The sequence below is a fragment of the Hyla sarda genome, chromosome 7 (genome assembly GCF_029499605.1).
Source record: "Hyla sarda isolate aHylSar1 chromosome 7, aHylSar1.hap1, whole genome shotgun sequence".
NCBI lineage: Eukaryota > Metazoa > Chordata > Amphibia > Anura > Hylidae > Hyla > Hyla sarda.
In genome coordinates, this window is record NC_079195.1 from 123,406,291 (window position 1) to 123,550,469 (window position 144,179).

Sequence of the window (144,179 nt, forward strand, 5' to 3'; positions counted from 1 at the left end):
TAATATTGTCACCTTTTTCTTGTAATAGTCACCACACACAGATTAACAGTGATCTTCTCAATGCTGCCTATCAGTAATAGCGCCCACATATACTATAAGTCTATGTTCACAGACAGAATGTCCACATGGAGAATCTCCGTGCAGATATTCCGCAAACTGCAGGGCACCGACATCATATGCCAGCACTAGGACTGCACAGGAATGCAGCGTCTCATAGACAGCTATGTATTCTGTGCGACTCCACACAAAGAAAGAACGTGCTCTTTCTTTGTGTGGACACAGAAAATGGAATTTCCGTGCCAGAAACATTTGTGGATCCGCCGGTGACTCAACCAATTTTATGCCTTCAGCTGTTGCCACCCCCCCTTTCCGCGTCTCGCCCGCCCCTGGCCTGCTGAAAATGTTCCGATCGCTGGGGCAGTGGACTACCCCTTTAAGTACGCAGCATAGTTCCCCCCCACATTAAGTTGGCAGCACAGTTCCCCCTACATTAGTGGTTCCTCCACTAATTATGATAAGGACATGAGGGGGGTTTACTATTAGTGGAGCACTGCCTGCCGCGTTCCTCTGAGCGTGGTGATGTCTGTCAATAGAGCGCAAGCAGCGCTCCTCCAGAATGCTGAGGACAGGGGGAGCAGTGTTAGTGTGTTAGGCCCTGAATACTGCATTTTGCACAAAATCGTGGCAAAAGCCACAATTATACCACAATTTTGCGCAAAATGCAGTATTGTTAGTAATGCCCTAAATCTTTTCAGAGGCCCCCTTTTGGATGGAGGCCCTGGGCAACTACCTGGGATGCCCCACCCTAACGCCAGCTCTGCAAATACCACATACAAATTATATAATGGCCAGAGATAGTGCTGCTCCTCATGTACACACAGAGGACAGCTTATCCTGAAAAGTCACCCTATAGGATTCAGGGCATACAAGTACCCGCTGCGGCTATGAAGGGAGAACAGAAGCTGTGCTCGCATCATAGATGGCGGGTTCTGACTGCTATCAGCAGTCAGGGGCCCGCCAGTAATGGCAGACATCAGTTATCCATGGATGTCCACCATTAACCCCTCAGATTCCGTGATCCATACTGATCACGGCATCTGCGGCTATGCAGCAGATTCCGTGGCACAGCCCTGGGGATGAGATCAGTTAAGATAGCAGCTGGAGGTCTCCCTACCTGCCCCCTGCTGGCATCATGGGGTTTTCTTCTCTGTTTTGCCGTCAAGCAGACCAGAGAAGAAGATCACAGATTACACTGATCAGTGCTATGCATAGTACTAATCAATATCTACAATCTAAAGATTGCAAAATATATTCCCCTGTGTAAAGAGTAAAGAGTCCAAAAAAGTTAAAAAAAAGTTTTAATAAAAATGAATAAGCTTCTCACCCAATAAAAAATAAAATTTATAAATAGTCCCAGGGGCGGACACAGACAGCAGAGGGCCCTTGTGCAAAGAATGTGCCCCCCTCCAAAAAAAAAAAAAAAAAATATAAAGTACTATGCCATAAAATTGCACTGCAACTCACATTAATCTGCAGCATTAGATAGGCAGCAGTTCCCCCACATTAGATAGCATAGTTTCCCCACATTAGGTAGCAGTTACCCCACATTAGGTAGCATAGTTTCCCCACACTAGGTAGCATAGTTTCCCCACATCAGGTAGCATAGTTTCCCCACATTAGGTAGCATAGTTTCCCTACATCAGGTAGCATAGTTTCCCTACATCAGGTAGCATAGTTTCCCCACATTAGGTAGCATAGTTTCCCCACATTAGGTAGCATAGTTTCCCCACATTAGGCAGCATAGTTTCCCCACATTAGGTAACAGTTTCCCCATATTAAGTAGCATAGTTTCACCCATTTTTCCCAATTTAACCATTTTACTAATTGCAAAAAAAATTAAATAAATATTTAAATACATACCTATATTTGCTATTGCTGCACACCGACATGTCTGAACTTTTAAAATATAATGTAAATGATCCCATATGATGAATGGCGTACATGTTAAAAGAAATTACCAAATTAAAAATTGCAGATTTTTGGTCACATCCCAGAAAGAATGGAATTTAAAGTGGTAAAGTTAAAGCAGTTCAGCAGAGGACAATTTTAAACATACTTTTTTTTTTTTTTTTAAAGCAGTACAATAATAGAAAAGCATTAAAAAATGGATAACATTTTAATGGTATTGACCCACAGAATAAAGAGTACAGTGATACCATAAAGTGCACTGCGTAAAAACAAAAACGTTTCAAAATTGTTTTCTTTTTAATTTTGCACCACAATTAATATATTTTTTGTTGTGTCATCCATTTTGTGGTAAAATGATGGGTGCCATTACAAATTAGTCATGCAAAAAACAAGCCTTCATATAAGTTTGTGAATAAAAAAAATAAAAGCGTTAGAACTTAACCCCTTCCCTCCCCAGCACATATGAGTATGTCCTTGCAGCGGTTACATTCTTGTGTCAGGACATACCCATATGTCTTGATTATTCCCAGCTCTGCGGGACACCACGCACAACATCGGTGGCAAGAGTCGGCTGCAGGGACGCTGCTAGGTCTGCAGAAGACCGGGGTCTATAGCCCATAGCCCAAGTCACTTCCCTAACCACACCCCAGTCATGCCCCTAACCACACCCCAGTCATGCCCCTAACCACACCCCCATCACGCCTCTAACCACTCCCTCATTCACACCCAATCGCGCATAGTATACCAGGAGAATTATCACCATACATATTACAGCCATACTATTAGTGACCACATCTAACCAAAACTAAGAGCAACATTACCAATAATACCAGTACAAAAAGCAAAAATTCTCAGCATCTCCAAACAAATTAAACACGTGCACAGGTGCACACTGTTAATTTTGTGTGTTACCAGTAGGAACAAGTATACCGGTATATACCAGCTGTACAGGGGCTTTGTATACCATGTAAGTGATTATATACAGAACCATATACAGGACCATATAGAGGTAGTGGGCAGAGTATGTTTTATGTGTGAACGTAGACATAAATTTACATCTAGGGACTCACAGATGGTGTCTTTTCTGAGCAGCGGTGTTCTCTTTCCTTTTCTTCTCCATTTGGATCAGACCAACATGACTGCTTCTTCCAGCCAAATCTTCATCTCTTCAGCATCTGCAGGACAAACATGTTAGACTCTGCATTTTTCCAGTGCCAGTGCCCCCTTCTACACAATCTCTATAAAAAAAATTCCCCCTTGGTGTCCCGCTCAGTAAAAATGGGCACGTTGGTAGCCAAGTAGTCAGGTATGTAGGTAGGTAGTTAGGTAGCCAGTTTATTTTTGGGCGGGAAGTAGGTAGGTAGTCAGGTATGTAGCTAGGCAGTTAGGTAGGCATGTGTGTAGATAAGTTAGGTAGCCCGGTATGACAGTAGGTGAGTGTTTCCTAACCAGGGTGCCTTCAACTGTTGCAAAATTATAACTATTATCATGCTCAAACAGTCTTTGGCTGTCTAGGCATGCTGGGAGTTGTAGTTTTGCAACACCCGGAGGCACCCTGGTTGTGGGACACTGTCTTGGAAGCCTTTCAATGCAGAGCTTTTTTTTTTTTTTTTTACAACCAAGGTGCCTCTAGATGTTTCAAGACTACAACTGACAGCAAGCACAGTCTGGGCATGCTGAGAGTTGTAGTTTTCCTACATCTACAGAGGGACATAAGGTGGCTGTGGGGTCGTGGTGTGACCAACACCTCTACCCCACCTCTTCACCATGTGGGTCAATGTAGGCAGCATAGTTTCCCCACATTATGTAGGCAGCATAGTTTCCCCACATTATGTAGGCAGCATAGTTTCCCCACATTAGGTAGGCAGCATAGTTTCCCCACATTAGGTAGCAGTTTCCCCACATTAGGTAGGGGTTTCCTCAAATTAGGTAGCATAGTTCCCCCACATTAGGTAACAGTATCCCCACATTAGGTAATATAGTTTCCCCACATTAGGTAGTAGTTTCCCCACATTAGGTAGCAGTTTTACCACATTAGGTAGCATAGTTTCCCCACATTAGGTAGCATAGTTTCCCCACATTAGACAGCAGTTTCCCCACATTAGGTAGCATAGTTTCCCCACATTAGGCAGCATAGTTTCCCCACATTAGGCAGCATAGTTTCCCCACATTAGGTAGCATAGTTTCCCCACATTAGGTAGCATTGATTCCCCACATTAGGTAGCAGTTTCCCCGCATTAGGTAGCAGTTTCCCCACATTAGGTAGCAGTTTTCCCACATTAGGTAGCATATATTCCCCACAATAGGTAGCAGGTACCCCACATTAGGTAGCATAGATTCCCCACATTAGGTAGCAGTTTCTCCACATTAGACAGACACACACAGACACACACATAGACAGACAGACACAGACAGACACACACAAAAACAGACACACTCACCTGGCAGCGCTTCGTTTCTCTGGCAGCGGCCTGACGAGTGATGTCACTGATCCTCCTGCATGGGTCAGTGGAGGAACGTCACTTGCGCAACGCCCCTTGCCAGATTGCGTCCAAGGCCGGCAGGCTCACTGTCTTAAGGTGCCTGCTTTGCATTTGCGCTGCGGACGCTTTAAAATAGTGAGCAGTGGCGGCGCCGAGACCTAGGGCTATTAAGGTTACACCCGGGGCTTTAGCTCCATTAGCCTCCACGGTGACGCCCCTGATCGGCTGTCAGTCACAGCCATGATTCTGCCAAAACTCCGGGAAGAAGATCGAGCGCTGGTCTCGACAGTTTGAACCCTATAGAGGCAGTGGTCAGTACTGACCACTGCATCTATAGGATTGATGGGGAAGGGCGCTCTACCTGTCCTCTGATGGCGACACCAGGATGCGTTTGTGGGGTCCCAATGGTTGCCATAGCAGTTGAAAGCCAAATGATGACCTCCTGTCTGCCAAGTACGGAAGACTATACAGTTGTTTGTAAAAACTTGTTCTATATAACTGTTACGGTGAGCGCTCTGGTCTGGCACTCCGACTGTGAGCGCTCACCTCCCCGCTTTCCTGGCCGGGCCGCGATTCGCATCGCAGGACGCATCCACATTCGAATCGCTTCTCACCTGCCTCCGCTCTGTCCTCTGTTTCCCGGAGCGTGCGCCGGCTTCTTGAAATTTAAAGGGTCAGTGCACCATTGATTGGTGCCTGGTCCTTCTGCCAGGTTATTTAAGTCAGCTCCTCTCCTTCCTCCCTGCCGGATCTTCAGTGCCCATTACCTGAGATTAAGCGCACTTTTGTCTGCTTGTCTTGCCCGTGTTCTAGACCCTTCCGCTATGTTTTTGACTGCGCACCTTTGCCGCCTGCCTTGACCTTCTGCTACGTCCGACTACGCCTTTGCCTTATCCATCTGTACCCCGCCTGTCCACCTACCAGTGTGGTCGAGTCGTATCAGGGGTAGCGACCTGGCTGTTGCCAGCCACAGCAAGCCCATCCTGCCTTGCGGCGGGATCTGGTGAAGACCAGCGGCACCTTAGATTCCACACCTCGATACGGCCCGTGTCATCAGCCACAAAGGTCAGTGGATCCACATCCAGCATAGTTACAAAAACTATAATGTTATTTATTCCATATAGTGAATGGTTTAACTATAAATAAATCAAATCATATCCCTGAAAAAATTAAGTTAAAAGCGACCAAAAAGTCGAGTCAATAACACAATCAAACAATCATACCAATATGAACTACAGATAACAGTGCAAAAAATTAGCCCTTATGCAGCCCGATATATGGAAAAATAAAAAAAATTATAGGGATCAAAAGATGGCAATAAAATTATATATTTTTTTTTAATTAGCAAAACATTTCAAATTGGGTATTGTAATCGTGCTGACCTAATGTATCAAGATAACATGTTTGTTTGACCTGTTTATTTTTTGACATGTTTATTTTTTGACGGGAGAATGAACGGAAGAAATAGTGCATGCACTATTTCTTCCGTTACTATCTTCCGTCACAAAATAACGTCCGTTATTAATAACGGACTATAACGGATTAAAAAAAGATAATGTAAAAATCCCATAGACTATAATGGGATTTTCTAACTGACGTATGGGATTTTCTAACGGACGTTTAATGGCCGATTTTCAGGGTTTTCATAACGGAACATCAAACGGATCTTTAAAACGGATGAATTTTATAGTGTAAAAACAGCCTTTGCTGGCAACTGCTGTTTCCATGATATATCTATGTATCTATTTGTGGTAACATAATATTACAGTGTTGGACTGTTATTTTCTCACACTGTATTATTCATGACAAAGGACTGCTTAGACCAGGGGTCTCAAACTCAAATTATCTGGGGGCCACTGGAGGTAGAGGCTGGATGAGGCTGGGCCGCATGTGCCCCTCAAATATAATGCCCCCATCATGCGCCCCTCACATATAATGCCCCCATCATACGCCCCTCACATATAATGCTCCCATCATGCGCCCCTCACATATAATGCTCCCATCATGCGCCCCTCACATATAATGCCCCCATCATGTGCCCCTCACATATAATGCCCCCATCATGCGCCCCTCACATATAATGCCCCCATCATGCGCCCCTCACATATAATGCCTCCATCATGCACCGCTCACATATAATGCACCCAGACAGGCCCCCAGATAGATATGACCCCTATCAGGTAGGGCTCCCCACTAGGTACACAGGCCCCAATATAGATATGACTCCCATCTGGTGGGGCTCCCCAGTAGGCACACAGGCCCCCAGATAGATATGACCCCTCATCAGGTAGAGCTCCCAAGTAGGTATAGAGGCCCCATATAGATATGATCCCCATCAATGATGGGGGTAATATCTATCTGGGGGCCAGTCTACCTACTGGGGAGCCCTACCTGATGATCAGGTAGGGGTTCCCAATAGGTGTACAGGCCCCCACATAGATATTACCCCTGGCAGGTAGGACTTCTATTTAAACAATTATGCCCCCTTAGAAGATAGGTTAGCCCCTTTTGATAAGCAGGTCCTCCCTTTTAGGCAATAAATTAGGCAAGTTAAGTTTCACAGCTACAGTATTTACATCTCCCTGCTGCAGCCTAAAACGAGCCTTCTTTGCTGGGATGCGTGTGTTAGGTGACGTCATCACATGCGCTGTGCAGGACATCAGCGTCCCGGCATCCTGCGCTGCGGATGCGATGCCATCACCAATCACGTGCATTCCTCCAGGAAGGCTAGTTATAGGCTGAAGCAGGGAGATATAGGTACAGTAGCAGTGTGTGCCGACCTGTGTAAAGTCTTCTGGCATTTAGCGCTGCTTGCCCGAAGCAGGGCTAAATGCCTGAAGAAATCACCTTCCTGGCGCCCTGGCTGCAAAATGTTGTTCCGCAGGCTGCAAATGGCGGGTTGCACCCGTTACAAAGATTGTTTTCACCACAGGTGCCTCTAGTTGTTTTACCACTACAACTCCCAGCATGCCCTGACAGCCAATAGATGTCAGGGCAAGCTGGGAGTTGTATTGGTAAAACAGCTGGAGGCACCATGTTTAGATGAACTAAGGGCGGAAGTCAGCCCCCCAGCAGGCATCAGTGACTTCACGCCTGCTGGGGAAGTCTGCCTGGTAGAGGGGGTTAGGGATAGATAGGCAATAGGCAGGGACAGAAAAAAAATAGGATGGTGGGAGCTACCCTTTAAGGACTGAGCCCTTTTTTGCAATTCTGACCACTCTCATTTTATGCATTAATAACTCTGGGATGCTTTTACTGTTTATTCTGATTCCAAGATAGTTTTTTCAGGACATATTCTACTTTAACACAATGGTAAATTTTCTTGCTTCCTTTCTTGGTAAAAAATCCCCAAATTTCATGAAAATGTTGAAATTTAGCATTTTTCTAACTTTGAAACTCTCTGCTTGTAAGGAAAATGGATATTCCAAATAAATTATTGATTCACATATCCAATATGTCTACTTTATGTTGGCATCATAAAGTTGACATGTTTTTACTTTTGGAAGACATTAGAGGGCTTCAAAGTTCAGCAGCAATTTTCAAATTTTTCATGAAAATTTCAAAATCGGAATTTTTCAGGGACCAATTCAGTTTGAAGTGGATTTGAAGGGCTTTCATGTTAGAAATACCCTATAAATTACCCCATTATATAAACTGCACCCCTCAAACAAAGTATTCAAAATGACATTCAGAAAGTTTGTTAACCCTTTAGGTGTTTCACAGGAATAGCAGCAAAGTAAAGGAGAAAATTCAAAATCTTCATTTTTTACACTCGCATGTTCTTGTAAAGCCATTTTTTGAATTTCTACAAGGGGTAAAAGGAGAGAAATCCCCCCAAAATTTGTAACCCCATTTCTCTCGAGTAAGGAAATAGCTCATATGTGTATGTCAAGTGCTCTGTGGGTGCACTAGAGGGCTCAGAAGGGAAGGAGCGACTATGGGATTATGGAGAGTGAATTTTTCTGAATGGTTTTTGGAGGGCATGTCGCATTTAGGAAGCCCCTATGGTGCCAGAACAGCAAAAAAAAAAAAAAAAAAAAAAAAAAAAAAAAGACCTCATGGCATACTATTTTGGAAACTACACCCCTCAAGGAAAATAAAAAGGGGTACAGTGAGCCTTAACACCCCACAGGTGTTTGACGTTGATTTTCGTTAAAGTCGGATGTGTAAATGAAAAAAAAATGCCCCCCAAAATTTGTAACCCAATTTATTCTGAGTATGGAAATACCTCATGTGTGGATGTCAAGTGCTCTGCTGGTGCACTACAATGCTCAGAAGAGAAGGAGCTCCATTGGGCTTTTGGAGAGAGAATTTGTTTGAAATAAAAGTCGGTGGCCATGAGCATTTACAAAGCCCCCTGTGGTGCCAGAACACTGGAACCCCCCCATATGTGACCCCATTTTGGAAACTACACCCCTCACAGAATTTAATAAGGGGTGCAGTGAGTATTTACACCCCACTGGCGTTTTACAGATCTTTGGAACAGTGGGCTGTGCAAATGTAAAATTAAATTTTTCATTTTCACGGACCACTGTTCCAAAAATCTGTCAGACACCTGTGGGGAATTAAATGCTCATTGCACCCCTTATTACATTCCGTGAGGGGTGTAGTTTTCAAAATGGGGTCACATGTGGGGGAGGAGGGGAGGTTCATTGTTCTGGCACTATGGGGGCTTTGTAAGCACACATGGCCTTCAATTCCAGACAAATTTTCTCTCCAAAAGCCCAATGCCACTCCTTCTCTTTTGAGTATTATAGTTTGCCCACAGAGCACTTTACATCCACATATGGGGTATGTTCTTACTCAGAAGAAATGGGGTTACAAATTTTGGTGGGATCTTTTTCCTATTTTTGCTTGTGAAAATGAAAAATTTAGGGTAACACCAGCTTTTTAGTTAAAAACATTTTTTTTTTCATTTTCCCATCCAAAAATTGGTCAAACACCTGTGGAGTCTTAAGACTCACTATACCTCTTGGTATGTTCTGTGAGGGGTGTAGTTTCCAAAATGGGGTCACACGTGGGTATTTATTTTTTTGCGTTTATGTCAGAACCGCTGTAAAATCAGCCACTCCTGTGCAAATCACTAATTTACATAGTGCGCTCACTCTTTTTTTTCCCTTTTACCTCTTGTGAAAATAAAAAGTATTGGGCAACAGCAGTATGTTAGAGTAAATTTTTTTTATTTTTTTACACTAACAGGCTGATGTAGACCCCAACTTTTCCTTTTCATAAGGGGTAATAGGAGAAAAAGCCCCCCAAAATTTGTAACTCAATTGCTCCCGAGTACGGAAATACCCCATATGTGGCCCTGAACTGTTTCCTTGAAATACGACAGGACTCCAAAGTGAGAGAGCTCCATGCGCATTTGAGGGCTAAATTAGGGATTGCATAGGGGTGGACATAGGGGTATTCTACCCAGTGATTTCCAAACAGGGTGCCTCCAGCTGTTGCAAAATTCACAGCCAGTGGCTGTCCGTAAATGCTGTGAGTTGTTGTTTTGCAACAGCTGGAGGCTTTGTTTTGGAAACACTGCCGTACAATACGTTTTTTCATTTTTATGGGGGGGGGGGGGGCATGTAAAGGGGTTTATATGTAGTGTTTTACCCTTTATTATGTTAGTGTAGTCTAGTGTTTTTAGTGCAGTGGTGTCCGCTCACCTCCGGAGCCGAATCTCCGACACACCTGTGCTGTCACGGACCCGCCGGTCCCGCCCCGGCTTCAACAGCGTATGGAAAGGAAGGATTGTCCGGCACCAGGTATGCTCTAAAAGATTGCTTTTATTCATGCCATAGCAAGTAAACAGACATCACAGGACTGTGGTAATCTGACGCGTTTCGCTCTCTCTTGAGCTTAAACGTAGACTAAATTCAACAGACCAACATGCAAATTTAAAATAGAGACTCGATGGTCACATGATAAAATACCTGACATAGGTAGTAATTATAAAAACCCGGCATGGATATCATCTGTTAGTATTACAGAATGGGTTGGATTCTACCATTAGTGCGTTATTCGCTGTGTGTATATCCTATGAGTGTGAATATACTCCAAACATTAAGTGCAAAAATCGACAAGTATGCACAAAATAGGTTGCGAGGTTGCGGTATATTGGTATCGTGCATGTATAGGTCAATAGTAGAATGGGATAATTTATCTCAATGACTAAATAACTCAAAAAACTACATACATGGATGTATATGTTAAAATTACATGCATTAGATGGATTACGGCATGTCAATATCACACATGCACGGGTAAATAATGCAAAAGGATAAGCAACCTCTTTATATGTGTAATTCTGTAACCTACGTGCATGTATACATATACTAAAAGATGATATTTATACCATGAATTACTAGATGTACATAAATAAATTGAAACGCTGCACAATTTGCTCTGTTTTGGTTTACATATATATCCATTACGTATTAATACCATAATTTTCAGTAACCGCACTCTAATAGGTATCAAAACACACTAGGCGGAATCACCCTCCCAACACTCGCACCAAGAGAAATTATTGGTCTACCAAAAATATGAATTGATAAAACATAATAAGGGGCTGCGGCGCTCGGGGCATCTGGGGAGGCATATAACGCTAGACTATATTCTAATGTACAGGTCATGATTAAATCTAAGCGTTTGTTCATTCCCCGCGGGTATCTGGTATCCAAAAGAAATATCCAATATGTCTCTCTATTGAAGAGGCGTTTTCTCGCATCCCCTCCTCTAATACCTATCTTAACCCTTTCTATACCAGACACCCGCAGGGAATCCAACTCCCCCGCGTGCACATCCCGAAAATGGCGTGATAACATGGAAATGCCTACTCCTTCACTCCTACTGTCGGAGATATGTCTCCTGATTCTTCTTTTAAGGGTATTGGTAGTGCACCCTACATATTGCATGTTACACTTGGTGCATGTGGCCACATAAACTAACATCGTAGTATTGCAGTTAATGTATTCACGTAGTTGGTATGTTTTTTTTAGTTACACAAGACATTATTTCTTTAGAGTGGTGCATATATTTACATGTAATACATCGGTTGTGACCACAACCCCAATTCCCTACAATATCCAACCAATTACCCTGTTTAATTTTGTCCTTTGTCTTGTATTCTCCTTTTTTAGAGTTAAATAGACTTGGTGATAGGGAGGAGCCCAATGAGGGTGCTTTTCTGGAGACCGCCATAATGCCCTCTTTAACCACCTCCCTCAATATTGGGTCTCCCTCTAAAACTGGTGTATACTTATGGATTATATTTTTAATTTGGGCAAATTGCGCACTGTATGTGGTAACAAAAACTGCTCTTTTTTGTTTATTTTTTGGTATTTTGTGAACTATTTGCCCTTTTTCTTTTTCCAGTATATTTGATCAATTGCTCTCTATTAATGCCTTCTACTCTTTCCTGAGCCTTATTAAGACAGTCCTCTGTATAGCCCCTTCTGACAAATCTGCTTTTTAGCTCTCCTATCTCTTTTTCCCATTGTACAGGATCAGAGCAGTTCCTCTTGGTTCTGCACATCTCCCCAAAGGGGATATTCTGGACCACATGCTTTGGGTGGCAGGAGGATGCCATAAGGACTGAGTTTGTCGCCGTCTCCTTTCTGTAGGGGACGACAACAATCTTAGACTCTCTGCTGGATAGGGAGATGTCCAAAAAATTGACTGAGGTGCTGCTAAACTGAGCTGTAAATTTAAGATTTAAATGATTATTATTAATATAAGAAACAAACTCAAAAAAACGACATTCTGTGCTCCCCCAGATAATCAATAAATCATCTATGTAACGCCCTATCCAGCAGATGTTCTCAAAAAAAGGGTTACTGGGTGTAAACAAAAATTGCTGCTCCCAATAAAACATGAAAATGTTAGCAAAGGAGGGTGAATATTTGGCACCCATGGACGCTCCCCGGGTCTGAAGGAAGAAATCGCCATCAAACATGAAATAATTGTGCTGCAACAAAAATTCAGTAACCATGACGATAAATTCCTTCAGACACGGGGAGTAACTGCTAAATTGATCCAAATGACATGCCAGGGCAGTAAGACCCGCATCCCATGGGATGGATGGATATAATCCCACTACATCACAGGTAGCCCAAGACATATGTTCACCCCACTCTTTCTGATCTAGAATATTAATGACATGTTTGGTATCTTGTAAATTTTTTTTATAATTACTACCTATGTCAGGTATTTTATCATGTGACCATCGAGTCTCTATTTTAAATTTGCATGTTGGTCTGTTGAATTTAGTCTACGTTTAAGCTCAAGAGAGAGCGAAACGCGTCAGATTACCACAGTCCTGTGATGTCTGTTTCCTTGCTATGGCATGAATAAAAGCAATCTTTTAGAGCATACCTGGTGCCGGACAATCCTTCCTTTCTAGTGTTTTTAGGGTACATTCGCACACAGGCGGGGTTTTACGGTGAGTTTCCTGCTAGGAATTTGAGCTGAGGCGGAAAATTTGCCGCAGCTCAAACTTGAAGCAGGAAACTCACTGTAAACCTGCCCGTGTGAATGTACATTCAAAAGGGGGGGGGGGGGTGAATGGGGCAAACCTTCAGCTGTTTCAAAACTGCTGAGTGGGCATGCAGGGAGTTGTAGTTTTGCAAGATCTAGAGGGCCACAGTTTAGAGACCACTGCACAGTGATCTCCAAACTGTAGCCCTCCAGCTGTTGCAAAACTACAAATCTCAGCATGCCTAAACAGCAAACAGCTGTCCAGACATGCTGGGAGTTGTAGTTTTGCAACATCTGGAGGGCTACAGTTTAGAGACCACTGTATAGTGGTCTCCAAACTGTAGTCCTCCAGATGTTGCTAGGTAACTCCCCCGCTTTCGTAGTCTGCACCAGGGAGCCTGCCGCACGGTATCGCCGCCGGCTGCCGCCGTCACCGATCGCCGACGCCGGTAGATGATGTCTGGCACTGGTACAGGACAGTTCCCCCATTCTGCCCGGACTACTGTGGGTGGGTAGAACGGGGGAAACAAACTTTAACCCCCCCCACCCCTGATCTGCTATTGGTTGGTCGCATCTGACCGACCAATAGCAGGGATAGGAGGGGTGGCACCCCTGCCACCTCACTCCTATCCCTTCAGGGGGATCATGGGTGTCTCGGACAGCCCCGATCCCCCTTATTTTCCAGTATGACCCGGAATCGCTGCAGATCGCTGGTCTGAATCTCAGGACCCCCCTCGGCGATATACCGGGATGCCTGTTGAATGATTTTAGCAGACGTCCCGGTCCGGTCCCCGACAGGCTAGCGGCGGGGACCAAAATTCGTACCTATACGCCCTCAGTCCTTAAGGACTCTGAAACAGGGGCATACTGGTACGCCCTCCGTCCTTAAGGGGTTAAAGGGGAACTGCGATGGAAACAAGTAGAAAACATATGTTTTCAAATCAAATGGTACCTGAAAGTTAAACAGATTAGTAAATTACAAATTAAATTAAAATCTTAATCCTTCCAGTACTTATTAGCTGCTTTATAAAACAGAAAAATCAGTACATTTATTTTTTGTCTGACAACAGTGCTCTCTGCTGACACCCCCGTCCGTGTCAGGAACCTTCCAGATTTGAATCATATACCCATAGAAAACCTCTCCTGCTCTGGACAGTTCCTGACACAGACAGAGGTGTCAGTAGAGAGCATTGTTTTCAGACAGAAAAGAACTTCACAAATTTCTCTGTAGTATATCTGTAGTGTACAGCAGCTTATAAGTACTAGAAGGATTACGATTTTTAAATAGAAGTGATTTACAAATCTGTTTAACTTTCTTGCACCAGTTGATTTGAAAACATTTTCTTTCCACTAGAGTTCCCCTTTAATATCCATATCTAGAAGTGTTTGTGGATCTTTCTGTAAATAGTTTTTTAGTGAATGGATAGTGATTTTGCGATCAGTGGGGGTCTAAACAGTCAGTACCTTACCGATATAAACTTTTGAGAAGTCTCTAGGACATGCCAAAAGTTTTGTTAAAACTCAGTGACCAGGGGCGTGGCCTGACCTGTGAGCCGAGCGGTTGCATGTTGGAGTAGCTCCCGCTCTGAGCCCGTGATTTCGGCCTCCTGATTAGAATCATGCATCCCTACTTACTTCCACCACGCTCCTGACGATGGTCCGCACCAGTAGAACCGACCAGGCTCGGAACCCGGACCGCTCTGCAATCGAGAGGCTCTGGGACTTTGCGCGGGACGCAAGACAAGATGCCGCCTGCGGCCCTGTGGATGGAGGAGAGCCTAGTGACAAGGCTGGGGCCTCTGGGACGCTCGCGCTGCCAACGCCGGGACCTGCACCAGACCTCACGCTTAAGCAGGTCATAGCACAGCTCCTTACCGCCATCACATCCTGCCAGATTACTTTGACCGGTAAGATGTAGGAGGTTAAAATTGATGTTGGGCTGCTGAGGCAGGACATGCAAACACTGACAGGCCACATAGCGGAGGCAGAGGGCCGGGTATCCACTTTAGAGGACACTATGGCCCCTATACCCAATGCACTTTCGGCCATAGAATCACAAATAGAACAGTGCCGGCAAAAGAATGATGATTTGGAAAACAGGCTAAGACGGAATAATGTCCAGATTATTGGACTACCGGAGCGAGTTGAGGGGCAGACTCCTGCGGCATTTGTGGAAAAATGGTTCCGGGACTTATTCCCTAATGCTCCACTGTCAGTGGCTTTCACTGTGGAACGAGCCCACCTGGTTCCTGCTTGCCCCCCCCCCCCCCAAGACCCCTTCTTGTCCGGATTCTTAATTGTAATGATCGAGACTTGATTTTGCTCCTGGCTAGATATCACCTATGATAATGCCAAGGTATCCCTGTACCCGTATTTTTCAGCTGATTTGCAGAAACACAGGGCCACCTTCACGGCAAGACTGAGGGACCTTAATATCGCCTATTCTACGGCCTACCCAGCCCGCCTGCGGATTGCTATGCTATGCCTGCTAGATATTTCAATTCCCCTACTGAGGCGGATGACTGGGTGCAGAGACAGAGGCGCCCTTTACCTCGCTGATATGTGGACTTCTCTCCTTTGGCTGCCACTTGATGCTCTCTGAATGGTCGGATGCTACTGCCATGTTTTTCCCTCTTCCCTCTCTTTGGCCCTCTCTCCTTTCTCCTCAAATTTCATGGCCTTCTCCTCCTTCTGCTTCCCTTTCTCTTCCCTCTCTCCTTCTCCCTTTTCCCCCTTTGCTTCCTTATTTCTGGCCTTTCCGTCCTCCCTTCTTTTGTACTTCTTCTTCTCCCCTGATTAACCTGATTGCCTTGCAAGGACTGTTCACTGGCTATGGACCATGCATACCAGGCACGATGACCTTGATGTACAGGACTAATGGTTGGCACACTTTCATTGGTCTCTCATTCCTGTTTGAACTGCCCTGGGACTGTCCATCTCCTTTACTTGCACTACCATCCAAGGGAGCTGGAGGGCGGTGGATGCCTACCTTACATGTTTAACATGACGGGCTCTACCCATACTAGAGCCACTTTTACTCTTTATACTTTTGCATCTTAGTGCTTCGTTAGGAAGCTTTTTGTTCACTATGGCATTCTACTGTTTGTTTGCACTATTTCAGGGGTTCCCCTATGTTCTGGTAGGGCGTCATGCCCTGCGAGCCATCTTTGTTGGGTTCTTTAGTCCCGTTTTCTTGGATGATGTATATGTTTGTATCACTTATGGAGATCTCTACCGGTTTACTATGACCCTTCTTGTGAGGGCACAATATACTAGTTCTTTGCATGAGGGGGTGAATGTACCTTAATGTCTTGGAATGTACGGGGAATGGGTGCTCCTAAGAAACGGGTCTTGATTTTTTCACATATACGGAAATTTAACCCTCAAATTGTGTGTTTGCAGGAGACACATCTGGTGAAGGAGTGGTGTCACTTGCTTCATAAACCATGGGTGCAGTGGCAGGCCCATTCCCTCCTCACATCATTCTCCTGAGGTGTTTCCTTTATGGTGCACCGCTCATTGAGGTGGGAGCCAATTACTACAGTAATTGCAGGTATATTTTTTATTCTGGCCTACATCAACAATGTGGTCTTGTTGAAAGCTGACAAGGACCCATTAGATTGCGGCTCCTACCGCCCGATATCACTTCTGAACATGGATTACAAAATTCTAACAAAAGTTCTAGCGAACAGACTTACCGTAATAAAACTCAGTGACCATTTTAACACCTTAAGCATCCAGTACTTTATGCTCTTGTCCATGTCAGGAACTGTCCGGAGTAGAAGAGGTTTGCTATGGAATACAGATTCTGCTCTGCACAGTTCCTGACATGGACAGAGATGGCAGCAGAGAGTTCTGGGGTCAGACCGGAACGAACTACACAATATTCTGTAGCAGCTGATTAGTACTAGAAGGCTTACAATTTACAAATCTGTTCCAGTTCATTTGAAAATATTTTTTCTCCTCCTTTGATGGACCTTCTGCTCCAGGCATTGCTCTTCTGCCACCCTGGTGCAGGATGAATTTAGTAATGTAATGTAGAAAGAAATACAGCTGCAGCAGCGGACCTCACCCCTGCCAGTGTATATAGAGAACTAAAACAAAGTAAAAGCGCTTCCTAGTGTGATACCGTATATATAAATATATATACTATACTATATATGCCTCATGAAGCGGTTCGCCGCAAAACGCATTGCATTGTGGGTAATAAAGCTTTTTGCCTCAAACAAGATCCAAGCACCTGCCTGATCCTGTGGTTCTTTCGGAGGAATGTGGTTAGTGTATATAAGGAAAAATTTGTATGAACCTAACATTCTTTATGTTGCTCTGTAGAGTCTTTCCATATGCTGCAAAAATTCCCTGCAAAGGAATGTGTGCAATGGTATACTGGTGTAATACACTCCAAGCCTTTCTAAGCGGCATTCCTCTAGGCTTGACAGTTCTCATACAAAGCTTCCCAGCACTCTACCTTACATTGTCCTGAAGCAAAATGGCCCATATACCCTTCTAGTTTTGTATTTCCGTTACAGATTAAAATCTTTAGGCTAAGTTTACAAAGAGAGGTTTAATGACATTTTGGATAGACTTTCATAAGCCAATGCAAGTAATGGATCCTAAAGAGAGAGAAACTTCTCTTATAGACTTATACCCCTTCTCTTTTTTAATTCACATTTTTGGTTGTTAAAGGGGTAGTCCAGTGGTGAAAAACGTATCCCCTATCCTAAGGTTTGAGATCGAGAGGGATCCGACCGCTGGGGCCCCCCGCAATCTCTCTGTACGGGGGCCAGGCTCTCCGCACGAAGCGGCAGCCGACACGCCCCCTCAATCCATCGCTATGGCAGAGCCGGAGATTGCTGAAGGCAGCGCTCCGGCTCTGCCATAGAGTTGTATTGAGGGGGCGTGTCGGACGCCGCTTCGTGCGGTGGTCGACACGCCCCCTTCGGCTTTTGGGGCCCTGTACAGGAGATTGCGGGGGGCCCCACCGGTCGGACCCCCCGCGATCTGCAACTTATCCCCTATCCTTAGGATAGGGGATAAGTTGTTCACCACTAGTTCACCACTGGACTACTCCTTTAAAGGGGTACTCCAGTGGAAAACATTTTTTTTCCATATCAACTGGCTCCAGAAAGTTAAACAGATTTGTAAATTACTTCTATTAAAAAATCTTAATCCTTTCAGTACTTATGAGCTTCTGAAGTTGAGGTGTTCTTTTCTAAGTGCTCTCTGATGACACGTGTCTCGGGAACCGCCCAGTTTAGAAGTAAATCCCCATAGCAAACCTCTTCTACTCTGTGCAGTTCCCGAAACAAGCAGAGATGTCAGCAGAGAGCACTGTTGCCAGACAGAAAACAACAACTCAACTTCAGCAGCTGATATTTATTGAAAGGATTAAGATTTTTTAATAGAAGTAATTCACAAATCTGTTTAACTTTCTTTTTTTTTTTTTATTTTTTTCCTGGAATACCCCTTTAAGCCTAAGAGTCATGGAAGTCCGGCCCTGACTAGGATGTTGGACTCTTGGCTCCTAAAAGTAGAGTACCACCTGCTAAGTTGTTTGAAAAGCACACCATTAGAGCTTAGCATAGTTACTAGGAGAGGTTAGCAGTGCAGGCCAGCTATCTCTGGGGGTGGATCATAACCAATAAAACGGACTATATAGTGGTCAGATCCTAGGTCTTTAAAGGCACTCTCCAGACTACAGAATAGAATACAGCACAGATCAGTCACAGGCAGAATACACAACAATTATAGAGAACCTGCCTCCTTGTTCTTTTCTGTCTGACCACAGTGCTCTCTGCTGACACCTCTGTCTGCATCAAGAATTGTCCAGAGCAGGAGAAAATCCCTATAGAAGACCTCTCCTGCTCCAGACAATTCCTGACATGGACAGAGGTGTCAGCAGAGAGCACTGTGGTCAGACAGAAAATAACAATTTTCTCTGTGGTATACAGAAGCTGATAAGTACTGGAAGGATTAATATTTTTTAATAGAAGTCATTTACAAATCTGTTTAACTTTCTGGCACCAGTTGATGGGAAAAAATTTGATTTCCACCGGAGTACCCCTTTAAAGCCACATCAAAAACTGCAAGTAAACTTCAGATGATTTTTGTTTTACCTATTTACCTATAGGTGGCAGCAGTATGTATGCTATCACTGATTGCTAAATGATCTTCCCAGGAACATAATATGAATGGAATATTAAAATACAAGAAAGTAAATAATAAATATGTTTGTTAGAAAAATAGTAAAGATTATTTTCAGATTATTAATTTAAATAAATATTCATGTGGTGACTAGCATAGTATTTAGTGTTGTTCCATGTATTGAATTATTTAAAATCATATGTAGCATCCACATCTGTAGTTTTGTTTCAGCTGATACTTAAATGGGCACGGTCATCAAACTTTTTTTTATATGTTGTAGTACTTATGTACTACAACATATATCTAATATACTTTTATATATTTTTTTTATCATTAAAATAGTATATTTTACATTAAAAAACAGGCTACTAAGGGTCTACCTCCTAGTGGCCGGCTGCAGCCTGACATGACGTCACTAGTGAATTAGGACCGATGACGGCCGGGCAATTGGTCCTGATTCAGTCAGCCTGTGCTCGCTCCCTGCCTGTCAATCAGACAGGTGGGAGCGAACGCTGAGAACAGAGGATGCGCGCATTGGCTCCCTGGCCTCACACGCCGGCCCCGCCTCCCGGCATATACGCTGCTGCTGTCCCGCACTTCCGCACAGACCCCCCAGCAGGCATCAGTGACGTCGTGCCTGCTTGGGGAAGTCTGCCTGTCTACCTGGTAATTGAGCACACTACCAGGTAAACAAAAAGGCATTTCTCAGATAGTAAAAAAACATTTAAGGCAGGGAGGGGGTTAGGGATAGATGGGCAATAGGCAGGGACAGAAAAAAAAAGGATGGTGGGAGCTACTCTTTAGTCCTTTGCTTAAGTGCACAGTAATTTTGTAATATATTTTAATGATGTCATCAGTCCTACATGGATTGTAGGCAAAAAGGCCCCTCCTGTACTAAAGAGACAGCTGGACTTTAATCCTTTACTGCAGTTGTGTTCCCTGCCATTAAAGGTCCTCTCCGCCAAACTTGTCATGTAATTTAGCCTGTTCCCAGAATCTTCCTAAAATCTCTTTTCAGGAGTGTTCAGACAGCTGAAGAGTTGGCCTTTTATTTTTAGTCTGAACTGATCTCACAGAATGAGTCCTCTAATGTCCTATACATAGCTTGGAAGAACAGAGAAGTATGTAACAGGAATCATCTGTGCCCTTGGCTGGCAGTGGCTGTTTTTACTCTAAAAAGGAATTTATACGTATTTTGGGTAATGGTAATGGTCCATAAACAACAAATGCTCTAGCAGCCAAAAGAGCCAACAAGTCACAAACGCCTTGTGTTTTGTTCACAATGGCATTCTTCTCTATATTATTCATTACAGAAAACTGAAGAGAAGTGTCTCCATTACTGAGTGAAGAGAAGTGTCTTCATTATTTTTCCTATTGAATATTTTAGTATTATAGAGCCTAAGGAGCTACATTATGATCAAATAGTTGTCCGTTAGCACTGTAAGGCTAAGTTTCCACTTGGTTTTTTTTCTGGCAGTTTTTGGATATCTGCCACTGCAGTTTTTAAGCCAAAGCCAGAAGTGTATTCAAAAGGAAAGGGACATATAAAGGAAGGACTTATACTTCTCCTCCCTTATGGATCCACTTCTGACTTTGGCTCAAAAACTGCAGTGGCATTATTACAAAAACTGCCAGAAAAAAAAAAACAAGTGGAAACTTAGCCTAAGGCTAAGTTTCTACTTGTTTTTTTATGTCCTGCGTTTTTTTTTTTGTGCAAAAAGAAAAAACACCTGAAAAAGCGCCAGTACAATTTCCTGTGTCTGGCATTTTTTAATGTGTGTGGAGATTGCATTTTTGGCCCCTTTGGCATTTTTTCAAAATTTGTTGGGTGCCAAAAAAAAAAAAAAAAAAGGTAGTGAAGGAAAAAACATTTTTGGGATTTTTTTTTTTTTAAATAAACTGGTGCCAGAAAGTTAAACAGATTTGTAAATTGTGAATTCAGGTAGAGAACACAAACATGGTGGCGCATCTGCATTTTGTATTTTGATCTACTTGCTTCTGGGGATAAATTCTAAAACGAACAGGTTGTTAGTATACATTTTGATCAAAAGGTACAAGCCCACTCGCCACTTCAAGGCCACCTATTTAGAATGGGTCCCTAATGTCCCTAGCATAAAATGGCGTAGCACTGGGCGGCGGTGGTGCCCAAGGGGGAACGACTCGCTGGCAGAGCGGCTCCAATGCCACTCAAACCAGTCCCTGGGCCGCACCTCCCCACAAACATGGTGCCATGGCAGCAATGGACGCCGCACAACACCACACCAGTGTGAACAAGGTGTGAACGCTCACTTACCATGTGTTCCCAGTCAGACTGGCAGGCTGCCAGAAATGAAAGGGCCCTGTGTAGCTACCTGCTACTTTATATAGGGTTGGGCTGAGGGGGTGGGGCAGAGTGCAGACCAAGTGAAAGCAACAAAAAAAGGATGGGAAAGAATTTTTTTTAAATTACTTCTATTTAAAAATCTTAATCCTTCCCATACTTATCAGCTGCTGTATGCTCCAGAAAGTTCTTTTCATTTAGAATTTTTTTCTGTCTGACCACAGTGCTCTATGCTGACACCTCTGTCCATGTCAGGAACTGTCCAGAGCAGGATATGTTTGCTATGGGGATTTGCTTCTGCTCTGCACAGTTCCTGACACCTTTGATTCATTTCTCACAAACCTCACCTACCACCTTCTACAATTTGCCATAAAATACACCTTTAAAAATGCATGCCAAAGTCTGGAAACTTAAGCAAAACACAGTAAATTGATCCCTAGACAATTCTACGTAGAGGATCTTATATTTATGGTTAACACTTTGAGGACCAAGGAACGTATTTGTCCCATGTTTTTAATTGCCTGATACAGGCAATTAAAAACATGGGACAAATACGTCTCTTGGTCCTCAAAGGGTTAAGTGAAGCAAGATTACAATGGGGAAGTGTGGACAGACTTGTATGTCAACCATTCAGTTTGTCAATAAGGTGCATCCTATAGAACAGTGGAATCATCATATGTCAGTGGCCTTGTTTTCTAATCTACAGGGTTGGCCATTTATATGGATACATCTTAATAAAATGGGAATGGTTGGTGATATTAACTTCCTGTTTGTGGCACATTAGTATATGTGAGGGGGGAAACTTTTCAAGATGGGTGGTGACCACTGCGGCCATTTTGAAGTCAGCCATTTTGAATCCAACTTTTGTTTTTTCAATAAGAAGAGGGTCATGTGACACATCAAACTTATTGGGAATTTCACAAGAAAAACAATGATGATTCCTTCATGAGTTATTTACAAGTTTCTGACCACTTATAAAATGTGTTCAATGTGCTGCCCATTGTGTTGGATTGTCAATGCAACCCTCTTCTCCCACTCTTCACACACTGATAGCAACACCGCAGGAGAAATGCTAGCACAGGCTTCCAGTATCCATATACACTGCTATATACTACTATATACACCGCAGGAGAAATGCTAGCACAGGCTTCCAGTATCCGTATACACTGCTATATACTACTATATACACCGCAGGAGAAATTCTAGCACAGGCTTCCAGTATCCGTAGTTTCAGGTGCTGCAGAATGGGCAAAACAAAAATTGGAACAGGACCCTCAGTTTACGCAGAAGATTTTGTCCAGTGATGAGGCAAACTTTTATGTGAATGGTGAAGTTAACAAACAAAACCACTGCTATTGGTCTGACACTAACCCACATTGGATAGATCCCTCCAAGACTGTTGGAACACAAAAATTGATGGTATGGTGGGGTATATGGGGTACAAAGATAGTGGGGCCATTCTTCATAAATGGAAACCTCAAGGCCACTGGATATGCGAAATTGCTACATGATGATGTGTTTCCCTCTTTATGCACTGAAGCTGGCACGTTTCCTGAGTTTCTCCAGCAAGATGGTGCACCCCCACATTATAGGTGTCAGGTCCGAGCATTCCTAGATGAACAGTTTCCTGGAAAATGGATTGGTCGTCGTGGGCCAGTTGAATGGCCCCCAAGGCATTTCGATCTGACCCCCTTAGACTTTTATCTTTGGGCTCATTTGAAGGCAATTGTCTATGCTGTGAAGATACAAGATGTGCAGCACCTGAAACTACGGATACTGGAAGCCTGTGCTAGCATTTCTCCTGCGGTGTTGTCAGTGTGTGAAGAGTGGGAGAAGAGGGTTGCATTGACAATCCAACACAATGGGCAGCACATTGAACACATTTTATAAGTGGTCAGAAACTTGTAAATAACCTATGAAAGAATAAAGTAATGTTAAAACCAAGCACATCAATGTTTTTCTTGTGAAATTCCCAATAAGTTTAATGTGTCACATGACCCTCTTCCTATTGAAAAAACTAAAGTTGGATTCAAAATGGCTGACTTCAAAATGGCCGCCATGGTCACCACCCATCTTGAAAATTTTCCCCCCTCACATATACTAATATGCTACAAACAGGAAGTTAATATCACCAACCATTCCCATTTTATTAAGGTGTATCCATATAAATGTCCAATCCTGTATTGTACAAATACTGTACCATGAGGACTACTGTGTGGGAACAGAAGAACTACTGTGGACTGGTCTGTGTTTTTTACAATATCAATTTTACATGAGTGCAAAATTACGCTTGTGTGAAGCTGGCCTTAACACATAAAATTAGGGGACTTTTGGCTACTGTATTTGATTTTTTTGATAGTTGGACAAGCTTGTGCAAGCTACTATGATTGTTATAATTGTATCCTTTTTACAGCTAGAAGTAAATGCTTCTAATGTTCTCATATAAAAATAGTCATTATTATCATTTTTTATCATTCATACAGTTTTTTTGAGTTGTGAGACAAGTGGACAAAAGAGAAACTCAGCTCATACACTTACTACACAAACTAATTAAGTCACCAAATCAACACTTAATTATGTCGTGATCGTCATATTCCTCAAACCATTAAAGGGTAAATTACCTTTATTAAGAAATCTTAATCCTTCCAGTACTTATTAGCTGCTGAATACTGCAGAGGAAATTATATATATTTTTGGAACACAGTGCTCTCTGCTGAATCACGAGCACAGTGCTCCCTGCTGACATCTCTGTCCATTTTAGGAACTGTCCAGAACAGCATATGTTTGCTATGGGGATTTTCTCCTACTCTGGACAGTTCTTAAAATGTACAAAGATGTCAGCAGAGAGCACTGTGCTCGTGATGTCAGCAGAGAGCTCTGTGTTCCAAAAAGAAAATAATTTCCTTTGTAGTATTCAGCAGCTAATAAGTACTGGAAGGATTAAGATTTTTTTTAATAGAAGTAATTTACAAATCTGTTTAACTTTTCCACCGGAGTACCCCTTTAATGAAGTATTTTTAAATTGTAGTTGCACTGTCCTGCTGTAGCGACGATCATTTGAAAATACAGTTGCCAAAAGGGACTATATTTGGTCTACAGCAATGTTTTTGTAGGTACTATGGGGGAGATTTATCATAACCTGTCTAGAGGAAAAGTTGCTGAGTTGCCCATAGCAACCATGCAGATTGCTTCTTTCATTTTTCTGAGGTATTTTCAAAAATGAAAGAAGCAATGTGATTGGTTTCTATGGGCAACTCAGCAGCCTTTCCTCTGAACAGGTTTTGATAAATCTCTCTCTATGTGTCAAAATATCATCAGCATCTGCATAGCATCCACTTAATTCTAAGTACTGCCCACTTAGTGAGTAATTTTTTAAAATTCACAATTTCTAGCACAAACTGCAGGTTGTGCACAAATTACCGTATATACTCGAGTATAAGCAGACCCGAATATAAGCCAAGGCACCTAATTTCACCACAAAAACCCAGGAAAAGTTATTGACTCGACTATAAGCCTAGGGTGTGAAATACATCATCCCCCCTGTCATCATCCAGACTCCCGTCATCATCCAGACCCCCCGTCATCATCCCCCCCCCTTCATCATCACCGCCTTTCAATCCCTTCTGCCATCGGCTGTCCGAGCATGCTGGGAGTTGTTGTTTTGAAACCTCTGGAGGTCCACAGGTTGAAGATCACTGCAGCCTTCGTCATCATCCAGACCCCCCCTGCGCATGAACATGCCTGTGCGTCATCGTCAAGGCAATGTCACTAGTCCGGGGCCGGTCCGGAGCGCGGAGAAGAGGGCCCCCCGGTGAAAAGGGACAACCCGGAATGACTAACCCTCTCTACCAGACAGTCCCTGCAGCATAGATGGCCCGGACCAGCTCACCCTTCCTTCCCACGAGGGGAGGTGAGTAGAAAACTAAAGGGGGGGTCTGGATGATGACAAAGGCTTCAGTGGTCTTCAATCTGCAGACCTCCAGAGGTTTCAAAACTACACCTCCAGCATGCCCGGACAGCCGAAGGCTGTCCGGGCATGCTGGAAGTTGTAGTTTTGCAACATCTGGAGCTCCGCAGGTTGAAGACCACTGAGAAGGGATTGACAGGTGGAGAGTTCACTCGAGTATAAGCCAAGGGGGGCGTTTTCAGCACGAAAAATTGTGCTGAAAAACTCGGCTTATACTCGAGTATATACGGGTAGTTTCACATGCTGGCTTTATGTATGATTCTGCATCATTGCTTATCTATACTAGCAAGCAGCTTCCAAGGCTCTGCTCCTTCTCGGAGAAACTGCGAAACAACAATATCTATTGGCAGGTCTGCATATGTAGAGAACTAGCTATAAGAAGAATAGCTAATGGTTTGTCTACTAACACGCAGCTCAGTAGGTGTACACTTTGTACAGTATGCAAATCCAAGCATCATTTTTTGTAACATTTTAAATCTATACAATAAATATAAATACCTAATTGTTGGACAATACATTTATATTCTGCTGTAAAACATTCTGTGGGCTCTTATATTTTGCACATATTGTAAAGAAAATACGAAATGGTCCACATTTACAAAGCAGTTTATACCAGTTTTATGCATAAGGCTATGCTCATGCACTGTTTATAGAGCCTCATTTTAAGCCATAAATGACTGAAAATGGACCAAATGCAAAAAACTGCTAAAAGAACTGTGTGTGAACAACAAAGATGACTGCAAATAGGGTTAAGAATAAGGCTCAAAAACAATGTGCGAACATAGACTAAGCTATATTAACCCCTTAAGGACATAGGGCGTATCCATACGCCCCCGTTTCCAAGTCCTTAAGGACCGAGGGCGTATGGATACGCCCTGAGCATTTCCGGCCCCCGCCGCTAGCCGGAGGGGAGCCGGGGCCGGATGCCTGCTGAAATCGTTCAGCAGGCATCCCGGCATATCGCCCAGGGGGGTCATTATGTCCCCCTATGTCGGCGATTGCCGCAGATCGCTGGACAATTCAGTCCAGCGATCTGCGGCGGATTCCGGGTCAATCGGGTCTCCAGTGACCCGATGACCCGGAATTACTGGCTGATCGGGGCCGTCAGAGACGGCCCCGAACAGCCAGAGCCAGCAGGGGTGAGGTGGCACTGGTGCCACCTCACGATCGCCCTGATTCGTCGGCCGGATTCCCGGCCGACCAATCAGGGCACCTGCTGCGGGTGTCACTCCCGCATCCGCTCCGCCCCTCTTCCGGAGGACGTGAGCGGGTGCGGGAAGACGACCCCCGGTGCTGGGGACCCCAATCCCCGGCGTCCCTGTCGGGATCGGGGCCCCAGGAGCGACGGTGGCGGCGAGGGACTGACCTGTGCGGCGGCATCGTGGAGCAGCAGCAGGAGGTGAGTGACAGCCTCCTGCTGTTGCTTAGCAACAGCTCCCAGCATGCAAAAAGGGCATGCTGGGAGCTGTAGTTATGCAACAGCAGGAGGCAGACCACCACAACTCCCAGCATGCCCTTATGGGCATGCTGGGACTTGTAGTTTTGCAACAGCTGGAGGCACATTCTTTCTATGGAAAAGTGTACCTTCAGCTGTTGTATAACTACAACTCCCAGCTTGCACAATCAGCTAAAGTGCATGCTGGGAGTTGTAGTGGTGCATCTGGTGGTTGCATAACTACAACTCCCAGCATGCCCGTTGGCTGTCGGTGACTGCTGAGAGTTGTAGTTTTGCAACAGCTGAAGGCACACTGAGTTAAGTAGCAAACCAGTGTGTCTCCAGCTGTTGCATAACTACAATCCCCAGCATCCCCAGCCAATGTAGTATGTAGCCCTTCCGCTGTCTGTACATGCTGGGGGTTGTAGCTTTTGCAACAGCTGAAGGCACACTGGTTGCAAAACACTGAGTTTGTTACCAAACTCGGTGTTTCACAACCTGTGTCTCCAGCTGTTGCAAAACTACAACTCCCAGCATGCACTGATAGACCGTACATGCTGGGAGTTGTAGTTTTGCAACAGCTGGAGGTATTTCCCCCCTCCATGTGAACGTACAGGGTACACTCACATGGGCGGAGGATTACAGTAAGTATCCGGCTGCAAGTTTGAGTTGCGGCAAATTTTCTGCCGCTGCTCAAACTGCCAGCGAGAAACTACTGTGAACCCTCCGCCCGTGCGACTGTACCCTAAAAACGCTACACTACACTAACACAAAATAAAATAAAAAGTAAAAAACACTACATATACAGATACCCCTACACAGCCCCCCTCCCCAATAAAAATGAAAAACGTCTGGTACGCCACTGTTTCCAAAACGGAGCCTCCAGCGGTTGCAAAACTACAACTCCCAGCATCCACTGATAGACCGTACATGCTGGGAGTTGTAGTTTTGCAACAGCTGGATGTTCCCCCCCCCCCCAATGTGAACGTACGGGTACACTCACATGGGCGGAGGATTACAGTAAGTATCCGGCTGCAAGTTTGAGCTGCGGCAAATTTTCTGCTGCAGCACAAGCTGCCAGCGAGAAACTACTGTGAACCCCCGCCCATGCGACTGTACCCTAAAAACACTACACTAACACAAAATAAAAAGTAAAAAACACTACATATACACATACCCCTACACAGCCCCCCTCCCCAATAAAAATGAAAAACGTCTGGTACGCCACTGTTTCCAGAACGGAGCCTCCAGCTGTTGCAAAACAACTACTCCCAGTATTGCCAGATAGCCACTGACTGTCTAGGCATGCTGGGAGTTTTACAACAGCTGGAGGCACCCTGTTTGGGAATCACTGGCGTAGAATACCCCTATGTCCACCCCTATGCAAGTCCTTAATTTAGGCCTCAAATGCACATGGCGCTCTCACTTTGGAGCCCTGTCGTATTTCAAGGCAACAGTTTAGGGTCACATATGGGGTATCGCCGTACTCGGGAGAAATTGGGCTTCAAATTTTGGGGGGGATTTTCTGCTATTACCCTTTTTAAAAATGTTAAATTTTTGGGAAAACAAGCATTTTAGGTAAAAAAAAAAATTTTTTTTTTACATATACAAAAGTCATGAAACACCTGTGGGGTATAAAGGTTCACTTAACCCCTTGTTACGTTCCCCGAGGGGTCTAGTTTCCAAAATGGTATGCCATGTGTTTTTTTTTTGCTGTCCTGGCACCATAGGGGCTTCCGAAATGCGGCATGCCCCCAGAGCAAAATTTGCTTTCAAAAAGCCAAATGTGACTCCTTCTCTTCTGAGACCTGTAGTGCGCCAGCAGAGCACTTTTCATCCCCATATGGGATGTTTTCTGAATCTGGAGAAATTGGGCTTCAAATTTTGGGGGGTATTTTCTGCTATTACCCTTTTTAAAAATGTAAAAATTTTGGGAAACCAAGCATATTAGGTAAAAAAAATTTTTTTTTTTACATATGCAAAAGTCGTGAAACGCCTGTAGGGTATTAAGGTTCACATTACCCCTTGTTACGTTCCCCGAGGGGTCTAGTTTCCAAAATGGTATGCCATGTGATTTTTTTTTTTGCTGTTCTGGCACCATAGGGGCTTCCTAAATGCGGCATGCCCCCAGAGCAAAATTTGCTTTCAAAAAGCCAAATGTGACTCCTTCTCTTCTGAGACCTGTAGTGCGCCAGCAGAGCAATTTTCACCCCCATATGGGGTGTTTTCTGAATCGGGGGAAATTGGGTTTCAAATTTTGGGGGGTATTTTCTGCTATTACCCTTTTTAAAAATGTAAAATTTTTGGGAAACCAAGCATTTTAGGTAAAAAAAAAATTATTTTTTTTACATATGCAAAAGTCATGAAACACCTGTAGGGTATTAAGGTTCACTTTACCCCTTGTTACGTTCCCTGAGGGGTCTAGTTTCCAAAATGGTATGCCATGTTTTTTTTTTTTGCTGTCCTGGCACCATAGGGGCTTCCTAAAGGTGACATGCCCCCTAAAAACCATTTGTCGCTCCTTCCCTTCTGAGCCCTCTACTGCGCCCACTGAACAATTAACATAGACATATGAGGTATGTGCTTACTCGAGAGAAATTGGGTTTCAAATATAAGTAAAAATTTTCTCCTTTTTATCCCTTGCAAAAATTCAAAAATTGGGTCTACAAGAACATGCGAATGTAAAAAATGAAGATTTTGAATTTTCTCCTTCACTTTGCTGCTATTCCTGTGAAACACCCAAAGGGTTAATACACTTACTGAATATCATTTTGAATACTTTGAGGGGTGTAGTTTTTATAATGGGGTCTTTTATGGGGTATTTCTAATATGAAGACCCTTCAAATCCACTTCAAACCTGAACTGGTCCATGAAAAATAGCGAGTTTGAAAATTTTGTGAAAAATTGTAAAATTGCTGCTGAACTTTGAAGCCCTCTGGTGTCTTCCAAAAGTAAAAACTCATAAATTTTATGATGCAAACATAAAGTAGACATATTTTATATGTGAACCCAAAAAAAAATTATTTTGAATATCCATTTTCCTTACAAGCAGAGAGCTTCAAAGTTAGAAAAATGCAAAATTTTAATTTTTTTCATCAAATTTTGGGATTTTTCACCAAGAAAGGATGCAAGTTACCACAAAATTTTACCACTAAGTTAAAGTAGAATATGTCACGAAAAAACAATCTCGGAATCAGAATGATAACTAAAAGCATTCCAGAGTTATTAATGTTTAAAGTGACAGTGGTCAGAATTGCAAAAAATGCTCTGGTCCTTAAAGGGGTAGTCCAGTGGTGAAAAACTTATCCCCTATCCTAAGGATAGGGGATAAGTTTGAGATCGCGGGGGGTCCGACCGCTGGGGCCCCCTGTGATCTCTCTGTACGGGGCCCCGGCTCTCCGCCCAGATAGCGGGTGTCGACCCCCGCACGAGGCGGCGGCCGACACGCCCCCTCAATACATCTCTATGGCAGAGCCGGAGATTGCCGAAGGCAGCGCTTCGGCTCTGCCATAGAGTTGTATTGAGGGGGCGTGTCGGCCACCGCCTCGTGCGGAGGTCGACACGCCCCCTTCCAGCGGGCTGTCGGGGCTCCGTACAGGAGATCGCGGGGGGCCCCAGGGGTCGGACCCCCCGCGATCTGCAACTTATCCCCTATCCTTAGGATAGGGGATAAGTTGCTCACCACTGAGTCACCACTGGACTACTCCTTTAAGGTGAAAAGGGGCTCGGTCCTTAAGGGGTTAAAAAAAATAATTGAAATGTAAAATGCAACAAATATTCTGTAAAATGTATTAGATCTAAGGAAATTGGAAAAGTCGTTGTATTTTTCAAGGAGACATATTTTAGGCCACATTTGTTAAACTTCAGACGCCTAATCATAAAAGGTATTGATTGCATTTTCAGTCATTCTGAATACATTTAGGCAGAATTAAAGTAAGTAAGCCCATAATAGTGACTGACACATTTTGGACAGTATACTGTCCCTACTCATAACCCTTATAAGTAAGGACAGTATACTTTTTGAAACTGTCACTTTTGAAAACTTGCGGTATGGTCTTTTAAATTTGTTAAATTAAAGAGGGTTTTGTAAGGATATCCAGGCTGAAGTTGGACTTGCATTTTCTCGTACAGTATTTGGACTATAACAAAACGTTTTGATGCCACAAATGTCCATGTCCTTTTCATTTAATTTCCTATAGAGCAAACTCTTTCTGACTTCCTAAAGGGATTTGGCCTGTGACTATGTGTCCTACCTAAGGTATAATGCTAAACATAAGTGAGATTAAGACTAATTATGTACAGGAAAAAATTACACATGATCCTTCTTTTCCTTTGTCATTTAGGAGGGTGGAACCTGCCCTTATTGCATCTGCAACACATTGTAAGGATGGGCAAATATCTCATGGACCATGGGGCAGCTACTACTACTCACATCTGCTACATACATAGCACATTGCCCAAATAATGACATTATCACAAGTTAATCTTTTCCATACATACATGGAGTTCCACAATGAACAAAAAACAAAACAAAATAAACAACAACAAAAAAACTGCCAGAGATTTATAAATCTCATATATGATTTATACAGTTATATGGTATTATTATCTGGATGAAGTGTTAATTCTAATACAACATAAGAATTCTCAAACCTTACACGAATAGTTAATGGTGTATTCCTTGGAAAGGGTATCACTAAGCACTGCTGCTCCTGACATGAGTGCAAAGTCTTGATTTGCTTTGTGGACAGGGCAGATCCTGTAGACACAGTGGGGGACATTTACTAATCTAGTCTATTCTGGGCATGCTTATAGACCAGCGTATGTGGTAATCTCCTGTCTATTGTGCTCCTAATTTATCAAAGGTCTCACAGCCCTTGATAAATTCTGTGCTCAGACTTCAGGGTCTACAGCTTAAACTGCATTTAGACCTGCTCCAACATGGTCTGACATTTCAGCGTATTCTGGGCAGATGCGACTTGTCGCACAAAAGTCGCACTTGATAAATTCAGCACCAATGCATTTTCCAATGCATTTCCGTCTAAAATAGACTTGCATGCATCATGTTCTAAAAATCCTCTACAGCAAAAGTCGCAGAAAAGTCGCACATATTTAGACTGCGACTTTCTGTGCGACAAATTTAGACTGGAAAAAACAGTCTAAATCCTTTGATAAATCTCCCCCAGTCTCTCCATCTCCTCTCTCCAACATAGAGCACATGCTGAATCCAGCCCCCACTTTCTGTAATGATTCTTGCAGAGGCTGTTAATAGAGGTTCAAATAATTTTTATTGAATTTTTCCAGAAATTTTTTTCACACAGAATTGGCCAATAGATAGCAAACACAGCCAAAAGAACAATACAGAAATAAATAGAACAGAATCATACAAATTCTTTAGAAATGATCACTCAGTTTAGATACACTTTAAAAAAAAAAATTAAAAAAAATTAATCAGATCCATCGGATATTGTATAAGCATATCCGGAATGTGTTGGAAAAATCTATAAGATTTACCATTATTTAAATGAACAGATAACTAATAACTTTACTATACCTGAAGTAGTCGAGTCTAGATAGTGCAGCTGGACGAAACATTATCCACAGTCCTAACTATTGCACGTTTCACACTTAAATGGCGTTACTTGTGTTCCAGTGTTCATAGTACCGTTTTGGTGTGTAGACTGTACCAAGGGCTACGTACACATATACATAGGTCATTACATGATGTATGGTATATTCTCCACATACTTTATGTGGCTGCCTGTGGCGAGAGAGGGGAGGACTGCGGGATCCTGCATAAATTTACTTGCAGAGGCTGTTAATAGAGACTGATTACCCCTAACAACAGGCAGAGGGCAGCAGATTGCAGAAAAGGGAGACCCCTAGAGGGAGATACTTTCAAGCTGTTTTTTAGGGGTAAGGAGAGTGAAATCAAATGATTTCCAAAAATGTTAGGAATTAAATAGGTTTAAATGGAGGGATCCTGTTTGAAATGACAGTGACCATTTAAGTAAATATACATTTTTTCACAATCACATTGACAGCCTCTGTTTTGGAAGCTAAGACCATGCAGCATGGGTAATTATTATAAATAGGTTGTGAGGGTATACTTGTATGTACCTATAAAATGAGTAATGATATGTATATGTTTGTTTATGTTCCCCTCACTTGTCTATAGTAGGAGTATAACTAACTTATAAATGTGATTCTCTCATTTAAAAAATATAATATGCTAGATCTAACACTAGTAGCTATATTCTTGAAATTCTACATTTCTAATCAAGAAAATCTATCTCCATGAACATGCCATCTGAGCTGCAGGCAGCATGTTACAGAGCAGGGAAAGCTGAGCAGATTGATATATTTTTGTGCAAAATGTTTCAGTAGAAGTTATAATCTATTCATTTAACCCCTTAAAGGGGTAATCTGCCCCTAGACATCTTATGCCCTATCCAAAGGATAGGGGATAAGATGTCTGATCGCGGGGGTCCCGCTGCTGGGGACCCCTGGGATCTCAGCTGCAGCACCCTGCTGTCATGCAAACTCGCTCTGTGCGTAATGACCGACAATACAGGGGCCGGAGCATTGTGACTTCATGGCTCTGCCCCTCGTGATGTCACGGCCCGCCTCCTTAATGCAAGTCTATGGGAGGGGGCGTGATGGCTGGGAGGGGAGGGGGCGTGATGGCTGGGAGGGGAGGTGGCGTTTTTTGCACTTTTGTTTTTCCCTCCTCACCTTTTAAAAATCCTAACACTTTCAATTTTCCACCTACAGACCCATAGGAGGGCTTTATTTTATGCGCTACCAATTTTACTTTGTAATGACATCAGTAATTTGACCGAAAAATCTACGGCGAAACAAAAAAAAAAACTTATTTCTTGAACCAAATTGAAAAAAAAAAAAAAAAAAAAAAACACTGTGGCAAAGATTTAGGGTTCCATGTAAGCCCTGAGTATCAGAATTGTACATCCAGCATAAATTATAATAACACATTACAGAGATATAAATGTAATGGAGCCAAAATATGAACCTAAGGTTATGCCTAAGATGATAAACTGAGGTAGGAAGGATCCGGCACATGCAAGACTAGGGCTATGGAGGAACGAGGGAGGGTTGCGATGCGGACTCGGTACATGTGTAGAGGTAGACAGTGCAAATCACGGCAGGTACAAGGTATACAAAAGAAGATTCCAAAAAAGATTGCACTCACCATCCACAAATTTATTCAAAGAAGTGTAGGCATACAATAGCGGAGGCAGGGGCACACCGAGACAAGTTGTTTTGCGCTGTTTTGCTCTTCTTCAAACCGGAGTGTGATGTTCAAATTTAGTACCACGCCTTAAGAAGGCATCAGGCGATGACGTCAACGGAGGCTGACATGCACCTGATGGTCCGGTGTGTGGTCATGTGACCCGGACCAAAATCAGGTGAACGATAGCAACAAGGTAAAGGGAAAATAATACACTAATAATAATACAATAATAAGACACAATAGTAATACCAACCTCATGAAGTTTACTGGCCTTGAAAAGGTTAAACCATTCCCTAGAGGTGGCGACTGCCAATCCTATTTGTTAAGAAGAGAGGCATATTGGTTTGTGGAGCTGGATGCTATTGGTCCATTAGGTCTTAATTATCGCATAGAATTATCTCCTTTTCTTTAATCTTTCCTTTTTGGCATCTTAGCTGCCGTGTCCTAATATGTCCCTCTTAATCATTAGCTGCATTGATTAAAACTGTTATTATTTGTATATAAATGTTTATTTTCCCCTTACCTTGTTGCTATCTTTCACCTGGTTTTGGTCCCGGTCACATGACCACACATCGGACCATCTGTTGACATCATCGCCCGATGCCTTCTTAAGGCGCGGCGCTAAATTTGAATGTCACACTCCGGCTTGAAGAAGAGCAAAACAGCGCGAAACAACTTGTATCGGTGTGCCCCTTCCTCCGCTATTGTATGCCTACACTCCTTTGAATAAATTCGTGGATGGTGAGTGCAATCTTCTTTGGACTCTTCTTTTGTTATTCCTAAGATGTCTGCAACTTTTTCACACAGCCAGGATTGTTCATATGACTCAAAGGTTGAAAAATCGCAAAGCATACCAATGTGCAACAGTAATTGTGACTGGGACCTGCAAACAAAGGCTGACCCTACATCAACTTTGTATAAAGTATGATTCATTGAAGAGTCATTCCTGTAAGAGAAAAACATATATACTGTCCCTGATGGTCACATTTAGAGAGTTGTCCAATATTCAGCGGGATCAGGATATTCAAGATCCACCTGTAAAGGAAAAAGGACATAGTTCAATGCTTGGACCTGTATAGGAGGAGATTATAGAGCTTTACTTGGACAGTTCTATTTACTCACGCAGGGAGCTGGAGTTGTCTAAATCTGGATACTGACATTATGGCCAGTCATAACTTAGAGGCAGAATAGAGACACAATTTAAGTTTAGGTGAGTGTATACCCAAGATCATAGTACCCAAGATCATAGGTGGAGCTCCTGATAGCAAAAATACATAGAACATAAACTGGAAGCCATGACATGTATTTACACGGCATTCAGAGAAAGTCGATCACTGCACCGTCATGAAAAATTTGTACATGGGTGCATGATTAGAAAGGTAAATGGATAAAACGTGGTTAGGCTGTACATCAGCATTAGAACCCATATATTGAGAAACGCAGCAAATAAGTTTACAACCCACTAGTAGCGTCCATCAAGTTCAACCTATATCCCTAATGAGTCCCTACTGAGTTGAAAGTCCTAAGAAGGAAAAGAGTGGGGGGCTCAGTCAGGCCCTAGGGATACCTCAACTGGCCCTATTATGCCCTGTTTTAATTTACCGTATACCTAGGTGGGGTGGCCACCCTAAAAAGGGCAGTCCCGCACAGGTACCTCCTATTATGGTCCTATTATGCCATAAATAAAGAAGAAGGGGACAATTGACTCCTAGTCGGCTAGCTACAGCCATCCCTGACTACCTGATAAAGTTACCTATTGGCCTAGGTCGCTATAACCTATAGGAAGCAGGCAAATTGGAGTTGTTCATTTAGACCATGGGGTTAGATGGAATTAAGGTGGTATACTCAACGACACTCCTAGAGTAATCTATTTACTTTCTCTATTCCCACAAATCTTATACTCGACAGTGTCCCCCCCCCCCATGTACTGAATTGACATGTAATGCAACAGGTGTTTCTCAGGAATTTCTAATGTCTCCTAGATGTTCTAGGACTCTTTTCTTAAATTGCCGGAAGGTCTTCCCTACATAGTTACATAGTTACATAGTTACATAGTTAGTACGGTCGAAAAAAGACATATGTCCATCAAGTTCAACCAGGGAATTAAGGGGTAGGGGTGTGGCGCGATATTGGGGAAGGGATGGGATTTTATATTTCTTCATAAGCATTAATGTTATTTTGTTCCATAAATGTATCTAATCCTGTTTTAAAGCTGTTAATTGTTCCTACTGTGACCAGTTCCTGAGGTAGACCGTTCCATAAATTCACAGTCCTCACGGTAAAGAAGGCATGTCGCCCATAGATTAATGGGCATGTGCAAACAGCTACATAGATGACTGCTGTAGTGGAGCAGTTGATGAATTGTTTAATGGGACATGAAGTAGAGGGAATGGTCAATGTCCTGGTTGGCAAGCGTGGCAATGGCCTCATTTATGGCATCCAACAAGTGGTGCTGATCTACCCAACTACGTTTGGGTTGCTGAGTCAGAGATAGGCAAATGACTTTGGACCAACACGTCACCAAGACTTTTACCGTGTCTATGGGTGATCTGTGGTCCAATCCCTATGATGTCTCATAATTTGGGATCCATTCTGAGAATATTCCAGTTTTGTGTTATAATGTTACGAATGGGGCCTGTTAGTCTGTCAAAAGTACCTATGATTCTAGCCGGCTGAGGATTACCAGCTGGGTTATCTCTAGGTTTTGGAACAAGAAGTTCATTGCATGATCTAGTAGATGCCTTCCTATAAGCCCGCCTTAGAATAAATTGGGGGTAGCCCCTCTCCTGAAATCTCTGTGTCATAGCACAGGCATCCTTCTTAAAATCCTCATATTTGGAGCAATTCCTCCTGAGGTGGAGGAACTGTGCTTTTGGGATCCCCCTTTTGAGGGGACCCAGGTGGCAGCTCTCCCACCTCAGGAGAATGTTAGCTGATGTTTTATTCCAAAAGATGGTACTCTGTAGTGTGTTGTCAGAGTCAATGAAAATTTTAATATCCAAGAATGCAAGTTCTTTCTCTTGGATTTCATAAGTAAGAAAGAGTCCTAAATCATTCTCATTAATAGCCTGCACCAGTTGGCCAAAATCGTCCCGTGTTCCGTTCCAAAGAACAAAGACATGATCAATGAAACGCAGCCATATCAAGGCTGATTCACTGAAGTGTTCTCTCACATCGCTTAATAACGTGGTTGCCTCCCACCAGCCAAGGGTAAAATTCGCATAACTGGGCACACAAGGGCTCCCCATAGCGGTCCCCCAGAGCTGGTGTTAAAATTGGCTTTGAAAGAGAAAGTAGTTTCTTGTTAAAACATATCTGAGCAATTGGAGTACAAATTGATTATTTTCTTGATATTGTGAACCTCTTGTACTCAAGAAGTATTCCACTGCCCGTAGTCCTATGGAGTGATGAATTGAGGAATAAAGAGCCTCAACGTCAATGCTCGCTAATATTGTATTATCACCAATGGTTATTCCCTCAATTCGTTTCAACAAATCCATGGTATCCCTCAGATATGAGGGGAGACTGAAGACAAATTGGCGTAAGATCTTATCTATATAGATCCCCACATTCTGTGCCATGCCACCCACCCCAGATACTATGGGGCGACCTTTGAGTGGTATAAGTCCTTTGTGTATCTTAGACAATGCATAGAATGTGGGGATCGTTGGTGTAGTGGGAAACAGGAATTCAAACTCTTTTGTATCAATTAGTTTTTTTCTCTAGGGCTTTATGTAAGAGCCCTGATAGCTCTCTACAATAAGAGGAAGTCGGATCTAAGGGCAAAATTTCATAAATTTCAGGGTCATCTAGTCATTTCTTTACCATGCGGACATACTTCACTATACCGATATTACCGCCTTTGTCTGAGGTTTTGATAATCAATTTGTCAATTTTTTGTAGTTGGGAGAGAACCTGCTTTTCGAGGTATGTTAGATTTTCTCTTTGACCTTCAGTTGCAGGTATAGACTTCAAGTCCCTCAACACTAGTTCTAAAAGAACATCAATACGGGAGGTATTGCCAACAGGGAGAAACAGTTTGCTTTTAGACATAAGTGTAGTAAAGGGTCCTAGTCCCTCAGGGTGAGTGTTTTCCTCTAGCAGACCAACCAAACTCCTGGTGGCTGCCAGGTCCTCCTCCATTAAACCATGCTCAATACATTCCCGTCTATCCCTCAATTTAAAAAACAAAAGTGCAAAAAACGAAAATTGGCCTGATCCTTAAGGCCAATATGGGCTTGGTCCTTAAGGGGTTAATACCCATAGTGGCCATAGCTTAGTGGCAATATCAAAATACAAAATGGGGCTGTCTATTCATGCTGGTTCATGACAGTACAGCACTACCCTCTTTCTATACATTCCGCCATTCTTTTGCCTACTTTGCAGCAATTTTGTAGCAAGGGAGTCATGTTAAGTGCATCATAACAACTGTATGTGCTGCTTCAATGGTCTGCCCGCCCTTGTTTGAAACATCTGGATTTTCTGAAAATATGTGTTGGATAGGCTTTTTTATTTAAAGGTCATTAATGAATTTTCCTTCATTTCTTACAGGTACGTAAGCGCAGCAAGGCTTGTCGCGGTGGGCTGCGGGAGAATGATGAACTGATTTCGATCAATGGAAAACCATGTGTTGGACTATCACATGCAGAGGCAATGCAGAAGATAGACTCATCTGGAGGCAATCTCCACCTTCGTGTTAAGAGGTAAATTGCTCAAAAACAACACACACACACAAACACACTCGTAAATATAAAACAAACCATGTGTCTAAATTTAGAGTTATTACTGCTGAATCTGCTTATTCCTTCTGCAAACTTATTATTAAGTTAGGGCTACTTAAAGAGTTTTGCCATAGCCAAAGATCACCTTGCTGCACTCCAGGGATTGTGTTGGCTGCATTGCTGCTAATTGAATAGGTTTAACAAAGATTTGCTGATCCAGCTCTTCCATAAGACTTTGCCTTTATACGATATGCATTTAAAATGGTGTCACATACTGTTTTACAACTGTTGATCACCCATATCGAATGTCTCAACATGTTTCACGCGCATGCTCATGTACTCTTGACAAAGCATGCACATATGCGTGAAACATGTTGAGACAGACGATATAGGTGATCTACTGTTGTAAAGCAGTATGTGACATAGTTTTTAATGCATAACGAATAAAGGCAAAGTCTTATGGAAGAACTGGCAATTTTTGTTCATCGTTGGCATTTAAAGCAAGCGTCTTGCCTGGTGCAGATCAGAGCAATCCAGACACAAAATGGGAGGTGAGCTGCATGGTTTCCTTTTTTTAAATTTAAAAGGGTTGCCTTGCTACCCACAAGCGGCTTTGACCATAATCCAACAGTTGCATGAAATTGATCCAAAATAGACTTTTTGCAACTGTTGGGTCGCATTGGCCACTTACATTGGGACACAACATAAGCCGATTCACTTACATTAGCCTAGACTTAAAGGGGTACTCCGGCGCTATGAAAAGGATAGGGGATAAGATGTTAGATGGCGGGGATCCTGCCTCTGGGGACCCCCGTGATCTCTCCTGCAGTACCTCCGTTTTTCAGCTGCACAGAGCGAGGATTGCTCTATGGCTGATGACGGGCGGTGCAGGGAACAGAGTATCGTGACATCACAGCTCCGCCCCCTCATGACATCACATCCCGCCCCCTCAATGCAAGTCTGTGGGAGGGGTGTGACAGCCACCACACCCCCTCCCATAGACTTGCATTGAGGGGGCGGGACATGACATCACGAGGGGGTGGAGCAGTGACATCACGATACTCCGTCCCCTTCACCAACCGTCATCAGCCACAGAGCAGAAAAACGGGGGTGCGGCAGGAAAGATCGTGGGGCTCCCTAGTGGCGGAATCCCCACGATCTAACATCTTATCCCCTATCCTTTTGCTGGAGTACCCCTTTGAAGAGGACCTTTTGCTCTCATGACGTCTGTTATAGTAAATACATCTTTTCATAACTCAGTGTTGTGCCATTACTCTGTTATTCCTTTTAATATTGCATGAATAAATTAATAATTTGGCGTTATTCTCTTTGGCAAAACTCTCCAACAAGTACTACTGTGTATGGAAAACCTAGTCAGAGTACAATGCAGAGATCTAAAAAATAATGCAAAATACAAATACTTACTGAAAATTTCAGGGGATGTCATCTGACAATGATCTGGCCATTATACCTTTTTTGAATGATTAATTTTTCACGTCTTCCAGGTTTTTGGTTGATAAAATCTTACATTACTATTTATATTTTGTATTCTGTTAATATATGAGATAAAGGGTTGTTGATACTGATGAAATCATGCTGATCATACCAATGATGTCATGAAAAAAATGGTTATGATGGTAACTTTTCATTAATATCTGTTAAAGTGACTTATTATAATTCTGTTTGTAAAGTGCAATAAAGCACAAAATGACTGAAATATGACCAGTACAGTGTATTTTATGTAGCATTCAGCTGCTTAGAGAACAGGCAAGAGACATAATAGTTTATTATAGCAGCAAAGTCAACAGCTTTACATGTCTGGAAATAGCAATCCCCTCACCCACCTTACTTAATCTCAGCATGAAAGACTCTCTCTCCACCTGTTGGAGTGAAATAGCATAACCCCAGCAGTGAACTATTGATTTCACATGGCATTAGCTGCTTCTCTTGACATCTCACATACAGGCTGCTTGTTTGCTGAATGGTAATGTCTTTCTAACAGCTGACTGGGACCAATGCTTTGCAACTGGCAACTGATACCTGTGGAAACATCTCCACGTGGCAGGAATTTATGTGATCATAATAATTTTCCTGGCATAGTGTATACCTATGGCCTCCTGTACAATATTGTAGGCATATCATATGAACATATAAAGGGGTACTCTGCTCCTAGACATCTTATCCCCTATCTATGAGAATAGAGGATAAGATGTCTGATCACGGGGGTCCCGCAGCTGGGACCCCCGTGATCTCTGTGCAGCACCATGCAGCGTTCGTTTAGAATGCTGGACGTTGGCGGCGGGGGTTGTGATGTCACAGTCACACCCCTCGTGACATCACGCTACGCCCCCTTAATGCATGTCTATGGGAAGGGGTGTGGAGGCTGCCACGCCTCCTCCCATAGACTTGCATTGAGGTGGCATGGTGTGACATCACGAGGGGGCGTGCCCGTGATGTCACAACCCCGCCATCCGCTCCAAGCGTTCATAACAAAATGTTCAGAATGCTGGGGCAGCGGAGTACCCCTTTAAGTACCTTTTGAAAAAAAAACACTGTCAGTGTCAGCAGGAGGAGGATCTGCTCCTTCCAGTACCTACTCCTCCTCTTGTACACTTGAATGACAGAGAAGGTGCTGCTATGTACAGAGCAGAGGGGCCACCACGCCCCCTCCCATAAACTTGCATTGAGGGGGCATGGCGTGACGTCATAAGGGGGCTTGCCTATGATGTCACGAACCCGCCATCCGCTCCAAGCGTTCATAACAAAATGTTCAGAATGCTGGGGCAGCGGAGTACCCCTTTAAGTACCTTTTGAAAAAAAAAACACTGTCAGTGTCAGCAGGAGGAGGATCTGCTCCTCCCAGTACCTGCTTCTCCTCTTATACACTTGAATGACATAGAAGGTGCTGCAGATTTTCTTACTGTCTATAGACTCCACCTCCACCATAACTTTTTTCATTTGCAGGGGAAGGGTCCCGTGAATGCGGCCTATGAGTGACCTGCTCCCCAGTATTGTCGCTGATGTTGCAAGATTTATTTGAAACTTAAAAGAAGCACCAGTTCACCTTAATAATTAAGACTGCAGGCATTTGATTTTTGACAGTGCCATACCCAAGTACCTGTTTTGGCAACCAGAGTAGTAAAAGCAGGGATTGAATGAGACTAAAAAGCAGCCATGACATTCAAATCCTAACAGCCTACACCCCTCCTGCCCTTTTCCAAGCTTTAAAAGCTGTGTATCATACCTTTCCCCTTGCTTAAATTGTGTGAGCTCCCGGCAGGAGAAAGTGGGCGTTCCCCAGCAGGCGCGATGTCACTGACGTCTTCTGCAAGTCCATCTGAGACCAAACTAACTGTTTGACATGAGTCAGGGAACAGAACAGAGCCACCTAGTGGCCATTTTTTCAATCACGTTAAAAACATATCAAGGCAGAGAATTTTAGCAGAAAGTAAATAGCAAAACGTTTTTTAATTACATAAGGAACAATATATTAAAAGTTTAGTTTGGTGACAGGTACTCTTTAACTAGTTACCTTTAGCAACCAGTTTGCTTCATTCATTTTATAGAGGCCTTTTCAAAATGAAAGAAGCAATCTGATTGGTTGCTATAGGAAACTAGTCAACTTTTCTTCAGCACAGATCAGCACAGTCAGCATGCGCAGACTGCAGAGATCTGATGGAAGCACTAACAGGCCGGATTCACATGGCATGAATTTATAGCCAATACACTTCAATGGGATTCCGCTGTCCCATTCACACAGCTGAATTTCTGCTGCAGGAATTCCATTGAAGTGAATGGGCTATAAATTCATGCAGAAATCAGCCTAGAAATTCTGCTGGGTGAATTGGGCCACACAGCGTGGACCTAGCCTAAGTAAAATTAACTTTTCACTCCAAATCTGCAATCGTTCACCTAAGGACCCTCCTTCAGGGCTATAGTGTCTTTAGAATGTCCTAATTTATATCTAAAATACGATGATTTAAAAGTCAGACTAATTGAAAATTAACCCCAGACAGAGTATATCTAGTCCTCACACACACAGTATATATAGTCCCCACACATACAGTTCATATAGTCCCCCCCCCCCACTCATAGCATATATAGTCCCCACTAGAGATGTCGCGAATTGTTTGCCGGCGAACATTTCCCGGTGAATTTAGCATGTTCGCATCGCCGGGCGAACATATGTGAAGTTCGATTTGCCCCCTATACTTTAACATTGCGATAAACTTTGACCCTGTGAGTCATAGTCAGCAGACACATTACAGCCAATCAGCAGCAGTCCCTCCCTTCCAGACCCTCCTACCTCTTGCATGGACGCCATTTTAGCCTCATTCACCATGCTGCAGGCTTAGGAAGGGGAGGGTCAGAGAAGCTGCTCCTGCTGTATAGGGAAAGCGATAGCTAGGTTGCTGCTAGGTGGTGTATTCAGGGTCCAGTTTAATCCTAAAGCACTAGTGTAACATCTGCTTTAAGGACAGCACCCAAAAAAGCCCTTTTTAGGGCTCAAATATCAGTCCGTGTGTCTTGCAACAGCTGGAGGCACCCTGGTTGGGAGGGAACCGCTGGTTAAAAGGGGTACTCCAGTATAAAACTTAAGTTCCTTCAAGCAACTAACTACCACAGTATTCAAAGGGCTGAAAGATATCAGTCCGTGTGTTTTGCAACAGCTGGAGGTCCCCTGGTTGGGGACCACTGCTTAAAAGGGGAACTCCGCTGGCAAGCTTTTTTTCTTTAAAGCAACTAACTACTACAGTATTCAAAGGGCTGAAATATATCAGTCCGTGTGTTTTGCAACAGCTGGAGGCACCATGGTTGGGGACCACTGCTTAAAAGGGGAACTCCGCTGGCAAGCTTTTTTTCTTTAAAGCAACTAACTACTACAGTATTCAAAGGGCTGAAATATATCAGTCCGTGTGTTTTGCAACAGCTGGAGGCACCCTTGTTGGGGACCACTGCTTAACCCCTTAAGGACCAAGGACGTACCGGTATGAGCAGTCAGGCATGAGCAGTCATGCGGCAGAATCGTTGATCACTGGTTTCCTATGAGAAACCATTGATCAACATAGAAGATCAGTGTGTGCAGTGTTATAGGTTCCTATGGGACCTATAACACTGCAAAAAAAAAAGTGAAAAAAAAAAAGTGAATAAATATCATTTAACTCCTCCCCTATTAACCCCTTAAGGACCAAGGACGTACCGGTACGTCCTTGGTCCTGCTCTTCTGATATAACACGGGGTTACACAGTAACCCCGCGTCATATCATGGCGGGCCCGGCGTCATAGTGAAGCCGGGACCCGCCTCTAATAGCGCGCAGCGCCGATCGCGGCTAAAAGTGAAAGTGAAAGTTCCCGGCTAGCTCAGTCGGGCTGTTCGGGATAGCCGCGGCTAATCGCGGCATCCCGAACAGCTGACAGGACAGCGGGAGGGCCCCTTCCTGCCTCCTCGCTGTCCGATCGCCGAATGACTGCTCAGTGTCTGAGATCCAGGCATGAGCAGTCATCCGGCAGAATCGTTGATCACTGGTTTCTTATGAGAAACCAGTGATCAACATAGAAGATCAGTGTGTGCAGTGTTATAGGTCCCTATGGGACCTATAACACTGCAAAAAAAAAGTGAAAAAAAAAAGTGAATAAAGATCATTTAACTCTTCCCCTATTAAAAGTTTGAATCACCCCCCTTTTCCAATAAAAAAAAAAACACAGTGTAAATAAAAATAAAAATAAACATATGTGGTATCACCGCGTGCGGAAATGTCCGAATTATAAAAATATATCATTAATTAAATTGCTCGGTCAATGGCGTGCGCACAAAAAAATTCCAAAGTCCAAAATAGTGCATTTTTGGTCACTTTTTATATCATTTAAAAATGAATAAAAAGTGATCAATAAGTCCTATCAATGCAAAAATGGTACCGTTAAAAACTTCAGATCACGGCGCAAAAAATGAGCGCTCATACCGCCCCATACACGGAAAAATAAAAAAGTTATAGGGGACAATTTTAAACGTATTAATTTTCCTGCATGCAGTTATGATTTTTTCCAGAAGTCCGACAAAATCAAACCTATATAAGTAGGGTATCATTTTAATCGTATGGACCTACAGAATACATATCAGGTGTCATTTTTACCGAAAAATGTACTACGTAGAAACGGAAGCCCCCAAAAGTTACAAAACAGCGTTTTTTTTTCAATTTTGTCGCACAATGATTTTTTTTCCCGCTTCACCATAGATTTTGGGCAAAATGACTGACGTCATTACAAAGTAGAATTGGTGGCGCAAAAAATAAGCCATCATATGGATTTTTAGGTGTAAATTTGAAAGAGTTATGATTTTTTAAAGGCAAGGAGCAAAAAACGAAAATGCAAACACGGAAAAACCTCCGGTCCTTAAGGGGTTAAAAGTTTGAATCACCCCCCTTTTCCAATAAAAAAAAAACACAGTGTAAATAAAAATTAAAAATAAACACATATGGTATCACCGCGTGCGGAAATGTCCGAATTATAAAAATATATCATTAATTAAACCGCTCTGTCAATGGCGTGCGCGCCAAAAAATTCCAAAGTCCAAAATAGTGCATTTTTGGTCACTTTTTATATCATTTAAAAATGAATAAAAAGCGATCAATAAGTCCTATCAATGGAAAAATGGTACCGTTAAAAACTTCAGATCACGGCGCAAAAAATGAGCCCTCATACACGGAAAAATAAAAAAGTTATAGGGGTCAGAAGATGACAATTTTAAACGTATTCATTTTCCTGCATGTAGTTATGATTTTTTCCAGAAGTACGACAAAATCAAACCTATATAAGTAGGGTATCATTTTAATCGTATGGACCTACAGAATAAAGATAAGGTGTCTTTTTTACCGAAAAATGTACTACGTAGAAACGGAAGCCCCCAAAATTACAAAACGTCGTGTTTTTTTTCAATTTTGTCGCACAATGATTTTTTTTCCATTTCACCGTAGATTTTTGGGCAAAATGACTGATGTCATTACAAAGTAGAATTGGTGGCGCAAAAAATAAGCCATCATATGGATTTTTAGGTGCAAAATTGAAAGAGTTATGATTTTTTAAAGGCAAGGAGCAAAAAACGAAAATGCAAAAATGGAAAACCCCCCGGTCCTTAAGGGGTTAAAAGGGGAACTCCGCTGGCAAGCTTTTTTGCTCATTGTCACACTAGTGCAAATCATATTTGGTGTGACAGTTGTGCAAATTAAAAAAATTTGCACAACTGTCACAAATTTTCCAGCCAGGTGTACATGCCTAATTTTTCTGGCCTGCGCTGCTGCACTTTTTCTGGTGCTGCAATTTTTCTGGCCGCTGCTACAGCTGTGGCTGCAACAATACCCAATTTTTCATCCATGTGTACATGACTAATTTTTCTGGCCTCTGCTACTGCACTTGTTATAGTGCTGCAATTTTTCTGGCCGCTGCTACAGCTGTGGCTGCAACAATACCCAATTTTTCATCCATGTGTACATGCCTAATTTTTCTGGCCTCTGCTGCTGCACTTGTTATGGTGCTGCAATTTTTCTGGCCTCTGCTACAGTTGCGGCTGCGACAATACCCAATTTTTCATCCATGTGTACATGCCTAATTTTATGGTACTCTCTGCTGACATCTCTGTCCATTTTAGCAACCGTGGATATTAGATGAATGCTAAGGGTAGCATGGTGGCTCAGAGGTTAGCACTGCTGCCTTGCAGCGCTGGGGCCTTGGGTTCAAATCACACTGTGCTGCCTCAAGGGGGGCTCTAACTTATCTGCCTAATATGGGGGAATCTATGTGCTGCCTAAAGGGGGGATCTAACTATGTGATGCCTAAAGGGGGCTAAAGCACATTATTCCAAAGAATTTAGGAATAATAGGTGATTTATGCCCTTTATGGATTAAAACCAGACTCTGCATCAACTATGTAATTTTCCATGGGAGTTTTGCCATGGATCCCACTCCGGCACACCACAGTCCAGGTGTTAGTCCCCTTGAAACAACTTTTAAATCACTATTGTAGCCAGAAAGAGTCCCTGTGGGTTTTAAAATTCGCCTGCCCATTGAAGTCAATGGCGGTTCGCCCGGTTCGCCGGTTCGCGAACTTTTGCGGAAAATTTTATGTTCGCAACATCACTAGTCCCCACAAACACTGTATATAGCATACACACACACACACACACACACACACACACAAGCACACTTACTTTTTTACAGAAAAAAGCTACACATAACAATACATTGAAGGTCTCCTTTTGCCCCTCAGGTTATGTTTACATGGCAGAATTTCTAAGTGGAATTTTGTGGAAATATTCCGCTGGAGCAGAGTCCCATTGATTTCAATGGTATTCTGCTGCACTGTGCACACAGCGGAAATGCATTGCCTTCTTTGAAGACTGCACATTTGGCCCTATTGCCACTGAACCAAGCAATTGTGCAGAATTTACGCCCCTATTTTATGTCTACCCCGCTCTGCAGTCTCTTCCTATCCCTTCCCCTCCTCCTGTGTTCTGTCAGCACATGACAGAAGGGTCTGGAGAGAGTGGGCAGGGCCCTGCAGGAGGAAGAAAGCGATCATAGCATGCTGAGGACATGGCACTCTCCAGCCCCTGTGTTAAGGAATAGTAGCACCCCTTATGCAGTGTGTCTCAGCTCTATCTGCCTGCTTGAAGCACTGCATAGCGCAAAACCGCTGTCATTTTTCAGGTGGTCTGGTGTAGGGTCTGCTTTTTAAGGTGGCATAGTGCAAAACAGCTGTCACTTCTCAGCTGTGAACACATTGGCGTCAGCATCCAATGCGGTAGGACATTGTATATCAGCACTATGCTTAAGTAAAGTATGGAGATAGCAAAGCACTGGCGAATACCACTTTTATTTCCTATGCTTTGTATTGGATCAGGCCCAGACTAGGACCAAAAATAGGCCCAGGAATTTTAGACCATGTGGTTCATTTTTTTGGGGGGGGGGGTGTCCAACTGCTGGTGCAAAGCTACAACTCCTATCATGCCTAGAGAGCTACAGATTGGGGTGCATTGTCACCCATCATAACTGCAGAGCACACAAGTGACTACAGTTCTGATGGGACAGTCAGGAGAATACACAATGATATTAATGACCTGACTGACGTCTTCTCTTTGGTCATTCCTTTTTCTTCTTCTTCATTTGGTCCAGACACCAGGACTTCTTTTAGCTACATCTTCTCTGCAGAGTCGGATGTCAGGACATCATTGATTCCTCACTTTGTCATCAGATCCTCCTCCTCTGTATGAAGAGAATAATCATTATAACCCTGTCAGAAACTGTGCCCCCCACACTCCTCATCCAGACCTAGCTGTTCCTTCAAACCCCTTTGCCCCACCCGACCCCTAATTCCTCATCTAGACTCCTAAGTCCCCTCAGAACACTCTGTCTTACTCCAGACCTCTCTGTCCCCTCCTTTTTCAAATGCCACTGACCCCTTCACCTTACCAAATCCCTGTCCCCTCCTCTTGAAGATGTCTCTGACACCCCAAACACTTCTGCCCCCTCTTCTTCAGATGATTCAGATCCCCCAAACCCCTCTGTCCCTTCCCCAAACCCCATGTCCCCTGCTCCTTCAGATGCCTCTGACCCCCCAAAACCTATCTGCCCCCCAAACCCCTCTGTCCCCTCCTTCTCCAGATGCCTCTGACCCCCCCCCCCAAAACCTCTCTGGCCCCCTCAAACCCCTATGTCCCCTCCTCTTCCAGATGCCTCTGATCCCTTCACCTCTCTGCCCCCCCCCTCCCCCTTTAAACCCCCTAGTGTCATGGCAGTCCGGCCCTGACTAGGATGTTGGACTCTTGGTTCCTAAAAGTAGAGTACCACCTGCTAAGTTATTTGAAAGGCCACCCCGTTAGAGCTTAGCATAGTTACCAGGAGAGGCTAGCAGTGCAGGCCAGCTATCTCTGGGGGTGGATCATAACCAGTAAAATGGACTATATAGTGGTCAGATCCTAGGTCTTCAAAGGCACTCTGCAGACTACAGAATAGAATACAGCACAGATCAGTCACAGGCAGAATACACAACAATTATAGAGAACCTGCCACCTCCCCTTAAAGGGATACTCAACCCCTAGACATCTTATCCCCTGTACAAATCCTTGTATACCAATTAAATAAATTCTGGAGCATATTTTCTCAGGACTTCTCAGCATTTTGTTGGTCCACTGTTATTCCTCCTAGCAATTCATTATTTGTGTTAAAGGGTTGTGCCCCATACAGTCTGACAGTGTCCAGTTATCAGACTTTGCTCCACAATTATCTGATGGGTAATGCAAGTATTTTCTTTAAGACATGGCATGAGAGATGACAACTCCTTCATAATCTAGGGACTCACAGGTAACATCTACTCTGATTAGATGTTTTCTTCTTTTTTCTTCATATGCCCCAGACCACGATGAAGACTTCTCTTGATGACTGCAGTTTCCTTTGAAGACATCTTTGGTCATGTGCTTGTACAGACATCCCTAGCCTCTATAACAACACAAATAAATGCCAGACTTTTAAATATATACAGACCTGGTTCCCTAAAAAATATAGGGGGAGATTTATCAGAACCTGTGAAAAGGAATAGCGGTTCTGTTGCCCCAGGCAACCAATCAGATTGCTTTCATTTTTCACAGGCTTTTTTTTTAATTATTAATGAAAGAAGCATGGGAAACTGCACTACTCTTCCTCTGCACAGGTTTTGATAAATCTTCCCCATAGACCCCAGAGCCAACCACCAAAAAATAAAGACCTCAGACATGACCCTTTTAAAAATACAGACCCCAGACCAGATCACTTAAAAATACAGACTTCAGACCAGACCCCTAAAAATACAAATCTTAGACCAGACCACCTACATACAGACCCCAGACCACCTAGAAAATAAATACCCCTTAAAAAATACAGACCCCCTAATCCTGACCACCTAAAAATACACACCACTTAAAAATACATACCCTCAGGCCAGACCACTTGAAAATACAGACCCTCAGACCGAACCACTTAAAAATACAAACGTTCAGACTAGAGCACTTTAAATTTACAGACCCCCATACCAGACATCATAAATAATACGGACCCCTGATCTAACCCCCTTCAAAAGCAGACTAAAGTTTGTGAGGTCACTGCAGTTCCATGCTGTCAGGACTCAGAACCCTTATTGACTGAACTAAAGGTGTGGGGGTAGCGCTATAAGGGTAGGAGTCAGCAGACACACACAAGGTGAGGACTCAAGGTAAAGGATCAGGCAGGCAGCATAGAGTGAAGCGCAGCCACAGTGTGATTGATAGGACCTGCACTGTGTTTGTGTCACTGTGTGCGATGTGCTGCGGCATGGCCCACACACAACTGCTGCTTATTTTCAGGCTAGTCTGGCAACCATTGCAGAGCAGGCGTCAGCCCTTTGCATTAGTGCCATTGTCATTAATGGTAGACAGGGGCGGCCCACTGACTGAGGCTACACCTTGATTAGAGTCACCTGGGTAAATTCAGCTGATTGGACATGATTTGGAAAGAAACACTCCTGTCTATATAAGGTCTCACAGCTGACAATGTATATCAGAGCAAAATCTAAACCAAGAGGTCATACAAACTTCTTGTAGAGCACAGAGACTGGATTGGGTGGAGCCATAGATCTGGAAAGGGTACATTGCTGCACTGAATGTTCCTAAGAGCACAGTGATCTCCATAATTCTTAAATGGAATACGATTGGAACAACTAGGACTCTTCCTAGAGCTGGCTGTCCAACCAAACTAAGCAATCGGGTGAGAATGACCTTGCTAAGGCTACATTCACATCAAGATTTTGCCATACTGTTTGAATCAGTTTTTTTTTTTTTTTTGGAAAACTTATCCTTCAAAATCTGACAAAACTGTATGGTAATTGTGTGTTCAATACGGTTTCCATTGACTACAATGCTATAAAAATTATATACAATTATATGGGTTTTATAAAGGACACAAAACCCTTTGTAAAAAGTAATAGAGGACGCAACTGGACACAAAACTGTGGTACAAAACCTTACACAACCGGATACATCTTGTTGTGTACATTTTTTAATGAAAGGTCAATGTATATAGTTTGCTATATGGTTGTATTTGTTTTTTTTTAAATATGAAACTGTATATGGAAACCATATAGCAACATTGTGTGGTTGAGCTCCAAAGATCCTGTGTGCAGATAGGAGAAACTTCAAGAAGGTCAGCCATTACCGCAGCACTCTGGGCTTTATGGCAGAGTGTCCAAGAAAATAGCCTTTCTTCACAAATGAAAGTCAACCTTACATTTACAAAAAAGCACCTAAAGGACTCTCAGACTGTGAGAAATAAGAGAAACAAAACATAAAAGTGATGGCTCTTGGAATGCAAGGGCAAAAAAACATCCTTATTTAACTTTAGGGTTAATGACCCTGATTTACTAAGAGTAGAGTGTAGTTTTCTTTGTGGGTTTTGATTCCCGACAGGTATTTTTCCACGGCATTTACTATGTTGCCCTACGTTTTGCAGTTGTGTTTCTTTTTGTACACATTCTGTGAACTGTTGGGTTTTCCACAGCTCAAATCTACCACATTTTCTGTGGAATCATTAGTAAATATGTTGGGATTTTTAAAAAATGTCAGGGACATGTTTCTTTTTGGCGGCCATGCCCCCTTTCCTTGGCGGTCACACCCCTTTTCTGGGTTTTTTAAGTAGAAAGGAGAGTTGGTTGGGTTTTTTGGTGCATGACTAGACAAAACAGGTTTGGTTTCCAATAGCAAATCAGCGCCACAGTGTTTACTAGTTTACAAAATATAATTTATAATTACTATGTGATGATGTAATACTTCTTAAAGACTACTTTAAGTATTGCCCTAGATGTGGTATTATAATTGCCCCAGTAGGTGGCGATCTTCCCCCAGCAGTAAGCAGAAATAGCAATAGGCTTAAAGTATACCTTATAGCCTACCATGAGGTCACTACAATGCAAGCATGAAGTAAAACTTATTTTTAACCTAACCAGCAGTGTTGCCTGTCAGTAAAAGAAAATGACACATGTAAATGTGATTAGTCTTAACTGCTTTGTGACTCAGGGAAAGTGTCAACAGATGAACACATCAGTAAAAACTAGAAATGTCCCAATACAGACATCAACATTACATCATATGACAATTATGTAGAATACTTTGGTGATATGATGTGTATCTTTAATTATATCACAAAACTAGCCATTTATGATGCAAGTAAAGCTAGTTGGGTATGCTATGATGAATGCACCATTGGCAGCATTATTCTCTGTAACTTTATTACTTATGCATACACATGGGTCCTTATTTGCATGCATTTCACTATATTAAGTGACATAATGCACCAAAGTTTACCTATTTTTCTGGCCATTTTTGTTTTTATTTTCAGAAATCTGGGTGAGGTCATTTATGAATTTTTCCACGCTAGTGATTTTTTACTTTTAATAGAGAGGTTAAAAACTTTGGTGCACTATAGTGTATTTCAGATCCACCAAAGTTTAAAGAATTTACTCTTTACCCTATTAATGCATATGATGGAAAAGTCAATTAAAATTACTCTGAAAAGGGAAAAAGGAAATAATAGTACATGAGGCCCATAATGTTTAGGGGGTTAGATATAAAGATTTGGTAATTTTTCACTTTTACCCACTTTTGTCATTGAAGTTACATGAGGGGACTTCATAGTGGTTATTATCATATGATTAGTTCTGTTTCATGTTTTTTGATCATTATATTAATATTTTAACTAATTTTTTCTTCTCATCATGTCAACATACTTCAGCTGTATACAGTATAGCATAGTTGGCAAGGTTGGGGATATAGCACAACACTGCTCGAATAATGTCATAGGCCATATATTGACCAAACAACTATGCCATTCCATGATATAAAGATAACACCATGCTAAAATCCCCATTGGACAGAAACGAAACATAACTTTCATGTTCAACTTTGTAAAATAGGCAAATATATTATTGGTAAAAACAACAAATGAGCAATTATACAACCAGTGGTAAGAGGGAAATCTCTATTTATATTGCCATCGTAAAGACAGAATTATCAGAAATGGGAGGTGAATAATCCAAACACCTCAATGACAGTGGCTAAGTATATCAGGTAAGAATTGTTAAATATTCCTGGATTTGGATTTTCATAGCTACTTGTTACTTGTAATGTTACAGATATGGAACCGTTGCTTTTTCTAAAGTTATTATCCCCATTACGATTCACTCTTGGCAAGGTCTGCTTCCCTAGGGAAGAGAGGCATTGAGATGAAAAGAACACAGCCAGGACTCTGTATTTGTTGTGTTTGGGAGCTAGTGCATACTACTGGAGCAATCTCCTCTACTGTGCACTCCTCCCAGCTAAGAGCTGACTTCATGTAATGTGACTCTGTTCTTCATCCCATACAGGACAGCAGCTGGGGCTCAGACACCTCGGACCCAGAGAGTGTTTCCTTCACCTTGCAGTCCAAACTCCATCTCCACGACATCTGGTCAACCTCGATTGTTGCATTTAGAGAGCATAACCTCTCCTCCAGATAGTGAAGCATACTACGGGGAAACAGATAGTGACGCCGACATCCAAGCATCCCCTGGGCATCTCCAGAGTGCCCAACAACATCTTAACCAGCAGCAGCCAGCCCCAGAAAAACACCGCAGGGCACGTAAGAAGAGTCCGAGATCTCCACCTGGGAGCAGCAGTAAAACAGAAAACGAACAACAATCTCTATCTGAGATGAGCGGTTATGAAAGTGGTCCTGGTGGTGTTGCTGAAGGTGTCTTACAGTCAACAAGTGGAGTAGCCAAAAGGGAAATAGTATACCAGCCTGATGGCAGCAGAGCTGAAACCCCCTTCTCAGATGTGGAAGGCTTCCTGCCAGCTGAGGAGCCAGAGAAGATATCTAATATCACTTCAACCTCACCTGAATCTATGCTCCTGCCCCATGCCACAAAAAGCATCAAAGCTGAGAGATATCTTATCCCAATGATAGGACCAGTGGAACACCCAGTAGATGAAGACCTGACAACAACTTACTCAGATAAAGCCAAAGAAGCAAGTAAGTACTTAATAAATCTACTTGATGCAATGACTGTACCAGAGTTACTACTAACTGCAAGGGCACCAAGGTGGAATATGTTCTTAATACTGAAATGCAAATGAAATCTCCAGTACATGGGTTTATATCCCGTTCTTTGGTAATAGATAACATGATATAGCTCTTGTGGTTTTTCTATTTTTATTTTATTTGTAAGGCTATATTAGAATTCAGCAACTGTCTAAACATAAGTCAGATAATCCTTTCAGTAGTATAATATTGCTGTAAGTATTTCATACTTTCTTAAGTGTCTGCTACTGGGACAAAACTTGTGAAACACACCCTTAATAATAAATGAGCCACAGTCAAGTCGCACTTCTAGTCATTATTAGTAGTTCTGTCAGTAGAATAATGTATTATGTTACAATAGGTAGAAGATGTAAAACTTATTTAGCTTAAGCATTTGAAAGAAAACATAGATTAAAAAGCCTCCAGGACCTGGGTAAGTAGCCAAGGTGGAAGGTCCCTGCTGCTGTTCCCGACCCTGCCATCTTTGACTGATGCATCTTTCCCTATCAGTGTATAGGAAGAGATGTGTCACTTAGGGTTGAAGGAGCAGAGAGCAGCCAATGGGATCTGCCCAAATGAATAGTTACCCGGGCCCTGGAACCTTTTTTAAACTATGATTTCTTTGCAACACCCAATGGTTCTAGAGTAAATCATAGTGTTTTAGGGTTCCGCTCCATGCACTTGCCCTTAGCTTGGGCAGCATAAAACAGGTGACAGGTTTCCATTAACTGTTCACTCACTCAATTCACTGATAAAATCCATACAGTTGAACGAAGAGATTTTCAACTTAACTGAGAAATCATGTTTGGTGGCTCACAAAAGTCTTTTGGAAAAGGAAGGAGAATGATGGAGCTGATGCAGAAAAAGGGACAGAAAAGTTGCTGTGTGTGTGTGTGTGTGTGTGTGTTTGTGTGTGAGAGAAAGTGGAAAGTGGGCAGAATCACCTCTACTTTGCATGTTGTGTAAAGGAGACATCATAGGAGCTAGTTACCTTCCTCCATCTTCCTATTCCCTCTTTATAGACTTCTATGTGTAGCTGTAACCTGATCTCTTAGTGAAACTGAAAATTCATCTTCTCTCTGCTAATCGGAAATTTTAGGTGAATGAAAAGTAACGGAGGCAAGGAGAGCAGGGGGAAAGCATTCTCTTAGGTGTACAAAGACATTTTACTGTAGTATGATATATTGCAATGTTTATGATCTTGTAAACTTAATTAATGGAAAGATGTTTATAATCAGTGGTTCCCTTTAAGGTTTTAAAGGGGTTATCTGGGGATATATATTTATGTAGTATAGCTGGAAGTTGTATAAAAGTTTAAAAAAAAGGCCATACTCAACTCCTATGATTTCACGCAGCTGCCGTACTGACACTCCTGATCCTCCCGGTCCCCACTTATAACCACTTCTTCCTGGTTCCTTTTGCAAACTAACCTCATAGGTACTGTACTGCTCAACCAAACAATCCACAGCCTTGATCCACTTCTGTCATTGAATAGCTGAGCAGGGAAGTTCCTGTGGGGTTGATGCATCACAGGAACCCAGAAGAACTGGTGACAAGCAGAGATCGGAAGCGTTGGGATGGCATCGGGATTGGGAAGAGTTAACTATAACTCCCTTTATTATTAACCAATTTTATGTTCAGAAAGCTGTCTGTGCTAGGCTTCAGGTGGCCGTGGTTGTCACTCCCCCTCCATTAATGTCTATGGGAGATTTATGGAGGGGGTGAGACGGCTGTGGTCGCTCGTAGTCCGGTATGGAACAGAGTTCCCTCCGTGCGTGTGTATTACAGGGGGGGGGGGGGGGGCAGAGATCTCGGGGGGTCCCCGGGGCCGGAACCCTCGCAATAAGATGTCTAGGAGATGAGTAGCCCTTTAAGCTTTCCCACATTTTTGGGTTGCAACCAGTCTTTACAATGGGTAGTTGCTCCCACAAAAAACATTTCCAGGTTGGCCTTTTATACCATATTAGGCTCAAGAGTCAGTTGGAAGACCTAATAATATTGGATGGCTGGAATATATCAGAATAGGCCTCATGCACATGACAATATTTTGGATCTGTGTTGTAAAGATCAATATTACCATAAAAATCTATAACTCTGTACTGTACCTCTTTGTGCCTCTCAATTAGCATAATCCACTACATGATATGTTACTATGAAAGTAAAGTGATGCTCAGTGGGTGCTCAGTATGTGACTTAAACTTAACATTATGGTTAGGCAGAGACTTATGCTGGCTTTGCCATTTTCTTGAGGTCTTATCTATGTTACATTAAACTTATCAATGTGTAGGAATGTTAGAGTACAACATTCAAGATAGCAGTTGGATGCCACATAGATAGGAAGTTGTATTTTTAGCAGTCTGTCTCCCGTCTTTAGTACTCACAGCTGATACTTTATGTCTGTCATCCTGATATAATTTGTCTTTTGAGACTATAGAATTGCTGTCATTAATTATTCCCAGTGCACTGTATATTAATAAACTTCTTGTTCTTACCTAAATGAGCTCTGTATATGACAAAGCAGTTGTCAAAACAGTTATATATACACCAGTAAGTATAATTATGAAATTCCATCAGTAAGATATAATAACTCACTATTTCATATATTTATCAAAGAGTAAAAAAAAACTTGAGTAATGCACTAGAAGTATTTAACATTCAGTTTTGACACTTATTACAAAACACATTTTGTATTACTTATCAACAAGAATAGAAGAATTGTATGCTGTAAAGGGCATACACCCCACTAAATTTAGTCATTTTAATGTGCAGATTGGGTGACATTTATCAAAACATGTGCAAAGAAAAAGTTGCCCATAACAACCAATCAGCTCGCTTCTTTCATTTTTAACAAGGCCTCTGCAAAATTAAAGAAGTGATCTGATTGGTTGCTATGGGCAACTTTTCCTTTGCACAGTTTTGATAAATCTTCCCCATTGTGACTATGTTTGGCACATTAGTGAGTGTATGTTTTTTGTGGGACTAAAAAGTATGGTTTAATGGTGATGGGGACTTTTAATTCCATATGAGAGTATCATTATGGTATGCAGTTTTTCTTACTAGGTGAAACAAAAACTTACATTTCAAAGGATTAACCTTCAATTGTCAGTGAATCGTGCCATAAAGTGCCCCATATTAGATTGTGCTATCTATAGTTTTGCCCCAAAATGCAGTATGCAAAATTATGCCCCACATAAAATGCTCTCAGTATTGCCCCATACGAAGTTCAGGTAGTGCCCACATTATTATATAATATGTCATTTGATATATTATAGTTACACATGCTTTCTGTGAAATGTTTCCACATAATAAAAGATAATTCACAATTCCACAAGGAATAGACTCATCTTGCCTATTCCCTGGACAGTCTGCTACTGCCTCACGCTTAAATTCATGGATAGCAGTCTATGCAATAATGGTGGGGCAGGGAGCCAACAACCCCTTCATGCCCATCATTATTTGTGTGGCAGAAGTTCTGCCCATGGCTAGAAAGCTGCAAACCTGCTTGATCCAACAAGAAGTTCAGTTGAGCTGTGTTCACAATTTAAAATGTCCATACGTGTTCATTCTTTCTACGGACTCCGCACGAAATGCATAGTCAACATGAACTAGGACTGTATTCCTGTGTGGTTCTAGTTCCTGTGGACACCGGCATAAACATGCCAGCACTAGGACCACACAGGAATGCACCGTCTCATAGACGCCTATGCATTTTGCTCTGAGTCCGCAGAAAGAATGAACACTTTTCATGAAAAACTGAATTTTTGTGCAGGAAACATCTGGTACAAACATTCTGCTGTGTGAACGGCGCAGTAGAATCCCATTGAATTCAACGGGACTCTGCTGCATCGGAATCTTCATGCCGAATTCCAATGCGGAATCCGACACGGAAATTCTGACGTGTGAACGTGGCCTTAGAACCAGGGGCATCTACATAAAATTTACACTTTTTTTTTTCCTTTTTTTCTGCATGTGCCTTGAGCTAACAACAATTACAAGAGATTTCATTGCTTAGGCTAAGTACTGCCCTGACTTCCCCTGAAAGTTATTGAAACCATGCAAAAAACAACAGCCATGTGTTATGTAGATGTTGTGCTTGTCCTATTTACTTCCCACTGGAGAAAATTGTTTTCAGTTGTGTTTTTAGCACCGCCCGCCAGCTCCTTGCTCTTAACACATATGGGGAGATTAATCAAAACCTGTGCAGAGGAAAAGTGAAGCAGGGTCATGAGAGTCATGTGACACATCAAACTTATTGGGAATTTCACAAGAAAAACAATGATGTGCTTGGTTTTAATGTAACTTTATTCTTTCATGAGTTATTTACAAGTTTCTGACCACTTATAAAGTGTGTTCAATGGGCTGTCCATTGTGTTGGATTGTCAATGCAACCCTCTTCTCCCACTCTTCACACACTGACAACACCGCAGGAGAAATGCTAGCACAGGCTTCCAGTATCCGTAGTTTCAGGTGCTGCACACCTCGTATCTTCACAACATAGACAATTGCCTTCAGATGACCCCAAAGATAAAAGTCTAAGGGGGTCATATCGGGAGACCTTGGGGGCCATTCAACTGGCCCACAACGACCAATCCACTTTCCAGGAAACTGTTCATCTAGGAATGCTCGGACCTGACACCTATAATGTGGGGGTGCACCATCTTGCTGGAAAAACTCGGGGAACGTGCCAGCTTCAGTGCATAAAGAGGGAAACACATCATCATGTAGCAATTTCACATATCCAGTGGCCTTGAGGTTTCCATTGATGAAGAATGGCCCTACTATCTTTGTACCCCATATACCACACCATACCATCAATTTTTGTGTTCCAACAGTCTTGGAGGGATCTATCCAATGTGGGTTAGTGTCAGACCAATAGCGGTGGTTTTGTTTGTTAACTTCACCATTCACATAAAGGTTTGCCTCTTTAATCAACAAAAACTTTTGCGTAAATTGAGGGTCCTGTTCCAATTTTTGTTTTGCCCATTCTGCAGCACCTGAAACTACGGATACTGAAAGCCTGTGCTAGCATTTCTCCTGCGGTGTTGCTATCAGTGTATGAAGAGTGGGAGAAGAGGGTTGCATTGACAATCCAACACAATGGGCAGCACATTGAACACATTTTATAAGTGGTCAGAAACTTGTAAATAACTCATGAAAGAATAAAGTAACGTTAAAACCAAGCACATCATTGTTTTTCTTGTGAATTCCCAATAAGTTTGATGTGTCACATGACCCTCTTCCTATTGAATGAACAAAAGTTAGATTCAAAATGGCCAACTTCAAAATGGCCGCCATGGTCACCGCCCATCTTGAAAAGTTCCCCCCCTCACATATACTAATGTGCCACAAACAGGAAGTTAACATCACCAACCATTCCCATTTTATTAAGGTGCATCCATATAAATGGCCAACCCTGTACATTAAAATATACAGTATTAAAACATTTAGCTTGGCATTAAATTCAACACAATACACAATATAATCTGTGACTCTGACCGATCAAAACTTTTCACATGTCTGCATCAACAGGTTTTATCATAACAGTATAACTTGTTTATGAGATGCAGACATACAGCTAGAAGAGACTACTTTAAAGGGGTACTCTAGTGGAATTTTTTTTTTTAAATCACCTGGTACCAGAAAGTTAAACAGATTTGTAAATTACTTGTATTTATTAATCTTAATCCTTTCAGTACTTATCAGCTGCTGCGAGTTTCACAGGAAGTTCTTTTCTTATTGAATTTTTTTTCTGAAAGCCCTGTGGTCAGAAAATAAATTTAAAAAGAAAAACAACTTTCTCTGTAAGTACTGGAAGGATTAAGATTTTAAATAGAAGTAATTTACAAATCTGTTTAACTTTCTGGCACCAGTTGATTTAAACATTTTTTCCCCCCCACTGGAGTACCCCTTTAGCACAGTGTAAACCTAGCCTGAGGCTAAATCTGGTTTAGTGAAAAACTAAGGGGTGGATATAATATAGACACTAAAAAACATCCATATTCTATATTGGAAACTTTAGTGAAAATGTGTATTATTTAACCTCTTAAGGACGCAGGGCGTATGGATACGCCCTGCATCCCGAGTCCTTAAGGACGCAGGGCGTATCCATACGCCCGTGGGAATTCCGGCCCCCACCGCTAGCCGGTTGGGGACCGGAGCCGGATGCCTGCTGAAATCGTTCAGCAGGCATCCCGGCATATCGCCCAGGGGGTCATTATGCCCCCCCATGTCGGCGATCGACAATTCAGTCCAGCGATCTGCGGCGATTCCGGGTCATTCGGGTCTCCAGTGACCCGGTGACCCGGAATTACTGGCTGTTCGGGGCCGTCTCTGACGGCCCCGAACAGCCAGAGCCTGCAGGGGTGAGGTGGCACTGGTGCCACCTCACGATGGCCCTGATTCGTCGGCCGGATTACCGGCCGACCAATCAGGGCGCCTGCTGCGGGTGTCACTCCCGCACCCGCTCCGCCCCTCTTCCGGAGGGCGTGAGCGGGTGCGGGAAGACGACCCCGGGTGCTGGGGACCCCGATCCCCGGCGTCAATGTTGGGATCGGGGCCTGTGATGAAGCAGCAGCAGGAGGTGAGTTACAGCCTCCTGCTGTTGCTTAGCAACAGCTCCCAGCATGCAAAAAGGGCATGCTGGGAGCTGTAGTTATGCAACAGCAGGAAGCAGACCACCACAACTCCCAGCATTCCCTTATGGGCATGCTGGGACCTATGGTTTTGCAACAGCTGGAGGCACATTTTTTCTATGGAAAAGTGTACCTTCAGCTGTTGTATAACTACAACTCCCAGCTTGCACAAACAGCTAAAGTGCATGCTGGGAGTTGTAGTGGTGCATCTGCTGGTTGCATAACTACAACTCCCAGCATGCCCGTTGGCTGTCGGTGACTGCTGAGAGTTGTAGTTTTGCAACAGCTGAAGGCACACTGGTTGTGAAATTTAGAGTTTTTTTTTTTACCTAACTCAGTGTTTCACGACCGGTGTGCCTCCAGCTGTTGCAAACTACAACTCCCAGCAGTCACCTTACACCATGCACCGTACATGCTGGGAGTTGTAGTTTTGCAACAGCTGGAGGCTCACTGGTTTTGAAACACTGAGTAAGGTCACAAATTCCGTGATACATAACCAGTGTGCCTACAGCTGTTGCAAAACTTAAACTCTCAGCATGTACAGTCTGTCAGCGCATGCTGGGAGTTGTAGTTTTGCAACAGCTGGATGTCCCCCCCAATGTGAATGTACAGGGTACACTCACATGGGCGGAGGCTTACAGTAAGTATCGGGCTGCAAGTTTGAGCTGCAGCAAATTTTCTGCAACAGCTCAAACTGCCAGCGAGAAACTACTGTGAACCCCCGCCCGTGCGACTGTACCCTAAAAACACTACACTACACTAACACAAAAAATTAAATAAAAAGTAAAAAAAAACACTACATATACACATAACCCTACACAGCCCCCTCCCCTCCCCAATAAAAATGAAAAACGTCTGGTACGCCACGGTTTCCAAAACGGAGCCTCCAGCTGTTGCAAAACAACAACTCCCAGTATTGTCGGACAGCCGTTGACTGTCCAGGCATGCTGGGAGTTTTGCAACAGCTGGAGGCACCCTGTTTGGGAATCACTGGCGTAGAATACCCCTATGTCCACCCCTATGCAAGTCCCTAATTTAGGCCTCAAATGCGCATGGCGCTCTCACTTTGGAGCCCTGTCGTATTTCAAGGCAACAGTTAAGGGTCACATATGGGGTATCGCCGTACTCGGGAGAAATTGGGCTTCAAATTTTGGGGGGTATTTTCTGCTTTTACCATTTTTAAAAATGTAAAGTTTTTGGGAAAAGAAGCATTTTAGGTAAATTTTTTTTATTTTTTTTACATATGCAATAGTCGTGAAACGCCTGTGGGGTATTAAGGTTCACTTAACCTCTTGTTACATTCCCTGAGGGCTTTAGTTTCCAAAATGGTATGCCATGTGGGCTTTTTTTGCGGTCCTGGCACCATAGGGGCTTCCTAAATGCGGCATGCCCCCAGAGCAAAATTTGCTTTCAAAAAGCCAAATGTGACTCCTTCTCTTCTGAGACCTGTAGTGTGCCAGCAGAGCACTTTTCACCCCCATATGGGGTGTTTTCTGAATCGGGAGAAATTGGGCTTCAAATTTTGGGGGGGTATTTTCTGCTTTAACCCTTTGTATAAATGTAAATTTTTTGGTAAACCAAGCATTTTAGGTAAATTTTTTTCTTTTTTTTTACATATGCGAAAGTTGTGAAACACCTGTAGGGTATTAAGGTTCACTTTACCCCTTGTTACGTTCCCTGAGGGGTCTAGTTTCCAAAATGGTATGCCATGTGTTTTTTTTTTTGCTGTCCTGGCACCATAGGGGCTTCCTAAATGCGGCATGCCCCCAGAGCAAAATTTCCTTCAAAAAAGCCAAATGTGACTCCTTCTCTTCTGAGACCTGTAGTGCGCCAGCAGATCATTTTTCACCCCCATATGGGGTGTTTTCTGAATCGGGAGAAATTGGGCTTCAAATTTTGGGGTGTATTTTCTGCTATTACCCTTTTTAAAAATGTAAAACTTTAGGGAAACCAAGCATTTTAGGTAATTTTTTTTTTTTTACATATGCAAAAGTCGTGAATCACCTGTGGGGTATTAAGGTTCACATTACCCCTTGTTACGTTCCCCGAGGGGTCTAGTTTCCAAAATGGTATGCCATGTGGGGTTTTTTGCTGTTCTGGCACCATAGGGGCTTCCTAAAGGTGACATGCCCCCCAAAAACCATTTGACGCTCCTTCCCTTCTGAGCCCTCTACTGCGCCCGCCGAACACTTTACATAGACATATGAGGTATGTGCTTACTCGAGAGAAATTGGGTTTCAAATACAAGTAAACATTTTGTCCTTTTTACCCCTTGCAAAAATTTAAAAATTGGGTCTACAAGAACATGCGAGTTTGTGAATTTTCTCCTTCTCTTTGCTGCTATTCCTGTGAAACCCGTAAAGGGTTAAAACGCTTACTGAATGTCATTTTGAATACTTTCGGGGGTGCAGTTTTTATAATGGGGTCATTTATGGGGTATTTCTAATATGAAGACTCTTCAAATCCACTTCAAACCTGAACTGGTCCCTGAAAAAAAGAGAGTTTCAAAATTTTGTGAAAAATTGGAAAATTGCTGCGGAACTTTGAAGCCCTCTGGTGTCTTCCAAAAGTAAAAACTCATCAATTTTATGATGCAAATATAAAGTAGACATATTGTATATGTGAATAAAAAAAAATTATTTGGAATATCCATTTTCCTTACAAGCAGAGAGCTTCAGAGTTAGAAAAATGCAAAATTTTCTAATTTTTCATCAAATTTTGGGATTTTTCACCAAGAAAGGATGCAAGTTACCAAAAAATTTTACCACTACGTTAAAGTAGAATATGTCACGAAAAAACAATCTCGGAATCAGAATGATAACTAAAAGCATTCCAGAGTTATTAATGTTTAAAGTGACAGTGGTCAGATTTGCAAAAAATGGCCGAGTCCTTAAGGTGAAAAAGGGCTCAGTCCTTAAGGGGTTAATGGTGCAGTTACCGTATATCCCAGCGTATAAGACGACTTTTTAACCCCGAATTTTCTTCTGAAAAGTCGGGGGTCGTCTTATACGCCGGGTATTGAGGTCCGGGATAGGAAAACTTCTGATTATCTGCCCAGGCCGGCTCCCGTGTGTGGCTGCAGGAGGGGGCCGGCCAGAGCAAGTAAAAACTAATACTGTATACTAAAAACCAGGGTGCCTCCAGCTGTTGTGAAACTACAACTCCCAGCACGGCAAAGGCTGTCCGGGCATGCTGGGAGTTGTAGTTTTACAACAGCTGGAGGCCCCCTGGTTTTTAGTATACAGTATTAGTTTTTACTTGCTCTGGCCGGCCCCCGCCTGCAGCCACACACGGGAGCTGGCCCGGGCAGATAATCATAGGTATTCCTATGCCGGACATCCCTGTGTCCTGAAAAATCTTTTCAGAACATAAGGATGTCCGCCGGTCACTTACCATTCCCCGGCGTCCTCCTGCGGTCCGGTCCTCCGTCTCTATGGTTGTACGCACGGGACGTGCCATAGGCCATAGCAGTAGATGGTGACCCGGGCCGGAGGAGTGGTGATCGGAACACTGTGGGGGCAGACCAGTACAGACATACAGCCTGCAGCCATACACTGTATATGGATGGAAGCTGTATGTCTGTTGGGGGGAGCTGCCGATCTAATGTGGGGGGAGCTGCCTACTATTGTGGGGGAACTGCTGACCTAATGTGGGGGGAGCTGCCTACAAATGTGGGGGGAGCTGCCTATAAATGTGGGGGGAGCTGCCTACTATTGTAGGGGAACTGCATACTATTGTGGGGGAAATGCTGACGTAATGTGGGGGAATTGCCTACAAATGTGGGGAGAGCTGCCTACTATTGTGGGGGAACTGCTGACCTAATATGGGGGGAGCTGCCTACAAATGTGGGGGGAGCTGCCTACAAATGTGGGGGAGCTGCCTACTATTGTGGGGGAACTGCTACTAATGTTGGGGAGCTGCCTACTAATGTGGGCTAACTGCTGACCTAATGTGGGGTAACTGCCTACTATTGTGGGGGAACTGCCGACCTAATGTGGGGGAACTGCCAACCTAATGTGGGGGAGCTGGCAATCTAATGTGGGGGAACTGGCAACCTAATGTGGGGGAACTGGCAACATAATGTGGGGGGAACTATACTGCCTACCTAATGTGGGGGAACTATACTGCCTACCTAATGTGGGGGGAACTATACTGCCTACCTAATGTGGGGGAACATGATGCCTACCTAATGTGGGGGAACTACAAGGTACCGTACATCGCGGTAGGAGGGGTAGTCTTATATGGCGAGTATATCCCAAACTCTATATTTTAACTGTAAAAGTTGGGGGTCGTCTTATACGCCAAGTCGTCTTATACGCCGGCTTATACGGCATTTAATATGTGTTGGGCCTAGTCCTGAACACCTTGATAGTATAAAATCTCATGTCTTCAGCCATCAGTCCCAATTAGGGAACATCCACACAGTCCAGAAGACAAATACGTATAGTTTATTTCTATAAAGCTCATGCCTAAATGTGTCTTCTGAATTCCATTCCTGGAAGTTCACAGATGCCGGAAGAAGTAAATACCTTAGGAATGGATTATTCAAAGAGACAGGACTCCTTAGCTATTTTGAGAAGGGCACATTCCTTATCAACAATTTATAAAAATTATAATTTACATATCTAATATATGGATGTCTTACAGTGTCTTAGACTATCTTACAAAAAGTAATGGCTAATAGAGGTAGGGCTTAAATTTACTCTGTAATTGATTTGCCACAGATCATTTGTATAGATGAGGAAATGTAAGTTTCTCTACATAGGTACAGTACCTGTGTATTTTATAATATTTTGAATATTTATTAATGATGATAGTTATGCAGGATTTGCTTCTTTTCCAGGCACTATAGGGTAGATTTATCAAACCTTTTGCTAAATAACAGTCAAATTGCTTCTTGAAAGCTGTAATCTGATTGATTTCTACAGGCACCTGCTTTATTGTTTCTGCTATTCCTTTGCACAAGGTTTGATAAATCTATATAAAGTTGTACTTATTAAGTACGACTATATACAGATTTATCAAACTGGGTACTCCGGAAAGTTATACAGATTTGTAAATTAATTCTATTTAAAAATCTTAATCCTTCCAGTACTTATCAGCTGCTGTATACTACAGAGGAAGTTGTATTTGTTTCTGGAGATCTGTTCAGTCTGACCACAGTGCTCTCTGCTGACACCTCTGTCCATGTCAGGACCTGTCCAGAGTACAAGCAAATCCACATAGCAAACCTCTCCTGCTCCGGACAGTTCCTGATATGGACAGATGTGTCAGCAGAGAGCACTGTGGTCAGACTGAACAGAACTCCAGAAACAAATACAACTTCCTCTGTAGTATACAGCAGCTGATAAGTACTGGAAGGATTAAGATTTTTAAATAGAATGAATTTACAAATCTGTATAACTTTTTAAATAACGTACACTGACACGTGACACTTTAAGAAAAACTATGTTGAGTTAAAATATTGCAAATTCTAATAAAGCAAAAGTTAATTTGAAGTGCTGCAGTTTACTTGTGTACTTGACATCACCATGTTCTGATTGGTAGTGTCTCAGTAAAAAAAGACTAAGAAACCTTGCTTGAAATCAACACATGATTAACTTGATTGCACTGTGGTAGATGATGGTGGTAGTAGTATTGGATTCTCTTTAAGTTCAGTGGCGCTAATTGATTTTTAGATTGGAAGCAAAATCAATACTGAACATGCTGCACTATGCAAAATCTGTGTTGTGCTCATCATTCTGCATTGATTTTCTCTGGAGCATGTGAATATAATGTGAGAAAGCCAATTCACATACATTTCTTGTGGAATTGCTGTGGAATCTGAATGTAGATGTAGACAGGTTTAACCTCACTGATACCTGTTATTCAAGGGAATCTGAAGGGTTCCATGCACTCAGAAGCAAGAAAACCTACTTACAAAATATAGAATAGTAATAGCTTCTTCTGCTGCCAGAATAGGACAAGATAATCTTTCATGGTATGTGTAGAATATGACCTGTTAGGAATTATCTAAAAGTGTGCATTTACTTTAAAGGATAACTCCGCTGCAAACATCTTATCTCCTATCTAAAGAATCGGGGATAAGATGTTAGATGACGTGGAACCCCCACGATCTCCGGCGCGGCACTTTGTCATTTGGAGCACAGAGTGAACTCCGCTCAGTGCCCGATGACTAACGATGCGGCCAACGCGCCCCCTCCAATCACTTCTATGGGAGGAGGCATGGCGGCTACGTCATAACGTCACACCTCCTTCCATTGACATGAATGGAGGGGGTGTGGCATGATGTCACAAACGCGGAAGCTGCAAGCCGCTGCCGGCACGGAGATCGCGTGCATCCCCAGCGGTGGGACCCCCTGCAATCTAACATCAACATAAGATGTTTGCTGCGGAGTACCACTTTAAAGCTATATATATTTTATACTAGCACCACCTAATCAAAAATCTATTCTTAAACCCACTAAACTACAATATGAATAATAATTTAAAAAAAATTAACTTAAAAAGAATTGTTAGCATAAAAGACAAAAGTTTATTAATGAGTAAAAATCACTTCCTAGCATTATTTGCATCTGGTGTCTGTTGCTCTCTTGCAGCTAGTAAAAATGCTGATAAAGACCGAACAGACCATATAAAAAAGTCCCATAATGAGATCTGTCAGGAGGATCCCTTAGGATCTTGTATGCAACAAATCCATCATATACCGTATGTCATGACTCCTGCAGTAAAGCAAATCATGACACCATGGATTATAAATGAGATATCAGTGTAAAATTATGTCTATTTACCGTATTTTTCGCCCTATTGGACGCACCGGCGTATAAGACGCACCCTATTTTTAGGTGCAAAATCTAAAAAATGTAAGATTTTGAACCCAATAGTGGTCTTCAACCTGCGGACCTCCAGATGTTGCAAAACTACAACTCCCAGCATGCCCGGACAGCCGTTGGCTGTCCGGGCATGCTGGGAGTTGTAGTTTTGCAACATCTGGAGGTCCGCAGGTTGAAGACCACTGGTATAGGAGGTAATACTCACGTGTCCCCTCCGCTCCGGACCCGTCACCACTGCCCTGGATGTCGCTCCATCGCTTTCACCGTGTCCCGTCGCTTCGGAACGTCTCTGCTGCCGGCCGGGTATCTTCGCTCTCCGTCGCCGTCATCACGTCGTTTCGCACGCCGACGCACGTACGCGACGACGTGATGACGAGGAAGGAGAGCGCCGGCCATACAGGGGATCCCTGAACGGAGAAGACATCGAGGAGGCAGGTAAGGTCCCTCCCGGTGTCCTGTAAGCACTAACCCGGCTATTCAGTCGTGCTGATCGGGACCGCCGCAGTGAAATTGCGGCGGTCCCGAACAGCCCGACTGAACAGCCGAGTTAGTGTCACTTTCCCTTCAGACGCAGCGGTCAGCTTTGATCGCTGCGTCTGAAGGGTTAATACAGGGCATCACCGCGATCGGTCATGTCCTGTATTAGCCGCGCATCCCGGCCGTTGATGGCCGTAGGGACCGCCGCGATAGGGGTGTATTCGCTGCATAAGACGCAAGGACTTTCCCCCCCCCAGTTTTGGGGAAGAAAAAGTGTGTCTTATACGGCAAAAAATACGGTAAGTGTCTAGTACCATTCCCACAGTTAAACTTATGCCAACACTTACCTATGAGCAACTGACAAACTCATTTAAACACTATAAAGTATGAAGTAGTCAGCTCATATAATCTGTACTAACATATTTCTCAATCTTTAGACTGACTGCCAAGTAGCTCATCAAATTGAATGCTATATTTAGTGAGGTAGGGTCCAATGCACCAAAGAAACACAATGTACTGCCAGTCTAAATGTTTGTAACAAAAACCCAGGATGCATATGTAAATAAAGTTGTATCACAAGGCCACAAAACCTAAAGATCTACATTAAAAGTATATATACTTATCAAAAGTCCTAATTAAAGCAATCAGCATAAATGTCAAAAAAGTATCACACCAGAGCAAATAATATCTGCAGGTATACTTTTTATGCAGGGATATACCATACTGGAAACAGGCAATACTGTGTTCAGTTGATTTGAGGGTTTGTCAGTCAGCCCAGTGTTCAAGGGGTACTTAAAGGGGTATCCCAGGCCAAAACTTTTTTATATATATCAACTGGCTCCGGAAAGTTAAACAGATTTGTAAATTACTTCTATTAAAAAATCTTAATCCTTCCAATAGTTATTAGCTTCTGAAGTTGAGTTGTTGTTTTCTGTCTAACTGCTCTCTGATGACTTACGTCCCGGGAGCTGTGCAGTTCCTATAGGGATATTCTCCCATCATACACAGCTCCCGGGACGTGACATCATCATTGAGCAGTTAGACAGAAAACTTCAGAAGCTAATAACTATTGGAAGTATTAAGATTTTTTAATAGTTTTTTTAATAGTAAATAAGTAATTTACAAATCGGTTTAACTTTCCGGAGCCAGTTGATATATATAAAAAAAGGTTTTGCCTGGAATACCCCTTTAACCCCTTCAGGACCAAGCCCATTTTGGCCTTAAGGACCAGAGCGTTTTTTGCACATCTGACCACTGTCACTTTAAACATTAATAACTCTGGAATGCTTTTAGTGATCATTCTTATTCCGAGATTGTTTTTTCGTGACATATTCTACTTTAACGTAGTGGTAACATTTTTTGGTAACTTGCATCCTTTCCTTGTGAAAAATCCTAAAATTTGATGAAAAATTTGAAAATTTTGCATTTTTCTAACTTTGAAGCTCTCTGCTTGTAAGGAAAATGTATATTACAAATAAAAAAATTTTTTATTCACATATACATTATGTCTACTTTATGTTTGCATCATAAAAGTGACGAGTTTTTACTTTTGGAAGACACCAGAGGGCTTCAAAGTTCAGCAGCAATTTTCCAATTTTTCACAAAATTTTCAAACTCACTATTTTTCAGGGACCAGTTCAGGTTTGAAGTGGATTTGAAGGGTCTTCTTATTAGAAATACCCCACAAAAGACCCCATTATAAAAACTGCACCCCCCAAAGTATTCAAAATGACATTCAGTCATCATTTTAACCCTTTAGGTGTTTCACAGGAATAGAAGCAAAGTGAAGGAGAAAATTCACAATCTTCATTTTTTACACTCGCATGTTCTTGTAGACCCAATTTTTAAATTTTTACAAGGGGTAAAAGGAGAAAATGTATACTTATATTTGTAGCCTGATTTCTCTCGAGTAAGCACATACCTCATATGTCTATGTTAAGTGTTCGGCGGGCGCAGTAGAGGGCTCAGAAGGGAAAGAGCGATAAGGGGATTTTGGAGAGTACGTTTTTCTGAAATGGTTTTTGGGGGGCATGTTGCATTTAGGAAGCCCCTATGGTGCCAGAACAGCAAAAAACCCTCACATGGCATACCATTTTGGAAACTAGACCCCTTGAGGAACATAACAAGGAATAAAGTGAGCCTTAATACCCCACAGGTGTTTCACGACTTTTGCATATGTAAAAAAAAAATATTTTTTTTCACTAAAATGTGTGTTTCCCCCCAAATTTCACATTTTTCCAAGGGTTAATAGCAGGAAATACCCCCCAATATTTGTAACCCCTTCTCTTCTGAGTATGGAGGTACCCCATAAGTTGACCTGAAGTGCACTATGGGCGAACTACAATGCTCAGAAGAGAAGGAGTCATATTTGGCTTTTTGAGAGCAAATTTTGCTCGGGGGGCATGTCGCATTTAGGAAGCCCCTATGGTGCCAGAACAGCAAAAAATACCCACATGGCATACCATTTTGGAAACTAGACCCCTTGAGGAATGTAATAAGGAATAAAGTGAGCCTTATTACCCCACAGGTGTTTCACGACTTTTGCATATGTAAAAAAAAAAAATAAAAATTTCCACTAAAATGTGTGTTTCCCCCCTAATTTCACCTTTTTGCAAGGGTTAATAGCAGAAAATACCCCCCAAAATTTGTAACCCCATCTCTTCTGAGTATGGAGGTACCCCATAAGTTGACCTGAAGTGCACTATGGGCGAACTACAATGCTCAGAAGAGAAGGAGTCATATTTGGCTTTTTGAGAGCAAATTTTGCTCGGGGAGCATGTCGCATTTAGGAAGCCCCTAAGGTGTCAGAACAGCAAAAAAAAACCACACATGGCATACCATTTTGGAAACTAGACCCCTTGAGGAACGTAACAAGGGGTACAGTGAGCATTTGCCCCCCACTGGTGTCTGACAGATCTTTGGAACAGTGGGCTGTACAAGTTTTCATTTTCATGGACCACTGTTCCAAAGATCCGTCAGACACCTGTGGGGGGTAAATTCTCACTGCACCCCTCATTACATTCCGTGAGGGGTGTCGTTTCCGAAATGGGGTCACATGTGGGGTTTTTTTTTTTTTTGCGTTTGTCAAAACCGCTGTAACAATCAGCCACCCCTGTGCAAATCACCTCAAATGTACATGGTGCGCTCTCCCTTCTGGGCCTTGTTGTGCGCCCCCAGAGCACTTTGCGCTCACATATGGGGTATCTCTGTAGTCGGGAGAAATTGCGTTACAAATTTTGGGGGGCTTTTTTCCCTTTTACCTCTTGTGAAAATGTAAAGTATAGGGCAACATCAGCATGTTAGTGTAAAAAATAAAAATTTTTTACACTAACATTCTGGTGTAGACCCCAACATTTCCTTTTCATGAAGGGTTAAAGAAGAAAATACCCCCCAAACCTTGTAACACAATTTCTCCCGAGTACGGCGATACCCCATATGTGACCCTAAACTGTTGCCCTGAAATACGACAGGGCTCCAAAGTGAGAGCGCCATGTGCATTTGAGGCCTAAATTAGGGATTTGCATAGGGGTGGACATAGGGGTATTCTACGCCAGTGATTCCCAAACAGGGTGCCTCCAGCTGTTGCAAAACTCCCAGCATGCCTGGACAGTCAACGGCTGTCCGACAATACTGGGAGTTGTTGTTTTTCAACAGCTGGAGGCTCTGCTTTGGAAACAGTGGTGTACCGGATGTTCTTATTGGGGGAGGGGGGCTGTTTAGGGGTATGTGTATATGTAGTGTTTTTAACTTTTTATTTTATTTTGTGTTAGTGTAGTGTAGTGTTTTTAGGGTACAGTCACATGGGCGGGGGGTTACAGCGAGTTTCCAAGCGCAAAATTTGCTGCATCTCAAGATGCGAGAAACCCACTGTAAAAGCCTCGCCCATGTGAATGTACCCTGTACATTCACGGGTGTGGCGGGGCGGGGGGGCTTGCATCAGCTGTTGCAAAACCACAACTCCCAGCATGCATGGTCTGTTAGTGCATGCTGGGAGTCATAGTTTTGCAACAGCTGGAGGCACACAGGTTAGGAAACACTGAGTTAGAAACAGACAATGTTTCCCAACCAGTGTGTCTCCAGTTGTTGCAAAACTACAACTCCCAGCATGCCCAGACAGCTGAAGGGCATGCTGGGAGTTGTAGTTCGGCAACATCTGAAGGGCCAGATGTTGCTGAACTAAAACTCCCAGCATGCCTGGACAGTCAGTGCATACTGGGAGTTGTAGTTTTGCAACAGCTGGAAGAGCACAGATTGGAGACCATTATACAATGGTCTCCAAACTGGGGCCCTCCAGATGTTGCAAAACCACAACTCCCAGCATGCATGGTCTTTTAGTGCATGCTGGGAGTTATAGTTTTGCAACAGCTGGAGGCACACAGGTTAGGAAACACTGAGTTAGAAACAATGTTTCCCAACCAGTGTGTCTCCAGCTGTTGCAAAACTACAACTCCCAGCATGCCCAGACAGCTGAAGGGCATGCTGGGAGTTGTAGTTCGGCAACATCTGAAGGGCCAGATGTTGCTTAACTAAAACTCCCAGCATGCCTGGACAGTCAGTGCATGCTGGGAGTTGTAGTTTTGCAACAGCTGGAAGAGCACAGATTGGAGACCATTATACAATGGTCTCCAAACTGGGGCCCTCCAGATGTTGCAAAACTACAACTCCCAGCATGCCCGGACAGCCAAAGGCTGTCTAGGCATGCTGGGAGTTGTAGTTTTCAGACTCCTAGAAGCAGCAGTGAAGATCTTCACTGCTGCCTCTGAGGACCACATACTTACCCGTCGCTGCTCGTCCACGTGGCCGGTCCCGCGCTGCTCCTCGGTCCCGCCGCTGGATCAGGTAAGTCCGCCGGTCCCCACGTGTTCCCCCCCCTATGCCGCAGGTCCCCGCGAGCCCCTGCAGCGCTTCGTCCCCCGTTCTGCCCGACTTCCAGGGGCGGGCAGTGCGGGGGATCTGAACTTTCACCCCAGATCACTGTGATTGGTCCACAGGGACCAATCACAGTGATCGCTGACCAGGACCATCAATTGATGGTCCTGGGGGTGAAGCAGAAGTTGTCCCCTGCTGGAAACAGCGGGACTTCTGCCAGTTAACCCGTGCGATGCTGCGCATCGCCGGGTTAACTGCATGTCATTTATAAACGCCGGGATGCGCGAACGCACTGCACAACCCGGCGTTTATATATGACATTCTGCGGGAAGGGGTTAATCAACTGGTGCCAGAAAGTTAAACAGATTTGTAAAAAATCTTAATCCTTCCAGTAGTTCTTAGCTGCTGAATACTACAGAGGAAATTATTTTCTTTTTGGAACACAGAGCTCTCTGCTGACATCACAAGCACATTGCTTTCTGCTGACATCTCTGTCCATTTTAAGAACTTTCTAGAGTAGGAGAAAATCCCCATAGCAAACATATGCTGCTGTGGACAGAGATGTCAGCAGAGAGCACTGTGCTTGTGATGTCAGCAGAGAGCACTGTGTTCCAAAAAGAAAATAATTTTCTCTGTAGTATTCAGCAGCTAATAAGTACTGGTAGGATAAAAAAATTTTAATAGATGTAATTTACAAATGTGTTTAACTTTCTGGCACCAGTTGATTTAAAAAGAAAAAGTTTCTACCGGAGCACCCCTTTAACGACAATGGACGTAAATGTACGTCATGGTGACGTGGTACTTAACGCACCATGACGTACATTTACGTGCCGACATGATCGCGAGCACCGGAGCTATCAGCAGCCAGGGACCCGCCGGTAATGGTCGGACAACAGTATTTGCAATCAAATGATTGCTATGAATAGTCCCCTATGGGGACATAAAAAGTGTAAAAAAATAAATAAAAAAATGTGAAATAAAAAAGTGTGAAAAATCCCCTCCCCCAATAAAAAAGTAAAACCTAAGCAAAAGTGGTACTGATAAAAACTACAGACCATGGTTCAAAAACATGAGCTCTCATATCGCCCCATATACGGAAAAATAAGAAAGTTATAGGTGGTCAAAATAGGGCAATTTCAAACAAAGTAATTTTGTTAAAATGGTTTGAGATTTTTTTTAAGCGGTACAATTATAGAAAAACATATAACATGGGTATCATTTTAATTGTATTGATCCACAGAATAAAGAAAACATGTCATTTTTTACCGGAAAGTGTACAGCGTGAAAACAAAACCTTCCAAAATTTGCTAAATTGCAGTTTTCTTTTCAATTTTCGCACATAAATAATATTTATTTGGTTGCGCCATACATGATATGGTAAAATAAGTGACGCAAAGAACAAGCCCTCATATGGGTCTGTGGATGGAATTATTAAAGAGTTATGATTTTTAGAAGTCGAGGAGGAAAAAACAAAAATGCAAAAATTAAATTGGTCTGGTCCTTAAGGCCAAAATGGGCCTGGTCATTAAGGGGTTAAAGGGGTTATCCACAATAAGGTGATTTTAGTACGTACCTGGCAGACAGTAATGGACATGCTTAGGAAGGATGGGTGCTTGTCTTGAGGTTAAATGGCTATGTTGTAAGATTACCATTATACTGTGGGTAGCTGTTTGTGAACTGGTATTTCCTGTTTGACTTCTCTTTTTTTTTTACTACAAATCCCACAATTCCATCTTCCTTCCTCCCACACATCAGCCACCCCACCCATTGAAACATAAATGAGCTGCATCCATTCAAAGCCCTGTGGTTTTCAATCAGGGTCCCTACAGCTGTTGCAGATTGATCTCTCTCCCACCAAGCGATCCCTCCACCCATTGAAGCAGAGAGGCTCCCTGTCATCAGCTGACTAGTGAGTCAGGTCTCGGCCACATTGCAAGCTGGGAAAAATCTGAGACAACAGTAATTTTGTATGCAACAGTCATTTTGTATGCTGATAAAAATAAATATTGGGGTGAAAATCACATAAGAATTGTGAGAAAACCATCACACACAGGTACAGACACTATATTATGAGCTACACTAACTTTACAGCCCCTGTAGCATAGTCAAATAAAAAAAATAAAAAATCCTGGAATACCCATTTAAAGTGTTATTTAGCAGATTTTGCTGGAAACAAATCCCTTTACATTAATGTAAGAATTTAGGATATGTAACATGTAGAGTAAATGATTTTAGGACATTAGTTAATAAAGTAGCAACAATAAGGGTTATTCATCAATATCTTACTAGTATATCTGCTATTATAGATGTGAAAAGAATTCACCTTCCAGCACCAAATTCACCAAAAGTCGCATACCATTTGAGGAATTTGGCACAGGGGAACATTACCTCAGAGTCCTCCTATTTTTCCCACCTGTTCCGTCAGCACGCGGCACTGGAAATAAACTAAGAAGCCAAGTGTCAGGCAATGGAAACAGGCTGCCTCACTTGCCTGCTCGGCATCATCATCCTCCCCCTGCCACCCGTTATCCTAAATTATCCTGCGGCACAATTAAGGGGGGGGGGGGTGTCAACACCATGTCAGTTCCTGGGGGATGTGTTCCACCTGTCCCCAACATAACTGACACCCATGCTACTCGTTTAGACTGCTTTCCAGGGCTAAAGTGACATGGTGTGAGTTTGTGTGTAAATCACAGCACTGAGACTTTTTTGAGACTTTCAGAGAAAAGTCACACATAATGAATCAGTGCCCTCTGAATAAAACTAGTCTAAAGCACTGCAAATGGTGGGTCGCTTTGAAATATGATCAAATGCAAAAGTCTCACAAAAGTCGCATGGGAGACTTTTTGTGCCATAATTTTAGAAAAAAAATAAGTTTCTAAACAGCTTGATGAATTGCCCTCAATATCTCAAAGTCCATTGGTATATTGGTATAATGATATGCTGGCTTGTAATGAAACCCGTATTTTTTTATTTTAGGCATCTCTGGGCATATGGTAGCAAAAAAACCTGTCCATTTGAGGAAAATTATTGTTATGACCCGGCCTCCATCTATATAGCATTACTGAATACTGTATGTGCAGAATATATAATCAATGGGGTCTAATATGGGTTATCAAGCCATAATAGATTGACCTAAGAGACAAGTGATTGGCCTTAAAAGGGTACTCTGCCCCCATACATCTTATCCCCTATCCAAAGGATAGGGGATAAGATGTCTGATCAAGGGGGGTTTGACCCCTAGGACTCCCCACATTGTCCTGTAGGCTGTTTTGGTTCTCCTTGTGCCGGGGGTGGGGGTCAACACGCCCCCTCCTTTCATCTCTATGGGTGAGCCAGAGATACATGAATACACCAGCTTGTGTATCTCCCATAGAGATGCATGAATACACCAGCTTGTGTATCTCCCTCCATGCATCTCTATGGGAGATACACAAGCTGGTGTATTCATGTATCTCTGGCTCACCCATAGAGATGAAAGGAGGGGGCGTGTTGACCCCCACCCCCGGCACAAGGAGAACCGAAACAGCCTACAGGACAATGTGGGGAGTCCTAGGGGTCAAACCCCCCTTGATCAGACATCTTATCCCCTATCCTTTGGATAGGGGATAAGATGTATGGGGGCAGAGTACCCTTTTAAGGCCAATCACTTGTCTCTTAGGTCAATCTATTATGGCTTAATAACCCATATTGACCCCTGCTCCATGCATGAGAAGACCCAGAGTGTTATACAGGGGATTGCGGAGGTCCCAGCAATTGGACCCCCTGTGATAGATTTTCCTAAACTGGACTACCTCATTAAGACCCTTTACTTAGTACTTAATTGAACCACCCAACTAAGATTACAGCCTCTAATCTTTTTGTATTCAATGCCACATGGTTTGCACACCTGTATTTGGGGATTTGCTACCAATTCTTCTCTGTAGATCCTTTCTAGCTCTACCAGTCTGGATGGCCATTTTCAGGTCTCTCCAGAGATATTTGTGTGGTAGCCTTGGGGGGTTTATGGTAGTTGGGATGTTGTAGTAGATAAGGGGTTAATGTTAACCCTATAGTTCGTGACGCCAGGCTGAGGGCTAGTATGCTGAGGTCATTCTCCGGCCTATCGCCGCCCTTCCCAGAAACGACAGGTGCATGTAATGAAATGACTGAAGGTCCACAATGTACTTGAACTTGAACTTGGGTAACTTTACTTAAGTGCTTGCGGTACATCCAATGAACAATGACAGTCTCAGGAATACAGTCTTTATATAGCTCAATGACTGACAATTGTTGCGGACCTTGAAATAAATTAAAGTCTCTGAATTTAGGGTAATTATTGCAGATCCGTCCGGATTTAGGGGATAGATAAGGTCCGGTGATCTTGCAGAGTGCGTGGGGATTGATACACTCAGAACTTAGAAGTTATCGGCCGTCGCCACAAGGTTCAGGCCTAGACTCACAGATCTCAGCAGTGCAGATGCTTCTTGCTTGCTTGCACAGGAACAAGAGAGCGAGAACATGGCCGCCGCTCCCCTATATGGCCAGGGGGCGGGGCTAATCTTATTGGTCCGAACATCCGTCATTCACTGTTACAATGAGTGATGGGATTGACTACGTCACAAGGACCTCCAAAGGTCCTCAAGCAGAAATACCATAGAGTTCACCTAACCACGTGACCCGCAGGTCCTGCTACGCTATGGGACAGGTAATTAACTATTTATAGAGCTTTTATATAATATTTACATGCTTCCTAAGTAAGCTATTGGTGCAATAACTATCTGGATGAGAGGTGAGTAGGGGTGGATAGGACAATAGGAACCCCAACGTCCTAGGGACTCTGGCTATGGGACCCACAATAGAAAGGTAACGGATAGGATACGGTACCGGGACACCACATTTGATTGGGTTCAAGTCAGGGCAGAGTTGTCTCTTAGCCACTTCTGTGTTGTCTTGGCTGTGTGCTTGGGGTCAATATCTTGTTAAAAGGTGAACCTTCAGCCCAATCTGAGATCCATTGAACTCTGGATCAGATTTTCATTAAGAATATTGCTGTACTTTGCTCCATTCAGTCACCCTCTACTTTGACCAGTCTTCCTTTCTCAGCCACTAAAAAACACCCCAACAGCATGAAGCTGCCACCGCCAGGCTTCACTGTACGGATAGTATTTTGCAGGTGATAAGCAGTACCTCGTTTCCTCCAGACATTACATAATTTTAGTTTCAACTGTGGGGAATCCTATTTCTCAGTCTAAGACTCCTGTTAGGTTATTTTAAATTTTTTTATTTTTACAAACTCCAGGTGGGCTTACATGTGTCTTTAGTAGAGGCTTTTTTTTTGTAACATTGCTATGATGCTCAGAAATTGGCAGAGTGCTGCAGTGATGGTTCACCATCTAGACACAGGATCTTAGGAGCTTAGCGAGAGTGGCCAAGGCCCCTTTCCCCCCGATTTCTTTTGTTTGATGGGGCAGCCATCTCTAGGGAGAGTTCTGGTTGTTCAAAACATCTTCTAATAAAAAATTATGGAGGCCACTGTGATCTTGGGATCTTTCAGTGCAACTGAATGTTGTACCCTTCTCCAGATCTGTGCCTCCGCATATTACTGTCTCTGAGCTCTACAGGCAGTTTTTTCCACCTCATGGCAGCCTTTTTTTTCTTTCTTCTTTCTATCTGATATGCATTGTAAGCTTGATACCTTATGAAGACATTGTTTTTTTTTTCAAATTAGATCAAATCAACTAAAATCAGGGATTACAAACATCTCAAAGATGATCAAGTTAACCCCTTAACGACAATGGATGTAAATGTACGTCAGGATGTGCTGGTACTTAGAACACCAGGACGTACATTTACGTCATGAGCACCGCTCATGCACGGCAGGCCCTGTTAATTCGTGCTGATGTCTGCCATTACCCCCTCAGATGCCGTGATCAATGCAGATCACGGCATCTGCGGCAGTGCGGCTATTGTAATAGCTGATCTGATCGCCCGTGGCACGGCCGAGGGGATCAAATCAGCTAAAATGGCGGCCTGATTACTTATCTGAGTACTTATGACCATTCAGACTTTTTGGTTTTTCTACAAAATGTATAGAAGAGGAAGGGTCTGCAAACCTTACGAATGTGGTATATTTTATATGGATTAATCACACAGTTATACACTGTAATTTCTTTCCACTATTGGAGTAATGCATGTTATGTGGCATAAATCTCAACACCATAACAAAAATGAATATATCAAGTAACACAGCTGTTTAATGCATTTGAAATGACTACTAGATGTTCTGCTTATAAGTTGTTTATGCCATGGAATTGATTGAGTGGAGTTTGACTACCAGTCCAGTTGGGTTTCACCATCATGGTTTATCCTATGAAAAGTGTAAGCAAAGAGCCTGTTTTAACACAGTTTATTCCTTCCCTAAATTGCTCACATGAATGCAAGCTATTTTCTGACCAGCAAGTAAGGGAAGACTTGTGCATGAGATCAGTTCCTAGAAAAGCATGTTCACCTGCTCTCAGCTGTCTGATATTCCAGGCCTTGATGAAGCAACCATTCTGTGTCTAATTCTAATTAGGTCAATGCTGTTAGAAATGGGGGCTTAAAGGGTAGCTCCCACCATCATGTTTTTTTTTCTGTCCCTGCCTATTGCCCTTCTATCCCTAACACCCTCCCTGCCTTTATTTTTTTTTTTTTTACTATTTTAAAAATGGCATTTAGTCTGCCTGGTAGTGTGCTCACTACCAGGCAGACTTCCCCAGCAGGCACCACGTCACTGATGCCTGCTGGGGGCCAACTTCCGTCCTTAGTTCTCCTAACAGGGTGCCTCCAGCTGTTTCACCACTACAACTCCCAGTATGCCCTGACATCTACTGGCTGTCAGGGCATGCTGGGAGTTGTAGTGGGGAAACAACTGGAGGCACACCGTGATGGCCGCACATCCCCCTCCCCGCCGCGCAGCCCACAAACCAGCATCCCCCCAGCCCCCAACTCCCACCCCACCCCCCCCTTAGTTCACCTATTCAGCGTCCCTCCAGCTGTTTCCCCACTACAACTCCCAGCTTGCCCTGACATCTATTGGCTGTCAGGGCATGCTGGGAGTTGTAGTGGGGAAACAACAGGAGGCACACCGTGATGGCCCATCCCGCTCCCGCTGCGCAGCCCGCGGCCCCGCTGCGCAGCCCGCGGCCCCGCTGCGCCGCACAACTCACAACCCACTACCCCCCCCCCCCCCCCCCAAAAAAAAAAACATTCAGTGACAGACACAACATAGATAATCTTACCTGTCGCCGGGGCCTGCCAGGGAGCCTGCGCGCGTCCTCTTCATTCAAAGCGCTTGCTCCCGCCTGTCTGATTGACAGGCGGGAGCGAGCACCGCAGTGAATTCCGACTCATTGCCAGGCTTCAACGAGTCGAAATTCATTAGTGACGTCACTGCCCAATGCATTCGACCACTAGGAGGGTGACCCCTAGTGGCCGAATTTAAAAGTGATTTTAAACTGTTTTAAAATCACTTTTTTTTTAATTAAAGTATATTAGAGATATGTTGTAGTACTTAAGTACTACAACATATAAATTCTTTGATTTCATGACAGTGCCCATTTAAATAGATAACCTCACAAAGGCACCCCCTTTGTAAAAAGATGCCAGGTACGGCCACTGTAATCCCTCAGTGTTGAGCTTACTCAGTAGCTCCATGTCATGGCTCATGGAAGGGGGGTCACAAGCAGGGAACCAGGATTATTTGTGCCATATTAGGGACAGGAGTTGTTGTGGTTAGGAAATCTCTGTTGTACAGGGGTGTAATAAGGCATAGAGGCGAAAATAAACCTTACTGTATGAAGTGTATGTCTCTAAATTCATACAGTGGCATGCAAAGCTTTTTTTGTCAGGTTTTGTCCGAATCTGATTTTGTACGAAGAAAAATTTGTGGCACTCTAGATAGGTTGTAGAACAATCTGGAGGTATTGTCCCCTAGAATCATGCTTTTAGGAGTAAATTATATCCAATATACAGTACTTAATAGAGCCGCAAGGCACTCTGTGTACTGTCACGCAGCTTACTGTACATGATTTTACATAGAGAGCTGTGGACTGCCCATGATGTACAAGCCAGGGGAGTTGTATGAGGGTTGAAATGATAGGGGTAGTAGTCCTAAATATATCACATGGCTAAGTGATGCAACCCAATGTCCATCTGTGAACCTCACAATGTCCTTTTTAATTTAAGCTATTCTCATACTCAAAAAATGAGACTTTGGAAAGTCAGAGTTTTTTTTAAACAACTTGAACTTTATGTGGTGACCCACGGTGTATGGCGGGACCACGGGGTGTAGTGGTGTAGGTGGAGTGGCAAGATGATATTAACCCCCAGGGCAAGGTGTTGCTAACCCCTAGTGTTTGTGATGCCAGAGTGGTTTTTGGGTACCGGAACCACACAAACGGTATTTCTGCTATTCCAATGGCTAGGTAGTGAAAGGAGTGTCTACAACCAATTATGGGCGCACGAACATAATAATATATGACATTGTGAAATTATGAGTGCTACAGTACTACTGTATGTGACTTGTGGTGTACATTACTTTATGCATACTTTTTATGTGTACATTATGTGTACTGGTTATGTGTACACAACTATGTGTACTTTAGTGTGCATTAATGTACAACACATACTGTTTATTATATATGTACAAGATGCTAATGGTGGGGTGACATGTGCTTCTCCTGAGTAAATCAGGACAACCCCTGTAATAAGACAACCAGTCATCAGAAAAGACATGTACATGGTGACTTTTGGTGTACAATAACTTATATACATTTTTATTGGACCTGGACAAACACACTAAAGTACCATAAAATTAGGACCACAACATTTCAATGTACCTCCGTGACAATTTTAATGTACCAAAAATATATTATTTTGAGTATTTACACAACAGTTCATGTACTGCTCAGTAGTCCATGGTAGTCCATGTACATAAGGAGTCTTTGGTTCAGTCAGCTCAGGGTCCCGGTTCTGAGGAGACTGGTATGCAGCTAATATGGAATCTCCTACATCAAGGAGTCTCTCAGCCGAAGCCGGGCACATTACTTACTAAGCTTGGTTGCAAAAAGAACAAGAACTTTTCATGACAAGTCCGTCAGGCACATTTCTTAAACGTTGCAAGAATCCGGAACAACAAAAGTGTGCTACTGCACAACAGTCAGTTAGTCTTGTGACCAAGTCAGGTTATTTTTACTGTACACAAAGTTACTTATACTGCTTTCTTTCTTTCTCAATCTATCAGGTGGGGTCCTAGGCTGTGAAATGAACATAGGGTTGCAAAACTGGGCCTCTTGCATGGGGTCAACATGGGTGTCCCAAGATACGTGGGACAATCTGGAATTGTTGATGGTGAGGCTGACAGTAACCACCACCTGCACTGCAGCGGCTTGCGCCACAGGGGGATTACTGGTTGGTGCCTGTTCTTCTGGCCAAACCTCCGCCACTGCAGGAGTAGGACCAGGCACTTTAATGGGTACCCGTTGGTTAGGCCAAACCTCCTTTGCAGCTGGAGTAGGACTGGGTACATTAGTTGGTGCCCGATGGTCAGGCCAAACCTCTGATGGAAGTAGGCCTGGGCACATCTTTACTGGAACGTTGTCATAGATACTTAGGATCCATTGCTGGTGGATCAGGATACTCTTCCTGGACGACTGCTCCTTTGACACTTGGAGGAAGTAGACTGAAGGGATCTGTGTCCCAATCTTCTGAGGGGAAATAGGCCTATGGGATCTGGGTAGGATTCTTGGGTCTGGTGACAGCAGCTGCCCATTCCCCTCGCAAGCTTTTTACAGGAGTGTATTCAACAATCTCCCCGTTCCTTAGAGAATGCTTTTCTAGGGGGAGATAGTCCCTCAGTACAGCTCTCCTATTGACTAAAAGGATGCCTCCATGATGACAGTCCATGAGGGTGCTGAATCCCCATACACGATCAAACTTTACTACTGTGGAACGTCGGCGCTCCAGGGGTGGCTCACTCTCTGGTGGACGCTCCAGTCCAGCGGATGTACAGGGCTTCTTACTGCTTAGTTTCCTGTTGCTGCTGTTGCCATTCCTCAAAGGGCAATGGCTTAGGCCCATATCTTTGTAGCCTTTGGGCCCTCAGTTCCCCAATGATGGCAGCCACCTCTGCATTCCTCTTAGCCCTTTTGGACTGGGCTAAAGGAACTAGGGGTAGGTGCTTCCCGGGCAAGGGAAGTGGGTACTCCCGCATGTATCGAATGAGACTCTGCTCGTCGCTGAACAACCACTTAGGGAGCGGTGGTGACTGCGGATGTGCTGAGGGCTTTGGTGACTGAGAACATACTGTGGGATGGGGTGCTGGCTCAGGGCTGGAAGTGGAGGAGGGAGTAGAAAAATCGACTTCAGCCAGGGTACTCACATCCGACTTCTCAGTTGGGATCTCAGCGCAGGAACATCAGCTGCGGGGGTGTGGCGGCAATCTCACAGGCGGCGGCCCTCTGGAATCTTCCGGTGTCTCCTCAGCTGGAGTTGCAGTCCACTTGCCATCATCCTCGGGTAACGGCACCTTCATGCAGGCGTCGTTGGCCCCGAGGGACAATTGATGCAGATGCTCCGATAACTCGTGGAACATCTTCGATCCTCCGGCTCCATCTTGGGACTCCCGATGCACGTGGATCGCTGTGACTCCGCCTTGTTACTTCTCACTGCCAGCACTTCCTGTAGACTGAAAAGGTTGGGCTCAGCTTCAACTTTTATATTGGTCTCCGACAAGATGGCCGCTGCCCGGAAGGACATCATCAGCGGGGCCTGGGACCGGAAGTGAGTCAGTGGTGCATCCTATTCATCCGCCCCCTGGCAACAAGCAGTGGACCTTTCAGGTTCCATTTTGGGCTGGACACCACAACATGATCTTCACGCCCCCGGGCCGGAAGCTGGCTCTGGCGGGAACCTTTGGCGTGCTTCTCAACCAGCAAGTTAACCCTTGCAGGTACTGTAGAAATTTTGGCGCGCAACATGGCCTCCGGCCTGATTTTGCACATTGTAAATCCAACTTTTGCAGACTTCTTACCACCACACCACAGCACCTGTCCGCTCTCCCATATCGCTCCTGTACCTGATGTATGCTTGAATAAAGAAAAGACGTTTTAACTGCAAAATCCTGGGTGAGTGCTCCGTTCTTCTAATCTTGCATTTGGAATTGATTATCTTACTTGCATACGTGAGCGCCACTAATATGCAGGACACTACACATCAGTAGTACATACTACCACATGCTAAAACAATAGGACACCAACTTAGTGGCTACAGCAGTGCCAAGGATTTGTTTTTCTTCTATTGCATATTAAAACTGTAATTTTCACCTCCCCCTCTACTTCTTCAGCGCCAACACAGAAACATATTTCAATGACAAAGTCCCATACACTTTGCTGGCGCACACTTTTTCTCAGCTGCATGCGATTTTCTATTAGACACAGTTCAGACTTGGGGGGTGGACTTGTGGAAGCTTGCATATGGCACACACCCGCATACTGTTAATGGGTGGCCTGACTTGACTTGGTGGTTAGGGGGTTAGGGCACACACCCATATCCTGTTCGTGACGCCAAAGTTGTGGTGACCCACAATGTATGGCGGGACCACGGGGTGTAGCGGTGTAGGTGGAGGGGCAAGATGGTATTAACCCACGGTGTTTTTTGGGTACCGGAACCACACGAACGGTATCTCCGCTATTCCAATGGCTAGGTAGTGAAAGGAGAGTGCACAACTAGTTATTGTTTAAAGGAGGCTTTACTAAGTTCAGATAGATGGTATTATCTTTACAGCTAGGCCAGATTCCCAGAGAGGTGGCCAGGAACACAGAAAGACCTTGCAGCTTGCGGGGACCAATTAGACTTGTAATTGACTTTAGACAATTATCTTGAGGCTTAACTTTAGACTGGACTTAACTCTGGGTATTGACAGCAGACATAGACATTTGACTTACTGGAATGACTGTGTCATTCAACAGACCATGTCCTGTACTGGGACATTACATTTACTTAACTTCTGATGCAGTTCAATACAGTACTTAAACTTAAAGGGGTACTCGGGTACCACAGTTTTATGGTTATCTAGCATATTTGTAGCGAGTTGAGCACTTTTCTAATTCACATGATATATATCTGTCCACAGCATATATGTTTTTTACTGACCTCTTTTCTTTGAGGGAAGTTCAGTAGTTTTTCGGGTTGCTTTTGACAGTTGTCCACACTCACGGCCATGTTTGTTCACTGATGTGGACAAGACGTATGTGCTGCAAGTGTTGCTGTTTTTCTTCTCCTGCAATGGCTTCGCCCCTTTTCCACACCCCTGTAATGAATATTCATTGAAATGTTGTGGGAGGATGGATGTCTCCTCCTGCTGTCTGCCAGCCCTGCAACCGATACCCTGTATCAGCACTGCAGCTGACATGTAACCCCTTCCCCGCCATGGGGACTGTGCACCCGCGAGGGGAATCAGGGGCGCATGGTTCCCATGGCGGGGGAATTAGTAACATATCAGCTGCAGCACTATCATGATTCCCCCCTCGGGCGCACTGTCAGCTTCTCACCCCGCAGTGCCCACATCAGGGAATGAATCAAAAGTGACCTGCTCTCTTTCTCCCCCCCTCTCCCCCCCCCTAAAGTGGTGTCCCCGCAAGTGTTAAAGGACATCTGATGAATTTTATATATTACTGTGCCCGGCCTGCAAAAATAATCAAAATAAACTTTGACTCACCTTCCTGTGTTCCCCAGTTGCTAGGGTAATGGCCTCACGGCCTGTGGGGAGACGGGAACGTCACAGAGCAGTCAGTGTATCACGCTGTTTATCACGCCACCGGCCGCAGCGATGTCCCGCCTCGGCCGGTGATTGCCTGTGCGCACTATCATGTAAGGAGCAAGCCGGCATCACCAGTCGAGGAGGGATATCGCTGCGGCCGGTGATTAGTATTGGGCGTGAATATTCGCATTTCGGATTTTTATCGCAAATATCGCAAATTCACGAATTCATGAATATTGCAAATATATTCGCTATATATTCAAAATTGTGAATATTCGCTTTTTCCCGCATATGCGCATCTTCGCATATTCGCATGTGCGCATAATCACATATGTGAATATTCGCATATTCCTTCTTTTCACTTGTGGGCCAATTAGAATGATGCAAATACACTTGTTAGAGGTTATCAACAACATCCCTACCAACCAATAGTAAAGTTGCCCACCCCCTCACTGTTTTCTTCCTCGCATATGTGAATATTTGCATATGCGAATAGAATAAATATGCGAAATGCCGCTCATCATTACTGGTGATACGCTGACGCTGATAGGCTGAGTGCACTGTCATGTATATACGCTGATACGCTGACGGCTCTGTGACATTCCCATCCCCAGGAAGCAGCATGAGGATTGTGAGGCTATAACCGTATTAACATATGATTAGTTCCCTAACGTGGGGACAGCGTGCTGCAGATGACAATTCGTGGGGGGGAAGAGAAGGAGAGCAGCGCCCGCGGGTCACATATGATCAGTCCCCCCCCCACTGCCAAATCATTCATTCCCTGATGTAGGGACTGTGGGGTGAGAAGTTGACAGTGAGGGTGGGATGTGAATACTAATGAGCAGGGCGGGGAAAGTGAGTACTAAAGGGGAAAGAAAAAAAAAAGCCGCCCACAAACAGGTCTGGGCGGGAATGCAAAACAAGTTGGGCGGGGCACTGAAAGAGGAGACAGGCTACAAGGCATGCTGGGAGCTGTAGTTTCTAAAACAAAGGCAAAATGGAAATAGATGCTACACTACAGGGACACACTTATGCAAAGAAAGGAAAAGAAAGACAAACAAAGAGCAAGCACGAGACCAGAGATAACAAGAAAACTCACCTGCAAGGGTAAGTAGAAACTGAAAAAACACAATGGCCACTGGAGTACCCCTTTAAAGGTAGCTCTAGTCACTGTTTCATTAAACTGATGCAACTTTTGCAGACTATGCTTTTTAGAAGAAATATGAGTTTAGTACTTTTGCACGTGAACTTAAATATGTCCAATTCAGATTTAGACAACTCTCTGATGTACTAGCTAAATTACTTGAGCTAACTAAATAAGGATTCTCATGGGGATGAACTTTGGCAAAAAAGTCTGTAGAACTCCACTCAGGTGAAGTTCTACTGACTTACCATATGGGCACTGGTCCGATGAAAGGCAAACCGAGATCAAGTGTGAAGACAACAATGTCCATGTGCATCTTAACATTTAAGAAGAATGATAAAATGCCAGACAATTCTTGCAGCGGGATCTTGGGTTAGGCACAGGCTTGACTTGATAACAGCACTAGTGAATATCTGGCCTATTTGTTGGAGGTATGCCTAACATTAGCTAAACCTAGGCCCACAGATTTGTAGTAACCTTGGGAATGTGAAGGTTGACAGAGGCTGAGGAACTGACATGCACCAAGCTAAGGCCAGGGAAGAACTGTACTAGAGAGAACAAGATACACTTCCATTCTCAGACTAAGGGGGTGAGTTGGGACTCCTGCATTAATTGACTAGGAGTCCTACATGTGACTGTGCAGAAAAAACTAGAAAGGTACATATGCAATGTAGAAAATACTGTTACTTAGACCTTCAGCACCTAATGTACTTCAGCAAACCTCAGCCACCCGACTGGTCTCAGTATATATGTTAGCATTTAATATGTTATAATATATTACAGTATATGAACCAGACAATACATTACTTTTTCTTTACATATATTCACACAACACAGACTCATTTGATAAGAACATTTGATATAGGCTTACAGCAGAAGTGTGAGGAGTTTGAGCTCATTTGGCAGCTGTTATGTGCATACATTTGTCCTTACCAATAGTCCCAAACATTGTTGTTATAAGTTACAGCACAGTTGTACACATAGCAGTACAGTTGTTCACATTGCAGTTAGATATTAAATGTCCTCTGATGTTCACTCTATAACAGTAATTGGGTATAAAGTGTTCTCTTCATCTGTAGCTGTAAATAATAAATATTATTTAGTCCATATACTGTAAACTGTATATTTTTGAAGCTGTATATCATTATATTTAATTAATAAAAAAAAAGCTTTTAGAGTGTTTTCTAGAGATGGGCGAATCGAAGCTGACAACGTTTAAATCGTTCTGAATTTCATGAAAAATTTGATTCTGAACGAATCCGAAGTTCCTCGCGCTTTGTGGTAACAAATACCTTCATTCACTACATTTGTGCAGGCCGGGGGGCTAAAATGGCGGCTACACGTGTGAGGACATGGGGCAAGGAAGTCTGGGAAGGTGGATAGGTGGGATCACCCTGAATCACATGGCGGCATGCAGCCTATCAGCAGCTAGCCAACCCTGTGATGTCACAGCCCTATATATTTGGCAGCCATTGCCGAAGATGGGCATTTCCATTTTGCCAAGAGAGCAGAGACTGTGTGTGCGCACTAATCAGTGTTACTGACAATACAGATCTTTACAGCGGTGAATCCATTCACCTCAAAATCGCATTCGTTCTGGCTAGAGAGAGAGCAGACACTGTGTGGTCACTAATTAGCGTTAGTGACAATACAGAGGCTTACAACAGAGTGATGAGAAGAGTATCGTGGGAGGAGGTGTTGCGAGCGTTCAGGCTCCTGAAACAGACACGGTTGAGGAACTTGAGGATGACATCAGTGACGTACAGACACAACTTGATGATGATGAAGCCGATCGCACTTGGGAGTCGGGTGCAGAAGGGGCTTCATCATCATCAGGCGAAGTGGGTGGCAGGTTGCCTGTGAGGCAGCAGCTGTGCCAGCAAGGTGGTAGCATGGTTGGGAGTCAACAGGTTGGCATCAGTGGTAAGTCTGGAGCCAAACGTGCCCAGGGTAGAGCACCTGCTTCGCGGCAGCCTACCTGCCTGGGAGGTAGTGGAGCAGGGGTTCCTGGAGTCGGCGGCTGTAGCAGTCAGTCAGTGCTGACTGTTGTAGGGGGGGGGGGGGAAATCAGCTACTTGTGGTGTGGCAGTTTTTTGTCAAGCATCTGGAGGACGTTAACATGGCCACATGTGAGATATGTCGGCAGAAGGTGAACCGTGGCCAGGATCCCCAAGTTGGCACCACGGCCCTGCGTCAACATATGCAATGTCACCATAAAGCAGCCTGTAAGGACCATGGTTCCGATGTGGTGGTCCAGCCTGCTGCCATCTTCTGTTGGTCCAGATTCTCATGCTCCTGCTACTTCTCGTCAGTCATTCCGGCAGCAAGCCATCACCGAAGCGATTTCCAAGAGACAGCAGTATGCGCCAACACAACCAACGGCGCAGAAGCTGAATGTGGTCCTGTCCAAGTTGCTGGTGCTGCAGTCCCTCCCTTTTCAAGTGCCTCCCTTGGTGGACTCTGCACCTTTCAGAGAGCTGATGGTTTGTGCCAAGCCGAGGTGGAGAGTCCCAAGCCATAATAAATTTTTGAAAAAGGCAGTACCAGCCCTGCACAAATATGTTCAACAGAAGGTGAGCCAGTTATTGAGATTGTCGGTTTGTACTACGGTCAGGGGCAATACATCCTTTACGGCCCTCTGGGTGAATGTGGTTCCTGCACAGCCACACCAGCAAGTTGGCCAGGTCACGACGCTTCTGCCTCATCATCCTCCACCATGTCCTTAGCCTCCACTGCACTGACAAATCACAGTGCCTCCCCAGCATACCAAGTGTGCAGGGCATAGCAGTGTTACGCTGTTCTTCACCTGGTTTGCCTTGGCGAATGGAGTTACACTGGAGACGAACTGCTCAAAGTGATTCAAATCAGGGCTTTCTCCACGACAACTGAAGATGCGAACCATGGTGACCGACAACTGGAAGAACATCTGGTCTGCGCTGCGTCAAGAAAGCCTGAGCATGTGCCCTGCATGGCACATATGTTCAATCTGGTTGTCAAGCAATTCCTAAAGTGTTCCACCCATCTGCAAGACATCCTAAAAAAGGCAAGGAAACTTTGGCCGCTCATGCATTGCAAAGCAAACCCTCTTTGAGCTGCAGTGTCGGAACAGTATCCCCCCAACATAGTCTGATATGTGACATTTCCACCCATTGGAATTCCACCCTCCATATGATGGACCTATACAAACAGAGAAAGAACATCAACGAATACTTGATGATCCAAGTGGATAGGGGTACTCCCCTGTGTAACTTCGATGTCAACCAGTGGCAGCTCATATATGACACCTGCCGTTTGCTCAGGCCCTTTGAGGAAGCCACATTATTAGTCAGTCACCAGGATTACGGGATGAACACCGTCATTCCACTGCTTCATTTCCTACAACAGATGGTGGAAACAATGGCTGGTCAGGGCACTGGAGACATGGCGGCCACACCTCACGGCCACATGAGCCCTATGGGGGCTAAACTGGAAGAAGAGGAGGAGGGGAGGGGGACAGTGGAGCACAGGCAATGTGTAGCGAAATGGGTGTTTTTTATACTCATCTGACAGGAGAGGAGGAGCAGGAGCAGCCAGAGGAGCTACAGGGTGATGAGGGAGACGAGACAGAGGACCTAGACACACCATAGCAGTATGCAGTGGAGATGGATGCAGGGAGTCACTCCGAGTCACTTGCAAAAATGGCACAATTCATGCTCACTTGCTTGCGTAGTGACTGCCGAATTTTCACGGCAGCGGGATGACTTCTGGCTCTCCACTTTGTTGGACCCTCACTACCGGCACAAAATGGGGGCTTTTTTTACACCCGCTGAGAGGGAGGAAAATCTGACCTACTGCAGAGACATCCTACTTAGTTGGGCGATGCCTATCTGTGCTATCGTCCATCCTCTCGCAGGTCTGACTCGAGGGCCCACTGTGCTCACTTTCAACTCTCATAGCTACTGGGGAGGGGTGGGGTGGCAGGAGCAGTACCAGCTCCATCAGCAGCAGCCTGAATCTACAGTCGCTGATGAGTAGCTTTCTTCACCTGCATAGTGAAGCAACTAATCAATAGCAGCAGGTAGACCTTGAGCAGGACCCGAACCAGCAGGTGGTGGCATACTTGGAGATGACCCTGCCAACCCACATTGAAAATCTGCTGGACTTTTGGGCAGCCACACTGGATTTGTGGCCGCAACTAGCAGAGTTTGCCCTGGAAAAGCTGTCCTGCCCGACCAGTAGTGGGGCATCAGAGCGGGTGTTTAGTGCAGCGGGGGCCATAGAAACACCAAGGAGAACTCGCCTGTCCAAAAATGTGGAAAGACTGACCTTTGTCAAGATGAATCAGGCTTGGATCAGCCAGGATTTCCACCCATCAATGCCTGATGCATTAGACTAGATTATTCATGGTGCCACACCAACACTTTGACAAAAGAGACTGGTTTCTTCTGCCTACCTGCCTCAGCTACTATTCTGATCCTGCCACCCACCTGATGCCACACATCTGATGCCAGTTTCACAGTAGCAGCCGTGTTTACTTACATGTGCATGGCTTAATATTTTAGACAAGCATATGATACTGGCAGGATCTACCCAGTATCCCTCCCGGGTCAGGCCTGCACAACTGAGAGGGAGGACAAACTGACATTGTACTGCCATATAATCTCATACTGCTGGTGGCACATTAAACTAGCTAACCTCTTAAACTCTTTAATCTCATAAATCTCTTTATTCTCTTCAACTGTGATGCCATATGGTCTCCCGACCCTGCTGCCACGTCCAGACTCTAGCATTCTGCTCTGCTGCAGTGATTCTAACAGCAATGCCTTTAATCTGCATGTCGTACTGAATAGCAGTCTTATTTCACTACCCCAGCACACTCCCTATGCGTGTTACGACAAGGCAAAGTGTTCTACACCCCTCTTGAGGCTCTCTGTAGCCTGGAAATTGCCATTTTTAATAGTGATTCGCCGGCTCTCTGTAGCCGCGAACTGTCCAGAGCAGGAGAGGTTTTCTATGGGGATTTGGTCCTACTCTGGATAGTTCCTAAAATGAACAGAGGTGTCAGCAGAGAGCACTGTGGTCTGACAGAAAGAAAATTCAAAAAGAAAAGAACTTCCTGTGGATCATACAGCAGCTGATAAGTACTGGAAGGATTAAGATTTTTTTAATAGAAGTAATTTACAAATCTGTTTAACTTTCTGGCATCAGTTGATTTAAAAAAAATGTGGAGTAAAATCCTGTGGAGTACCCCTTTAAATCTTTACTATCTGACTTTTAGATGTGCCACATTCTTAAGGAGCACAAGCATTAAATTACATTTGCCACAAAGCATTCCAACTATGTTTTTTCTTTGACTGGTGTAAGTACCTCCAGTTTTTATTTGGGTCAATATTCTTGTATGTTATCTGTAATAAGGTGTTTGCATGTTGTTCTGGACTAATTCTAGTTTTCATACTAGACTACTGGCAACATAGGGGTCTGTTTTGCCCACCTACAGACCATGACTGCAGCATATTAAAGGGGTACTCTGCCCCTAGACATCTTATCCCCTATCCAAAGGATAGGAGATAAGATGTTTGAACCCGGGGGTTCGGCCGCTGGGGACCCCCGTGATCACTCCTGCTGCACCCCCGTACATCAGCAGCCTGGAGCTATGTTTGCTCCGTGGCTGATGACGGGCAATACAGGGGACGGGGTATCGTGATGTCACTGCCCTGCCCCCTCGTGACATCATGCCCCGCCCCCTCAATACAAGTCTATGGAAGGGGACATGATGGCCATCACGCTCCCTCCCATAGGCTTGCATTGAGGGGGTGGGGCTGTGATGTCAAGATACTTCGTCCCATGTATTGCCTGTCATCAGCCACGGAGCAAACATAGCTCAAGGCTGCTGATGTACGGGAGTGCAGCGGGAGAGATCGCAGGGGTCTCCAGCGGTGTGACCCCCGCGGTCAGACATCTTATCCGCTATCCTTTGGATAGGGTATAAGATGTCTAGGGGCAGAGTAGCCCTTTAAATGAACCTGGTTGATTTAGTCTATTTCAACTGTATTATCTTTTTCAACCAAAATATATCGCTAAACATATCACAATAAATGTTAATTACATTTTTATTGTTTAATAGCTCTGGTCAAAAATATCAGTGGATTTTACATGAATGCCCCAGAGTCATTCATTAAGTCATTATTTGCACGCAAAAAAATTTTTACACAATTTTTATTGACTGAAAGGGGGCAAAGTCACTGTAAAAGGGTCTTGAGTAAAGGGAGATGTGACTTAAAGGGGTACTCCGCCCCTAGCATCTTATCCCCTATCCAAAGGATAGGGGACAAGATGTCAGATCGCTGGGGTCCCGCTGCTGGGGACCCCCGGGATCTCTGCTGCGACACCCCTCTATCATTACTGCACAGAGCACGCTCGCTCTGTGCGTAATGACAGACGATACAGGGGCCGGAGCATCTCGACGTCACGGCTCTGCCCCTTGTGACATCACGGCCCGCCCCCTTAATGCAAGTCTATGGGAGGGGGCGTGATGGCTGCCACGCCCCCTCCCATAGACTTGTATTGAGGGGGCGGGCCGTGGCGTCATGGGGGTGGAGCCGTGATGTAATGATGCTCCGGCCCCTGTATTGCCCATCATTACGCGCAGAGCGAGTTTGCTCTGTGCAGTAATGATAGCAGGGTGCCACAGCAGAGGTCCCGTCGATCTGACATCTTATACCCTATCCTTTGGATAGAGGATAAGATGCTAGGGGCGGAGTACCCCTTTAAAGGGGTACTACGGTGGAAAACTTCTTTTTTTTTTTTTTTATCAACTGGTACCAGAAATGTAAACAGATTTGTAAATTACTTCTATTAAAAATTTGTAATCCTTCCAGTACTTATTAGCTACTGAATACTACAGAGGAAATGCTTTTCTTTTTGGAACACAGAACTCTCTGCTGACATCATGACCACAGTGCTCTCTGCTGAAATCTCTGTCCATTTTAATAACTCTCAAGAGTAGGAGAAAATTCCCAAAGAAAACATATGCTGCTTTGGACAGTTCCTAATATGTACAGAGATGTCAGCAGAGAGCACTGTGGTCATGATGTCAGCAGAGAGAACTGTTTTCCAAAAAGAACATAATTTCCCCTGTAGTATTCAGCAGCTAATACTGGAAGGATTAAGATTTTTTTTTAATAGAAGTAAATTACAAATCTGTTTAACTTTCTGGCACCAGTTGATAAAAAAAAAATAAAAAAAAATAAAAAAGTTTTCCACTGGAGTACCCCTTCAATATACCACATCACGTGCCCAATAGATACAGGTACAAAATATCAGTGGATTTGGACTGATTTACACAAATGCACCAGAGTTAAGTCATTCTTTGCACACAAAAATTTTTTAGACACTTTTTAGTGACTGAAAGGGGGCAAAGTCACTGTAAAAGGGGCTTGAGCAAAGAGAGATGCGACTTCAGATACTACATCACGTGCCCAATAGATAGTCTAAACATAGACTAGATAATTTAAGAATGTGGCAGATTCTTTAGCAGCTTTCGTAACTTTGATAATTCTGGCAGATTCTTAGTCTTTCTAGTCTAAGTTTACACTTAGTCTTTCTAGTCTAAGTTTACACTGTGTAAGAATAAAACAGTTTTAGTAAATATAGGCCATTGACAAAAAATTCTGGTTATTTACCCTATTTCATTTGAAATAAAATATACCTCTGCAAACATGCAGAAACCTGGTGGACCTTTTCACAGACATCATGTGAACATATTATATAGCATTCATTCAGAAGCATATTAGGAGTAAAGATGTTTGAAGTTTGTTCAGTGATTTTTTTCCTAATCTATGCCATCTGATGTGTACTATGTTTCGCCTGTTCATTTATCTTCAGCACTGCTCGGCCCTGCTCTCTGGGCGATGTGTGCACTGTAAGGGTTGACAGAGGAAGTCAGTAGAACCATCTTTCCCAATCCATACACCTTACATGCTGGACAGAGAGCAGAGCTGTAACGTCCGTTTCTGTGTTTTTGCATTTTTATGTTTTGGGTCCTGTTCAGACATTAGGTTTATGTCTGAACAGATTCTGTGGTTACCCTGGTTTGGGAATAGTTTATGCTTTCAGCCTATGGCATTCCGGGTGGAGTTATTTAGACCCTAGCTTTGCTGGAACTCTCTGCTGGTGATTAGATCTGTATTCTAACCATGTCCGGTTTATTGTGAACCTTAGCTATGTCTGTTTAAGCACATATCCTAGTCTTAGGCTGGGTTCACACTGCGTTTTTCAACTACGGTTCCCGCATACGTTTTCTATCAAAAACCGTATGGGAAAAAAACGGATGGAACAGTATGGGGAAAAGTAAACCGTATCCGTTTTTAAACAGTATACTGTTTTTAAAAGTGCATACTGTTCCGTCCGTTTTTATAGAAAAAAAACCCATACGTTTTTGAAAATTTTGTCCATTTTTAATGGGAGGGGTCTTGGGTGGGGACTTAAGGATTCAAATGCGCATGTGCAAAGTAAAAACGTATGCGTTTTTCCCGTATGGAACCATATACATGTGCGTTTCCGATTGACGTCCATGTTAAAAAAACGTATGCGGTTGCAGTACGGTTTTTAAACCGGAGACAAAATCGTGGTCAACCACGGTTTTGACTCCGGTTTAAAAAACGTACTGCAACCGCATATGTTTTTTTTTTAACATGGACGTCAATGGGAAACGCACATGTCCACGTATACGTTTTTACTTTGCACATGCGCATTTGAATCCTAAAGTCCCTTCCCAAGACCCCTCCCATTAAAAATGGACAACATTTTCAAAAACGTATGGTTTTTTTTTCTATAAAAAAACAGACGGAACAGTGTGCACTTTTAAAAACAGTATATTGTTTAAAAACGCATATGGTTTACTTTTTCCCATACTGTTCAATCTGTTTTTTTCCCATACGGTTTTTGATAGAAAACGTATGCGGGAACCATAGTTGAAAAACGTTGTGTGAACCCAGCCTTAACTATGTTATCTGTCCTGTTTTATATATAGATTTTAGCTTGCTTTGTTTTAGTACTTTTGTCGGGTTTTAGTATTGTGTATGTTCGTTCTGCATTTGCTTTTGTGTTGCCTTAGTCTGTCTTTACACTTTGCGTTGTGTCAGTCCTGTTTTTGCCTTGTTTATCCTGCTACTCCTAGGATAAAATCCTGCTCTGAGCCTTGGGCTAATCCGTCTATCTAGGAGTGAGGGAATCTTGTCTATGTACCCGTGTTTGCTTGTATTTAGTATTTCTGTTTCCTCCTAGGCCAGTATCCTGATCACTCAGTGGAGAGTGCCCACTGGCTAGGAGTCTATTTGGCTTCTCCTTGTTTGGAGTGGGGTGTCTTATGTGTTCTTTGTTCTCAGTCCAGTGTGAACAGTGCCCTTGATTTCCTGACTTGTTTTATGTTAGTATTATTTATCCTGCCTAGTTTGGATTTATTTATCTGTTTGTTGGTTCCATCATGTTCCTGACTTGTTCCCCAACTTTGTGCAGTTCTGTTTGCTTTGTTGACTTCCACACCAATGCACTTTAGCGCAAGGAAGGGACCGGCTCAGAGTTGTCATTTACCGCTAGGGTGTCTGGGCAAGTAATCAGGAAAAGATGTCTTAGGGGCAGCTTTAGGGCTAACTTCTCCCTGCCCCCCCCCCCCCCAATCATGACAATAGCCATGCATTGTCAAAGAGAAAAGAATGGTCAGGATCTCACTGATTAGAACTTCTGAAATCTCACTGTGATAAAAAAGCTTATTGCTCTCAGAGAGCAATAAAATAGCAGCATTGACTAACAAATACAAAACATGGCAAGCTTTCAAACTAACTTAAGCTCCGTTTTCGCCCGGTAGGTGACATCCTCTTAGCCTGTTATAACTCCAGTTAGGCTCCATTACAATAACGGACTTTAATGGCAGACAAAGTAGAAGAAAAGAAAAGAGCCATTAACGTCCGTATGTAACAGAGCCTCTTCAGTAGTGTGAAAGAAGCCTTAGAGTTCTTCTAGCATGATATGACAAAATATCTGAACAAACACAAATACGTAAACAGACACAAACAGACAGGAGTCAAAGTTCAGTATTCCTGGGTTTATTGTAATAATTCACATACAGCAATGAGTTCTGCTCTCAGCATGCAGTACAACATAAATGTAAATGTCTTTTACATCAGGTTCTCTGTACAAACATAAACTTACTTGCTTCTTATTCAAACTTGGCGGGTAAAGTCTGAAAGTAAGTCTTTTTGGTGTTGTGTAATAGTATTCAACTTACCTAGACAAGCGGATGTTAGCTTTAGACCCACATCTTTCTGCTACTCTCTGTGCCAGTGCTAACACATCTGTGAGATAAAGTTCACAGAACTGGAGTATGGGAGTGACGATACTCCAGCCCCTGTATCGCCCGTCATCAAGCACGGAGCGAAGTTTGCTCCATGCAGCAGATGACGAAGTTCGCTCCATGCAGCGGCGGGAACCCCCCAAATAAGACATCTTATCCCCTATCCTTTGGATAGGGGATAAGATGTCTAGGGACGGAGTACCCCTTTAAGTCCCAGAAATCTGATATCCCGTTGTTGCTGGACCAGATTCCTTAGATTTTGTAGTGTGTTATAAAACCTTGGGAGAGATATAGTACTGTATTCAATTTGAAATCAGAAAAAGACCCTACTGACTTTTTGTGATTTAAAATTGCCTTTTATTATCACAACTTTCATGTGTTCTTTATTATTTCCTGGACTACTAAAATGCTTAGCCAAAGGTAGATGTATTTTCTTATCTTGCTTTCAGTCTCTGTCCTGTTTCCCAAACTGGGTATTTAGTGCATAGAATCAGGTAGAGAGTGCTAAACTTTTTGTCATCTGGCTAACATGATACTAAACCCTTGTTTTTGCTATTTCTTTCCTTCATTATAACATTATCTAAATGATTTGAGCAACTAAATTCTATGAATACAGGATAAGTACTTAAGGGTAAACATGAAATGCATAAGTATGGTCATGTACTGATTTCGGTACTAGAGGGACCGCCTAGATTAGTCAGAGGAATCTGGTATCTTTACCTTTAACCACTTCAAGGAGGAATGGTTTATGTCACAGTTGGGGTCCCCAAAATATCAATTGGATGCAGCCATTAGCAGGTGCCACAGCTGCCTGCTGAGATGTGCTGTTGAAACCAGGTGTGAAGAGTAGCAATTCCCATGCATTCTTCGATTTTTTTGGTGCTGTGACTAAAGCAGGCATCGGTTATTATGGAATGTTTTAAGTAATGATATCACTGCTATTGTTTAATACATGATCACAGAAGTATTATAACTGCCTGGTAACAAATATGTGAGTTATGAAGAAACAGCTGAAAGATTATGGGCTTCACAATAATAAAGCTAATGCCAGTGATGAAATAGAACTTTCCTACCTTTCCTACCGTCACCTCTTATACATCTGGAGTGATGCCAAGACAAGATTGTTGCCAGCATTTCAGTAGCCAGCTAAATACTTTAGGAGGGGTTTAACTGAGACACAGTTCAGTCATAAGCTCTTAAAAACTTATACTTCACGAAAGATACGTCAACGAAATCCTGACCCTCACAAGCCTTTGTTCGGTAAGTAGCTGATGGAGTTCAGAATTTTTTAATTAGAAACTTTAATTTTGAATTAAAAAGTTAAAATTCTAAAATAAAAAAATCAGAATTTTTAGATAAAACATTGGAGTTCAGACATAATTTAATTTAGACTTAATTTAAATGAGGCTTAGTTTAAATAACACTTTTGAAACTGCCATTTTAGTCAGGATTTTATTATGTTTCTGCTTTTTTACACATGTTTACATGGCTTTTTATGGGTTTTAGATTTAAGATATTTCTTTACCTTAGTTTTCAAAGTGTTAACAGCATATGCAGTAGCTAAAAGAATCAGAACTTTCTTGCTGTAGGGTACAATTGTACATCTTTTATTTAACTTACTTTTATGAATTATATTTTAAATGGTTTCCTTTTTGTTGATAGCATTGATAGGGATGACCCTTATGTTTCTGATGACTGATCAATATATTAATACTAATATGCCAATATGCCATTGCTGATGCTGGAGAAATATATTTGTTAAACTACCATTAACCCATAAATCAGCTTGCAATCTGCTCGTGACTAAGAGACTTTGGAATGACGCCAGAAGGCCCAAGATGAGAAGTTAGAAGACAAAACATTTGAAGCAGATACGGATTGTATGGAAGGACAAAGATCTGTTTTTTTTTTCCAGTCTCAGAGGGAAAAGAGCCGCATAAATGAACTTTGGCCAAGAAAGGAATGGATGCTAAATATGCTAATATATACAGAGATAAAGCTCAAATAACCAATCAAAATGTAACATGATGATTTTGACATCATAATTAAACCTCCCTTTTTTGTCAAATGTAAAAACAATGTACTTCCATGTAATTAGACGGAACTCCTTTGGGGCAGCTGCTTAGCGAGTATGCTGAGAAGGAGATATACCAACATTCTGTCTGGTGTGTATTCCTTGTGCCGGCAATCAGCAGTATACAGCGGCAGTCACTCACATTTTAATGCCTCACCTCAGGCCATCCTTGACAGCATCATTATTTGCAGAATGTAAATATGTATGTTTACTATTGCAATACTTATTTCCTTAAAATTGTAATTCATGAAACCTATACCCAATCATGCAGCTGTTTAGCCTTATAGGTTATTTAAATCCCAATGAGCTGAAAACAATATTGTGAAGAAGTCCTAAAATATATCAACCCTTGTGTACAGGACAGTATCTGATAGGATCCATTACATTTGGATGGCAATGGCTATAAGTGTAGTCATCTCTATTTTTAGCAGTTTGTGTAGCAAACAAGACAAAGGAAAAAACAAAAGTAATGTTCATTGCTTTTGTCTCCTGGACCAGCTGGTTAATCATGACAAAGCATGATGGAAGTCCAGTGTCCTAAAAACTTGATCTCTTTGTTACAATCACTCACCAAATGCGAGCAAGAGCCTTAAGGGCTTGATACCGAATATGTTTACTAACTTTTTTTTTACCCTTTTTGGGATAAAATGGGAAAAAGGGGCCATTTACATTTTTTCGAAGGAGGGTCTTTTTCATATTTAAAAAAAGTTTTTTAACTTTGTTATTTTTTTTTAACACTTTTTATGTTCCTATAGGGGACTATTATTATAGCAATCAATAGATTTCAGATACTGAACAGTGCTATACATAAAAATACCCCCAGGTTTTTGGGAAAAATACCCAGGTCTTATAAGGTTTTTTTAAATTTTTTTATAAAAGAGTTTTTTTGGGCAATTTAGTGGTTTTATGGGGTTAAAATTTGGAATGTACTCTGGACTTGGTACATTGGGGTCAAATTATGGAAAATGTTGCACTGCGTGGAAGTTTGATACTCCCTGAAGAAGTTTTTGATTCAGAGGCCCGGATAATCGGGGCAAGTGTCACATTGAGTAGTGGTATCCTTCCGCATCCCCCTCCTGTTACACACTCTGCATCTTTTCTGGGATCGTCCCTTCTTTCCAGTGTGGGGGACTTCACCTGGAAAGTGTTGGCCTGGTACGATCCTGGCACCTATAACTTCAGTTCCTTGGGAAGTCCGGCCTGCTCTTTCCCGGTCGCCAAAGATCAGGACCTTTAGGACTTCTTCTTGGAACTGAAGGTATGTCCCTGTGTTGCCAGCTTACTGAGACAGTACAAAAGAGTTGCACATGGCAACCTGTACCATGTAGGCCGCAACTTTTTTGTACCATACCCGTGTTTTGCGCATGGCCATATATGACTTGAGGACTTGATCAGAAAGATCAACTCCCCCCATATACTGATTGTAGTCCAGAATACAATCTGGCTTCAGGACCGGTGTTGTGGTACCTTGCACAGGTACAGTTGAGCTGCCGTTACCGTGAATTGTGGTCAGCATAAGGACATCCCTCTTATCCTTATACCTGACCAGCAACAGGTTTTCATGGGTAAGGGCACAGAACTCACCCTTGGGCATAGGTGTCTGAACAAAATTTAAAGGGAGGCCTCTCTGATTCTTCCGCACGGTCCCACAAGCGGACGTGGATCTGGCAGCAAGGGATGTGAACAGAGGGAAGCTGGTATAAAAGTTGTCCACGTAAAGGTGGTAACCCTTATCCAGCAATGGGTGCACAAGGTCCCAAACGATTTTCCCACTAACACACAGAGTGGGGGAACATGCTGGGGGTTCAATACAGGAATCTCGTCCCTCATATGCTCTAAACTTGTAAGTGTACCCAGAGGTACTCTCACTTTGAGGGAATATACTGGCGGAAGATGAGTCTCCCTTTAAAACTGATAAGAGACTCATCTACCGAGAGCTCCCTGAGTGGTACGTAGGCCTCCAAACATTTGGCCCCAAAGTGATCTATGACCGGCCTCACTTTGTAAAGCCGATCATCATTTCTGCTGCATCAATGTTGTACCATTCATTGGACCAGGCTAAAAAAGAATCAGGGTGGTGGGCGATGAACTGCTGGGTGTACAGATTCGTCTGCTCCACCATTAGATTGACAAAGCTGTCACTGAAAAAATAACTAACATAGTCAATTTCAGTGAATCCAGCCGTGTCAATCCAGATTCCTGAGTCGCCAACAAACTCAGGAATCCGTGGCTCATAACGCTCTGGGGGTCTCCAGACAGGTTCACCGGAAGGGGGCTCCGGTACACTTGTCTGGGTGGTCGGACTCCATGCCACTCGTACTAGTGTCAGCCACTGGGTCACTTTCATGGGGGTGCGTGGCCTCGCCTGGCGGCGTCTCCGCCGCCGTACAGGGGACATCATCGCCTTTTTTCTACGGTGGTGGTGGTGGGGGGGGGGGGGGGGATTGGAGAAGTATGTAGTGTGTGCTTGGTGTAACTTTAGATATAATGGTGTGTGATTATAAATCCCACACCATTACATGGGGGGAAAAAAGCACTGCGGCCAAAAAAATAATGGGGGGGGGGGGGGCAAATGCAGCGCCCTGAACCCCTAATAGGGCCCGGGTCATGCTGAAAAAACTGCGGCAGACCCTTGAGGACCTATTAGGGGGTCGGAGGGGGGATTTTTTTTTAATTTTTTTTAACTTTTTTAGGTTTTTTTACATTCCTATCTGTCCCTTTAGTGTATTCTTTCCCTGCACTACACAGATGTCTTCTGCCCTGAGGGGCTCCGATCTCGGCAGAGGGGGGGGGGGGGTCCCTGGCTCATTCTTGCAGCTCTGCCTGCTGACTGAACTCGGTAAGCTGGCAGAGCAGCGAGAAGAGGTCATTAACCCCTCCCCTGCCGGCTGCTTTTGGCCGGACCAAAGGCAGTGATCCTGGGGGGGGGGGGGGGGGTGACTAAATCACCACCTCCACATAGATACAGGAGGTGATTGGGAGTGTATCCTACACTCCCGATCACCATGTATCTCTGGGTCAGTGGGTCACGTGACCTGCATCACCGGAATCACTGACATGGGGGGTCTGATGACCCCCCTGGGCATTTGTGCGGGGTGCCTGCCAATCAATATCAGCAGTCACCCCGAGGCAGGGACCGAAATTCCCACATGCATACCGGTCCGCCATGAGTCCTTAAGTACCAGGGCGTCATGTTGTACCGGTATGGTATGGGTCCTCAACAGGTTAAAGGGATTAGCAGATCTCCTCAGTCAAATATTCTGTGTCTGTCAACAAGTAGCTTATTTCTATCAATAATATAAACACAATTTATCTGTCTAGTGGCGGAAAAATCCATTTTGATCTATTACATTTTTAGCAGATATCGCAACATCTTTAGCCATTGCTCATGACATGTGTAAACATTTCAAATAATGATCAGGTTTTCTAGGCAGGATTTTTTTTTTTATGTCACCGGGTGCAATAAAAAGCTTTACATACATAATTTTTACCTGCTATATATGTTATTGATGCCTTTAACAGATCTAGTATGCAGCTTCCTTTAACTATTGTTATCAATACCTGATTTTGATGTCATAGACACTGAAGCATTGGACGGCCGATTGTGTCCTTGCTTTAACTTATTGTTGTACTGTACATATCTTATCTGAAGGCTTTACCATAAGTCTCTTCTTATTTTACATTTAGTCAGATAAAATGATAAGCAGTTGCCACATGTGGTCACTGAGACAGTGGAATGTGGGAACAGGTGATTTTGCTGCACATAAAGCAGTTTCTCTAAGTCCCTAGAATTAACACCATGATCCAAGCAATAATATATTTATCACCAGAAGGGTAAGATATGTATCAAAATAATTATTTTGCAACCAGATACCCATAACACCACTTAAAGCTTTATGACAGAAAATGAAGTGTCATCTGTTGTATATTCCATGTATGGTTTGTCTATGTTCAAGGCAGCTTTAACACCACAATTGGGAAATCCAGTGTCTCAAAAAGTAGGAACACATCACAGCATCCTCATGGAATAATGTCTCTTCTTAACATTATGCAAAACCAACCTCAAGTGTAAATCTTCTTTTTAGACGCCTAATGCCTCCTCCCCCCCATTCCTATAACTACTTTATTAAACGGAGTTTAAATAAAAATGTTTTTTGTAACTGACGGTAGACTGAGATCTTGAAAACCATGAGAAATTGCATATATAACTGCCTCCATTCTTTGTGGCATACTTTCGACAAGGTGCTGGAAACATTCCTCAGAGATTTTGGTCCATATGGACATGATAGCACTATGCAGTTGATATGTCAGCTGCTTATTCATAATGCAAATCTCCCATTCCACCAAATCCAATTCTCAGGTAGGCTGTTGCATTTAAACTTTGCTCAATTGCTACTAGTGGACCCAAAGTGTGCCCAAAGAAAATGTCCCTTACACCATTAAATACCCTTTAGTATGAACCGCTGATATAAGGCAAGATGGATTCATGCTTTTGTGTTATTTATGTCAAATCGTAAAACTCTCATCTGAGTGTCACAGTTGGAATAGAGACTCAAATCAGAGAATCACATCAGGCAACATTCTTCTAGTCTTTTACTGTTAATTTTTGGTGAAACTGTGCGAATTGTAGCCTCAGTTTCCTGTTCTTATCTAACAGCAATGCCACTCAGTGTGGTCTTCAGCTGCTGTAGCCCATCTGCTTCAAGGTTGTACATGTTGTGCATTCAGAGATGATATTCTGCATACCTTGATTGTAAAGAGGGAGTATTTGAGTTATTGTTGCTTTTCTGTCATCTCGAACTAGTCTGCTCATTTTCCCCGGACCTTTGGCATCTTTATGCTAGCAATTCTATAATTTATTTTTATTTTCTGGCAATGGTTGTAGAGAAATTGAAAAATTGTTGCAGTTATTTTTCTGGACACTTTATCAAGACTTGTGAAATAAATAGTCTTCCAAAATTACTGATTGTCTACCAAGGCCCGAGGGGCCTTGCAATTAGTAATTCAATTTTTTATTTTACATGAACTTTTTTCAATATTATAAACCTGGTGGTTGGTCAGAATGTGATAGTATAAGGGCTGCCCACATAATTTATGGGGTTGCCAACATGACAAAATCTCAGGCCATCCTATTTCCTTTTTGTAACTAGAAAATGTAAAATGTGGAGGAATAAGAAAAAGTAAGAGCACATGAGCAGGATGAGGTGTTGCCAAAAGATGACATGACTTAGGGGTTAGTGAGAACACTTCTTATTGTCTAGGTTGGCTTAGGGGTTAAATAGGTATTTCTACCACATCAATCACATTTTACATTAAAATAAATCAATACATGTCAGCCATTGAATATTATTGGCCTCTAGAATTAAAAAAGGCATGCTCAGTTCCTCCTCTACATTGCCTATAGTAGAAACTGAAGTGTTAGGGCCCACTGAGCAGATTCACCAAGGAATTTCCTAGCAGAATCTGCACCCCCAGAAATGAAGAGGATTTGACAATTATTTTATACTCGATACACAGTGGACAAATTGGGCTTCTCTGAGAGGATTGTGTCAAAAGAAAGAACATATTCATGCTTTCTGTAGAATCCGGATTGGAACTACTGACCTGAGCATGGAATAACAAATTCCCATTGAGAACAATGGGAGGCTGCTGCAGGTGGATTCTACTTCTAGCGGAATATCCATAGTGTGCATGGAACTATAGGACGACACATGCATTGTTCCATTATCCTAAAGGCATAGATCTGGGTACCCAGTGTACAGGAGAGAGCGAAATGTAGTTTTACATAGCAAAGTGGTAGGCTGCATTGGAACGCTTATTTTGCTTTTAGGGTCTCAGAAATAGAATGGTGCCAATAAGGTTAAGTTCAGAATTGGGAGCACAAAGGAGTTAGGAAGTGGATAAAAGCACAATCACAATAACAGCCAATCACAACCAATCACATCTCAGCTTTCATTTCTCAAATTGCTCTGGTAAAATAAAAGATACACTGGGATTGGTTGCTATGGGCAAAGCAGAGTTTTTGTCTTCGATTGATAACTCGGGGCAATGTGTTTACAGTTTACAGAACCTTAAAGGGTTCTCCGGCTGAAAACATTTTTTTGAAATCAACTCGTGCCAGAAAGTTAAACAGATTTTAAAATCTTAACCCTTCCAGTACTTATCAGCTGCTGTATAATACAGAGTATGTTCTTTTCTTTTTGAAATTATTTTCTGTCTGACCACAGTGCTCTCTGCTGACACCTCTGTTCATGTGAGGAACTGTCCAGGGCAGGATAGGTTTGCTATGGGGATTTGTTTCTACTCTGGACAGTTCTGGACATGGACAGAGGTGTCAGCAGAGAGCACTGTGGTCAGATAGAAAAGAAATTCAAAAAGAAAAGAACTTCCTCTGGAGCATACAGCAGCTTAGTACAAAATTGGCTTGGTCTTTAAGGTGTACCAAAAAATGATAGGGTTCTGTTCTGGGTGTGTGAAGGAATTAATGGTAATAACCCTGGTAGCCTATGTTGTTTTTATAAGCTAATGGCAATATCAATTGTCAAGGATCCCCTAGTGGTCTTGCTAGAAAATACAGGGTAAATACTAACATCCTTGGTGGTTTAGAGTAGATAAGGGGATCATTCCTATCAGTGTCCAGTGTAATTGTATTTTCTTTTCTGGCTCTGTACTGATTATAAGCATTTAGAAGGAATAGAGATGGCTGTGTGGCTGTGTCTTGATAAGTATGTAATCTGGGAACCTGGCTCTGATGGGCCTCTGGATCTGGGAACCTGGTTCTGATGGGCCTCTGATGCAAGTCCACTCAGCTCTAGCAAGTTGGTACCACTCTTAGATACTACATCTGTAATTTGCAGGCTATAGTATACTACAGTTGTCTATGTATAATATATATATATATATATATATATATATATATATATATATATATATATATATACATTTATTGTCTCATTCACAAACTAAATGTCATAGTGTCCTTTGAATGGTAGCTTTATTCCTAACAGGCTCCTCCGGACATGTTTGAGTGATCCAAGAAAAATATTGATTATTCTGTTGGGGTCTTTATGGATAAAAGAGGTATTTTAAGTGCATTGACCTCATGTTTCCAGGCTGGAATATATATCATTGTTTCACACTCCATGTAAAGGGGGGCTAAGGGGTTATGAAAAATTGTGGCTGGCGGAAAATATTTCTTACTCAACCACAGGCAAAGAAGAACATAGCTGAAGTGACAGGTGACAATGTCCATAGCCTGGTCCAGTGATAAGCCTCGGCAAATAAAAATAGACTCAATGATCTCATCAGCTTCTAAGAGCCAGTGAATCCAGCAGCTATGCCAGGGGAGACAAAAGTGGGGACTTAAAAAGGCTTGTAGAAAGGGCAGCAGAAGGCTGGAGAGATTTTCCTACTTTGGTTTGGCTCCAGCTTGGAGTACATTTGTCCCTTGTCGTCTCTTTATGGAACATTGTGACTCTAATGGTGTATGTGTCATGCCTGATTCACCGGTATCTTCCTACCACAGCACAGATAATCTCTATGCAGGTAATTCCCTATTATTTGTAACCAATATTATGCATTTTCCTTATTGTTTGTGTCTACATTGTTTGTATCCTATATGATTTGATATCACTTCAAAGGACTTCTTGTTCATTTCTCAGTGATTTGGCATGACCTGTTCTGTGTAATGTGTGTCTGTCAGTGTTAAGTGATCAGCTTGACAATTTGAAGAGCTTTGTAGGACAAGTGTATGTAAAGTGGACAGACCTGCTTAGTTGATATTTAACACTTCTCTGGATAGTTTTAATTTCATTGTGCTGGTCAGTAAATGCAAATCCTCGATAAAGGTTTTCTACAATTTTGTGGGAATTTGTTTTCAATATGAATATTTATATTATTAGTTACAGCAACAAGTTAACCATCATTGTGAAGGATGCCCTAAATTAATACACGAAGTATATTACCATAGTAAAACACATGAACTATTCAGTTGCTGGACTTTTGAGTGCTTGCTATTTTTGTTTCCTATAAAACTTTGCTGCGGGAAAAAAAATATTTTCTACACTTAAGCTATTCAGCTACAGCATATTTACACTTTAATGACATTGCCCAACATTGTACAGTGGTCTTCTTTGGAGAGGGGCTATGTATAACATATGTTGGAATGAAAATTTGCATATATATTTACATCACGTAACTGTATGTTTTACAAATCGAGGATTTTTAGCTGATTTCTCTTTCCTGGCAAACTACATTACATTTTGCATTTCTATACCCCCAAGATCTAACATACAGGCTAGATGTACAGATATCTAACATCATTACTGTAAGAAAATGTACTATATTATATGTCATGAGATCTAAACATTATTTTCAGTGCAATGCTTTCACTTTAATCAGTTTCTACATTAAGGATGATGTGCAAAGTCCCAGTTGACCAGTTTCATATGTCAAAAGTGACTATTGAGTTGCTCATGATTTATATAAATATAAATACTTCATACCGTGCCTCTTTTAGTAATGTCAAGTAGGCAGTTGTAGAAGGACACTTAAACAGTAGGAAGTAACAGTAGCACTAATGTTAAGAACACAAATCTATACATGTACTACACTGGCAACTTCTCAGCTTTATTGCAGGTGTTATTGTCTCTTCAGATGTCCTATCAATTTTTTTTTAGAAATGCCGTTAATTTAAAAACATGCATTGAAATTGAGTCTGTCTCTACCTATGTAATACATATGTGAAACTTTTACAACTAGATTAAACTAAATCTTTGTTATGTTTCCTTTCTTTTTTTCTCTTGCAGAACTTAACCGCAGTGAGAGTGTGCAGGATAAAAACGTCAAGGAGGCCAGAACCAAATGTAGAACAATTGCATCTCTGTTAACCGATGCTCCAAATCCTCATTCAAAAGGTGTGCTTATGTTCAAGAAGAGACGACAAAGAGCAAAAAAATATACACTTGTGAGTTACGGAAGTGTAGACGAAGATCGCTATATCGAAGACGAAGACGGGGTGCTTCCTACAAGTGAATCAGAATTTGATGAAGAAGGATTCTCTGATGCCCGTAGCTTAACAAATAATTCAGACTGGGACAGCACCTATATGGATATTGAAAAGTCCAAAATGGAATATGAGATACAGGAAGAAAAAGGTCTGAGTGAAGCGTCTGGAAAAGGGGCAGCATTGTTTGAATTACAAAGGCAGAAATCTGAACAGACAGCTGACAGTGCTCCCTCACAAAATCCTCAAGAGCATCATAAAACTCCAGTTGCTCCTCCTCGAAAATCAGTTGCAAATGGAAATGTTAGTCACGCATTAAATTATGATAAAAGCCAAGAGACACGGAGCTCAGAGAGTACCAAGGTGACAAGCACACAAATATCACTAACCCCTGCTTATTCTCAAGACCTACAAGCTCCAGGTCCTGGAAATGCCATCTTCAACAGGTCAGCAAGACCATTTACTCCAGGTCAAGTTGGACAGCGGACAATGGCTTCTTCTGTTGTATTCAAGCCTGCCTCGCCAAAAAAGATTGAAAGTTTTCCTGTGCAAAATGTTGCTCCATCTCCATTTACCCCATTTATAGCTGATGCACCTGCTAGTCCACAAAAAGCACCTGTAAGTTCTGTTGCATCCCTATATATCCCAGCACCAAGTAGGGCAGTGTCATCACCAGCAACACAATACCAAGAGAATCAAAAAGAGAACCTCTCAGCTTCAACAACACCACGGACTACTACTGCTTCCATTTATCTTTCATCTCCTTCTCGTCCATCAGGTCCACATACTGTTACTTCCCAGCCAAATATATTAGATTCTAGTCCTGTGACAAACTCTACAAAATCTCAGTTTATTAGTCCAGCACAGATTACACCTTCATATATATCACCAGTTAGCCAAGTAAACCATTCACCGGAGTATGTAAATTCAAGAGAACAGAGGATCTCTGTACCTATTGGACGCACAGGCATCCTAAATGAAGCACGAAGGAGAGGCGGTAAGAAACAGATGTTTGTTAAAAAGGAGGAGAAGAAGTATATGCCAAACCCAGAACTTTTGTCGATGGTGAAGAATATAGATGAGAAACCCAAACAGGAGCAACATGGAGCAGGTTTTGAATCTGGCCCAGAAGAAGACTTCCTCAGTTTAGGAGCTGAAGCGTGTAATTTTATGCAATCTTCAGGCCGGAAAATGAAAGTTCCTCCTCCTGTGGCCCCAAAACCCAGTTTTAAAACAACAGCAGAACAACTTGTAAATGGAAGCTCAGATGTGCCTCAGTTAAAGGGTAAAGGAGCAGAATTGTTTGCAAAAAGACAGAGTCGTATGGACAAATTTGTAGTTGACTCAGAGCGCAGATCTAGCTCAAGGCCTAACTCTAGGCCAAGAACACCATCACCCACACCATCACTTCCCTCATCTTGGAAATATTCATCTAATATTCGTGCACCTCCTCCAATAGGATATAATCCACTGGTTTCTCCATTCTGTCCATTAGCTGCATCAAAATCTCAAGTTGGCAAAGCAGATAGCAAAGTTAAAAAAGGTGCCAGTGGTAAACCACGAATGCAAGCTTTAGATTTTATGCGCCACCAGCCATACCAGCTGAACTCAGCCATGTTCTGCTTTGGGGATTCTGCTAATAGCCCTGATACTCCAAAAATGAGTTCCACTCTACCTAGACAAGTTCCTGTGAAAACTGCTAGAGCTCATGAGATTAAGCGCTTCTCAACTCCTACACCAATGTCTTCTTCTGTCAACATGACTCCTACAGTGCTAACTCCTAGATCTGCAACTACACTTGCTGAACCAGTTTGGAGAACCGACATATCATGCCAGCCTACGCCAACCAATATTTCTGGGCCTTCTCCCTTTTATGCTGCTGTCCAGGAAACTCCACAGAGGAATCTAGAATATTCAGTCTTCAGTCCTACTAACTCATTTACCTCCCCTAGATCATCAGTGTCTACAATTCAGGTGCCAAAGCCGAGATTCTCTGCAGCAAAAACAGGAATGCAGGCTAATATATGGAGACCAGCCAAAGTTCATTTCTGATCTTGCAGATTAAGCTACAGTGCTATCCACTAGTTGTCGAAAATACTCCTGTAATTACTCTTGGCTTTGCTGTCTATTAATTTGTGTGTATAACATACTTACTATCCTTACATTTTCCCCTAACTGATATTGACTTAAAGAGAAAACTAAGCAAAATGGATTATGGAAGAAGAGTGTGATATGCCTCCTGATGGATTAAAAAAGGACATGTGAAGAAGAGATATTCAAAGATAGCAAAACACAATGGGATAATTAAAACTGAGAAACTTTGGAGGAAACATGTTTGAAATAAACAGAATGTCACAGGAATGTAATATGAGAATCTCTATAAAAACAAGCAATGATGGACATTGTATCTATGCTGGTAGAAGTACAAGTTGTTGCAGTTAAAATATCTATGAGGCTTTGAATGTGGGATTTGGTTTATATTGTACCACCATTATACTAGAGGTGACATTTTACCTAGACATACATGTACCCAAAAACAGAATTATGTGACTTTAGTCACATAAATGTAATGCATGCAGTTTCTCTTTGGCACTATTGGAAATCTTCCAATGCCAATGTACACACGATATACTTTTCAATTCAGCCTTATTGCATTGTGTATGTTTGCATATTGTTTGCTTTTTGTAAACTGCAATAACAAATGATTGTACTTGCATGATAATTTTTTTCTATGGTGTGTGCATGCCTGTATGACACTTTTTCAGCACCACAATTATGTGTTTTATTTGCAAAATTTGAAGTGTACATTTGTTTACAAAAGTTATTTTTTACTCCCAAATAATTCTGATTAGGATTTACATGGTGTTGTAGTATTGAACTAAATGTATTAACTGTCTTTAAGATCCCAGATTCCCCTTTTTCTGTAGAGAAAAAAAAGTTACATAAATCTTATAGTTACTTTGCCTTTCATCGCATAACATTGAAGAACCATTTATTTGAAGTGATACACTTTGTTAAAAAAAATCCACAGTAAAAATATTGAGGCCAGACTTTATTTAATTTCACAAATATTTAGCCAACCTATACATGTATTTGATATCTGGAGGTTTTCACATCTGAATGTAAATTGTTTCAAAGGACTTTAATATTAAGGCCCTATTATAATATATGGGTCTTTTAGGAGAGCCGTCTGGTATCATATGGTTGCCAAAGCTACAACTACTCAATCAGAGGGTCTGTCTCCTGCTAACATGGCAATGTCTGTTTGTCAATAAACACATAAGGTTCACAATTGTAGAGAAAATTACCTTAATGAAACTTTGTCATCGGTTTCAACAACACAATGACCTCATAGGAAATAGTAAAAGGTACATAAATTTGAAAAAAAAAAAAGACCCTTTTTACCATTTTTATGTTAAGAAGAGAGGACTAGGAGACCTTTGCTGAATCTTCCCTCTTATCTAGTGTCCCAACTGCAAATGCATCCAACCATCCAGAAATATGCAGTCCCAACAAAGACACATTTGTTTTTGTTTCTGTACTGATGCATGTTGAAAAAACACCTTTCTGGTTACAGAGCTCATATAATGTGCATTTTCTGTTTTACAAATGCTTCTAAAAATCTTAATATCTAAAAGCGAATTAATATAATGCAACTACTTATATAAATATGTAAAGCTACATTAATCCAGTCAAAGCTAGCTTTTTTTTTTTTTTTTTTACCTATAACAAAGGTGCCGATATCCTGGCTAAGACAGGATGTTGGGCCACATCAGGAATAGTATTTGAAATTACATATTCACAGCACAGCACAGTTAAAGGTGTAGTCTTGTGACATATAGCTGGATATGTAATAAAAAATAAAAAATAAGTTATACTTACTGACCTCAATCCCTCCACATCTGCCATTCTGATGTCTCCTGGCCCCAACTTGTCACAGCAGCTTCTTGATCTATAGCTTCCTCCAAACTTGCAACGGGAGTGAGAGGCACTGTGTCTTGTTGAAGCAGCTTCTTGGCTCTTGATATTTTGACCCCATAGCAAATGTCTTCTCAACCTATTGTAGGATGCAGAGGTGTCTTGCCCCAGTTAGTAAGTGACTAAGCGGGCAGCTTCCATGGGGTAGAAATGTCACAGGAATCAGGAAGCTGTGGTGATGAGTGGGGACCAGAAGGTGTCAGAACAGCAGCTGCAGGGGATTGAAGTAGGTAAGTATGGCTTCTTTTTTATTTTCAGCCTTATATAAAATATTTTTGATAACCTTAGAGATATTATGCACTCTAGAGTATAGTTGTCCCTATTATGAACATGTGCTCAGTACTCTTCGATATTGATAATGAGTCACTACCTCCAACTTACTGGACTCTGACAATTTTCTGCCGATTTTGTATATAAGCAGAAAGATGTCAATCAGCAATGAGAGGGCAAGGGGAGCAGCTCTTCACTTGGTCTCTTATGTATAAGAAGAATAGTTGCATTACGTGATAGAAGTAATACATCATTGTGATCAGTTTATTTGTCACTGCTGTATGCTCATATAAGGCAGCACAAATCTAGTGACATAATACCTTTAAATATATAAATAGGATATCATATAGAATTGAATATAAATCAGAAAATAACTGATTATAGTAAAAAGCCATGATTAGGTTTCTGTTAATACAAATGTTACCTAATTTCTGACAATGAAGTCCCTTGCTAACAATGCTGAGATGCTTACTTTGATCACTAAAAATGCACTGAAATAGAAAATGACTAAGCATGTTAATGTTACAGACTTATTACTGCATTATAATCCATCGTTAGGAATCTACTGTTTAAATTATGAAGTTTAAGGTACAGGTGATGCATCAGCATTTATCTCCAGTATCTTTGGGAATTCACAGGTGTTCTACTAAAAAAAAAATTCCAATGTACAATTTAAAATGTCAATGAGGAGGACCAATAACTGGGACCATCAGTGATGTAGAGAATTAAAGAGTCCTGGCACTGATTTTAATGGAAAGATCACTCAGCAGCATGTGTAGGCAACTCCAAATCTATATTTACATGATACAGATTTGTTGACTGAAAATGAGTTCCATAGACCAGACTGAGTTTGTTTTTGAAAAGTGTACATGGATTTCTGCAATTCCGTTCACATGAATAGGACAGTTACACAAATTTCTGCAGCAAATCTGCCAATTGTGTATTGAACCTTTTGGAATCTGAATGATGGTAAATATTGCTGAGTTGAGTTTTTCTGCACTAATAATACCATTGACCACAAAAAAATTAATAAATAAATGCCTCTTAAAGTATAACTGGTGGTATAACATAAAACAACAATTTTAGACACTTCATGTTGAGGGTGTTAAGTTTTTTTCTAAATAAAAGAAATAGAACAGAATGGGGCGGGTGAGAAAAAGTACAAAGAGATGTTCTGCTTTTAAAGGGTTAATGACTCAGTTTATGTGAAGAATGTAAGGATGACAATAAGTGGCTTATTTTGTGATGTGAATAGTCAGTGTGATCAGATGGTTACCTGTATTGAAAACAAAAAGACAGAGACTGAAGGATGGTACATTATGTTTTACAGTAAAAAGGGACTTGACAGCACTCACCAATAAAGCAGATAAGATTAATTTGCATTCAGGTCTATGGATACACACAAAGGCCGACAGGGCCATTGGCCTTTGTGTGTATCCATAGACTTGACTGCAAATAAATCTTATTTGCTTTATTGGTGAGTGCCATCAAATCCTTTTTTACTGTGAATTTACTGTGAACACAATTCTTTGTGAAAGAGCACCACTTTAGCAATGAAGTCATAAATTAGAAGTGTGAAGGATCCAGGTGACATCCAGGTGGCGGTCCACTGATTGGAAGGCAGTGTCGGCATGCTTTTTTTCTTTACCTATGGACTTTATATTTTACCCCAAGAGTGTTCTTGCCCCACTTCGGTGTTTAGGCTGTGAACTCTATAAATCAGCTGCTCACCTGGAATCAAAGATAATGACACATATCACCCCTGAATACAGGGGTAACAAAAGAGTAGTCGCTGCAAAACCTAGGGATCATCCATAGAGGCAGATGGTTGGAAAGCCCTCACTAGATTTCCAATGAAATGGATCCCTCTACAGAATTGAAACATAGTGAAACATTTACCTTTTTATGACCACCTTAAAGTCCAGTCATTGCCAGGCTGACATGATTAAGAAGGAATTTTTACATAGTAGATGATAGAAAATTTAACTTGCCTATAAACAATGGCTAAAAGCAGGCTTTCAATGACATAATGTACCGCATAACAAATAGAACGTGGAGAACTGATGAATTTGAACAAAAATGAGTTGTTGGTCTTGGTTTAAGAGGAGGAATTATGAGTATAAACTTAAAAACAGCTGCTTTGCCTTTTATTTTCTTACTGAAAGCAATGTATGAAACATTGAAAAATACTAGGGCATTTGTAATCTGTCCGAAGCATTTCTCAAAGTAGCTTCAAGACTTCTAGAAGGTGGACAATATGAAGCTGGATGATACTGAAACAAGAGCATCTAGAACTGAAAATTGGTGGTCTGGGTTTCTAAACTAATTTTCAAATACCCTATGAGAAAAAATTGGGGTACACTGATTCTGCATCCTCAAATATTATCCAGAACAGAGGATAGCTACAAAGAGAATATCTTGCTCTAAAGGAAGACATAGAAAGATCTAGTATCAAAAGGAACAGCAGATGGTACAATCTTTAATTAAGGAAGATATGATAGTTGAACTATGGTAAAATTTGTATGCTTCACATAAACAGCCTATTGACTTCAGTGCTTTATTTTCGGTGTGGTGGTTCAGGAATACTGATCATTTGCTGCCAGATACCTGCAAAATTTATGGCTGATCACTGGGGAATTTAACAGTAGAAAACCTCATGAGCAGCTTAGTGTCAGGGAGAGCTTTCTAAGGCTGCATTCATACCACGTTTTTGCAAACACAGTTCCTGTATACGTTTTCAATTTGAAAACCGTACGGAATCATATTGAAAGTCGTATGCATTGACTTTCCATTGAAAACCATATGCCAAAAGATGCATCAGATTGTGTCCGTTTTGCATCCTGTATGGTTCTGTCAGTTTTTTTTTCCCGCACCCAAAACCGTAGCCTACCACGGTTTTTGGTCCGGGTGAAAAACTGTATTGAAACGTATACATTTTTTTAAACATGGGAGTCAATGGAAACCCTACAGAACAGTATGTGCGTAAGATTCCATTCGGTTTTCACCATACGGTTTTTGACTTAGCACAGTTTTCTCTTGGAATTTCAATCAAACAAGTAAAACTTTATTCATAATGAAATGAAAAGTTAAAAACGTATACATTTTTTTCTTAAAAAACTTATGCAACCGGACATCATTTTTCAAACTGTATATGTTTTTCAACCATATACGGATTAAAATTAGTACACACATTTTGATACAGTTTAGTCAGGGTTTGAGGAATCCGTTTTTTATCGAAAACCTCATACGGGACCTGTATTGTAAAAATGTGGTGTGAACACAGCCTAACAAGAAGAAATTGCTCAAAGAAGAGAGACCCTTAAACACATTTCAATACATTGCTACTTGCTGTCTAGCTCGGCTAATGATTGATGTGTAGATTGTTCAATAAACTTTATTTCCAAAAAATAACAAGATCTATTTTCTTATTCACTATAAATTTCCCACAGCGCTAAGCAGCAGCGGTAAGTTTTGTCTGCTATACAAAGGTTTTCATCTTCTTGCAACACATGGTTGTTTAGGGGGTCCAAGTAGTAGCATGAGAAATTGTACAATAAATTATTTTCCTCCAGGATCAGGGGCAGGACCTGGGAAAAGAAGTGAAAGAACTCCTCCAAGATTGCTGCCACCAAACTCAGACCCCTTCAACCCTCCCCCCTCCCTCTTGCACCTTGCAGGGCAGCATTGATAGGGTATAAGACAACAAAAGATATATATATATATATAACTGTAATGAAGAAAAGAAAACTGGAGCACTCACCACTTCTTGATTGCTGTTATTTTATTAAATATACAAAGAAATGGAGATTAAAAGTTTATGCAGGAGACCGGAGGCATAGGCGTTCACCGAGCGATGGAGTTCGTTTCACGCACAGGGGCATGTCATCAGGTCCATCGGTGACGTCAGTCCGCAGGTATCCCGGCTTTAAATACATGAGCAGGTACATACAAAAACATAACTTTCAAAACAAAACATAAAAACAACACAAAAGCACACATATTAAAAGCAAAACACCAGGTATGAACCTGGGAAATTGCAAGTATTGGATACATCCTTAAAGAAATACATTGAGCTAGTTTGGTTCATTGAATCCCAATGGACCTGTCGCTTCAGTATGGATTATCACCCATGCTTCTCTTTGCATTAATTTCAGATGCCGGTGACCTCCATCTCTTGATGGTAGGATCCTTTCTATCCCGGCAAACTTAATACATCTAATATCGCTATTGTGGATATTTATGACATGTTCAATGAATTTAGTTGCTCCGGTCCTAGTTCTAATAGATCTGAGATGTTCTCTAATACGTTCAAAAAGGCTCCTTTTTGTTTTGCCCACGTAGAACATCTCACATGGGCAAATCAAACAGTAGATAACAAAATCTGTCTTGCATGTGAACAATTCATTCACATTGATTATCTTTTTACCCAACTTAAACTGCCAGATTGTGAGAACAGAAAGAACAGTAATTACATTTATGGTTTGCTGTGGGAATATTTTTTACAGCCAATTTTTTGAAAGATGTTCTCTTTTCTGTTCTCTTTTCTGTTCTATTCTCTTTTTTACCAGTTTTTTAATTCTGTTACCTACAGTACCATTCCTACTGAATGTGACTACTGGTTTTCGCAGAGCTATGTCTTTCACATCTGGATCTTTCTCTAACATATACCAGAGTTTCCAAATCGCGTTCTTCACTATGGTATTCATGGTGGAATTCTAGAAAGAAAAGATAAGTCTTTACGTATCTTTATTAGTCTTATCTCTCTTTTTCAAAAGCTGGACTCTATTCACATTTTTACTTTTATCATAGGCTTCATTGATCGTTTTCTCTGGGTAACCCCGTTCCAAAAATCGTTGTTTCAAATCATTAGCCTGATGGAGGAACTGTTCATGTTTATTATTAATTCTTTTAAGCCTGATAAACTGGCTGTATGGAATACTCGTTTTTACATGGTTTGGATAGGAACTGTCAAAATGGAGTAATGCGTTTTTTTAAATGTTTTTTTCTAAATCCCCTTGTGATTAGTTGGTTTTGTACCACTAAAATTTCTACATCTAAGAACTCAAGTCTATCTCCTCCAAATTGGTGTGTAAAGGTCTTATTAGACTCATTTTGGGAATTCAAATATGAAACAAAATTGTCAAATTCTAATTCTGACCCCTCCCAAACTAAAAAAAATGTCATCAATAAATCTCAAGAATAATTTAATAAATCGTGCATATTTATTACTACTAGAAAAAACGAAATTATGTTCTAGTACAGACAAAAACAAGTTTACGTTAGTGCAAGAGATGGGCGTACCCATAGCTGTATCTTGTCTTTGTCTGTACCATGGTTATATATATATATAATACCAATATACATCAGCTCATCATACATATTACCATTATACTATTACTACTGACCAAATCCAATATACAAAGCCCAATATTAACCAGTATACAAGGAGGAATATTATCTCCATACATATTACCATCATAATGTTACTGTCTAAATCCAGTATACTGAGACCAATATTACCAATAATTCTAATATACATATGTTTACTACATAGTTTCCTACTGATTACAGTTATATCAACACTGATTACAGTTACAGTAACATACACAGAGCAAGGCAGGTTTCACAGAAGCAGACATTTTTGTTTCCATATTACAGACATATGTCCTAGACTACCACAGCTGTCAGGTCATTAGACAAGCCAGGGCATGCGGCTACAATACACGTGCAAAAATACTGTATATCCATAATATGTCTGTATGAAACATGCCACAAACAGGTATACACATATGCACCCACACCACTTAACACAGGCAAATATAGATTTATAATGATACAGACTTCCCACAGATTACCTTATTTCAAGTGCATTTTGCCATTCGTGTTATCGGACAGACCGGGATAATCGCCTGCAATATGGACAGCAAAATGCACTTGAAATACGCTCTGTGGGGAGCCTTAAACATATGAATGTTAAATCGTAAATACTCAAACAATACACTAACATTTCTTATTAAATGTGTCATACAGGCATTCCCTTGCAGATCTTGGCAGATCTTCAGCTCTGCCTCCATCCCTGGAAGGCTGTGGAGGAGTCAGGAGCAGATAAGAAGATAGCTGAGGGGAGGCCGCACTGGACTCATGATACAGGCAAAATTAGTAGAATTTCTGTCCTATTTAGTCATACCCCTCTGACACATTCACCTTCAGTTTAATCAGAAGTTATAACCTGTTGGATTCTAAAAAACATCACAATTTTTTTTAACTCCATACATATGACATGCACGTTCCATAGTTTAGTATATTATGCAGGCATTTGTGCAATCTTTAGATTGGGAAGGTTTACAGGAACCTTTTTGGAACAAATGGAGAAGCAAAAAGCTGTATTTTAGGGAAAGATCCTGAGGTCAGGGTCCTGGAGCTTCCACCATTCCCCATCTTAATGTCAAAAATGTCCTTAAAATTCTAAAATTATGTGAATCTAAAACTTTTAATATTTATTTCAGATGAACATCTTAAAATGGTGGTGGCTACTACTAGCCTTAACTAGCCTTACATCTCCTGCCTGGCCCATCATACTGTACTTTGCTGCTGGGAACCCTGTACTGCACAGGCTAAAACCTGAAACTAGAAGACCTCAGTATGTCATACAGGAATTTTTATGCAATTAGGATTTTTTTTTATTGGACTGAATTTATTTGGCCCAAATTGAATCTGAGAGCTGATTGTAACGATTTAGACCTAAAATTAATTTCAGAAAATTCGCCCATCTCTAGTTGTCGATGAAAAGAATTTATTAGGATTATAATGCACCTACAATATCATGCATTTCTTTTGTTTAAATGACAGGCTGTGATCCACAGATAGCACAAAAGCATTATTTTCTTTATCTCCATTGGATGCAGGGTGCATAGGTTCTCATACTGACAAATCCGTTGCTGCCCTAGGATAATCATGATCCTTTCCACACATTAACCCCTTAAGGACTCAGGGTTTTTCAGTTTTTGCACTTTCGTTTTTTCCTCCTTACCTTTTAAAAATCATAACCCTTTCATTTTTCCACCTAAAAATCCATATTATGGCTTATTTTTTGTGTCACCAATTCTTCTTTGCAGTGACATTAGTCATTTTACCCAAAAATTCACGGCGAAACATAAAAAAAATATAATTGTGCGACAAAATTGAAGAAAAAACGCAATTTTGTAACTTTTGGGGGCTTCCGATTCTACGCAGTGCATATTTCGGTAAAAATAACACCTAATTATTCTGTAGGTCCATATGATTAAAATGATACCCTACTTATATAGGTTTGATTTTTTTTGTACTTCTGGAAAAAATCATAACTACATGCAGGAAAATTTATAAGTTTAAAAATGTCATCTTCTGACCCCTATAACTTTTTTTTTTTTCCAAATACAGGGTGGTATGAGGGCTAATTTTTTGCGCCGTGATCTGAAATTTTTATCGGTACAATTTTTTTTGGATCGGACTTTTTGATCACTTTTTATAAATTTTTTAATGGTATAAAAAGTGACCCAAAAAATGCTTTTTTGGACTTTGGAATTTTTTTGCGCGTATGCCATTGACCGTGCGGTTTAATTAATGATACATTTTTATAGTTCGGACATTTACGCATGCGGCGATACCACATGTGTTTATTCTTTTTCTTATTTACACTGTTTTATTTTTTTTTATGGGAAAAGGGGGGTGATTCAAACCTTTATTAGGGAAGGGGTTAAATGACCTTTATTAACACTTTTTTTTAACTTTTTTTTTGAAGTGTTATAGGTCACATAGGGACCTATAATACTGCACACACTGATCTCTCATGCTGATCACTGGGTGTATTAACACGCCTGTGATCAGTGTTATCGGCGCTTGACTGCTCGTGCCTGGATCTCAGGCACGGAGCAGTCATTCGTGGATCGGACACCGAGGAGGCAGGAAAGGGCCCTCCCGGTGTCCTGTAAGCTGTTCGGGACGCCGCAATTTCACTGCGACGGTCCTGAAAAGCCCGACTTACTAGCCGGGATAGTTTCACTTTCACTTTAGAAGGGGTGGTCAGCTCTGACTGCCGCTTCTAAAGGGTTAATACCGCACATCGCCGCGATCGGCGATGTGTGGTATTAGCCGCGGGTCCCAGCCGTTGATGAGTGCCGGGACCGATGTGGTATGATGCGGGATCGCGACTGCGACCCCGCTTCATATCACGGGAGCCGGCGCAGCACGTAAATATACGTCCTGCGTCGTTAAGGGGTTAAATCAAATAAGATTCATGATACAGAACTGAAAAATTGTATTAGAGGGCAAAATCTGATGTGAAAGATAAAAACTGATACTTATCAAATGCAATCAAGTACAGCAAAGCTGTCATAACTTACATAGCAGTCATCTATTAACAAGTTCATATTTGGACAAAGATGGCAGCAGGCCCTGTAAAGTACAGTATGTGGGCCCCATGATCTATAACAGCCAACTAGCATAGAGTTAAAGGGGTACTCCGGTGAAAACCTTTTTTCTTTTAAATCACCTGTGCCAGAAAGTTAAACATATTTGTAAATTACTTCTATTAAAAAATCTTAACCCTTCCAGTACTTATTAGCTGCTGAATGCTACAGAGGAAATTCCTTTCTTTTTGGAACACTGATGACATCACGAGCACAGTGCTCTCTGCTGACATCTCTGTCCATTTTAGCAACCATGCATAGCAGATTTATCCTAAGGGCAGCATGGTGGCTCAGTGGTTAGCACTGCTGCTTTGCAGTACTGGGGCCTTGGGTTCAAATCCCACTAAGGACAACAATAAATAAAGAGTTATTATTATTATGACATCAGCAAAGAGCACTGTGCTCGTGATGTCATCAGAGAGTATTCCAAAAAGAAAAGAATTTCCTGTGTAGTATTCAGCAGCTAATAAGTACAGGAAGGATTAAGATTTTTTAATAGAAATAATTTACAAATCTGTTTAACTTTCTGGCACCAGTTGATTTAAAAGAAAAAAGGTTTTCACTGTAGTACCCCTTTAAGTGCTCACTGAAGATAAATTATCTGTTGGCTCACTTGCAAAACTCTCACCAGATGCACTGGACCATAGTTAATTCATAGAAAATGTAAATTTAAACAAGACAGTTTACAAAGTGAGCCCATTTTATCATAGTGGTTGTCATGTTAGGCAGAGAATTGTGCACAAAAAGAGAATTGCTGCATCACTCTTGGTCAAAAAATTGAGGCTCTCATCAACCACATGGAGATGGCCGCAGTTCGGATGTGACTCTAACACTCTCATTCCACTCACCTCTGCTGGGCATATAGCCTTTGACAGGGTGACATGCAGGATCCACTATCAATTTAAAAAACCTCCTGTGAACAGGAAGGGGTACATGGCTAAAGAGGGTGCCACTCCCCCTAACTTGCATAGCAAAAAAAGAAAAGAAAAATTGTGAATTGTGCTTCCTGAGCTCATTCAGAACTTCTTTCCTTGCCTACTTATGTAGCCACCCTAAACAGCAGTTTCACAACTGGGCTCCAGTCCTCCACTGGACTTAAATACAGGGGCATCAAGTCAAAACAATAAACAGAACTCTGTGGACGTCGGTGAAACAGGTCAGAATACAAGGGGTTAACAAGCTATAACAAACAGACAGGTAACCAGGATACTATATAACAGTAGGAATGCAAAGTAGTAACAAACAGATATCGGAAAGATATAACGGCAGGTATGTAGCATACTAGCAATAGCCTTAGGACCAAAGCAATATACAGCAAGTATAATAGTAGTGGCTAAACAGGTCAATAGGAGTTATAGTGGCACGTTTACCAGGAATAAAGGTAGTGAACAGGTTAACTGAAGTCAGGACACTATACAGATCAGGATACACAAGCAATGAATCAGACAAAACTTAACAAAGGAACACACCATACTCAATGCTTGGGGCAAAGTAAGATAAGCAATGGATCAGAATACAGGTATGGATACAAGTTTAAGTTCTAACATGTATAAACAGAAATACTACACACACCCAGCATAGGGGCAAAGCAAGAGAAGCACTGGATAAAGGACTGGACCCATATGCTGGAACACAAAATGCACAAACAGGTGAATACAAGTAAAGATAGAGGTTCACATAACATACATTAAACCAACCATAGTACAGACAGATCACTAAACAAACAGGAGGCTAAAAGCTCAACAAACGGTTGAAAACTACAAAGCCATGGCTAAAAGAGAGTAACAAGTGTGAACAGACAAAGACAGAACTGAAAATCAAACAGAACTGAATCAGAACAAAACTCAAATCAAGAACACAGCTAAAAAGCTGAGGAGGAATCAAATACCCCATCCTCAGCTGCTGATTGGCCCAAGACTGTAACTCCTAACTGATCAGAGCGAAACATGCACAGGATGGCCAGGTGCGATCAATAAAGTGGTTCATGCTATTTGATAATATTGATATATGTTTAGATTATCTACTCAAAGTCTAGACCTCATATAAATTGACTTACTTGACTCCAAAATTGTGCAAAAAAATGTGTGGGGATATGTGCCTAAAATTTTACTTTTATTCTGTCCACTTAAAAGTATATACAAAAAGTGCACTGTGAAATATAATTGTTATTCGTTGGATACTGTGATCCTCGCCCCTGAGCTGATTGCACCACGTGCACATCTAAAAGGGGACTAATATCCACTACAGATACTGGTGCTGAGCAGCTTCATCAGTGGTAACATGTTATACAGGACTTAGGGTAATATGTTATTCCATTACCAGTATTTGATATTAGCCCACTTCCACCTGTAAAAGAAGGTTTTTTCTAACATTCAGATTTACACTTATTCAACTCTTATATTGCCACCATTTAATCAGTGGAGTATAATTTTTCTTGCAAAGAATGAATCTCAGGACACCCGGGCTGTCGGCTCCTGTGTGTGTCTGTTCACGGCTGTACCTATACACAAAGAGATATAACATATATTGTTCCTTTTGTTTCTCCCGGTTCCTGCAAATGAAAATGCTTTCTGGCCAGTACTCACAGTTACATAGGTGGTTAATCGTCTCCGGAGCGGTGCGCAACCTGCTGTCATGCAGGGAGCCATGGTTGCACGGCTACTGGTGGTCACTGACTCAGAACTCAGAATCTGCCATCATATCCGCTCTGGGCCTCTACGTCACTTCCGCCCTATTCTGCCCCTAATCATGTGATCGCTATTCAGGATGGGCATAGTGACGTATACTAGCGGGTAGTCACGGATCACGGCCAGTGTTTAAATTTCTATCAGAATATAGAAGATATTTAATGAGGTTTGTATATGCTCATACCCACATATGTACAACCTTTTTTATCTTTTCTTAAAGGGGTACTCCACCCCTAGACATCTTATCCCCTATCCAAAGGATAGGGGATAAGATGTCTGATGGCGGGGATCTCGGCTGCAGCACCCCGCTGTCATTACTGCAAAGAGCAAACTCGCTCTGTGTGTAATGACAGGCAATACAGGGGCCGGAGCATCATGACGTCACTGCTCTGCCCCTCGTGATGTCACAGCCCGCCCCCTCAATACAAGTCTATGGGAGGGGGCGTGGTGACCCGTCACGTCCTGTCCCATGGACTTGCATTAAAGGAGCGGGGTGACATCACGATGGAGGGGCGAAGCCGTGACATCACGATGCGTCGGCCCCTGTATCGCCCATCATTACGCACAGAGCGAGTTTGCTCTGTACAGTAATGACAGAGAGGTGCTGCAGTCGAGATTCTGGGGGTCCCCAACTGCGGGACCCCGCAATCAGACTTCTTATCCCCTATCCTTTGGATAGGGGATAAGATGTCTAGGGGCAGAGTACCCCTTTAAGTATTCCTTCATTTATAAAACAATTTACTCATTAGTTAACTTTTAAGCGGACAGAATAAAAGTTACATTTTAGGCACATAGCCCCACACGTTTTTTTGCGTTAGCTAATAGTGATTTAAATTGCAGGATATGAGATTTGAGATTTAGGTTTGACGTGAGACCTCTACAAGTATCACGTACATTCTTTATCTGTTGTACAGTTGGGATATGGCAGGTTTTGTGACTACTGCTCTAGACACAACCAGTTGGCTTACAGAAGCAAAAGAGGTATTCTCAGATAGGTCATACTCTCAACCAATGTAAACCCCTTCCTTGAGATCTGCCTTCCGGGAATTGACAGCTTGCTATAAGCAATATGCTACATCATTCTGGGAGGTCCAGAGCTTTGAAATTTATATAAAAAATGGCATTGTCACAAGAGGACTGAGAATTCCAGTCCTTCCAGGGGCTAGATTGAGGACTCCCAGTGTGATGAGCAAATGGAAAACAGAGTCAATTAATTGTTCACTAAAATTTCTTAACACTTTATTAGAAGAAGAAAAACAAAATCTAGAGATTGTACAAAATAAACTGCAGAGCCAGAGGGAGATTGTATTGAAATTCAAGAGGGAATTCTCGAATAATGAGATACAGCTACAAAGTAATGTAGAAAAATTTCAATACCAATTGAAAGAACGTAAACAACTCCAATTCATAAGAGACCTACAAGACTTTAACGAAAATTGAGCAAATTTCTCTTTAGAGAGAGGTCAGAACGAATTAGAAAGAGAAGTCTCCACCTCGGATACCGTATATATTAATAATGTCTTGAGGTAGTTCGTTCTTGCATTACCCTCATACCTGAGGGATACCATGGATCTCTTAAAAAGGATAGAAGGTCTAGCAGTTGAACAGGACACAGTTTTGGGGAGTCTAGATGTTGAAGCATTGTATTCATCATTTCACCACAATCTTGGATTGAATGCAGTTTCGTATTTCCTCTCTATTAGAGGAACACAATTTCAGAGACACAAAGCATTTTTATTAAAATTGCTCGAGTTTGTGCTCACCAGACATTATTTTCTCTATAATGGCAGCATATACCACCAGCACAGGGGCACCGCAATGGGGAGCCCATGTGCCCCCACATATGCCAACTAGCTCCTGGATTGGTGGGAGGCCACCATGGTGTTTGCGGATCAGAGAGAAATGTTTGGTGAGCACACACTACTATGGACAAGGTTCATAGATGACATTTTTATTCTCTGGAATGGAACGACATCCGAATTCAAGCAATTTATCTGCTCCCTGAATGCAAATCACTTTGGTCTCTACTTTACATCTGAAATAGAGAAAGAACGTCTGGCATTTCTGGATATAAGGATAGAGAAGGTAAATTACAGAGTACAATCTATAAGAAAAAAAACCTCCACGAACAGCGTCCTAAGGTGGGAGAGCTGCCACCCAGCCCCCCTGAAAAGGGGGATGCCGAAGGTGCAGTATCTCCACCTTAGGAGGAACTGTTCGACTTAAAAAGATTTTCAGCTACAGGCCGCAAATTTAAAGCAAAGATTCTTGGACAGAGGGTACTCAGACTATATTCTACGTAATGCATACAAGATAGCATCATCTAAAACATGGGAAGAACTCCTCACCCCACAGGTTAAGTCTACTGATGAGGGCCTGATAAGAATTGTAGGGACTTTTGATAGAGCAGTCAATCACATCAGATCGATTATAACTGACCATTGGGACATTCTGAAAATGGACAGGTGGTGGGGGATAGACCTCTAATAACCTTCACACGTGGAGCTAACCTGAGAGATCTTTTGGTCCAAAGCCATTCAACACTGAAAACTACACAACCGAAGACATGGCTTGAGAGAAATACAAGGCTGAAGGGTTATTATACATGTGGACACTGCAAAGAATGAAAATATGTGAAGAAAACAAAAGAGGTACCAGGAACCAAGAAACCCACATACAACAGGAGTCTTATTAAACGCTCGACCAAGGGTGTAATCTATGTCGCATCATGCCCATTCCCTGTCTTTTATGTTGGAAAGACAAAAAGGGAACTCCAGAGAAGGATATTAGAACATCTAGGAGATGTGCGACATAGAAGAAACACCTCAGTAGCCAATCATAAACAGTATATGGGGGTGAAAGATCCCTTTTGAAATTTGTAGGGATAGAACATATCAAACCACTGGTATGGGGAGGAGATTGGGATTGTATGATCCTACAGAGGGAGGTGTGCTGGATTTATGAACTACAAACAACCACACCTAGGGGGTTGAATGAACAACTCCAAATTTGGCTGCTTCATATAGCTGATATAGGGAGGGGGTGACATTTGTGTGTGGACAGGCAGTTAGGGAGGGCTGTAGGCAGCCCAAAGGAGAATATTACACCCCTAGTGTAGATTGTAACAGAATGTAATAGGAGGATCCAGAGCAGGACTGCCCTTTTTAGGGTGGCTACCCTGCCTAGGCATAGGGCAATTGTTTTTATGAATACGGGTGATAATCGAAATGCACCATAGGTCACATAGGGCTCATAGCTAGCCCACAGATTAATAAAAAAGTTGAAGGAAAGGGGGGTGAGGTAAACCTAACAGGGTATGAGTGGGAGGGCAAGCAGGGGCCTATGGGCCTATGTTGTCCCTATAAGGCCCATAGGCCCCTGCTTGCCCTCCCACTCATACCCTGTTAGGTTTACCTCACCCCCCCCTTCCTCCAACTTTTTTATTAATCTGCGGGCTAGCTATGAGCCCTATGTGACCTATGGTGCATTTCGATCATCACCCGTATTCATAAAAAGTGGATAAGAATCTCCCTTTGTGGATCAGATATGATTAGCCTCCTCCACCTCCGCGAATTATCAACCGATGTAGAAGTTTCCAAAGTGACACCTGTTTAATTGACCACTCCCTCCGATACACTTGTAGGAAGTCTGGGTGCCCAACTGTCTAATTTTCTTTTTCTTTTCATTTTATATATATATTGTCACCATAGAGGCCTGCTATTTATATTAACTAATGAGTAAATCGTTTCAGAAAGGAAGTAATACTTAAGAAAAGATAAAAAAGGTTGTACATATATAGGTATGAGCATATACAAACCTCATTAAATATCCTCTGTATTCTGATCCGTGACTGCCTGCTAGTATACGTCACTATGCTCATCCTGAATAGCGATCACATGATCGCGATCAGGAAAAGCAAGGTTCCGCCGCTACCGCGTAGCATCAAGAGGTGATGGCTAGAGGAATAGGGTGGAAGTGACGTAGCGTCCCAGAGCGGATATGAAGGCAGGCGCTGAGTCCTGAGTCAGTGACCACCAGTAGCCGTGCAACCATGGCTCCCTGCATGACAGCAGGTTGCGCACCACTCCGGAGACGATTAAACACCTATGTAACTGTGTGTACTGGCCTGGCCAGAAAGCATTTTCATTTGCAGGAACCGGTAGAAACAAAAGGGACAATATATGTTATATCTCTTTGTTTATAGGTACTGCCGTGAACAGACACACACAGGAGCCTACAGCCTGGGTGTCCTGAGATTTATTCTTTGCAGGAAAAATGATACTCCACTGATGAAATGGTGGCAATATGAGAGCTGAATAAGTGTAAATCTGTATGTTAGAAAAAACCTTCTTTTACAGGTGGGAGTGGGCTAATATCAAATACTGGTAATGGAATAACATATTACCCTAAGTCCTGTATAATATGTTACTACTGATGAAGCTGCTCCGCATCAAGCAGCAGAAACATGTTTCGTGACTATTGAGCATTAATTTGTCTATGTGTAAAGCTCGGTACTGATACAAATTCACCTCTGCAAGTATCTGTAGTGGATATTAGTCCCATTTGGAGCTGTGCACGTGGTGCAATTAGCTCAGGGGCGAGGATCACAGTATCCAATGAATAACTGTTTTATTTCCCCATGCACTTTTTGTGTAAGCGGACAGAATAAAATTTTAGGCACATATCCCCACACATTTTTTTGCGTTTGCGTAATAGTGATTTGAATTGCTGGATATTAGATTTGGGTTTGACGTGAGACCTCTACAAGTATCACGTACATTCTTTATCCAAAATTTGTGCGCCAAAATGATTACACATTTTTGGCGAACGGCATTACATTTTAACGAACTCTACTTTTTGACAAAACTTTGGCCCTTTCCCAATAAGCCACTTTTTTGCACAAGGGAAATTATACTATTATATTTTGTACACTGTTCATGAATGTGCCATGATTGTAATATCCCACAATTCTGGTGAAGTCGGAGTGGAAATTCTGGTGTAGCAGCGATAGTAAATCTGGGCCACTTTGTGCAGTCTTTTGCATGCAAAAGACTGCACACATTGGCACAGATTTACTATGGCTGCTACACCAGAATTTCTACTCCCACCAGGTTGAGCTCCTCCTTCAGATGGAATTCAGGGCGAGTGACATCTTTGCCCTGATTCACCCCTACGGTTCGTCTGAGTTTGACGTCAGTTTCATTCTGCCAGAGGGTCTTGAACTCTTCTGGTCAAACTACGAAGTGGCGAAGAACGAGCCCGGCTGGCGGGATTTCGCCGTAAAGGCGATTTCCTGTCATAACTCTGTCAAGAAAGTGACCGTTTTGACCCATAACGAGTCGCTTTCTTGTTATGACATCATGACCTGGCTCGGTCGGTATGGAGATGTAACGGACATGCCCAAGAAAAACTTTGATGAGCACGGGATCTGGTCTGGGGCCTGGACATTTTCCGTCAAACTCAAGCGTTCAGGCAGTACAGTTGCCCACATTCCGTTAGCCGCCTTCCTTGGATAGGATTCAGGTCTTCTACCAGGGGCAGCCTAAGGTCTGTCACAGGTGTGGCAGCCCCACCCACTTTAGCGCAGCCTGTACTGTGCAGGTCTGCGCTTTGTGTGGTGGGGTGGGTCATCTGGCTGCATCCTGTCAGCAGATCCGGTGCCACCTGTGTGGTGTCCTCGGACACCCTTTTAGCCGTTGTCCTAGCGCCTTCGCCCGTGCAGCGGCCGCTCCGGCTGAGGAGAGCTGTGAAGTTGCCTCGGCTGGGGAGGGTACGGGCAGGGATCGGGGCGCAACAGGGCTTGTGAGGAGGAAAAAGGGCACCGCCAAACTAAGGCGGGAGGAAAATCATAGAAGGAGTAGGGAGCTGGAGAGTGCCCAGGTGGCGGGGGTAGCTTCAGCCCCTGCTCCTGAAGCTGGCCCTGTAACTGCTGAAGCCCTGGAGGAGAACGTGCTAGATGAGGAGATCAGGAAGCTACGCAAAGAGGATGGCAATATGGCCGACCCTTCTGATTCCTCCCACTATGAAAGAGTGGATGAGGATAGTGGGGAGAGGCCTAAAAAGAAAGATAAGGGCAAAAGGAAAGGGAGAAAGAAGAGGTCAGAGTCCTCTGTTCCTTGTACTACGGCCAGGTTCAAAACGGAAGCCTGTCTGCCCCCTCTGATTGACCTGTCAAACCGGTACCTCGTCCTCGATACCATCTCCTCCCCCTCCTTGGAGGCGGAAGGTGAGGGCGAGGTGCCTAGGAAGAAAGAGCCTCTGGGGGGAACTGGGCCCTGTCCTGTCGGGACACCTTCCTCGGAGGGCAGAGCTAGACCGGGGCCGGATGGAGACGGGGATCAAATGGATCAATCGGAATCCAAAAAAAGGTCTAAGTGTGGTCCTGCCCTCTCGTCTTCTTCGGGGGATGAGGGGGCGAAAAAGAAGGGGAAAAAGAAATAAAGGGTGAGGCCATCTAATGTATGGCGGCACTCACCCCATTGACGCTGGCATCTATTAATTGTGCCAGCATAAAGTCTGATACGGCTAGATTCGCAGCCTTTGATATTCTCGGCCGTGTTGAAGCCAACATTTTCTTTTTACAGGAGACCAGGTTGTCAGATCTAGCCTCTCTGGTAAAAGCCAGAAGAGAGTGAAGGCGCTGCTTTCAGGGGAAACTATATGTAAGGGACAACCTGAAGTGTAGGAACTCTGATGACCGGGCATGTCCCCGAGAAGAGCGTGGGGACACGCTGGAAAGCATGGACCACTTCCTGCTTCACTGTCCCTTTAATATAGGGGTTTACAACAGGGTGGCTGCTTCCATCGGCTGGAGTAAACTTGCCGGCCTAACCTATCCGGAGTGGGCTTATGGGGCATTCAGGACCCTGGGTGGCCGAGACCGGGGCATTTTATTTTTAATTAGTTTAGTGGTTATTAGTGGTTAGGTACTACACATGGAATGCATGGTGTTTAATGTCAACCCAACAGAAAATCCTCTCCGAGGTGGAGGTCTGTAGGAACATCACCGGTGACCTCTGGAAGATCAGGTCTTTGGAGTATGGCAATCTTGGTACCAGTAGGGCTTCTCTCCTATGGAGAGGTTTTTCTTTTGATGTGCCCTAGGTACTAGGCCCATAACTTGATTTTGGCCAGGCATAGTGTATATATCTTAGGGTTAGTATAGGGTCAGTTTCATGAAGGGATAGCGATAGGGTTAGAGGTTGATAGGGAGAGGAATTTAAATGTAATTTTATCAGGATTGCCATCCTTCTTCCTGGTGGGGGGCTATGCATGTCACCTTAGCCTTTTGTTTTCTATGGTTGGATTGTAAAGGGCTTGCAGGCAACTAAACTTGGGCCTTGTGGTTTTTGGTGTATTGTATTGTTAATATTGCTTTGTTGTAGAGTATGTATATATTGTTTTGTATATATTGTTCTGTTTAGGTGGGTAGGGGTGTATTTTAGGTTGGGTGGGTTTTTTTTTGGGGGGGGGGGGGGGGGGGGGGTGTTGTGTACCCAGGACCCAGGTCTGGACTGTTGCAGTGTGTACTATTTTTGGGGTCTGGCATGGGTCAATTGTGGACAAAAACTGTGACCTATGGACTCTGACCCATGTCCAGAGGGTGTGGTGGGTGATGGGATAGTTTAGTATAGGTTGTTTCTGTGTTATTGAGTTGTTTGTTATGTATATTCTGTATGGTTTTATGTATATATATATATATTTTTTTTTTTTTTGTATAATGTCAGTTATTTTGAGAGAAAGGCAGTCGGACCAGTTTTCAGTTATTATAGTATAGTGTTAAGAGTATTCATTCCCTTAGTTACGTGAGCGTGATACTGTGATTTTCTTTGGTATTTTTATGTTTGTATCCTAGAGTGGATTAGTTTTTGTTTGTGGGTATATGTGTGTGTGTTGAGGGGGGGGGGGGGGGTTAGGGGGGGGAGAGAGAAAAAAAAATTGGTTTTCCAAGTTGGATTATCTTAGTTACGGCAGCTAGCCATATTTTTGTTTTTGTTTTTTGTTATGGGGAGGATAAAAAAAATTAATAAATAAAAAAAAAAAATTAATGCAAATTTTTTTTTTTAAATAAAAAAATATTTTTTTATAAATAAATTTGTGAGGTTATGTTTCCTAGTTTGGATATTTTTAGTTTTTGATCACAGCAAGGAAAGCTTTATTTATGTTCATTAGGTGTGTGTGTGTGTGTGTGTGTGTTGAACTGTAGTAGGTAATGATGAATTTTTGGTTTATCTGGGCTGGCCGGTTAGTAAGGTTTAAGTTGTTATTTTGAGACGCATAGTTTGTTTTTATGTTCAGTTTTGTTAATTATGTTACAGTGAATTGAACTTGTTTTGTAAAGTTTTGTACTTTTATAATAAAAAAGAGTGTCAGCAGAAAGTACTGTGGTCAGACAGAAATTCAAAAAGAAAATAACTTTATCTGTAGTATACAGCAGTTGATAAGTACTGGAAGGATTACAATTTTTAAATAGAAGTAATTTGTTTAACTTTCTGCCACCAGATTATATAAAAAAAATTGTTTTTCACCAAAGTAAACCCTTTAACCTCTTAAGGACCCAGCCATTTTACACCTTAGGACCCGGCCATTTTTTTAACATCTGACCACTGTCACTTTAAACATTAATAACTCTGGAATGCTTTTAGTTATCATTCTGATTCCGAGAAATTTTTTTCTTGATATATTCTACTTTAACATAGTGGTAAAATTTTGTGGTAACTTGCACCCTTTCATGGTGAAAAATCTGATGAAATCTGATGAAAATTTTAAAAATTTTGCATTTTTCTAACTTTGAAGCTCTCTGCTTGTAAGGAAAATGGATATTCCAAATAAAAAAAATTTTTATTCACACATACAATATGTCTGATGAGTTTTTATTTTTGGAAGACACCAGAGGGCTTCAAAGTACAGCAGCAATTTTCCAATTTTTCACAAAATTTTCAAACTCACTATTTTTCAGGGACCAGTTCAGGTTTGAAGTGGATTTGAAGGGTCTTCATCTTAGAAATACACCACAAATTACCCCATTATAAAAACTGCACCCCCCAAAGTATTCAAAATGACATTCAGTCAGCATTTTAACCCTTTAGGTGTTTCACAGGAATAGCAGCAAAGTGAAGGAGAAAATTCACAATTTTCCTTTTTTACACTCGCATGTTCTTGTAGATCCAATTTTTGAATTTTTACAAGGGGTAAAAGGAGAAAATTTATAGTTATCTTTGTAGCCCAATTTCTCTTGAGTAAGCACATACCTCATATGTCCATGTAAATTGTTCGGCGGGCGCAGTAGAGGGCTCAGAAGGGAAGGAGCAACATGGGGATTTTGGAGAGTACGCTTTTCTGAAATGGTTTTTGGGGGGCATGTTGTATTTAGGAAGCCCCTATGGTGCCAGAACAGCTAAAAACCCCCACATGCCATACCATTTTGGAAACTAGACCCCTTGAGGAACGTAACAAGAATTAAGTGAGCCTTAATACCCCACAGGGGTTTCACGACTTTTTTTTTCACTAAAATGTGTGTTTCCCCCCAAATTTCACATTTTTTCAAGGGTTAATAGCAGAAAAGACCCCCCAAAATTTGTAACCCCATCTCTTCCGAGTATGGAGGTACCCCATAAGTGGACCTGAAGTGCACTATGGGCGAACTACAATGCTCAGAAGAAAAGGAGTAATATTTGGCTTTTTGAGAGCAAATTTTGCTCGGGGGGCATGTCGCATTTAGGAAGCCCCTATGGTGCCAGGACAGCAAGAAAAACCCACATGGCATACCATTTTGGAAACTAGACCCCTTGAGGAACATAACAAGGAATAAAGTGAGCCTTAATACCCCACAGGGGTTTCACGACTTTTGCATTTGCAAACATTTTTTCTTTTTTTCACTAAAATGTGTGTTTCCCCCCAAATTTCACATTTTTGCAAGGGTTAATAGCAGAAAAGACCCCACAAAATTTGGAACCCCATCTCTTCTGAGTATGGAGGTACCCCATAAGTTGACCTGAAGTGCACTACGGGCAAACTACAATGCTCAGAAGAGAAGGAGTAATATTTGGCTTTTTGAGAGCAAATTTTGCTCGGGGGGCATGTCGCATTTAGGAAGCCCCTATGGTGCCAGGACAGCAAGAAAAACCCACATGGCATACCATTTTGGAAACTAGACCCCTTGAGGAACGTAACAAGGAATTAAGTGAGCCTTAATACCCCACAGGGGTTTCACGACTTTTGCATATGTAAATTTTTTCTTTTTTTTTCACTAAAATGTGTGTTTCCCTCCAAATTTCTAATTTTTGCAAGGGTTAATGAAAAGACCCCCCCCTAAATTTGTAACCCCATCTCTTCTGAGTATGGAGGTACCCCATAAGTGGACCTGAAGTGTACTGCAGGGGCGCTACAATGCTCAGAAAAAGAGTCACATTTGCAAACTTTGCTGAAAAGGGGGGGGACATGTCGCATTTAGGAAGCCCCTATGGTGCCAGGACAGCAAAAAAACACATGGCATAATATTTTGGAAACTAGACCCCTTGAGGAACGTAACAAGGGGTAAAGTAAGCCTTAATACCCCATAGGGGTTTCACGACTTTTGCATATGTTAAAAAACATTTTTTTTTTCACTAAAATGTGGGTTTTTCCAAAATTTTACATTTTTACAAGGGTTAATAGCAGAAAAGACCCCCCAAAATTTGTAAATACATTTTTTGGGAGTAAGGACATACCTTAATTTCTGATGATTTTCGCTCCGTGGGTGCACAGAAGGGCTTGGAGTGGGATGTCAGTCAGGGGCCTTGAGCTTATTATAGCAGCCAGGATGTGGGACCCCCCCCCCTCAAAGAGTGTTAATGGGGGGGAGCACTGAGCCCTAAAATAGGGGAGCACTATGGGGGACAACGGGCCATAACTGGGGTAGACAGGTGGGGTACAGAGGCCCGTAATATGATGGCAACCTGTACCATGTAGACCGCAACTTTTTTGTACCATGCCCGTGGTTTCCGCATGGTGTTATATGGCTTGAGGACTTGATCTGAAAGATCAACTCCCCCCATATACCGATTGTAGTCCAGAATACAATCGGGCTTGAGGACCAGTCCCACGGTACCTCGCACAGGGACAGGGGTGCTGCCGTTCCCATGAATAGTGGTGAGTATAAGGACATCCCTCTTTTCCTTATACCGGACCAACAACAGGTTATCATGGGTGAGGGCACGGGACTCACCCTTGGGAATAAGCGTCTTAACAAAATTTAGAGGGAGGTCTCTCTGGTTCTTCCGCACGGTCCCACAAACGGACGTGGATCTGGCGGCAAGGGATGTGAAGAGAGGGATGCTGATATAAAAATTGTCCACGTACACGTGGAAACCCTTATCCAGCAATGGGTGCATAAGATCCTAAACGATTTTCCCGCTAACACCCAGAGTGGGAGGACATTCTGGGGGTTCAATACGGGAACCTCGTCCCTCATACACTCTAAACTTGCAAGTGTACCCGGAGGTACTCTCGCAGAGTTTATAGAGCTTCACGCCATACCGCGCCCGCTTCGAGGGAATATACTGGCGGAAGCTGAGTCTCATCTTAAAACTGATGAGAGACTCATCAACCGAGAGGTCCCTGAGCGGTACGTAGGCCTCCAAAAATTTGGCCCCAAAGTGATCGATGGCCAGCCTCACTTTGTAAAGCCGGTCATAGGTGGGATCACCTCAGGCGGATATGCCTCATTATCTGCATAATGCAGGCATTTCCGAATCGCCTCGTACTGCTTCCGTGTCATCGCCATACTGTACAGCGGGGTCTGGTAGAGGACGTCCCCGCTCCAGTAATGACGGACACTTGGTTTTTTGTCCAGGCCCATATGCAGCATGAGGCCTCAAAATGTCCTCATTTCCGCTGCATCAATGGCGCGCCATTCATTGGACCGGGCCAAAAAGGAATCGGGGTGGTGGGCAATGAACTGTTGGGCGTACAAGTTTGTTTGCTCCACCATTAGATTGAAAAAAAACTTTAAAAAGTCCAGATCAGTGAACCCAGCCGTGTCAATCCGGATTCCTGAGTCGCCAACATACTCAGGAATCCGTGGCTGATAACCCTCTGGGGGGCTCCAGACAGGGTCACCGGAAGGGGGCTCCGCTGCACTTGTCTGGGGGGCCGGACTCCTATTACGAGCGGCATTGCCACCAGTACTAGTGTCGGCCACTGGGTTACTCTCATGGGGGGTGCGTGGCCTCGCCTGGTGGCGTCTCCGCCGCCGTACAGGGGACTCATCATCACTACTAGATGATGAGGAGGGCGATGAAGAACACAAAAATGTTGGATCTTCATCATCCTCACTGGCAGATTCGGAGATCGCGGACGTGAATTCGTTCGCGATCTGCGCCGATCGCCGACGTGCGGGGGTCCCGGGACCCCCCTAGGCATTTGCACGGCATGCCTACTGAACGATATCAGTAGGCATGCCGTTCCGATCTCCGCCAGGGAATGCCCAGGGTGTGAGGGCGTATCCATACGCCCTGGGTCCTTAAGAGGTTAAAGGAGTAGTCCAATGGTGAAAAATTCTATACAGTTAGCAATAGTTTAAAAAGTTATATAACTTTGTAATATACTCACATAACCCATCTGGAAGGGAAAGTACCTTTTTCAGTGATTTCTCTCTAGACAGGAAGCGCTGCATAATCCAGCATCTTGACCTACACTTCTTCTCCAGCCTGTGGTCAGCTCGTCATTCTTTTCCTCATAGTTCTCAATATGTGAGCGCTCACCAATCATAGCACTCACACATTGAACCAATCACAGCAGTCCTTCTTGAGCCTGGTCACGTGGGTGCCGTGCTGTAAGCCAGGAGAAGTGTGAGGGGGAGAATGAGGACGTACACAGCTCCTCCCCTCCCAGCTCTGTTTACACAGGACCTAACTTATCATGGGGAGGTTTCAAGTTTGCATGGGGGGAGGGGAAGGAGGATGTGTGTGAGGAGACATATTACACAGGCTGGGGATGTATAGACTGCAGGGGAATAAATATCATACTGGGGATGATTTATATGTGTGAGGGGGGGATCTCCTGAATGACATGCTGGGAGTTGTAGTCCCTGTTATGTGTGTGTATGCTAGTGTTTCCAAACCAGTGTGCCTCCAGCTGTTGCAAAACTACAACTCCCAGCATGCCCTGACAGACTTTGGGCATGCTGGGAGTTGCAGATTTGCAACAGCTGGAGGCACACTGGTTGGGAAACACTGTTCTAGCCTATTCAGCATAAACATCATGTTACACCAGTGTTTCCCAACCAGGGTGCCTCCAGATGTTGCAAAACTACTAATACCAGCATTCCCTGGTTGGGAAACACTAGCATACACATACATAACAGGGACTACAACTCTCAGCATGTCATTCAGGAGCCCCCCCCGCCTCACACATAGAAATCATCCCCAGTATGATATTTATTCCCTGTAGTCTATACACCACCAGCCCCTGCAGTGTAATATGTCTCCTCACATATAGAAATCATCCCCAGCCCCTGCAGTGTAATATGTCTCCTCACATATAGAAATCATCCCCAGCCCGTGCAGTGTAATATGTCTCCTCACATATAGAAATCATCCCCAGCCCCTGCAGTGTAATATGTCTCCTCACATATAGAAATCCTCCCCAGCCCGTGCAGTGCAATATGTCTCCTCACATATAGAAATCATCCCCAGCCCCTGCAGTGTAATACGTCTCCTTACATATAGAAATCATCCCCAGCCTGTGCAGTGTAATATGTCTCCTCACATATAGAAATCATCCCCAGCCCCTGCAGTGTAATACGTCTCCTTACATATAGAAACCATCCCCAGCCCGTGCAGTGTAATATGTCTCCTCACATATAGAAATCATCCCCAGCCCGTGCAGTGCAGTATGTCTCCTCACATATAGAAATCATCCCCAGCCCGTGCAGTATGTCTCCTCACATATAGAAATCATCCCCAGCCCCTGCAGTGTAATATGTCTCAAAACATATAGAAATCATCCCCAGCCCCTGCAGTGTAATATGTCTCCTCACATATAGAAATCATCCCCAGCCCCTGCAGTGTAATATGTCTCCTCACATATAGAAATCATCCCCAGCTCCTGCAGTGTAATATGTCCCCTCACATATAGAAATCATCCCCAGCCCCTGCAGTGCAGTATGTCTCCTCACATATAGAAATCATCCCCAGCCCATGCAGTGTAATATGTCTCCTCACATATAGAAATCATCCCCAGCCCGTGCAGTGTAATATGTCTCCTCACATATAGAAATCATCCCCAGCCCCTGCAGTGTAATACGTCTCCTTACATATAGAAACCATCCCCAGCCCGTGCAGTGCAGTATGTCTCCTCACATATAGAAATCATCCCCAGCCCGTGCAGTATGTCTCCTCACATATAGAAATCATCCCCAGCCCCTGCAGTGTAATATGTCTCAAAACATATAGAAATCATCCCCAGCCCCTGCAGTGTAATATGTCTCCTCACATATAGAAATCATCCCCAGCCCGTGCAGTGCAATATGTCTCCTCACATATAGAAATCATCCCCAGCCCCTGCAGTGTAATACGTCTCCTTACATATAGAAATCATCCCCAGCCCGTGCAGTGTAATATGTCTCCTCACATATAGAAATCATCCCCAGCCCCTGCAGTGTAATACGTCTCCTTACATATAGAAACCATCCCCAGCCCGTGCAGTGTAATATGTCTCCTCACATATAGAAATCATCCCCAGCCCGTGCAGTGCAGTATGTCTCCTCACATATAGAAATCATCCCCAGCCCGTGCAGTATGTCTCCTCACATATAGAAATCATCCCCAGCCCCTGCAGTGTAATATGTCTCAAAACATATAGAAATCATCCCCAGCCCCTGCAGTGTAATATGTCTCCTCACATATAGAAATCATCCCCAGCTCCTGCAGTGTAATATGTCCCCTCACATATAGAAATCATCCCCAGCCCCTGCAGTGCAGTATGTCTCCTCACATATAGAAATCATCCCCAGCCCATGCAGTGTAATATGTCTCCTCACATATAGAAATCATCCCCAGCCCGTGCAGTGTAATATGTCTCCTCACATATAGAAATCATCCCCAGCCCCTGCAGTGTAATATGTCTCCTCACATATAGAAATCATCCCCAGCCCCTGCAGTGTAATATGTCTCCTCACATATAGAAATCATCCCCAGCCCCTGCAGTGTAATATGTCTCCTCACATATAGAATTCATCCTCAGCCTCTGCAGTGCAGTATGTCTCCTCACATATAGAAATCATCCCCAGCCCGTGCAGTGTAATATGTCTCCTCACATATAGAAATCATCCCCAGCCCCTGTAATGTAATATGTCTCCTCACATATAGAAATCATCCCCAGCCCCTGCAGTGTAATATGTCTCCTCACATATAGAAATCATCCTCAGCCTCTGCAGTGCAGTATGTCTCCTCACATATAGAAATCATCCCCAGCCCCTGCAGTGTAATATGTCTCCTCACATATAGAAATCATCCCCCGCCCCTGCAGTGCAGTATGTCTCCTCACATATAGAAATCATCCCCAGCCCCTGCAGTGTAATATGTCTCCTCACATATAGAAATCATCCCCAGCCCCTGCAGTGCAGTATGTCTCCTCACATATAGAAATCATCCCCAGCCCGTGCAGTGTAATATGTCTCCTCACATATAGAAATCATCCCCAGCCCGTGCAGTGCAGTATGCCTCCTCACATGTAGAAATCATCCCCAGCCCCTGCAGTGCAGTATGTCTCCTCACATATAGAATTCATCCTCAGCCTCTGCAGTGCAGTATGTCTCCTCACATATAGAAATCATCCCCAGCCCGTGCAGTGTAATATGTCTCCTCACATATAGAAATCATCCCCAGCCCCTGTAATGTAATATGTCTCCTCACATATAGAAATCATCCCCAGCCCCTGCAGTGTAATATGTCTCCTCACATATAGAAATAATCCTCAGCCCCTGCAGTGCAGTATGTCTCCTCACATATAGAAATCATCCCCAGCCCCTGCAGTGTAATATGTCTCCTCACATATGGAAATCATCCCCAGCCCGTGCAGTGTAGTATGTCTCCTCACATATAGAAATCATTCCCAGCCCGTGCAGTGCAGTATGTCTCCTCACATATAGAAATCATCCCCAGCCCCTGCAGTGTAATATGTCTCCTCACATATAGAAATCATCCTCAGCCTCTGCAGTGCAGTATGTCTCCTCACATATAGAAATCATCCCCAGCCCCTGCAGTGTAATATGTCTCCTCACATATAGAAATCATCCCCAGCCCCTGCAATGTAATGTCTCCTCACATATAGAAATCATCCCCAGCCCCTGAAGTGTAATATGTCTCCTCACATATAGAAATCATCCCCAGCCCGGGCAGTGTAATATGTCTCCTCACATATAGAAATCATCCCCAGCCACTGCAGTGCAGTATGTCTCCTCACATACAGAAATCATCCCCAGCCCGTGCAGTGCAGTATGTCTCCTCACATACAGAAATCATCCACAGCTCCTGCAGTGTAATATGTCTCCTCACATACAGAAATCATCCCCAGCCCGTGCAGTGCAGTATGTCTCCTAACATACAGAAATCATCCCCAGCCCCTGCAGTGTAACATGTCTCCTCACATATAGAAATCATCCCCAGCCCGTGCAGTGCAGTATGTCTCCTCACATATAGAAATCATCCCCAGCCCCCTGCAGTGTAATATGTCTCCTCACATATAGAAATCATCCCCAGCCCCCTGCAGTGTAATATGTCTCCTCACATATAGAAATCATCCCCAGCCCCCTGCAGTGTAATATGTCTCCTCACATACAGAAATCATCCCCAGCCCGTGCAGTGTAATATGTCTCCTCACATACAGAAATCATCCCCAGCTCCTGCAGTGTAATATGTCTCCTCACATACAGAAATCATCCCTAGCCCGTGCAGTGCAGTATGTCTCCTCACATATAGAAATCATCCCCAACCCGTGCAGTGTAATATGTCTCCTCACATACAGAAATCATCCCCAGCTCCTGCAGTGTAATATGTCTCCTCACATATAGAAATCATCCCCAGCCCCTGCAGTGTAATATGTCTCCTCACATACAGAAATCATCCCCAGCTCCTGCAGCGTAATATGTCTCCTCACATATAGAAATCATCCCCAGCCCGTGCAGTGTAATATGTCTCTACACATATAGAAATCATCCACAGCCCCTGCAGTGTAATATGTCTCCTCACATATAGAAATCATCCCCAGCCCGTGCAGGATCATCCTCCTGGCAGGAGCACCTCCATCATCCACCATCAGGATATGTTGATGGAGGTGCTGCTGGGGGGGTTGTTGCTGGTGGATGATGAGGGTGCTACTGCCAGGGGGGGAGGAACATTAGGTAGGCAGCAGTGCCCCCACATTAGGTAGGTCGCAGTTTCCCCACATTAGGTAGCATCTATTCCCCACATTAGGCAGCATAGATTCCCCACATTTGGTACCAGTTCCCCCACATTAGGTAGGTACCAGTTATCCCACATTAGGTAGCAATTTCCCCACATTAGGTAGCAATTTCTCCACATTAGGTAGCACAGATTCCCCACATAAGGTAGCATAGACTTCCCACATTTGGTAGCACAGATTCCCCACATTAGGTAGCATAGACTCCGCACATTTGGTAGTAGTTTCCCCACATTAGGCCGCAGGTTCCCTTGCAGGTTCCCCATAATGGGTCAAAGTCTCCCCACAATAGATCGCTGGTTATACCCCCCCCCCACACACACAAAAAAAACACATACAACACAGAGAGACAAACACACACACACACAGTCAGAGAGACACACTCACAGACAGACACACACAGAGTCACACAGTCACACACACACAGAGTCGCACAAACACACACACACAGAGTCACACACACACTCAGAGAGTCACACAAACACACACACACACAGTCAGAGAGACACACTCACAGACAGACACACACAGAGTCACACAGTCACACACACACAGAGTCGCACAAACACACACACACATAGTCACACACACACTCAGAGAGTCACACAAACACACACAGTCACATACACACAGTCACACACAAGCATAGATAGAGACAGACAGACAGAGAGACAGACATACACACTCACCCATCCAGCGCAGCGATCCTTCTCACCGGGCGCTGTGCGAGTGACGTAACTCACGTCCTCCTGCGCGGCCATGCGGTGTGACGTCAGGCCCAGTGCTGGTGAAGGTGAGGGGTGTGATGACGGTCGGGCGCACAGTGAAGGTGAAAGAGGGGGTTTGCTGACGGACGGGCGCACCGCACACACAGCCCAGGGGGGGGGGGGGGTGCTGACGGATGGGAGGCCGGTCGGGCACAGATGGGGGGGGTGCTGCGGAGCGTCTTGGTGTCACCCCATTAGGTTGGTGTCACCCGGTGCGGGCCGCACCCCCCGCACCCGGGTCGCAACGCCACTGGTAATATGTCCCCTCACATATAGAAATCATCCCCAGCCCCTGCAGTGTAATATGTCTCCTCACATATAGAAATCATCCCCAGCCCCTGAAGTGTAATATGTCTCCTCACATATAGAAATCATCCCCAGCCCGTGCAGTGCAGTATGTCTCCTCACATATAGAAATCATCCCCAGCCCCTGCAGTGTAATATGTCTCCTCACATATAGAAATCATCCCCAGCCCGTGCAGTGTAATATGTCTCCTCACATATAGAAATCATACCTAGCCCGTGCAGTGTAGTATGTCTCCTCACATATAGAAATCATCCCCAGCCCGTGCAGTGTAATATGTCTCCTCACATATAGAAATCATCCCCAGCCCCTACAGTGTAATATGTCTTCTCACTTATAAAAATCATCCCCAGCCCCTGCAGTGTAATACGTCTCCTCACATATAGAAATCATCCCCAGCCCGTGCAGTGCAGTATGTCTCCTCACATATAGAAATCATCCCCAGCTCGTGCAGTGCAGTATGTCTCCTCACATACAGAAATCATCCACAGCTCCTGCAGTGTAATATGTCTCCTCACATACAGAAATCATCCCCAGCCCGTGCAGTGCAGTATGTCTCCTAACATACAGAAATCATCCCCAGCCCCTGCAGTGTAACATGTCTCCTCACATATAGAAATCATCCCCAGCCCGTGCAGTGCAGTATGTCTCCTCACATATAGAAATCATCCCCAGCCCCCTGCAGTGTAATATGTCTCCTCACATATAGAAATCATCCCCAGCCCCCTGCAGTGTAATATGTCTCCTCACATATAGAAATCATCCCCAGCCCCCTGCAGTGTAATATGTCTCCTCACATACAGAAATCATCCCCAGCCCGTGCAGTGTAATATGTCTCCTCACATACAGAAATCATCCCCAGCTCCTGCAGTGTAATATGTCTCCTCACATACAGAAATCATCCCTAGCCCGTGCAGTGCAGTATGTCTCCTCACATATAGAAATCATCCCCAACCCGTGCAGTGTAATATGTCTCCTCACATACAGAAATCATCCCCAGCTCCTGCAGTGTAATATGTCTCCTCACATATAGAAATCATCCCCAGCTCGTGCAGTGTAATATGTCTCCACACATATAGAAATCATCCCCAGCCCCTGCAGTGTAATATGTCTCCTCACATATAGAAATCATCCCCAGCCCGTGCAGGATCATCCTCCTGGCAGGAGCACCTCCATCATCCACCATCAGGATATGTTGATGGAGGTGCTGCTGGGGGGGGGTGTTGCTGGTGGATGATGAGGGTGCTACTGCCAGGGGGGGGGGGAGCATTAGGTAGGCAGCAGTGCCCCCACATTAGGTAGGTCACAGTTTCCCCACATTAGGTAGCATCTATTCCCCACATTAGGCAGCATAGATTCCCCACATTTGGTACCAGTTCCCCCACATTAGGTAGGTACCAGTTATCCCACATTAGGTAGCAATTTCCCCACATTAGGTAGCATTTTCTCCACATTAGGTAGCACAGATTCCCCACATAAGGTAGCATAGACTTCCCACATTTGGTAGCACAGATTCCCCACATTAGGTTGCATAGACTCCGCACATTTGGTAGTAGTTTCCCCACATTAGGCCGCAGGTTCCCTTGCAGGTTCCCCATAATGGGTCAAAGTCTCCCCACAATAGATCGCTGGTTATACCCCCCCCCCCCACATACACACAAAAAAAACACATACAACACAGAGAGACAAACACACACACACACAGTCAGAGAGACACACTCACAGACAGACACACACAGAGTCACACAGTCACACACACACAGAGTCGCACAAACACACACACACAGAGTCACACACACACTCAGAGAGTCACACAAACACACACACACACAGTCAGAGAGACACACTCACAGACAGACACACACAGAGTCACACAGTCACACACACACAGAGTCGCACAAACACACACACACATAGTCACACACACACTCAGAGAGTCACACAAACACACACAGTCACATACACACAGTCACACACAAGCATAGATAGAGACAGACAGACAGAGAGACAGACATACACACTCACCCATCCAGCGCAGCGATCCTTCTCACCGGGCGCCGTGTGAGTGACGTAACTCACGTCCTCCTGCGCGGCCATGCGGTGTGACGTCAGGCCCAGTGCTGGTGAAGGTGAGGGGTGTGATGACGGTCGGGCGCACAGTGAAGGTAAAAGAGGGGGTTTGCTGACGGACGGGCGCACCGCACACACAGCCCAGGGGGGGGGGGGGGTGCTGACGGATGGGAGGCCGGTCGGGCACAGATGGGGGGGGTG

General features: G+C 42.9%; 1 protein-coding gene across 2 annotated transcripts; it reads left to right on the forward strand.

Annotated features, from left to right (window-relative positions):
* Positions 1 to 24,652: 24,652 nt before the first annotated feature.
* SYNPO2L (synaptopodin 2 like) lies at positions 24,653 to 110,540 on the forward strand. 2 transcript variants are annotated; one of them, XM_056530668.1, is made up of 4 exons: positions 24,653 to 24,744; positions 38,590 to 38,741; positions 53,175 to 53,821; positions 107,817 to 110,540. In XM_056530668.1, the coding sequence occupies exons 2-4, from the start codon at positions 38,692 to 38,694 to the stop codon at positions 110,063 to 110,065; spliced, it is 2,946 nt and encodes a 981-aa protein (XP_056386643.1). In that variant the 5' UTR covers positions 24,653 to 24,744; positions 38,590 to 38,691; the 3' UTR covers positions 110,066 to 110,540. The 2 variants fall into 2 exon arrangements, with proteins under 2 accessions (XP_056386643.1, XP_056386642.1); XM_056530667.1 differs by lacking the exon at positions 24,653 to 24,744 and adding an exon at positions 25,121 to 25,294.
* The last annotated feature ends 33,639 nt before the right edge of the window (positions 110,541 to 144,179 follow it).

What these genes read in the sequence shown, in the direction of transcription:
- SYNPO2L (XM_056530668.1), top strand. Translation starts at nt 38,692, where the DNA reads ATGCAGAAGATAGACTCATCTGGAGGCAATCTCCACCTTCGTGTTAAG. An exon ending in CTCCACCTTCGTGTTAAGAG is followed by an intron (nt 38,742 to 53,174) that starts GTAAATTGCTCA and finishes CATCCCATACAG; the next exon opens with GACAGCAGCTGGGGCTCAGA. An exon ending in AGATAAAGCCAAAGAAGCAA is followed by an intron (nt 53,822 to 107,816) that starts GTAAGTACTTAA and finishes TTTCTCTTGCAG; the next exon opens with AACTTAACCGCAGTGAGAGT.